The sequence below is a fragment of the Takifugu flavidus genome, chromosome 5 (assembly GCF_003711565.1).
Source record: "Takifugu flavidus isolate HTHZ2018 chromosome 5, ASM371156v2, whole genome shotgun sequence".
NCBI lineage: Eukaryota > Metazoa > Chordata > Actinopteri > Tetraodontiformes > Tetraodontidae > Takifugu > Takifugu flavidus.
Window position 1 is genome coordinate 15,897,844 of NC_079524.1, and position 141,423 is coordinate 16,039,266.

The following is a 141,423-nucleotide window of genomic DNA, read 5'->3' on the forward strand; positions in this document are numbered from 1 at the left end:
GAAACAAGCAAACATTAGAAAGCAGTTCCATTTGCTCCGTTTTGTCTATGGTAAACCCCCATGATTCTCCATTAATGAGCAATTAATCTAGTTAAATCTGAGTTGAATGACAGTATGTGTTTTGAAACCAGACTCTGTCGTTCAAACTGTCCTGCTGCTACGGTGACATCTGGTGGTTGCAACGAACTCCCTCTCCTGGGACAGACAGACAGCTCCTAGAGGGAGAGTCAGCTCTTTTAATATTTCATGAATGTTGATACTGAACAACATAAGTAGCAAAACTTGCATTGTTGTCTTTATACCATCTGCTGTAAGTTTTTACCATAATTAGTGTGCTAGACAGGCAGCATGAGCAATTTTTCCTGATTGAGTCGATCACAGGATTTGTGCTAATTATCTCCCCGTGTTTGACAGCATGAACTAGCAAACCTTGACATATTTTCTCACTGTAAATGTTTGCTGATCCTCCAGATCCGGTATCGTACTACAATCCTCTACACGTGGCAGTCTTGAGGAACAGGCCGACCATGGTGAGGCTGCTTGTGAGCCACGGAGCCGACATTGAGAAGAGGGACAGGGTGAGGGAGCGTCTGTCTTTAGTTTCCGTCCTCTCCTGGTATCTGTATCTGCTTAGGTGTAAATACTCTTTACTCGGCAGATTCATGAGAGCAGTCCTTTGGATCTGGCCAGTGAAGAGTCAGAACGACTCCCCTGCCTGCTCACTCTGCTGGATATGGGCGCCGATGTCAACGCAGGGGACAAACACAGTAAGTTAGCGGTGCTCTGATCGCTCTGAACTCCTTCTCGTTCATTTTGTCAACTTATTTTTGAAGGAAAAACACCACTGCTCCATGCCTTGGCCAGCAGCGACGGGCTCACTGTGCACAACACGGGGAACATCCAGCTGCTGCTGCAGAGAGGTACGGACTGAGAATACCCTACATCCAGATGTTCAGACACTAATATGGGGCTCAGCATCCCGATTTAAATGTCATATTGAAATGTTCTCGTTAATAAGTCAGCATGACCTTTTGCTAACAAGTTATAATGGAACCGTATCAACAAGATATTTTGTTGCACAGACTTCATTTAACAAAACATCAATATCAATTAATTTAACCAAAACCGAAATCAAACTACAAAGGAATGCTGCGTCCTCACTATATATTCACAGCTTCCTTTGAACAGCTGCAGCTGCAGTTAAGGACGAGTCGCTGTTCATCATTTTACAAACGCGTCTGAAGTGTTCCATTGATAAATGACTCTCTTGTGGGATTAGCACATTTTTAGAGGGAAGAGTATCTGCGCAGCAGCAGACGTTGGAGGCGACGAGTTCTTTCCTGGACACAAACTCAACTGGTTGAAAGGATTGTGGTTTTTCTGCTGCATGTTTGAGGCCGGCAGACATGATGGCCTGGCTCAGCCTCAGAGAGGCAGGTGCATCGAAATAGAGTCCAATATCTATGTCAGCGGTTGATTTAGTCCAATAACTCAATCCAGCGAGTGAAACTTGTATGTTACACAAACTTATTACTCACACCCTTGATTTATTTTGAGTGTTTTGATGATTGTGGCTCACAACGAATGAATGGCCAAAAATTAGTGTCAGAAAATGAGACCTTTATTGTACTGTACTTTAATTACAGTGATCATTTGGAAAGCCCTCTGGAGCAAAAGCCGACTATACAACAAAACAAGATCGCTTTGAGACGGCCTTATTTGCACAAACAGCAAATAAGTCGGTGGAGTTTATTCCACTGATTTATTTGCTGTTTGCGCAGTCTGATACATACTGGGGTCAAAATTCTAAGCTGACAAACCTGCTAGCTTAATTTGATAAGTCTAATAAAACTCCTTAGCAGTTACAAACCCAGGTGGTTTGGTTGATGTTCTCTTCACTTCCAGGCGCTGACATCAGTGCTGCCACCCAGGACGGTGAAACAGTCGAGTCCTTGCTGGTGTTCCTGATTAAGGAAGCTCTGGATGCCAATGAGGAGGATGCTGCTGAGATTGGAAAATTCTGCCTGAAAACGACACGGCTTCTGCTGGCACATGGTTTGGACCCCAGCTGCTGTCTGAATGAGGATGGAGAATCCTCACTGACACGGACCAGCCTGGAGCACTTTGACCTACTTTTCCCTCTGGCGGTTCTCCTAATTCAGAGCGGCAGCTCTTTGGTCTGCTCTCTTCACGGAGACTCCTGTTGGTTCGCTTACGGCCTGCTTTTCCAGCGGCTCCAAACAGCCCTGCAGCAGAGCTCCGATCAGAGTCATGCCTTAGAGCTGATTGAGCAAGCCGAGGCTCTGCTCAACTTAGCGAGAGTCGACCTCCCCGTGCTGCGCGCACCTTCCTGGCTGGAGATCCCTGAACAAAGCCACGACCCTCACCCATACTCACAGGCCCTGCTAGACCTGCGCGACCGCATTTTAGCTCGCGACTCCAACCCTCCCGCTCTGCGATGTCTTTGCCGGGCCTTCATACGGGGTCAGCTGCAGCCGTGGCCTCTCGAGGACAGAGTGAAAGCTTTGCCTTTACCAGATAGACTCAAAGAGTTTCTTCTTCCTGAGCTCACCTACACGCCAAAGCCCGGCTGGGACCGCTTCAAGCCCCAGCACAGCCACAGCTGAACCCATCAACAACTGGACTGAGGAATTCCCGAAAATCTGACAAATCTGAGGACTTTCTGAATCCTTTTGAATCGTGCTGTTGTGCCAAATTCACATATTTCATGTTTTGCTGTAGAAGAACTGATTTAATTCATGTTTCTTTCTTAGTTGTGGAGCTGTTTGTCTGGCTAAATGAATTCTGTAAATTCTTCTGACGAGCAACTTTTTAACTTTTTGATATTTTTTATTTTCATAACTGGAGGTGAAGCTGATTTTGTATAATGAATCTTTCAGTCAGAACAGGAGCAGGCTGCCTTTGAGGAGCCAACTGTGGCAACAAATAAGCTGCACCAAAGCAGAGTTTTGGTTGCCTGCCACTGATTGTTCAGCATTTATGTGGAAAAAGTATAAATTTCTCATGACTTCTATCATAAATTGGAAAAATAAAGTGCCATGCTGGTCAGGTTTTATTATTGTTCTTATTACAGAAAATAAATCTGCTCAAAATATGTGAATTACCTCAGTGTCATTCATTATGTTGGTTCTTTGACCACCATAATGCATTTTTTGTTATAATGGAAATGCGATATAGTACATCTTTTTCTTTATATAAATAGACAATAATCTTTGTCTTTCCCACATTCTTTCTTTTAACATGAAGAGGGGAAAAATTAGGTTTCTATTTTCTTATGGTTCTTCAAATTGACCAAAAAAAAATTTTTTTTCAAGGATGATGATCGACAGATTGGCAGCTAATAAGTAAATCGTTGTCATTTGCATATTCTTCCTATTGTGATTATTAACTGGTTGTTGACCACAGCATTTCCATCTATTAACTTGGTTCACATGAATAAGCCCTCTATATAATCAATCTGAAACTTCGTACTGTGATGTGACAGTACCAACAAGTGCACGCTGAAGGAAATATGACTCCCTGAAACTGCCGAGTTCAACATCAACTGGGCCAGTGAAGCTTCACCCCGGCTCCCAATATGCCAAATGCTGCAATGCGAGTCGAAGGACACCAGGTGGCAGTGTTGCTCCTGTCGAGAAGCAGCCCACATGTCAGGGTCAAAGATTTAGGGTTGTTGTTTTTTTTCTATATTTTTTTAGGGTTTTTTTCCCCGTCCAGGCTCCATCTATATGTTATTTTCTCAACATGACAACGGCGCGTCTGTGCGTTTGTGTTGAGGCTGCTTCTACTCACTTTAAATGAAACAAATGTGAGCAGTTTCATCGTTCGATGCGTGTTGGCTGCTGCACCTATGTGACCACGCAGCGGCAGCTCCTCTCAGAAGCTGACAACTAAACTCAATTATAGGGGAAATAACTGCAGCACCGCCAAAATAGCGCGCTTGCGTGTTTTGACATGGTTTCATTGAGCAGAGCTGCATGAGATGGAATGGTTCTACCAACCATTCCTGGATTCGTGTCTTTCCCTCCCTCTCACGCACACAAGCATTTCTTCCCTTCTCTCCCTCTTTCTTTCTTTTTTTTGTAAGAAGCCACAGAGAAATGTGCTGCGCGACGGGAACACCATAGGGTCCATATATGTTCGCGCCCATGTGTGCGTGCTTGTGTACCGAGCAAACTAAATAGGACATTGCGTTACACAACTAACCCCGTCATGACATTGCTGGAGCTGGAGTGGCTCCAAGGCTTCCGAGCGCTCCAGCTCCTCATGGTTATCTAGGTCAGAGCCTCTGAGGAGCCGAGCAGCAGCAGCAGCCGCAGCAGCAGCGGCTCTGCATGACACACGCTTCACTCTCCTGTCCGTCTCAATCTCATGACAAAACCTCAACGGTGCGCGCTCCTGGTCGAATCAGGGAGGAGAGAGAGAGGGGAGGGGGCCGCAGGAGGCAGGGAAATAAAGTTACATGGGCTGAGGGTGGGAGCACTCACAGAGGACACATGGAAATTACAAAAAAAAAGAATCCGCGACAACGTTGGATTACATCTGTACCTATAATACACAAGCATGGGAACATAATTCACCAACCAACAAACAGAAAAAACTGCAGAGCTGCTCCACAAAGAGAGGAGGCTCTGATAAAAGAGAGATAGTGGGGGAGGGCTCAGCCAGCTCTCCATCCAAGCTTTATTGGAAAACTGTGCAAGTGAAGCTCGGTACTGAAATTAGTTATTGATCTCTTCTCTCCCTGAAGCCCACGGCTCTTTCCCACCACACCTGCTCGCTCTCTCGCCGCCTTTTTTCTGTCGCCGTTCAACGCTGCATCTTCCAGCTCAGCCCCTGCATGTTTTTGCTTGTTGGGAGGCTTCTAATCTTATTTTTCCATCGTGCCAAAGAAGTTATGTGATGTGAAGTGTGATACAGTAAAGAGTGATGTTTGAGAAAACGTGGAGCAAAAACAGTGAGAGCACAACACCGTGGAACCGTTAAAAAAGCTAAATTAATTGTGTGCCCCCCCCAGACTGTTCATGCGTTTTCAGTGTTGCACTGATTGTTTTTCCATTCTTTCTTAGAGTCTGATTTCAGTGATGTGAATATATAACCGTGAACTTATTACCCCCTTCAAGGGAAATATTTCTTGATATCATCTTCAATAACTGCTTACATTTTTTTTATAGACCAGCAACTACAAGATAAAAAAAATAAAGCTCTCACAAAACAGGTTAAAACATGTAAAGCACACGTGTGCGCATACGTGGCCGTGCTTCTAATGTTTGGACCCATTTTTAGAGATGATTCATCAAGAACTAAAATAACCACAGTTCCTGGACTGGATCACTGTTACCAGTGATTGATGAAAACATTTCAAATAATGACTATTTTCTGAAAGATACCAATTGTTATATTGGGGCAGATATGGTAAATGGACTGGTTATAGTGGGACAAAGAGGGTAAATGGACTGGTTATAGTGGGACAGAGAGGGTAAATGGACTGGTTACAGTGGGACAAAGAGGGTAAATGGACTGGTTACAGTGGGACAGAGAGGGTAAATGGACTGGTTACAGTGGGGCAGATATGGTGAATGGACTGGTTATAGTGGGACAAAGAGGGCAAATGGACTGATTATAGTGGGGCAGATATGGTACATGGACTGGTTATAGTGGGGCAGAGCGGGCAAATGGACTGATTATAGTGGGGCAGACTGGGTAAATGGACTCGTTATAGTGGGACAGAGAGGGTGAATGGACTGGTTATAGTGGGATGGAGAGGGTAAATGGACTGGCTATAGTAGGACAGAGAGGATAAATGGACTCGTTATAGTGGGACAGAGAGGGTAAATGGACTGGTTATAGTGGGACAGAGAGGGTAAATGGACTGGTTATAGTGGGACAGAGAGGGTGAATGGACTGGTTATAGTGGGACAGAGGGTAAATGGACTGGTTACAGTGGGACAGAGAGGGTAAGTGGACTGGTTACAGTGGGACAAAGAGGGTAAATGGACTGGTTACAGTGGGACAAAGAGGGTAAATGGACTGGATATAGTGGGACGGAGAGGGTAAATGGACTGGCTATAGTAGGACAGAGAGGATAAATGGACTCGTTATAAGGGGACAGAGAGGGTAAATGGACTGGTTATAGTGGGACAGAGAGGGTAAATGAACTCGTTATTGTTGGACAGAGAGGGTAAATGGACTGGTTATAGTGGGGCAGAGAGGGCAGATAGATTGATTATAGTGAGGCAGAGTGGGTAAATGGACTCGTTATAGTGGGACAGAGAGGGTAAATGGACTGGTTATAGTTGACAAAGAGGGCAAATGGACTGGTTATAGTGGGGCAGAGAGGGCAAATGGACTGGTTATAGTGGGGCAGATATGGTACATGGACTGGTTATAGTGGGACAGAGAGGGCAAATGGACTGATTATAGTGGGGCAGAGAGGGTAAATGGTCTGGTTATAATGTGAAAGAGAATATGAATACACTGGCTATAGTGAGGTAGACAGAATAAATGAACAAGTTATAGTTGGGCATAGTCAATAAATGGATTGTTTATAGTGGGACATATATGGTAAATGGACTGTATAGACTGCGGCAGAGAGGATAAATGGACTGGTTTTGGTACAGGAAGGATGAATGAACTAACAATAGTGGAACATATATGGTAAATGAACAAGTTATAGAGGGACAGAGAGGACGAATGAACTAAATATAGTTGGACAGATATGGTAATGACCAATTATAGTGGGACAAAGAGAGTAAATGGTTATGGGACAGAGAAGATGAATGAACTACCAGTTGTGAGACAGATATGGTAACTGGACCAGTTATAGTCAGACAGCGAGGATAAATGGACTAGTTACAGTGGGACAAGCAAATGGACTGGTTACAGTGGGACAAAGAGGGTAAATGGACTGGTTACAGTGGAGCTAATATGGTAAATGGACTGGTTACAGTGGAGCTAATATGGTAAATGGACTGGTTACAGTGGGACAGAGAGTGTGAATGAACTGACAATAGTTGGACAGATATGGTAACGACCAGTTATAGTGGGACAAAGAGAGTAAATGGACTGGTTATGGGACAGAGAAGATGAATGAACTACCAGTTGTGAGACAGATATGGTAACTGGACCAGTTATAGTCAGACGGCGAGGATAAATGGACTGGTTACAGTGGGACAAAGATGGCAAATGGACTGGTTACAGTGGAACAGAGAGGATGAATGAATTACCAATTGTGGGACAGATATGAAATTGGACAAGTTACATTGGGAGAGTGAGGATAAGTGGTCCATTTATCATATCTGCCCCACTATAACCAGTCCATTTACCCTCTTTGTCCCACCGTAACTTGTCAATTTACCATATCTGTCCAACTATATTCAGTTAATTCATCCTCTCTTTCCCACTATAATCAGTCCATTTGCAGTAATTGGACTGGTCATTGTGTAAGAGAGGGTAAATGGACTGTTTATAATGGGACAAAGAGGGTAAATGGACTGGTTACAGTGGGACAGAGAGGCAATAGTGGGACAGAGAGGGTAAATGGACTGGTTATGGGACAGGGAAGATGAATGAACTACCAATTGTGAGACAGATATGGTAAATGGACAAGTTACATTGGGAGAGTGAGGATGAATTGTACACTTATCATATCTGCCCCACTATAACCAGTCCATTTACCCTCTTTGTCCCACCGTAACTTGTCAATTTACCATATCTGTCCGACAATATTCAATTCATTCCTCCTCTCTGTCCCACTATGATCAGTCCATTTGTGGTAAACGGGCTGCTTACAGTGGAAAATGGTAAATATGGTAAATGTACTGGTTATAGTGGGACAGATATGGTAATGACCAGTTATAGATTGAAAGAAGGTACACTGACTGGTTACAGTGGGACAAAGAGGTTAAATGAACTTGCTACAGTGGGACAAGAAGAGTAAATGTCCTGTTATAGTGGGTTAGTCAGGATAAATGGACTGGTTATAGTCAGACAAATAGGGTGAATGGACTGGTAATAGTGGGGAAGAAAGGTTGAATGGGCTGGTTGTACCAGGACAGAGAGGATGAATGAAATGACAAAAACACATATGGTAAAAGGACCAGTTATAACAGCACAGAGGGCAAATGGACTAGTTATCGTGGGACAGAGAAGATAAATGTTTATCATGGGACAAAGAGGGTAAAAGGAACAGTTACAGTGGGACATAAACTGCAAATGGCCCGGTTATCATGAGACAGAAAAGGTAAATGGACTGGTCATGGTGGGAGAGAGGACAAAAGAACTAATTTTAGTGGGACAGCAAGGTATATAGTGGGACGGAGAGGGTAAATGGCCTGGTTACAGTACAATAAGCAGGATAAATGGACTGGTTATACTGGGACAGAGGATAAAGGACTAGTTGTAGAGGGGCACAGAGGGTAAATGGACTGGTTAAAGTGGGAAAGAGATGATAAATGGGCCAGTTATTGTACAACAGAGAGGATAAATGGTCTTGTTAAAATGGGACAGAAATGATAAATGGACTGGTTATAGAAAGACAGAGAGGGTAAATGGACTCATTTAAATGGGATGGAGGGTATAAAAGGACTGGATATCATGGGACAGAGTGGCTCATCATCCTGGTTATAGTGGGACAGAGAGAATAAAATGTCTTGGTTGTTATGGAACAGAGAGGACAATTGGACTAGTTATAGCAGGCCAGAGAGGGTTAAAGGACTGGTGAAATGGGAACAGAGCAGATAAATGGACTGGTTATAATGGGACATAAATTGTAAATTGAGTTTTAATGGGACATAGAAGATAAATGGACTGGTTATAGTAGAGCAGATGTGGGAATGGGACTTGTCATAGGGGACAGAGAGGGTAAATGGACTTTAAGTGTGGGATAGAGGACTCATTAGCAAAGGATAAACGGGCGATAGAAGGGGTGGTCATAGTAGGACGGAAGATAAATTGACTACTTTCAGTGTGATACAGAGGAAAAATGCTTATACTTGGACAGAGGATAATTGAACTAGTTATAGTGTGATAGAGAGGGTAAATGGACTGGTTATACTGGGACAGAGATCATAACCAGACAAGTGACAGTGGGACAGAGACAATAAATGGACTAGTTATAGTGCGAGAGGCAGAGGGAAAATGAACCGCTTATACTGGGACAGACATCATAAACAGACAAACTATTGTGGGACAGAGAAAATAAATGGACTAGTTAAAGTGGTTATAATGGAGAGAGGATAAATGGAGTTGTGAAAGCAGGATTACAAGGGTAAATACTGTATATTGGTTATAGTGGGAGAAAGATGATAAAGGGACTGTTATAGTGCGACAGATGTGCACATTAGAAGATAGTAGTACAATAGATACGGTAAAAGGACTGGTTATCACACAAAAAGAAAGGATAAATTGGCTGGTAATAGTGGGTCAAATAGTGGAGATGGGCTGGTTACTGTGGGACAGATGATAAATCAACTAGTTATAATGGGACAGAGAAGGTAAATAGACTAGTTATAGTTGGATAGAGATGATAAATGGACTAGTCATTGTGCAACAGAGAGGGTAAATTGACTGGTTACACTGGGAAAGAGAGGGTAAATAGACTAGTTATAGTTGGATAGAGATGATAAAGGAACTGGTTATTGTGAGACAGATGATAAATGGAGTAGTTATAGTGGGACAGAGATGATAAGTGGACTAGTTATAATGGGACAGAGAGGATAAATAGACTAGTTATAATGGGATAGAGATGATAAATGGACTAGTCATTGTGCAACAGAGAGGATAAATTGACTGGTTATTGTGGGACAGATGATAAGTGGACTAGTTATCATGGGACAGAGAGGGTAAATAGACTCGTTATAGTTGGATAGAGATGATAAATGGACTGGTTATTGTGAGACAGATGATAAATGGAGTAGTCATAGTGGGAGATAGAGGCAAAATTAAGTAGTTATAATGGGACAAAGATGATAAATGGACTGATTATTGTGGGACAGATGATAAATTGACTGGTTACTGTGCAACAGAGAGAGTACCGTATTTTCACGACCATAAGACGCACTGTATTAAAAGGCGCAGTCTCAGTTATGGGTGCTATTTCTGTATTCGTGACGGGTGCGATTAGGACCCAAAAGCAGCACTCTGGAAAACTGGACCGTGGTAATGACCTTTATTAGCACACGGGCAAACAGGAACTCAGGCAGACGAGGAAGCACAGGAAACAGTCCGTTCTTCAGGCCCAGGTTCCACACAAAGTCTGTGGGTTTCAGGCTCGGGGATTGGGTCAAGCAGAGTCGGAGTGCGAAACCGAGGGGGAAGGACGTGAATCCTCGGAACCGTACAGTCCCGTTTACAGGGCAGGAGTGACAGAACGGGGCTTACAGGAGACGAGGCCGACGATGTAGCTGAACAGACTGGGGGTGAGCAGCAGCGAAGTCGGGGCCACGCGGAGAAGTCAGGACTAGGCGAGCGGGCAGGAACCAGAAACGCTGAGGCAGAAGTCGTGGTCAGGGGCAGAAAGCAGGTAGGTTTTCCAGGGAACAGGCGAGGCAGGCAGAACGAAGACAGGCAGGGTCGGTAACGCTGGAAAGTCTTGCATCGAAGCAGAAGAACAATCTGGCAAAGACTGAGAGTGCAGGGGAGGCTTATAAGCAGGGCTGATCGGGAATAAGCTGCAGCTGTGCTTGCAGGTGAGTGGAGCTGAGCTGATGGGGTGGGAGTGGCTGGCAGGTAGAGTGGAGCAGAGGCAGGGAGAGTGGAAAATTACTGGGGCAGGAGGGAACTGGGGAAATGGGGCTGTGACAGTATTTAAAACATACATAAGGCGCACCGTATTATTAGGCGCATGCTGAAACATACAGGAAGTAAAACAGTGAGTTTCGACACATTTATTGAACAAAATATTCATTCTTCCGCCACAAAACCATCAAAGTTTTCATCTTCTGTATCTGAATTAAACAGCTGCACTATTTCAATGTTCAACACCCCGAATTCCTCTTCTTAATCATCTGAATCGGACTCACCGACCGGTTCCGGTTAAGCGTTGATTTTGTGAAAGCTCTTCCAATACATGAAGACGGTATCAGAGCCCATGCGTCTACAATCCACCCACATATGGTGGCATAACCTGCCCGCTGCTGCCTCATAGTCTTTGTGAAGGAGTGTTCGCCTTCCGTCATCCAGCGCTCTGTCCGTTTCTGTGGCAGCAGAGAACCACGGTGAACGACGACTTCTCGTGCCCCGTTGTGCATAACGCCACCGTGCTGGTCCCTTTTTCTCCACTTTGTGAGTCAAAGGGATGTTAAAAGTAATAGGGATCTCATCCATGTTGGTGATGTGGCTGGGGGCGGTTGTCTTGTGGGGGCAGTAGGTGCGGAAGATGGCCACCCTCTCCTGGTTAGGGTTAGGGTTAGGGAAGATGGCCACCCTCTCCTGGTTAGGGTTAGGGAAGATGGCCGCCCTCTCTGGTTAGGGTTAGGGTTAGGGTTATGGAAGATGGCCGCCCTCTCCTGGTTAGGGTTAGGGAAGATGGCCACCCTCTCCTGGTAATCCGCGGGCAGCCGCTGCGCAACAGTTGTCCTCGCGCATATGGAGAGATGCCGCCTCCTCATAAAGCGAAAACACTAAGATTGCTCGATTGCCATTTTTAGCCGCATATTCGATCGCCTACAGTTTAAAGTAAGAGTCATTCATACGCGTCTCGCTTGACCGGCGCCATTTTAGGGGATCCTTATGCGTAGGTGTGCTGCTAATCGATTGGCAGAGCGTTTACCATAGTGCACCCAGGCGCACAGCAGATTTTGGGACTCAGTCCAAACACAAGGCGCTCCATATTATAAGGCGCATCGTCGATTTTTGAGAAAATCTCAGTGTTTTAGCTGTGCCTTATAGTCGTGAAAATACGGTAAATGGACTGGTTACACTGGGAAAGAGAGGGTAAATAGACTAGTTATAGTTGGATAGAGATGATAAATGCACTAGTCATTGTGCAACAAAAAGGGTAAATTGACTGGTTACAGTGGAACAGGGCAAATAAACAGACTAGTTAAAGTTGGATAGAGATGATAAATGGACTAGTCATTGTGCAAAAGAGAAGGAAAATGGACTGGTTACACTGGACAGAGACGATAAATGCACTGGTTATGCTAGGATAGAGGCTAACTGTTTTTGTCATGTGAATTACTGTGTTGCCATACTGTGCTGCACTTCATGGCATTTAGTATTACATTAGTAGTAGTAGCATCATAAGAAATAAACCATACACACCGATCAACACACACACACAAAGTTTTTTTTTTTTTATGCTTGTTGGCTGTGTTCCTAGTTTGGCCTCTACATTCAGCACCACATAACCAGCCCAGGGACACTGCTGGTCTATTCCAGGCCTATTCTTCTACAGAGAGCAGCTCATGCACATTTCCCTGTCGTTCACTAGACATTGTCTAGACACGGGATAATTGCAGGCATCACTGAACGCTCAGCTGCTGCCTCCAAGCCTCATGGGAGTTGATGTGGACGTTGGAGGGACCAGGTCCAGCAGTCAGTCAGTCCGTCAGTGAGGGGGTTACACTTCTTCAGACTGTGTCTTCTGTGTCCGCGTTACTGCATGTGTTTGGGGAGGGGGAAGAAAGTGAGTGTTCATAACCACAGATGGGGTGACTTCACCAGAGAAAAATGTAGCCTTTCCTACGAGTCTAGCTGAGTTTGATGGAGCGTTCAGATAGAAACATAAAACATTAGAAACTTGCTAAATATCAACATTTTATTCTTTCCTGGTTTGTACAGAGACCACTTGTGAAGACTTTTTGTTTTGCTTAGACTGTATTGTGTTTGTGGGTGATTGTGTGTGGGGGTGTGTGTGTTTGTGTTTGTTTGCGCATCTTTGTGAGTCTAGGCGCCTCTATGTGTGAATGTGTGTGTGCGCATGTGTGTGTGTGGGGGTGCATGTGTGCCTGAATTTGTGTGTTTGTGTGTGTGTGTGTGGGGGGGGGGGGGTTGATTGGTCTCTGAGAGATGGCCACAGGTCGCTGGGTTCACACAGAGTATGGGACTAATCTCGTTGGGGGTGGAATGGATGCTGGATGACTGAATCCTGTCGGGACAGGCCACCTTCTTGCTCCAGGTGTTGGTTCCTCGCACCTCTACTTTCTTCTCCAGTCAGTCAAATACTTTAGAAACAACAGAGGATGGATTCTAACAAACATCTCCTTGTGTTGTTTGCTTGTTTTGTTCAGTCTAGGTTTCACGACAAGAAGTAAATTCCCAACAACAGACTTAGCCCTAGCTGTTGGGAGGAATAATTTGAAAGTGTAGCTGCACATCAAAAAGTTACTCTGGGGCTCCTGTTTTAGAACACTCAGATCCACCACCCTCCACATTTCTACAACTGACGCCATTTCACAGAAATTCCAGACAACTGGCGCCTGAGCTCTGCCTCCAAGAAAGACATGATGAATAGGACACACCCTTGGTATGCTAGTGAATGGTGAAAATATATGGCACACTGTAGTGCTACAGCCTCAATTCATTCTAGCTTCTCTGGTCCCAGCTCTTCAGAGCTCTCTGCTTTTTCTTCCCTTCCTCGCACTTCATGCCGCTCGCTTATTTTCTTTTAAAAAAAGAAGCCTTGAATTTGAGTGAAATGCACTGAGGCACCAGTAAGGCGAGCTACAGCTCTTTCCAAGCGCTGGTTTCCCCTGATCCACCTCTTTGTTGTGGTCTATGCATGCCTGCTCCAGTCACGTGACTGTGTTTCCATAGCAACTCGGGTTTGAGTAATCATTTGCGTTACGACCTTTATTCCCTTGAGGAAAGGGGAGGGGGAGGTTAGGCTGAGCAGCCTGTCGAAAGAGGGAGCAAAAGGGAGGAGAAAAGACAGGCAGAAGGGGAGCGGCAGAGAAGCACAGGCAAGAAAAATAGGCAAAAACAACGGCTGTGCAGGGATAGGTTTTGCCTTGTTCTTGCCTTTTGTGTTTTATCTTTTACTCTCCGTGCCAGGCTCTATCAGTAGGAGAGAAGCTAAAAGACAAAAATCTTTTCACTGCAACACTTTTTTTGTGTTACTCAGTGACTAGAACAGAACAGTAAGTTTGGAAGGAGAGATGGCAGGTATGTTCTATTAGCATACGCACAGACACACACACACGCACAACGGTTTGTGCAGATTTGCTTCTTACATTGCCAGTCCTCATCTGCATCGATACCAGTGTAACCAGGACACCAAAAATGAGCTCATACCACATCACCATCTAACTTCAATAGCTCAAATGCCCATTGGTTAATGTGGCTAATGTCCATGCTCCCAATAGCTTTAACCAGACTTTACATTTTACTTTCTACACCCATGTCATCACAACAAAATGTCACAATGTCAAATGTCACAAGTGTGGCTGTGACTCTGATACATACGTATCAAACTACAGGGGGAAAATACAGTACAATAGGGATACACATAAAGCACCAGTATGATACTAATTCACCATTTTATTCATTATATGAGCTCATTTGCAAAGTAATGAAGTTATTCAGCGCTTCATTTTTTATAATGTATGCAAAAAATATTATTTTATTTCAATAAAACCACACCACAAACAGTTTGTAAGGCACAACATACAAGACTAAAATATGACTCGGACATTTGAAAACTTTTTGGGGCAGTGACAGTGAGGCGTGGCGCAACATGAAGGCTACTGCCTAGCAACAGACTGCTAATCACAAAACTGTCCAAAAGTGAATTTCTTTAAACTGGCAGTCAAAATGTTTCTGTAGACTTCAGGGTCCATTTTACTGCCGCCACCTTGTCTTCATCAGTGAACCTCCCAGTCGAAGCCCTGCACGCAAATGTTTGGGATCGTGAGCAGATCTTTCTCCAAACTTTGGCCTTTCCACTTTGGTAAAGGTTAAACTTTGCATCATCTGCCCATAAAACTTTGTAACTGGTTTGCATCTTCAGGTGTTGCTTCTAGATTCTTGATCATGAAGTCATTAGAGACCTTCAGAGGTTGTTTCTGAGATCACTTACTTTAGTTTTACAGCTCTCACAATGTTTTGCTGAGTTTCTACTGATGCTGTTGGCTCAACCCTACTCAACTCACTTCTGGGACCCGATACTGTTTTTGTGGAAGCATTTTCCCTGAACACTGCACAAAACTTTCATATGCACACACACTTTTATAACCTACCCGACACAAAGGGTTTCCATCGCCGTTGGCATGTGCACAACTCGGTGTTCATATCTGATAAAAAATATTTTGTTTGTTACTTAACTTAAAAGACAGAAATCACAAGATTTTTTAAAAAGTTGGAGTTGAGTTGGAGTTAGAGTTGGAGTCGAAATCCAGACACATTACAATGTGTCAAATCCAAACTGGAGAGAAACACAGACAAATTAATGTTTAATTACTCCATCAAATGTTACCTAAAACCTAAATTTATGTGTTTCACTGGAACGAAGCCACGACAAAATACAAGCAGAAGACGGCGTTAGCACTGATGGCTAATTAGCCTGCTCCTTACATACAGGAAACAACAATATTGCTTTGTAAATATACTTGTTTGAGCTCATTGTGGATGGAATAACGAGTTGCCTAGACTCCCGGGCCGAGACCAGGCAACTCTCCATCCTGTTGCCTGCTGTAAATAGCATCCATTTGATTAAAGAGCTCCTAGATTTTCCTTTTCTTTTTTTTTTTAAAGAAAAAATGTCCACTGCTTTCCTTGTATTCCACTTCATTCGTTGAGTGTTCAGTAATCATCTTTGCTGTTTTTTTTGCTTTTTTTCAATACTGCGTTTATGTCCACTGTTTCTTCTGAGAGCCCATTGGAAACTTCGATACCCTGTTGAGCCATTATATCACCTCCTGTGCAGCCTTCATTACTTCTTTTGTAAATTTAAGAAATACACAACGTCCCTGCTGTGGGATTTAAAAATGGAGGCTTGGAGTTTTCTGAAACCCGTCGCTCTCGTGACTCCCAGTGACATCAGTCCCTTGGTCAACCAGATCCTTGGAGTGTCTTTAATGTGTCTATGTCACCTTTTTGTATCTGAACGAAAGGGGCAGCTTTTTTTGGAACTCCGGAGGAGCAGGCACCAAAAAAAGAGACTAGATACCATGTAGTAGGTACTTTTTCTCAGTGGAAATATGTGATGTTTCTGTTGTCAGCTGCTGCTCTTCACCCTGGCGTGCCAGTCTCACTTCTTGGGCACCGGTGGTATCTTCCGTCTGTGCAACTTTCCAAATAGTTGCACTGACTATGGCCAATGTTTCCGCAATGACTTATTTTCCACCCGTAGACGTCGCGTTGATTTTTTAATGTTGGTTACGTCTCTAACTATAAATAGAGGCAAAACCCAAATCTCACGCTGAGCCATGACATAGACATGCAGCACAATTGGCGTTTGACAAATTCCAATTTATAAAAAGTGTAAACTGTTAACCATTGAAATTATTTAAAACACTTTGATCCACGTTTCAGAGGTCTGAGTTCCTCACAGGCATCAGGAGGAGGGTCAATCATGCGAGCCTTGTCCTGCTCAAGGGTTTTTCTTGTTCCTGCTTTGGAGGTTCTCCCTCACCCCTGTTGTTTGTGGGTTTTGCCTAGAAACTATCTGGACTGTAACAGACAGACTTTATAGCTTTGCAACATATTTTAGAACAAGTTGGCAACAACTTTGCTTTTTAAGTGTTAAAAATGTTCAGTCAGTGGTTTTTACTAAATTTCACTAAATTAATGGTATATCTGACATGTCAGATGTAATGACAAGAGGTGCAAAAAAAGACTGCATATATGTATATTTTTATGTATCTATATATTTGACAAAATAGTTCAATACTTTCCCTGCATTATTTTTCACCTGCTGCACTAGTTTGAAAAACTGTTTTGTCTGTCTTACAGGTCCCCATAAATTGCACACACAGACAAACACACGCACACACACAAACATGATTGTGCTTCTATCTTTATGAGTACTTTTATAGACATAACACATTTCCCCACCACTTATCCCAACCCTAACCTAACATAAAACGAATTCTAACCATAACTCACCAGTTCACCTGGCAGTGAAATGCAGGTTTTGGTAGTTGTCCTTATGGCGCATGTGGGAGCGCACACACGCACACACGCACACACACACACGCATTTTGCCAGGAATACTTGTCCCCATAGGTTTAGTATGTTTCCAGGTTGAGGTTCCCAGTTGTTACATCCACAGAGAAGCACAACTATTCTTGCATTGGGGTCCATTTATTGGGTATGATCAGACTATATCTATAAATCTGACTAAATGTCACAGTGTATTATACCAACTACTGGTCACAACAAGGTCGGTATTTTTACCAAATAGGAACCAAATGTAAATCCACAAACACAGAGGTTTTTGTTTGCATCCTTCCTTCAGCCATTGCATAGTATACTTTGTACAAACAAACACAGCCTTTAACTTTTCAAATTATTATCTAGAATTTTAGATGAGGTCTTTTACTGTTTTACTACCTGGAGGTGGCTGTTATATGCATCACTCCCTGTCAAGGTCCTCAGTAAATTACATTTTGCTGTATTAAAACTTGCCTTTGGTCCCCATAAGGACTACTATTCCCAACATGCAAATTTTTCTTACTGTGAATTTCCCTGGTAGTTGCCACAAAACATTAAAAGCGGCACACTTACACACACACACTCACACACACACCACCCCTTCATTTCTTCTCAGAGGAAAAGCAGCACACTGCCACATGTGCAAGTCTCAGCAGAAACAGATTCTGTATGTTCCTGTTTCTTGCTCTCCCAGCCACGTTGTCATGGTTACCGAGCTAGTCTGCTAAGGCGCACAGCCCCCCCCTCTCTCTCTTGCCATCATTGGGTGATTCAACCTATCAGTTGGATTGTGTCATCTCCTAGATGGAGTTTTCAGTTTTATTCCAATTGGATTCTAGTTTAAAGAAAATTGAGTAATTATGTGTTTGTGCATGTTTTTGTGTGTAGTAAAAGGTTGGTTTGATGGGTATCCTTTACCATCAATGAGGGGGCAACCAGCATGGGAGGGGGAGTTGGGGTGTGCAGATGATAGACACTATGGGGGGGATATGATGGAGGTGGTGCCGGCTGCTTCCAGGTGCCTGTGACTTGGACTGAATATGAATGAGGGGCCCTGGTTCTCCAGAGATGGAGGCTGGGGAGAGAGAAAGAGAGAGAAAAAAGCACGCTGCTAATACCAGAGACCAGTGGAGCCTGGCTGGTTGAGAGGCCCCCACAAGCTGCTGACAGGAGCTGGAGCTAGCCATCACGTTAATTAGCGTTTTTTACTCTTGCAGCAGCGAATGGGGGAGTGGGTTAGAGAGGGGATGTGGGGGTGGTATATGACTCATAGACACAGTATGGTTTATTCATGATGGAGGAAGGGTGTGTGTCTGCGAGTGCATGTGTGTGTGTGCGAGAGGAAAAAGGCATTTTATTTGCACACAGTTCTCTCTCTCTTTCCCTGTCTCGTTTGCTCGTTTTTCTCTCTCTCTCTCTGTGTTAGTAGATCAGTGATTGGCACCAAGCCAAGATATTATTAATTCTTGAACATAACACTCAACGTTCATTGTTGCTGTCACTGAATTCTTTTTGAATGTCTACAATGCACATCTGTGATGAATTTGGTTAATTTGAGAGTAGATTGAGATTTAGTGATTTCCTGATACACACACGTGAAAAGAAACTTTCTAAGACAGAGACAACAAGATCCAGGAGCCTGTTTTGGTGTTTGTTTTAATTTCTTTTCAGACATATTATTGATTAGAGGCTTTTCCGGGCCTGTCTGGGAAGCATCCGACTCATGAAACGGCTTAAAGGTGCCTTTCTCATCGGTGACCTGACCTTGTCTCCTCTGCTCCAGCCCCTGATGGTGATCCTTACCCCCTTGAGGTGACCACCGGATCAATAGGACCTGGGACAACCCATCCTGGTGGCTGCAAAGTACAGAACATTCCAGAAGAAGTATCTCCTCCCTTCTGCGGGCATGTTTTCACGCTAGAGCAGCGATGCAAATGCTTGAGACGTTGAGTGTGTGTGCATGTGCGTTTCTAAAGTCGTAAGAGGGAGTTACTTTACAGGTATGTTATTGTCTAATTGTCTGCTCTTATCATTAGTGACAACCATGACCTCTGGTATTGGCATATCTGCATTCTGCCTGCACTGCAGAGCCTCCACCACACTACTCGCAGCATTTTCTCTCCCATGAGTCGCAGGGCCCATGCCTCATAAATACAAACACAATCTCTCCTACACCTCCTGACTGCAGGACAGGACTCCGCACATATCTTGCCCGTGGAGCGCAGCCCATTTGCATACATATTAAAGTGACGCCTTAGAAAAAAGGAAGAGAGAGAAAGAGGGAGGGTGGAGAGGGAAAAGAACGGGGGGTGGGGGTGAGCGGGTATATGCAAACAAGGCTTTCATCTAATATGCAAGAACCGGCATTGCTCTGGCATAAATCTGCATCTGAGCTCAGGCAAAGGGAGCGGAGCTCATTTGACAGTAAATGGGTTAGGGATAGCTGTCAGAGGCACAGAGGAAGGCTGCGTTACCCCACAGAGAACTGTCGATTGATCGGGAGTGATCAGTTTGGCATGTCCCACATAGAATGATGCGGAGGGTCCAATTGTTCTGGGTTTACCAAGGAAACCTTATGGATGGCGTCAAGGAGAAATCATGAGAGAGGACATTAAGGAGAGCTGAAATGGGAAGTTTGAGACTTTCCTTTGGTTTAGAGGTCATGGCACGATATGCACGTTTTAAGCTTTAGAGGGTACCCAGACACGGTGGCAAAAATGTTGGCTGCCATCGCTGGAATAGACTCAGGGACAGCAATTCCACAAAGGCAGGAGAGATGTTTTGCCATTATTATGATTGAGAGCCATTGGAGGCTGTGATTTTCCTGCTACCTCTCCAAGAGTAAATCTGAGTGGGAACCTGCTGTCCCCGTTTTACAAGCGGGAGTCAGTATTCTCTGTCAAAGAATACGCCAAAGTCCCTGATTGGCCTGATTCTTTGTTCATTATGGAGCTGTCCCTGATTGAGGAGAGGTTTGACCAGATGCAAGGGCAGACTCATATGAAGGGAGAACAGATATATTAAGCCCACGTGAGTCCGATGATTAGAAATAGACTTCCTCCACTGTTGGGCGTTAAACCTCATTGTCATTGCGGGTATTTGAGCACGTATTCTGCACATTGTGGAAATGAACATTCAGTAGTTGCACTTCTACCTTGCAGAATGAAAAGATCTGGTTGGGGTGAATGTAACATCTGGATCTGTGGTGGCTTAAGTAAATGTATATCACATATATGATCAATAAAGAGTGGTTCTCATCAACAGTTCTAAAATGCTATTCATTCGTTATTTACAGTATGCCAATGTCCAAATATCACTTTGCTTATTGTTTACCTCCTACTGGGTCATTTTTGTTCAATTACAATAAAAACCATATTATTAACAGGAAAGACATCTTGCTAATTTCTAAATATGTTAATGAATAAATGTATTGCCCCAGACTAAACTTCCCAAAAGGTAAAGAAAAACAAATTAACTGCCTGAAATGACCAAGAAAAACCTTCTGGGAAAGTACAAAAGTGGGTATTTGTCTATTTTGGATGACTGTTCATAACTTGACATGTGTGTCATTAATGTATGCTTGTGCATCTTTTGCCTTCAATGCACAGCCATATGAGACATGTTATTAATGCAGGTACAATAACTGTCTAAGAATTCCTCACCCTTTCTCACAGAGGAGCGATTCATGACCGATCCAGGAGAAAATCAGCTTTAATTACTTTAACAGTTATCGATGATGCCACTATTTTAGACTGAACGTGTCATTTCACTTTATTTCCATTTGTTGTGATGCGTGAGCAGAAAAATGTGCACATGTAACGTACATTATTGAGGTTTGAAAAGATGTTCAGCCTTGAAACGTCGAAGAACTGACAAAGTTTGACGGTACAAGAATTATGTGGAAATGAATGAAAACATTGTGAGATCAATTATGCAGCATATGTGTGTCCACCTAGCAATGTATTAAGAGAAGAAATGTCACTTTTACCAACAATAACAACGCAGGTTAATCCTCACACGGACAACTAGTGTTATTTGTGCAGCAGGTATTATTATAATTATTATTTATTCGTATCATTTGTGGTGCTAAAGGGATGTTGAGGCTAACGTGGTGAAGTGTGGGTAAAGATGCGTGTGTATTTGCATAAGCTATTGCTGTTTGTACATTGGTGAAAATGAATCTATAGAGATACATTTCAGCTGCATATGTGGATGTATGTCCAAGCTGTTTAGAAATCTGGGTTGTGTTGAGCCTTACATTAAAATGACCTTTAAATGCACACCGACTGGGCTGTCTTTAAAATAAAAATCATTTTTAAAAATGTGGGCTGTTTTTAAGGGGCCCCACGTTCACGTCTTAATTTTGCTGTAGGTGTCTGACATAGTGGAGGCCGCTGGGTGTTCTGCTCATTTATTCAGTGGTGGTCTTTCCGTTTAAGATTTAGCATTTCAAAGGTTTTTTACGGTTGCTGGACTTTGATAAATTCGATTTTAACGTGAGATTTTATTGTGGTGCTACGAGATGATTTAATCTGACGGTATTCTGCTTTAAAAGTAAGATGTGGAAAAATGTTGCATTATACATTATACTGTAAATACATTCTTTATAGGAAGGTAAGTTATTTATGGGTAAGCTTCTGCAACACAGCCCATTTATTAAATACTGTTAGCCCATATAAAAAATATGGCCTAAAATCATCAACGGTGAAAAACATTAATATATGATCAATAACTTTGCCACTGTGAACACATTAAAGAATGCATAAATACGCTTTAAGCTAAGTTTAAGCCGCCACTGCTGGCGTTAAATGCAGTATCTTATATTATAATTCTATTATTCCATTACCTTTGCCGTGATTGCTTTATTCAAACAGTATCACTTCAGCATTAATGATGAATCCTTGACAGTGTGTGAAACTGCTGTGACACAATGAATATCGGGTTTTTGACAGTGAAGCATCAGAGGGTTGCACCTCAACACGGCAGTTTAACGGGATAAGCACCTCACACACACACACACATACACACATATTAGGAATGTTGCCCCACTTTGCTACACAATACATTTCTTCATATCTGCTGTTTTCTTCAGTTGGGATTTGATCCCAATAATGAATGCAAAAGCAACTACGGGGCAGTGAAATATTGGCAGTGTGCGTTGTCCACAACATTAAACTTTGAAAGGTTCCTTTGCACATAGAGGCAACCACAGAGTGTGTGATGGAAATAAAAATCCGAAGCAAAAAGTGCACTCATGAATCTTTAGTTACTTCCTTGTCTTTGCTAAATGGCCCGCCGCCACAACCTCTGGGTTTCCCCCGACTCCGGGAGCATTTCATGGTAGACACCCTTGAACTCTCCTTCCTGTTTTCCTGCCCGAGCATGTTGCGTTGAAGCACGCCATTGCCTGTCCAGGTGATCTGACGCACAGGAAATGGAAACTCTGAATGTGCGCGTGCATGCGTGTGAGAGAGGGTTGGAATGGAGGGGGGTGGGGGATTGGGGGTGGGGGTGGGGGGGTTGAAACAGGATATGTTGGGTATAAAACAAAGCACCGAAAAGTGTCACATGATCTGAAACACAGGGTTGATTTATTTGGCCTCAGAAAGAATCTGTTGCATGTGGTTTGGAGGAGAGAATGTTTTCCTTCTTTGCTCTCGATCTGGTCAGACACAACACATGGAAACATTTTCGGAGAGGCCACAGGTCTGTGGGGGGAAAAAAAAGCTCCAGACATTTTATTCCTTCTCCCTCTTTTCATAGCTTTTTCAGTTCTTTTCAAACTGATTGGATTTCACACATCTGTTCACCATATGTGGAAACATCCTAATGAATATTGGCGATTTGGTGAGGGGTTATGACGCGCAATTAGTAGATATGTGTTAATAGGTTGTTTTGGTGAGCACCGACTGTGCCAAAGGTGGGCTACCGTGAGCTTTACGTCCTCAATTTCAATATGTAATAAATACACTTCCACTTCCCATGACAGACTTGCAGGTCTGTTCTATTGTCTGCCATAAATATGCTGGAAGGGTTGGTTAAATATTGATAACACCAATTTTCTGCCACCCCACCAGACACCCACCCACCCTTTCTCCAGCACCGCCATACACACAAACATTCGCACATACATCACACACTCCCACCAAGCCCCTCCTCCTTTCTCTCCCTCTATCTCGCGGTTATTTCACCCTCTCAGTAACCTTGCTTATGCATATTGCATATGTAAATAAAGCAGCCCGCCTCTGAAGTAATTGTGGGCATCTTCCACCGTCTATCTCAGCGCTGTGTTTAAGAAGGATCTACACTGGAAAAGGCTGTAATGTCGTTGTTTAACTCTTGTTTGGACCAACACAGCAACTGTAAATGTACTGAAAAGACATTCTGTTACTGCATATATGTCCATCTCATCTTGTGGTTTTACAGTTAAGATGGATAGAAATTGTGCCCGGCGCCATACCGTCCTGTCCTACCCTGTCCACTCCTCTCCTACCAGCTCCCTCTATTGCTCTCTCCCTCTCTCTCTCTCCTATATATGTGTAGGGAACGAGAGAGGGACTCTATTGGGTAATTTCAAAACAAGGCAGAAATCACAATATAATGATAAATCATAATTACTACTACTGAGGCGTTGACTTGTACATGGGTAGGAGATGAAACACGCAGGTGTTGGGTTGAAATAAAGAAATAGAGCTTATATCTCAGTTTGAGCCTAATCACTGTTGCCAGTCAACTGAAACTGCTGATTTTATAAGTTAGAAGTTATATTCCAGAGCTACAGATGCGATTAACAGATAAGTATGAATGACTCTGCATTTGCAATGTCCCTCCCGTTAGCATTGTTGCTAGCATCCTCCATCTCTCCATACGCTGACAAGTGCAGTAAATATGGTTGTTAAAGGACATGGGCAACGTTCTAGTGAGAGAAATGCAAACATATTCATGACCCAGGTTTACATGCTTAAAAACCAGTGTTTCTTGTTCAGCCGTCATGCAGGTTTATTTTTAAAAAAAGATGGTCGGAGGTAAAGTTTAATTTCTAGATTCAGTTCTGCTTCTTTGGCCGTGGTGAGACTTATATATCGTACTGTCACTGGCAGTTTCATTACTGCAGCATCAAAATTTTCCAAATTTCTAAAATAACAGCCTCGCAGACCTTTGTGAGGCGGCGCAATCAGTATGTAGCTGAGTGGACAAGCCTTTGGAAAAATGCACTTTAATTAGTGGAACGCCCATAAGCTGAAAGCAGGTTGTTGTTGCTCGCTTGTTCAGCCTTTTTTCCCCTCTGCACAACTGACCAACAACACACAGGAGTGCACGTTGCTTTAGAATCGCCGATATTTTTAGTAGGTCAACAAGAGCATTTGTGTCCTGCTCTAGCAGCATCTTCAAACCAGTCACCAATCTGTTTTTTGGGGTTTGTTTGGGGGGGGGGGTTCTTGATTTATCCATGCAGCAACCAGGCCAACTATGCAATAATACATGATAAGACATGTCAGTGATTTCAAATGAAGCATTCTTCACTCTTATCCAACATGGACAACATTTTAAAAATCTAATGAGAATATTTGGTCAATTTGGATTTCCTGTACCGACACTGATGGGTTATTAATCCCTGACTGGTGTTTCCAATGTGCCATATTTCACAATCCAAAAAAGGGATTCAAACAACTGAATTGAAGATTCAATTTATTTATATTGTAGTTTAACGCATCTCTGAAATTACAAATATAAACCAGGCCAAGAAATTATTTTAGTTCTGCCAATGATTTTTTTTGTGAGATCTACTAAACAGCAACTGAAAAAAAACATCTTCTGTAGTTCATCCAAGAATTTTGTCCAGATAGATATTTCAATTTGGACAACTCAGGTGTACAACTCTTTACAACTCAGATTTGGTTCATCGGAATAAACAGTAAAAACAATGAAACTTTTAAAACGTGTCGGATTCAATGATTAATCCAGTTCTGTTTAGTACTCTTCCTCTATGGGGCGACTCGGAGGGCATCTGGAGGATGGAGGCTTCAGGTTTCTGCAACGTTTTTACCCTCAACATGAAATGCATTAGTAAACAATCAGGAAATCTCACATCACTGGCGTCTCTGCTGGTTAAATTCCAGAGCTGCACATATGTCAGGCTTTAATTTACCCCATTATCCGAGCGTGTTACCTATAACGGTGGCCGTCCTCCTAATTCACGTATTTGGCAGCAAATCAAAGTCCCATCCAGGTGTTCGGTGTGATGTCAGCCATCTGCGTGTGTGTACACAGATGTGGGGCACAGATGACAGATAATCTCTCTACGAAGCGCTTTCCTCCGCACATCTCCGTGTTGTGTCGACGTCTCTTTTATCACAGGCAGCCCCGACGACGTCCCTGCCAGCTTCGGAATGTAGAGTATTATTTACTGTATCTGTGGACAAGTTTAAAGCGTTTTGCTTAGTATACGGTAAATGTCAGGATTAAATTTGGGGTTTTGAAGAGCCAAGTGTTGACTGAGGGTCCAATAACGTCATTAAGGCAAGACCCTTAATGTTAAAATGAAGTGTAAATATAAAAAATGGATTCAAAGATAGAATGGGGGACAGACTTTTTAATGTCTTTATGTTGGAGAAAAGACTGGGATCTGCTTTACATGGTGCCGATTCACTGGACAAAGTGTGGTAAAATGTGGTAAAATAAAAAGGGGTCTTTCAGATGCCCTTCCAGTGAAAGAAAGTGAAAATACAAAATATATCACTTGAAAACTGCAGTGAATTTTCTGCATATAACTGACACAACGCCCTTAAGGGAACCTTTTCTGTGAACAACCCTGGCTAAAGTGCCTGACGAGGTGCCTGTATAAAATGCAAGCACCCTCAGGTAGTCTGTTCAGCAGAGAACATGCAGTATAGCACCCTCTGGGGTAGATGGGAAGGCTTCTTCATGGCTAACTAAGCTAACTAGTTGTGCTTTTCAGCATGTACAAACATGCTTTCAGTCCATCACCAAACTCTTTAAACTACATCTTTACTGGATCTCCCAGTTTGCTTAAAGTGGATGTATCAGTGTTGTGGACAGCATTCCTGAGCTGCTCCGGGAAGTTAATCCATCATTTCATCAGGAAAATCCATATAACACAGATGGTTCAGGTAGCTCTGGAATCAGAAAATATTTTCTCAAATAAGCACCATCCAGTTTTACCAAAATCAATGAATAAAATATAGTTTTTGTAGCTCTGCCCCACATAACCTGCAGCTGCACCAAGGTGTTAAACATGAAGCGAGCTCTGGCTCAGAGTGACAAGTATTTTTACATATATATTGTCTTTTATGCTGTGTGTACCGGGTGTCGAAATGCGGCATCCTAAAACTAAACTCTGTCTGATTGTCATTGGTGATGCTGCCTCCTTCAGTGACACCAACCTTCCCTACAAGCTGCAGGAGAGACACACAGGAAAGTACCCCAAAAAGTCTTCAGAACTTCGCAAATACAACCTCATTCTGAAAAGTAACAACATTAACAAGCATCAGAAGACTGAGCTCCTTCTTCATATCAACTGTCACGTTTCAGTTGATGTTCATTTTCTGTCATTTAAGATTTTTGGGGGGAACACAAAAGTGGGATTCACGAATATTTTCCGAAATATTTTTTAATAACTCCATTATTCTCTATTTAGACTCTGAAATCATCTCTTGGTGTATTCTTTTCCTATAACTCTATCCTTTCATATTGTATAGATTTCATTTCCTACTCATATAGAGAGATTATAGGACGTGTGCGTGCGTGATGAGTGCATTACAGCAGAGTCCAAATGCGACCCAAGACGCTGTTTGCGCGGACAGATGGACAAAAGCCTGTTCAGATACTGTCATAAAAGCAGGTTTCTGTCGTCCTGGACGCAGTAATAATTGCTGGTGTCGGTGGTTTCAGCCGTGAGCGGCTCCGGACACCGTTAGTGAAATGCAGCATGCTCGCTCCTACATGCATGCTGAATGAGGCTCCTGGTTAGATTTGCGTATAACAGAAGCACCGCCTCCCTCCCATTGGACAATGTGTACGTGAGGGCGTGGCAAGGAAAGATGAGAGTTGCAAATCCATGCCCTTACTGGGAAGACATGGAGCGCTATGGACAGAGTCTCCACGAACCGAGTGGTAATCTCAGCTAAAGAGAGAAATAGTTATTCCCTCCCAAATAACCGATTTTAAGAGATCGAGGAGAAAGACGGGGTGGTCCGGTTGAGGATGGAGTGTGCCTTTGACGCACAAAATCTGATTTCCATTTCTTTGAGGAAAATCCAGAGCTCCAGGACGCAGAGAGGAGGCATCAAGCTCCACAAGAACTTACTGGTAACGTACGTACTGAGAAACGCCAGGCAGTTTTACATGAGAAAAAACTTGCCCCAGACGCAGAGAACGCACCATTATGAGGATGTAGCCGTGGGCCGCGAAAGGCAAGAATACCTGGAGCTGAGCGGGAGCTTTGCGGAGTTGGCCGATGACTTCTACTGCAACTTTACGGGGGTAGAGTCGGACACTTGGCAGTGCGGTGCGCACCAGCCCATCGGCCAGCCTGCAGAGGTGGCGCACCAAGACGCATCTGCCTGCGCAATGGTTTCCTCAAGTGACTCTGATCTTATGGTTTCGGAAGCCTGTTGGAGTTGCGCGGACAAATCCTCGTGGGAGTTACCGGTTCTAAACGCACAAGCCAACCAAAAGACTGTTCTGGACTTGGACACACATGTGGTGACTACTGTCACCAATGGATACTTCAACCCAGACTGTTGCGCGCAGTCAAAACAGCCGCAGGGCGCGCAGTGCTACAGCAAAAAGCGAACGATGGACACAAGTTACCACATTGTTGATCCGGAGTTTTATTTGCCGGACTTTTGGCCGGTGCCGTGCAAAAGGATGAGAGCAGATGATGATTCCTCGGACTCGGAACAACTAGACAGCACAAACATTTCCAACCTGATCTCAGTGTTGGGCTCAGGTGGACTCTCCGAGTTTGTGAGTTGGCAGCATACGGACCTTGAACAAATATTGGGCGCCCAAACAATTTGTTTAAAACATACATTGTTGACGGGAGGCGGTTGGACCCGAGCAATTGAAGCATTTTAATTTGTATGATTGTTTTCCTTTGTATAGTTCTATTTTATTGCATTCAAAATAAACCATAACAAGACTGCAGTTGTCGTTCTCCTCTGTCATTGAAATCATATTCACGAATGACGTCGGCGCGGTGCACATATACAATCGGCTCGGAGCAGGTTTATGGCACAGATCTATTGCAAAAATGACTACAAGTATCTAAAAATGTTCAAATTGAGTTCTGCTATTCTGACTCTTTGGTTTGTTGGCGCAGCTCTTCTGGATAGACGTTGGAAGAGCGCCGCCAAGTGGCCAAGCGCGGCCAGTGCACGAGTGCGCCAAACGAATGGTTTGCTTCAATACATGTATACTAAAACTATATATCTATCCATATATACATAAAAAACAACTTAAATCATTTTGGAAAAACTGGTGTTTGGACTATAGATGACGCCAGCTTCTGTGACCAACTAGTGAGCTCATCACGGTGACCTTGTAACTAAGATGTTTTATTACATATTATCGAGTAATCATGTCTGTCTGTCTGTCTGTCTGTCTGCCTGCCTGTCTGCCTGCCTGTCTGTCTGTATGTATGCATGCATGCATTCATGTATGTATGCATGTATGTCTGTATGTCTGTCTGTCTGTCTGTCTGTATGTATGTATGTATGTATGTATGTATGTATGTATGTATGTATGTATGTATGTATGTATGTATGTATGTATGTATGTATGTATGTGTAGTCCTTTTGGCATGTCCCAAACTTCCCAGGTAAAATAAGGAGCCCGAGCCGGCGCTTGTCTTTCCCCGGTGGCTCCGATGGGGGCAGACAGCTGAAAATATACCCCGTGTCCGTCCTTGAGACATGCCAGCCCGAGGGTTGCGCTTCTATATTACCCGCGACAGTCAAACACTTTCACACAGTCGGACAAGATGCTAGCCGTTTTAGGAAGAGCCACGGTGAGTGTGTCATTTGTATGACTGTTGTTAGGAAGAGTGTAATTACCAAGCTAGTAAGGTGTTATAACAGTAGTCTCGCCGAAGGGGGTGGGGACGCAGGACGGGACAGCGGCAATGTCATAACATTAAGTTAATGACTAACTACTGTTTTTGCGGTACAGATTCTCAGATTTGCAGTAACGTCTTTTGCCTTAGCAAAATGTTGACTTAAGTCTGTCTCCGCTGCCATTTGATGCGACATTTTGTGTAACGTTAGCTACGCGTAGCTGATAGCATGACGTTAGCTTACTACGCATTCCAAAAAAACGAGACCTTGACAGAATAGTCGCCTATTAAAAATGAAAGTTTTTATTTGGGAAAGCCAAATTACTGTGGACCCTTTTCCCCCTTATTTTGATCCCCCCGTAGCATGTTTTGGCCACTGACAGAAGAGAGGTTTTATTTTGAAACCGGTGACCGGAAGTTATTGATTAAAAGACGCTGGATGACTTAACCAGCAACGGGTGAATTCTTTTCAGAATTAACGGGTTTAAACTTTGTACCTGGCTAAGCTCTTTTTAAAAAAAAAAAATACTTACTTCAGGGTGACATTATTCTGCTCTTGAATATGAATACGTCCAATTATTCCACAATGGGTCCATCAAATACTGTATTGTTTTGGTGTCAATCACACTTAATTGTAAAATATACGACTTTGTGAAGAAATGGAAACCTTTATGAGCATTCCACACATCTATTTTTTCAGGAACACAACAGCATTGGAAATAACTTTTAATAAACTTCTAAAGATGTATGAAGCACTTGTATTAAAAAGGTTGGGTTTTAGTGTCAAAGGGTTAAGTGGGCTGTCAAAAAATAGCTCCTTGCCTCAAATCTATAGGAATTTGTTTGTTGTGTGTTCATTGTTTGTGTACCAGCTTCGGACTGGTGCGGTGAAGCCCCGTCTACTGGTCAGACCCGTGACCCAGATCCCAGAGAGGTCCCTGGTGCATCAGGAGGGTTTGCCTAAACTGCCTGTGCCGCCCTTGAAGCAAACATGCGAGGGATACCTGGCTGCGCTGGAGCCCATTGTGAGCGCGGAGGAGCTGGATCACACCCGCAAACTGGTGGGCGAGTTTCTCAATGGAGGTGTTGGAGAAAGGCTGCAAAAAGGCCTGGAGCGGCGGGCACGCAAGACAGAAAACTGGGTAGATATCTGGGTGTATTTAGCTGCTTCTTTTGCGCTTCACCGAATGATGTATTTTCTAGGAACATGCTGAATCTTGCTGTGTCATGTAGCTATCAGAATGGTGGATGCAGTCAGCATATCTAGACTGCCGTATGCCTGTGGCAGTGTACACCAGCCCGGGGGTCGTCCTCCCTCGCATGCACTTCCAGGATCGACAAGGACAGATGAGGTAAGAAACCAGCGTCTGCTCTGTGAAACTAGCCGCAGTAGCAATGCTGGTTTATCTCTGAAGAACTCTGTAACTCTGGTAAAGGAAGCTGCTGCTTCTCCACCATTTCTAATGTCCTTTATTAAACCGTAACTATTGAGGGTTTTTAGAGTTGTGTTCAACATTAATGTATGCTGAGCTGAAGTGCAACACAAAAATCTTCACACTATGTGAAGCTGAGGTTTCTGGCTGACCTTTGCACAGGCTTCCAACTCATATAGGCTATTTAAAGGCAATTGGTCGTTCACAGCATTGCTCAGCCGTTTTTGACAACTGGGACCCAGGGCGTGTGCGCATGGGCACGAGGAACACCAGTCAGATCAGTACACGGGGCTCATTCTGATTAGATAGAGCTTTCATTTTCATAATTCAGCACTTGAACAACGTCGCAGTGGATCTGGAACGCTCATCTAAGTTGTCCATTCTGCCATCTGTGCAGGTTTGCTGCCAAACTGATTGCAGGAGTTTTGGATTTTAAAAAAAAGATTGACAGGTGAGTTTGACCAAACGATGCCAGAACCCTCAACACCGTCATGACGGGCTTCCTGAAAGTGCAGATGATGATATAAAGCGCTGTGTCACAGTGAGACCCTGCCTGTAGAGTACCTGAGTGGGAAACCCCTCTGTATGGACCAGTATTACCAGATCCTCTCCTCCTGTCGCATCCCTGGTCCAAAGAGAGACACAGTTGTAAACTATGCTATCGGGAAAATCTCTTCGACTCACATTACTGTGGTCCACAATTTCCAGGTACTCTACATTTCCTCTTCTTATATAAATTCAACTCTGGTTCTGTGGTCAAAGCAGCCTGGCGTCTCTTTGCAGTTCTTTGTCTTGGATGTGTACAACAGTGATGGCACCCCGCTGACAGTGGACCAGTTACACATGCAGCTGGAGAAGATCTGGAACTCCTCATTGCAGACTAACAAGGAGCCTATCGGCATTCTGACATCACAGCACCGCAACACCTGGGGAAAAGCCTACAACAACCTGATTAAAGGTGGGCGGAGCGCAGCTCAATCCACTGATTTTAGCGTAAAGAAGAATTTGTGAGACGTAAGAATAAATGAATAAATCTTTCTCAGATAAGACGAACAAGGAGTCGGTGCGCGCCATCCAGAAAAGCATCTTCACCGTTTGTCTGGATGCGCCGATGCCGCGCGTGTCTGATGAAAAGTATCAGAGCCGCGTGGCTGCGCAGATGCTACATGGAGGGGGAGCCCGCTGGAACAGCGGAAACCGCTGGTTCGACAAGACGCTACAGGTCAGTCTCGACCGGCGAGCCCATAATATTAAAGATCTGTGGAAAGTTCCCTCACCATTTCTGAAATCTGTGATCACTTTCACTGTGAACATGCAGGATATCATTTTAAAAATAGAATTTATTCAGGATTAGTCATTAAATCTGAACATGAAACTTGAAACTGATTTTTCTGCAATTTATTTTTCTTTTTTTATTCACATGTACAGGTGATCATTAAAAATGGGTTTGTCAGGATTTTATATCTAAGCAGAGGAGAAAAAAATGAAGGTAATGGACGAGGATTAGAGGAGGTTTTTCTTGTGGATATTCAAAATTATTTTATTTCCCTGGGGATGTTTAAATTTAACGTAAAATCGAAACCACTAATTCATTCATGTTTTCAGATAACCCCGTCAAACTAATCTCGTAGACCAGAAAATCCGTGTTACGTGAATGCTGCTGTTGAGGACGCTTCTCTCTTTTTTTACAAAATAAAATCAGAACTTCTGCTTTTTTTTGGCCGTCAAAACTGTTGTCGCTGTATTTGTAACTGTTCCCAGTTCATTGTTGGTGAAGATGGTACGTGTGGACTAGTCTATGAGCATGCACCCGCTGAAGGTCCACCCATAGTGTTTCTCATTGATTACGTAGTTAAATACATGTAAGTTTCTTTCCAGTTTTACATGAGAACCGTCAGATTTTTTTGCTCCATCTCTAACCGACTGGATGCGCCGCTCCTTGACAGGCAGAGAATCGAGATGGTTCGCTCTCCCATGGTCCCCTTGGCCATGCCTCAAAAGCTGCGCTTTAACATCACCCCAGAGGTGAAGCGAGATATCGAGAAAGCCAAGCAGAACATGAACATGTACGTATGTGCACGTGTGACTGTAGCCGCTCACGCGGCTCTGGTTGTTGTGGTTTAACTTTGTTTCTGTCTTTCATCAGAATGGTCCATGATTTAGATGTAAAGGTTCTTATGTTTTCTCACTTTGGGAAAAATGTCCCCAAAAAGCACCAGCTGAGTCCCGATGCTTTCGTGCAGATGGCGCTCCAGCTTGCCTACTATCGGTAAAACCTCCCCTCCACAGTCACTCTTTCACCATGTACCTCCAGTAGATCACTGCCCACGTCACAAATGCTCTCCATGACCCGCAGGATGTACGGTACCTGCTGCTCTACCTACGAGAGTGCCTCTTTACGGATGTTCAAGTACGGTCGAACAGACGTGATCCGTGTCACAACTGTGGACTCTTTAAATTTTGTCCAAGCAATGCAGGATCCAGCCAAACAGGTAGGGGGTGTAGATAAGTTCAACCTTCAATTGTTCCTTTACTGACTTGGAATTGTTCCAAACAGCCCTCAGAGAGGGTGCTGCTGCTCCAGAAGGCCACCCAGACTCATAAGAACAACACCTACAATGTGAGGCCTCTTAGATATTCACAATATTTCACTGCTTCCAGCCCTTCTGAGTTCATGTGTGACCTTCCTTTATCAGGCCATCCACGGGCAGGCCATTGACCGGCACCTCCTCGGGCTGAAGATGCTGAGTATCGAAGACCTGACGTCCATGCCTGAGATATTCATGGACACATCCTTTGCTGTAGCTCAGCACTACAATCTGTCCACCAGCCAGGCATGTTTACGTTGTGTTACACTGTCCACAGGTTAGGGTTGGGCTCAGGCTCCAGTACAGAGCTTTACTGGCCATTTGAAGACACCTGCAGGTAGAGCGATCGCTACTGAGACTTGCACCTGCAACCCTGCAACTGCAACTCTCGTTGCCCACTTAGGTTCCTCGTCCCACTCCAGCGACGGAACGTAATCAGACTCCGTCATAGGGAGACCTCACTCCAGCACTCCACACTTTCCACACTAAACTATCTTAAATATCGCCACTATATTTTAATTACAGTGGAATCACATCATTGTATTTTCCTTTAAAATGTGGGCGTGTCTAAATAGAGTAATTGTAAATGTGGTCTGTTGCCCTCCGTCAGGTCGGCTCGAAGACAGACTGCGTGATGTGCTTTGGTCCGATGGTGCCAGACGGTTACGGCGTGTGTTACAATCCCATGGAGGAGCACATCAACGTGGCCATCACGGCCTTCAACAGCTGTGAGGAGACCAACGCCGCTCGCTTCGCCCAGGCTGTAGAGGGCGCCCTGTTGGACATGAGAGCTCTCCTGGAAGATGCCGCAGCCACGGCCCAGCAGTGATCGTGCACACTAGCCAAGCCCGACGGCAGGAAGTGACCTAAGCTGTTTGCAGAGTGGATGGACGTGGAAGCGAGAGTGCTGGAGACGTGACAGAAGAGTCGGGGAATGAAAAACTGCCTTTGTGATGAGATCAATATTCTCAGAGGATTGTCTCTTTGAGTATATAGTGTTAAATATAAGATAAATGGAATAACTTGCAAATTGTAATTATATCAGGATTTTTTTGTTTGTTTGTTGATACTTTTCTAGGCATGGTCCTGATTATAATACTCTGCATCTTTACTTTTCAAACCTTTAAGTTGTTTCTTACTTGTTTCAATATTGACTTGGGACTAATAGATTAAAAAAAACTGTTTTAAATTAAGGAAAGTCAATTCAGCTCTTAAATGCCAAAGAGCTGCTGGACTTTAAAGATGCTGCTGATGGATTCCTGTTTGAATAGAACAATCGTGTTGACGCCCCAGGACAGACAAGATCAAAATGCACGGGTGAGTCAAAACATCTTCACTTTTCTAACCCTTACGATTTCTGCTTAGAGAGCAAACCTCCACTTACACATCAGAAAGTCGCACTGATTTTGAATACAGTTTGTAAATGACTGATGTTTAAATAAAGAAACGGGACCCTACTCAACCTGACAATGGAGATTCCTTTTAAAAGGAAACAGCCGCTGAGCGAGAAGCAACATGAATGTGGGATCGAGGTAAAGTAAAACTAATATATGATACGTGTACATGTGCTGAGAGCCTGAAAATCCTTTAGTGATTTAGTCCATTGGCTCCAGATGACAGGACACGTGTATAACAAATCTCTGTAATAGTTACATTCAACATGCTTTTGAAGCCTTGGTTCCCTGAAACCCCTCAAATTAAAGCTGAATGTCTAGACGTGATTTCTTTCATATACATCGAGAACAGAAGTGTCTGACACTCTTCTCTCTGCTGTGATTGTGAAACCACATTTATTTCAGACCAAAATAACACAAACGAGAACAAGAAATGGCAAACAAAGCACAAAGGATCATTGAAAAGCGGTTAAATATCAAACAGACAGGAAGGAATATTCTGCTCTGAAGCTTCCTTTGGATCGCAGGAAATCTCCATGAAATTCCACCTCAGCCATGTTTCCGGACGAGTGCCACAGGAACAGCTGGCGGCCTTTAAACACGGTGGTCTTTAAGGTGTCCATGTCCCTGATCTGGACAGAACACAAACATGGAACATGCGCAGTTATTTTGCAGAGTGTGCCGCAGTGCTTTACCATGAAAAGTGTGTGTTCACCATGATGTATGTAGACTGAGAGTTGGTGGCGTTGAGTCCGATGTGCAGCGCTTGGATTTGGATCTTCACCGAGGGGGGGCCATTGAGGAGGACCCTGCAGGTGTGGTTAGTGTGGGAAGTTGTTGGATTCTCAAAGATGCCACTCGGTGTAAACAGCTGAACGTCACAATCTGCCGAGTGAAGATAATTAACGATGAAACGGCGCGGCGATCGGAGGACGCACCCACGCTGTTTGCAAACGGGCTTTGATGCTGACCCTGATGATGGCTCCTCTTCGTGTTCTTCATGGAGTTGAAAGTCAAGACGACCCCATTCCCAGGGGTCAGCAGGCTTTGGCGAACCAGCAGGACGTTGGTTCGCGTGGTCAGCTCAGTTCCTGTCACCTGCTTGCACTTCCTCACAAACACCAGCCGGTCAAAAAACGCCACGTACTCTCCTGCAGAAACACAACAACAGCAAGGACGTCTTCCACGGAGAACGAGAACCTCGTTATCCTTCCGATTTAATCGCTTCTTTTCAAAATTACTTTGCAGTTTGCAGTTCAGGGTGCCAGATTCCACTTTGACGTAGATGACCTCATCCAGTGGCCGACCAATGGACACTGTGCAGCGTCCACTTACGTCCCTCAGGTCCACAGTGCCTGATGGCTGCAGGAGAAGCTGCCCACATGGATCTGGTGAGACACAACGCCATGAGAATAAACCTGAGGAGAACTGTGCGATTCCCAAATGCAGATTCTGGGCACTGACTCATCTTGGTGACGGGAATAGGGGTTGTGAGGTTCTGAAGGACGGTGCTGGCCTCTGTTGGACCTGGAGGAGCGGTGCGAGCCGTGGGCTGCAGCGGCGTGCCGGCGTGGGAAGGTCGCTCCTCGCTGCAGCTCCCCGTGCTGCAGCTCTGGATGGTGATGGGCTTGGGCATGTGCATGCACAGCATGGGGCTTAGAGGCTGCGGATGCGAGGGACCCATGCAAGACACGGCTCTGGACTGGATCCCGTATCCACAGGAGACTGAACACTGGAAAGGTTTTTTTTTTTCAAATCAATCAGAAATACAAGACATAAAGCAAGAAAATATCAATATTACAATTACTGCTTTAAACAAGGTTGGGGGGAAATAATATGTACCCACTCTCAATGGACATCACATTCAAATAAATTAACTTGGGTCTGTCCTGATAGACACGGAACCACGGTGCTTCCTGCTTGTATTGGGGAGCTGACTGTAGAATCCCGAGGTAGTCATTTAGATAGGACAGAAAAACCTGTAAATTCAGTTACTTTGAGTACTGTGAGTGGTACCTGGCTCCAAGGTTTCACCTCCCATCTGAAGGTGCAGACCTGCACCAGACAGGGAACGCTGGTGGCTGGTTTGACACCAGCGTGGCACTTTTCCTCCGCCACTGCGCTCTCTGTGCCGTTGATGAACCGGACACAAGACACGGCCCTCTGAGCGATGCCGAGATCACAGGACGCCGAGCAGGGCGACGTCCGCGACACTTTCCATCTGCCCAGTGACACCGGTTACTTCAGTTTGGAAATTCCACCAAATCTTAATACACAATATCTCGTACACGCTTTACGTGATATATTAGCAAAACAACCAGCTGCTCTCTGTGACTCAATCAAAAAAGTTCATAAAATATCAATATTTTTTAGGAAAACCCCTTTTTCCAGCCAATTCTTTAATTTTTTATCTGACTGTTGTTGCCAGTGTGCCCATTCCGCATGTTTCCAGGATGACTCAGGCCACTTCAGGCGTTTAATGTGTGTGTTTCACCTCGCTGGGCAGCTGTGGCCGTTGCACGAAACCACGGCCGTGGGTTTGACCGAGTGGCTGCAGTCTGAATCCTCCAGCACCTCCTCCTCCTCTCCTCCGGCCTCCCTTCCACAGTACAGGACTCTGTTGGCCAACCCGCCTCCACACGTTACGCTGCACGCTCCTTGCTTAAAGCGCCACCTAGTGGTGATAAAACGAAGCGTTCCAAACTTATTTTAACGTGCTCTGTATTGATTCCTCAGAGGAGCCTGTAAACAATAATAATAAGCAATAAATATATGTAAACTCATTATTATTGTCTTAAAATTAAGCAACGAATACACATTCTTGGATATACCCATTATTGAATATTAGACGACAAAAAGGAAAAGACAAACACATATATCCGGTCTCACGTAGGAGGACAGGGAGACGTGCTGCAGCTCTCAGACTGAGGAGGCGGTTTGGTGGAAGCGTCGCAGTACAAGTCTGCGACCCCGAGTCTGGTCTGGTGGTCCACACAGGAAAACCACAGCTTTAGGGTTCCTACACAGGCGGGAGGCTTAGAGGTTACTTTAATAACAAATCAGGTCTGGACTTTTAGATCTGTCCAACGAGTCCAACGAGATGGACAAATGTGGAAAAGCCACTCACCATTTCCACAGGTCTTGGAGCACTTGCTGATAATGGGGCTCCACACATACACAGGATCTTGTTTTGTGTCTGGCAGCGACTTCAACAGGACCTGGTCCTGCTTACAAAAGATTGTTGATCCGACTTGATATCATATTCAAACGTGATCTCAGTTGATTTGTGCTTTACCTGCCCCGTTGATTCCCATCCAATAGGACAGACATTGACCACACAGGGCACAGAATCGGCTGGTCTCTTCAGTCTCTGACAAAAGCGTTCGTCCACTTTGACATCCTGTCCGTTTTCTGGACGCACACAGGACACAACCTGCTTGGCTTCTCCTGGCCCGCAAACAGCAGAACATTCTCCTGGTTCTGAGACCTGCCACCTGTGAAGAGCGAAGGATCCGTTCACACGGGCAGCATGGCTGCAGTTTACTCTTCAGAGTCTGAGAATCGAAACACTTCTCCAGTTGAACTGATTATGATGATAAAAAATAAAGATTTGCATAGTTAGAATGTCACGTACCCATCAAACACACCTTGACCTTACCAGTTAGCACACTGTGGACAAGCTCAGGAACCCTCTAACTCTAACCCTCTAACTCTAAGCCTAACTCTCTAACCCTAACCCTCTAACCCTAACCCTCTAACACTAACCCTCTAACCCTAACCCTATAACACTAACCCTCAAACCCTAACCCTATAACACTAACCCTCTAACCCTAACTCTCTAACCCTAACCCTCAAACCCTAACCCTCTAACCCTAACCCTCTAAACCTAACCATCTAACCCCTAACCCTCTAACTCTAACCCTCTAACCCTAACCCTCTAACCCTAACCCTCTAACCCTAACCCTCTAACTCTAACCCTCTAACCCTAACTCTCTAACCCTAACCCTCTAACCCTAACTCTCTAACCCTAACCCTCTAACCCTAACCCTCTAACCCTAACCTTCTAACCCTAACCCTCTAACCCTAACCCTCTAACCCTAACCCTCTAACCCTAATCTTAACTCTGAGAGTGACTCACTAAAACATAAATAGACTGCGCTGCTACAGATTGTTGTATTTCTGGAGAATGGAATTATGAAGACTTAAATGCATTAAAAATAAATATTTTTTTTTACCGTTACCTCACATACCTGGCAGGGCAGTGTTGCAGGTTACATCTTTCAACAGACGTAGGAGCTTTATCTGCTGGACAGTCTGAATTTTGAACCTGTGTCACGGTGCCCCCGAGTACTTGAACGCATTTCAGGAGGCGTTTACGCTCTCCTCCACCACAGGAAGCACTGCAGGGTCCAAACGGGCCCATATCCCACCTGTAAGGCAACAAGACCTTCAAGCATTGGTGACTATACTTTGTGTGTGTGTGTGTGTGTGTGTGTGTGTGAGTGTGTGTGTGTGTGTGCGTGTGTGTGTGTGTGTGTGTGTGACGGAATGTGTTTAAACAGGGGGAAATAGTAGTGGACATAAAGAGAGCAACATAAGGCCTCCCAACAGAAGTAAGAGCTCACCTTGGGGGGCAGGGGGGCAGTTGACAGGGTGTCGGGGGTGTTGTGATTGAAGGAGGCGTTCCGCAGTTGTCTTCCTCCGTGTGTTTTTTGGTATTTTCATCGATGCAAACGTGAACATGTGTCTGCACTCCTGAAGAGGGCAGATGAAGGTAACTCAAGCTTTTTGTTCCCTCCGCATCATAAACTCTTAAATTACAAACGCCATAAAAGTGTCATAAAGATCTTAAAACAATGTTCACTTTGTAGTTTTGAGATGAGACCTTTTCACTTGTACTGAAGCGTGACTATTGGGTCGTGTTTTGATATTACTGGAGGATTGTTGGCACATTAACACACGGTGTTTCAGTGTTTAGCCCCTTTTGAATGCCACATCTCCACCTTCCATTCTCTCATCCCCCAGTTCCAGCACCTTACCAGACGTGCCCAGGGTGCTGCCTCCATAATTACACCCACCCAACACTTCCAACTGCAGAGACAGACCTTCTAGTACTTCACCACGCCCTCCTTGTCCCAACAGTTATGGGTGGAGTGCGATCATGTCCGCCTTGCTAGCTTGGCCACTGGAATCTCTTACTCCAGCCTCTGCTCTTGTCTCCTGGTCTATAAAGTAGGTCAGTGGGTGTGGTTCTCCACACAGGACCTCCCTCTCCAGGTGGAGGAAGAAGCTGTCCCCCAAGTCCATCAATGCCTCAACTATACAAAAGGTCATTAATGCCAAAGCTTTGAAGCTAAAGCTTTTGTGCTCCATCTGCAATTAACCCATGTTTCCTGTGTCCAAAGTGAAGTGGGTCCATGAGAGCTCCCCGTGGGACCAGCCCCTCTCCCTCAGGCAGAAGGGGGCCCTGCCAACACTATACGATGCCTGCTGTACTCTAGGTTACAACTCAGCTTGCCTTTGACCTCTTCTCCCGATTCTCTTCTGCCCGTGACTGCTGTCCCCGCTCCTGTCGTCAGGCCTCAAACAGAACAAGTCAGGGAACTCTAGCAAAGCTAGCGTCTTTCACTCCAGCCGACTTGCTGGCTTCACTCTGGTCCTCAGCCACCGACTGCCTGCTGCCAACTCACCTGCCATTAACCTTATTGAGTGGTCAATCAATAAGGGGCATTAAGTTAAAGTCTGTTGTGTTTTTGTGCTGCACTTGTGTGATATAACAACCCTTTACACTTCCTCTCAATTAGTGTTCACAGGATATTAACTAAGGAGGCTTCTCCTGCTTCCTGTATGCTACTATAGTAGAAGTTAAGCATTTATTTCTGAAGTAAAACCTGATTGTTATAACCTCTGTTCTTTGGTCATTTTACTACGTGTGTGTTTTACTCTACAGTATCTCTTTCAGTGTTTCCTGCAGGATTTGTATGTTGAGAGACAACATTTAATTTACAATTAAAAGTGACATGAATATGGCAGCAAATATTTGTACGAAGCCGTCACTGTCTGATAAGATTTCTGGTACACAGACCTGATCCACAAGACACGGAGCAGGGTGTTGTGACAAATGTCCATTTGCCTTTAAGTTTGGTGTTTGTCACATCTTTGGGAGGCCCAGGCACATAAAACTGAAAGCTAATGTTTGGATTCGTTTGCTCTCCATATTCCTTTCCATATTTACGATAGACCTAAGAGGGAAACAAGCCATGAAAACCAGCATTTCCAAGATTATTTTGCATTGAAAACATATTAAAAATGTAGATTTTAGAAAGAGAATGCACCAACCTCTACGTTTATCTCTTCCTGCAGTGGTCCAGGCAGCAGCAGCTCCTCCATTTCAGGCAGGAGATCAGGGGTCAGATACAGTCGGTACTCAAGGCGGTCCTCGTCCAGAACAGACGGGTAGGTCACATTCAAAGACATGGCCCCGCGTCCAGCCACAATGTACTGACTCCTCAATACCACAGCTGCAGTCACAGGGAGGAGTTTCAAGTTGTAACTTGAATTTGTGTTTTTTCACTTTATTAAATCGCCACTGTGAAAGCAACACTCACCCATGTGAGTGAAGAGGGGCGCCCTGTTGATGACGTGGACTTGTGTGGCGTTCACTGGCAGGGAGAGGAAGGTGGTGTACTCTGAAACACAAAGCACTCAGGTCTCATTGCACACAGAGTCAGCGTCATTCGCGTACGGCGGTAGGTAGTTATGGGATGGAAGAGAGAACGGATCACTGTGAGGCTGACCCATGGTCACCCCCTCCTCAGGTGATCCATCACCCTGGTCCCCAGGTGTGAGTCCACCCCCATAGCTCTTGTGTCTCACTAGGAGATGCTAGAAGGACTTAATTGGGACATCTAAGAACCTGGTCCTGACAGCACCAGCCTCCTGGTCCAGGTGGAGAGAGGAGGACGGCACCATGGACCCCCACCTTCTCCTGTGGTCTGAGTAGATGGTGCAAGGGATGCTCAGGAGCCTTCCTGGTGGGTGGGTGAGGTATGGGCTGAAGCAGGAGGTGCAGCTCATAGGGTTGGGGACGTGAGATGAGTAGCGAGATGAAGTTTTGTCATCAATTTTGCCTTGGTATTTCCTTTTCTGCTCTATTTACTGTCCCTTTATTTACTGGTTCATTTCCTAATGTTGTTACTCTGCATATTGAATTTGTAACACCCAAATTAATACATTTTAAATCCATTTGTCAATTAATCATACAAACAGAAATGTTTTATATTTAGTTCTAAAAGACCAAAACACTTGCACAAGGATTCAGTTTATTACCTTGACCAATAGATCAGAATGTGTAATGCAGGTTATTACAAGTGATCCATCTTTTTTGCGTTTAATTCATTAAGAACCACCAAACAAAAAGTTTCGGTACCTTTGGCTTGACCGGCGGTGTAAGATCCTGACCTCAAGCTGCAGGATGATGCGTTTCCCCCGCACACGCCACACACATCCTTCACTTTCCCAGAATGCAGTGTTCCATCACAGCCAAACAGCTGAGGAGGGATGAGCAGCACACATCACTGGGTGTGACATCGTATCTGTTACCTTCGTCTGACTCATCACTACCTGGCATGTGCCTCTCAAACAAGCCGCCGTGGAGCCAAACGGAGGTGAAGCGTCCGACTCGCAGCGAGTTCCGTCCAGGAACTGAGAACCACGTCTCACGAGGAAGTTCTCCCCATCTGACTGGCACATGTATTGGCACTGTTCCTCTCCTGGTGGTGGTAAAGGGAGAAGAGGATTTACGGAATAGGGCTTCGTCCTGCGTGTTTCTAAGACGTTCTCTCAGCCCACCTTGTGTAAATCCTACAGCAGGGATCCACGTGTAGAAGGAGGCGGCGTTTGGTAGCAGGTAGAGAGCCTGGGAGTCTGTTCTGGAACACTGTTCTGCTATGAAGTCCAGCTGAGTTCTGTTTTCACATCGCTGTACAGGAAATGCAAAATATTCTCATTTTCTGTTTTAAAGAGCAAGATGGATCTGAGTTAGCTGATCATTTCAATCTGCATCCCAGATAAAAGTGATCCCGTCTTTTCTGATTTGCACCAGGATGGTGACTGTGGAGCTGGTCAGTTGCTTTGGGAGATTCAGCCCCTGTTTAATCTGCATTACGGTTTGACTTGGATTATTTCCTGTTCTCCATCAGCAGCATGCTCTTTGTGGATGGCGTCATCCTATTGTCCTCGCTGAACAGCAACCTTCAGCTCACAGTGGTATTCAGTGGCTCTTGTGTGAAGTGGCTGGGATGATAAGCACCTCCATGGCTGCCCAGCACCATTGTTCTCAGCTAAAAGGATGGATTGTACCCTCAGGACAGGCAGACAAGGCAAGGGTTGTTATGTGTCTCCTTTATGTGTGAGTGAAAAGTGGAGTAGGAGATTGACAAGTGAATCAGGGAGGTGTCTACAGTAAATCAAACACAAGGTCTCTTGTGTAGCAGCTCGTGTTGCTTTGTTTGACGTATCGTCCAACCCTCACCTAAGGAGGCCGTTATGGCTCCTGACCACGACTGTTCAGGAGGAACAGAGGTACTGAACCAAATGATATGATTAAAATGCAACTGAGCAGCTGAAGATGAGCACCCTGGACATCACCCTGACGCGCCGCATCCCTCAGCTACCTTGGGACCTCCGGAGAAAGCTGGAAGGGGTCACACGAACAAATACAGCGAAGCAGATTTTATCATCAACCTGTTCCGATCAGTCAACACCGAGTTAAATTAACCCTAGATTTTAGATGTAAACAGGCCTATTATAATTGCTCATACAGTCAAAAGGGTGAGAGGCAGAGCGCTGTGGATGAAGCTAGCCGGTAGAGAGCATGCTAGCTCAACACAGAAAGGCCTGTCAGAGCACTAGTGCTAACCGCTATGTCACCTCCTAATTAAGGTTCTTCTGGGCTTAAATGACTTTGTTATTTCGAAATCAAGATGACAAAACGCAGAAGACATTTAAAAGTGAGGCACTGTTTGTACTGCGACAACAAAGGTAGCAACGCTGACCTACTCTCTGGACCTGGAGGCCACGGTAAACATCAGCAGTAAGAACCTACCTGCTGGTGACAAAGTTCAGCTTCAACATCTGCTCCCTCACAATCGCTCCCTCCAAAGGCAGGTCTGAAATATGGAAAAAGGGCACACGTACAATTTGATTTACTGTCCGGGATCTTCACCACTCACCTCGGATTGGTGCATTTACGCGTGCGATGAGAAATTCCTCCACCGCAAGTACGTGAACAAGGCGAGAACCCGGACCAGCTGGACCAGGCGCCGTGCACCACCACAGAGGAGCTCAGCTCCTCCGTAGACACGCAATGACCCTTCAAGCACCACTGGAAAAGAACGTTTCTCATCAAAATATGCCTGAAAACATATGACTGCAAACAGTTCAGGCATGATACCCGATGAGGTGCACATTCTGTCCCGTCCAGCAGTGGAACTAAGAGGCGTTTGCATGAGCTGTCATCCCCAGGGTTGACGTGACAAGACAGGGTGCGACAGGCTGGCTGGTGATTCAAAAGAAAAGGGAGCAGACTTGTAAATAATCCTTGAATTCCTCATTGGAATGTTGCCATTAGGGATGACTGACCAAGTCGCTGTTGGTGAAGGAACAGGCTCGTGCGGCGCTACCAAACGCTATACGACACTGGTCATCCACACCATAATACAGACCTGGTTTCCAGTCCTGAAGAGAGCCTTCCAGTACAGGAAGGTCTTTCACACATTCCCCGTTTCCGTCACTGCAAACGGTGCCAAACAGCTCATTTTAAAGTGTCTTTATAGGAAAATGGAAAACAATTTGAAGAAAAACAGCCTGTGCTGTGATGCTGCAGGAGGTTTGGACCCTAAAAGAGGCAAATGGCCACATTAACAACCTCATTTCACAAACTAAGGGCTTTACCTTGGTCCATTTGGTTTCCTTCATTCATTGATTTAAAGCAGAAGCGCCTTTTTTAACGGTGTCAGGCCTCCAGGATCAATGAGCACCTACCTGAAGAAGGCGAGCAGCTGCTGTCGGCTGCACGGGGACCAGGTCAGATCCACGCTGTTGTAGCCTCCATCAGAGGCCATGATGAAGCCGGATCGGCTGCAGGTGTTTCTCACTCCATCGTGGTTGATTCCAAAACTGGGCGAAAGGAGTTGGAACGAAAAATTAGCATCCGGTGGTGTCGGAACCCTGAGATTCACGACACAGTTCTGAAACGTCACAGAGCCGAAGGGTTCGAAGCGTTGTGAACGGGCAGCGCTGCTGCAGCCCTACCTGTGACCAATCTCGTGAGTGATGGTAATCCCCAGGTCAAAGCCCGTGTCCTCGGTGATCACGCAGCTCCACTCGCTACTGCAGGCCTCGCCCAGCCGTGCCACACCCCTGACCTGGTTATTCCCATCAGGCAACACCAGGTCATACCTGTGGGAACAAGGACTCCAAACACTTGGCTGAACATTTCCTGGGAGATTTCCCAGCCATGCACCACTGGTACTTATGAGGGATGGGCAGATATCACACCTTGTGATGTACAAGAGAAGATCAGCATGCAGGGGGTCTGAATCATTCGCGGGGTTTATCTTCCTGCCCCACTCACACACACTGGTGAGGGAAGACGTGATGTTGGTCGACAGCTGGATCTCCGGCTGAAGTTCCAAAAAGACTCTTTTACAACATTACCAGTGTCAGCAAGTATTCAAATGGCACGACTGGCAACCTTTCTCTCCCATCGGTTCATATGAAGACATACTTTCTCCTACCTCTGGCTCTGACAGGATGATCATGCGGACCAGGTGCACCCTCATGTTGCCGCCCAGGCTAATGTCTCTCAACAGCTCTGAGGCCTGTGTGCGAAATATCAGCACAAAGACTTGAATGGGAAGAAGATTAGGAGAATTTGTGATGAAAAAGAGGATTTGGAAAGAGCAGGAACCTGGTGATTTCAACACACTGTTTGGTATTGTTGATAGATTTACATTATTAATCACTGCTGAGGCTGTAAATCATTAGCGTCGCCCCCCCTCCATTTGTAACGGCAATCGAGAGGACATAACGTGACACGTGATTTAAGTGTGTAGTCGTCTTCATATTTACAATATTTAGGTTGGTGAGGATGTATCGTTCCGTGTCCTGCTTGTGGACCTGATGCACATCAGGTCCGACCACAACGAGAAGCTCCAGATGTGTAACATCAGGCATCAAAACCGACCGACGCGCGCGTCCTCTGCCTGAAAAGTGGAATAAATCCTATCAGAAGTTTTGTTTCATCGCTCCAAAAGTCAGAAAACGGATAACGATAGATGTGGATACTATTACCAGAGTCATCAGGGACAGAATCAAAAGAGGAAAAATGTTCTCTTTGCCTGAGATCGGAGAGCTTAATGGATACAAGCAAAAACTTTGGAATTAGATTTAGGAATTAAAAGTACATTTTTTTAAAAAAGACATGTTAAAGCAGCAGAATAGTTAATGCTGTCTGCGCGTCTCCAGGTTTTTCATGGGATGACAAACAGTTTAAAGTTTAACAGTTCAATGTACTTTACAGAAACATTATCACAGTCGCAGATCACAGGTTATCTCCTCACGGTTTTACCTCATCAGAAGGAGAACTCAGGAGAACAGCCAGGCCAGGCGGCAGCAAGAGAACACAGAGCTGAATCAGTAAAAACATGTCTTCCTCGCCTCACCATAGGAAGTGGGTCTGACCCCCTGTTCAGTGGGACAAACCAGCACTCCATGTGTTTGTGTACACAGTAGGGACAAAGTTAAAAAGGTGGTAGGACAACTCTCATTGGTTCATCGAAATTTCCTTCATCTATTTCATAATATTGTGTAAAATATACTTTAAAAAAAAAGGGCAGTATACTTTATTTATTAACAAACCAGCATGCACATTTAGACATTCATATTTATACTGAGGTCATTCTCATTTGTCAACGGTCCAGTGTGCTGTTGCCTGTTGTCGACACTAGGGGGCAGGCATGTTCCTCTGGATAAACCGGAAAGGCACTCGGTCGAGGATCAAAACACGCAGTTCTCCACTAAATAAAAAAGCCCTCATAAAACATGACGTAAAGTGATTATTTAGAAAAGGAAAAGATTGATAGTGGAAACAATAAAACAACATCAACCAGCACACTGACAGCATTTCCCCTCTGAGTCTCGGCCTAATTGTTTTTGCATGTGGTCTTCAAATTAATCAATTTTTGATTAAGTAAAATCCGTCACGTTGCTTTGTCTTCCTTGATATAAGTGCAACAGAACCAGATCTGCCTCTAACTACGAGGTCCATCAGTTATTTCATAGGAACCTTTTAGCTTGAAAAGCACTTTCTGGCCATGTTGTTGCCAATGACTGCAGATCTTGTTTGCTGTTTCCATTCTGCAGCTGTTAGCAGCATTCACCGGCTGCGTGATACTTCAATTTCTTTCATTTGTTTTCAAATCCACTCTCTTTGTGATTTAGAACTTGCCTTCTTCCATGAATGATGTCATTTGGATCCATCATCTGTTTATTAGCCTGTGAAGAAAAAAAAAACAAACTAGTCTGACCAGTTTCCCAGTAAGAGTTTTGCTGACAATTGTAACATTTCAGCCCCTTTTCATTTTAATGTTTGGTTAAAAAAAAATAAAAAAGTGAGAACTTGTGTTTTCAGTTTGGCCAAACTCTTAAAACCTAAAATAATGTCAGAAGGTTGGAATTACTGCAGCAACCAGAGGGCTGTGAAAACGCTTTAACCTTGGCTGCACCCACGGAAAAGCTGCTGTTGCATAAATCAAAGCTCCTCATTGGACAAGCGAGCAGCCAACCTGGACTACAGAAGCATGAAAGAAGAACCTGTTCCAGACGGTAGGTTGCATCTGCATTAAAGGGCACCATTAACATATGGCATCATTAGAAGATGTTTTAGGCCTCAGTGAAGAACTGCTGGATACTTCTGCCGATGACTTTATGGAACCACTGCAGCTCTAGCGTTAAGCCTGCATCCCCTGATTCAAAGGACATTTTATCAGAACAACCTGGAGTCATTCAGGAATGGTGCAATGCCTGTGAGATAAACAACCCCCAACCATGGACCATCCTTGGGCCAACTCAGTTATACAGAACTTAGAGGAGAGTCAAGATTTTTACTTGCCATTTATGCATAAAGACCTGTTTTGCAGGGCTCCCGTGAAGTCGGTTAGGGATAAAGCAATATATACACAGGTATAAATAAATTAAGGAGAGAATAATAAACAAATAAAATCAATAACAATGTGTCCGCTGTGTCTCTAGCAGAAGGCCAGGGTATGAGCGAGTCTGGGAGGTTCCTGTCTGCTCTATTCTGGCAGTGTTGCCTGGACGTCGAGTCCAAGGGTGAAAGTTTAGTCCCAGTGACCCAGGAGGCTCTGTAAGCCCTCTGCAGGCCTGGGTGAGAGGGCGACAGTTCAGTTCAGCGTTCCTGATATAGGACAGGCTCTGCTGGGCTTTGTCCCACTGTGGCAGAAGTGGAGAGAGTCCAGCTCTGATCGGATGCTACCTGTTCTGCTGCCACTCTGGCATGTGCAGAGTGTGGTGGAGAGCTATTGCCCCCACATCTTCCACTTTGGTTGGTGTGGCAGGCAAACTGGAGATGGGTGTGGTTGTTGTGTGGAAGAACCACTTTTTCCAGGCACCTCCTTGGTTACTGGCATGAGTGCCACTGGTGTGGATGTAAAAATATGGGGGACTACTGACTGGGAGAGGGACAGGTTATATCATTGGGGCTCACGGGGGAGATTTGAGGGGGTGTCTGTGTTCAGCTGTCTGGAAGGGTGCTTGTTATAGTTCTTCTATAGTCTGAGTGATCTTCCTGCCACATACACGCTGTGTTGGGATTCAGGAAGAAGCTTTCATGTTTTTGGGCTCAAGCGCTCTTGGCAGCTCTGATGGAACCGAGTCGGATTTTCAGGTGCTCAGACTGGGGCAAAACAAGTTCAGGAGGAAGGGAGTGCCTGGATTGGCCATGATCATGTTGTGAAGGCAACAAGTGTTATGGATGATCGTGAATAAACTAGAGATTTTCACCATTTTTATTAACATTGCATCCTAAAATGGATAAATTCAAACAGCAAAATGGATGTTGTCACCACAGAAGTGACCATTGTGAGTTAGAACTTTGTGTTTTATAGAGGGGCCTGACATGTTAAGCATGTCCTTCCTCTTCAGCCCTTCTTTCCCTCAGTTAACTAACAGCTGGGGAATCACAAGCATTAAACCTCAGTTTCCTGTTGGATCAATCTTCAAGAACAGAGTTTGTGCTCTTACTGGATGCTCATATTGTTCAGAGGGTGGCGCGGATTGTATATTTATGATTCTAAATTATAAATATCCAGCCATATGCGCCATTGGAGTGGGCACAACAGATGATGCCCTGGGAAAATATGGTTTAGCCGCAGTAAGCGAGGAAGGAGAACAATTTTTTTGACATGTGGAGAGCATTTTTGATTCCCCTTCTTCATAATTCTCAAGACAATCTTTAGATTTTTTTTTAATAAAAAAAAGAAAATACAGAACCTTTATTCTCGTCTTTAATGGCTGTCTTGGAGCTGCAGCTAAAAGAGTTCACTGTGCTTCACGGTTTTGCAGAAATTATTATTATTATTTTGCCACCAGCACATATAAATTCAACTGTTTGTTTAATAATGCTTTATTTAAAGCTGATTTCCAAGTCGCTTCCTCTCTGAGCCGGTTTTATCTTACGTCTGTGCTCAAGTCCAGCACATCTTTTACATCTGACCCTCTCAAGCTGCATTTTTCCTTCGGTATGTGACTATTTATATAGCTGCCAAGATGATGGATCGGATGTTGATTCAAAGTTACTCAAAAATATCCCCACCAAATGACCTCACAGCAGAAGGTTTTGCAAATGTAAGGCTGAATCCCGCAGTCATCGCAATAAGATTTGGCCTTTTTTTGGGAGCAGCTCTGTCTTCACAACGAAACACAATAAAAAATCCATCGGCTCCAGTTGGATCTGTTGTATTTTTTTCCACTGCTAATTAAGATAAATGCTGGGATGATGGTAACCTGTCACAACTGAAATGATGACTTTCCAATCTGCAATGCAATAATGAGGGAGCTGAACCTCAGCAGCACTGGAAAAACAAAATAAGCTGATACTTTCCAGGCTGTGGTTTTCTTCCAGTAGTCCCATAAGCTGTTTTGGCATATGTTAGCATAATATTGTGATGCAGAGACGCTGCAGAAGCTGTTAAGGCTGAGCATGTATTGATGAGGTTTTAATGACATAAGAACCTGCTGCACATTTTCCCCAACATAAAGAAAGCGCTCGACACTTAATGGGACCGTTTTCTGGGCAAGTGGGCTTCAGTTGCGGTGGAATTATAGCTTAACTAAAAAAAAACAACCCAGCACTCCTCAGCATAATTCATCTCATGTTGTCAGAATTTGGTGAATTAACTTACACACATGCTCGTACACCCACTTCAAGGACGTTTTTATTATAAAAGCAAGTTTTATGTTTGCAGTGGCCCTTTTTTCCTGAGCTCAGCCCTGTTCCTTCTATTCCTCAGAGACTGTAGCTGCAGTGAGAGACTGCAGGGAAGGCCACGGAATACTAAGAGCCAAGTCACACGGGTCCCTCCCATGAATGGGCAGAAAGCTGGGAGCCACAGGATGATAGTGGTTCTGATAACGATAATGGCCAAATGCACTAACTGAAGACCGGCTGTTCAGACAACAGTTCTAATGGTGTGTCTGTGAGTGGGTCTGCAGAGTCTGGTCTGGATGGGAAGAACACAGGACATCCATCTTTGGCTCCAAACGTGTGAGAATTATTTTTCCTGAAGCCCTTTTCCCCGAGCCCCTGTTGATTCCCTCAGCCTCGTCCCGGATAAATCAGGACACATTTTTATGTGGAGCAAACCCCATTTTCCTCCGGAATGTTCTCTTTAGGATTGTGATGATGTCATAAGGGTTATCTCCTCTTGGGCTTGAAGCTTCAACGCTGTAATAGAATGTTTTTGTACCACCAGCAGACCTTGAGGGTCCAGAGGATTTAATTTCCCCACCTTATGCTTGTATTTTGACTAATCCTGGTTGGACACAGATGGCACGGAAATCCAAAATTTACTGGTTATAGTGGGCCAGTGAGGTGAAAAGGACAGTTTTATTTAGAAAAATATAGTATTTAAGGACTGGCTCTAGCTGGAATGATGGTTAATAGACTATATGACAATTGTTATATGGCATATCCAAGTTAGGGGTTGCTTCATACGACGGGTTATTACACAGACCAGCAAAAAGACCACACCCTTCAATCACAACACGATAAAAAGTAGCCAATCGTCCCTGCGTGGTTCCCAAAGTCTCCCCCTGCCTTGACTTGTGTCCTCAGCCGAGCCAGACGCAACTAAACACGCGTAAAAAAAAGTGCGTTCGGGATGAAGTAGCCGTGCGTAGTGACTGAAACACGTGTCCGGTCCCGCAGAGCACACAAAGGGTCCGTGCGGAGCTCCGCGTCAGCGGCGCTGCGCACAGTCACAGCGGAGACGTCACAGCCCGACGGCGGCACCAGAGCGGCACAAGCTCGGTCAACTGAGCGGCAACGAGACGCTCCGGAGCTCGGCCGGAGGAGGACGGCGTCTCTCTGCTGCGGAGCTAACTGCACCCCCGCTTTGGCTTCCTGCGCCTCCACCGACACCACCCCCCTCCCGAAGTAACTTTACCAACGCTTTCGTCTATTTCGAGGTGGGTTTTGGGGGGTTTTATTGAGCAAACTACAGCGAGGGAGCAGCGAGGGCACCGAGCGCCACGGAAAGGCGGAATAGCAGGCTTCCATCCTGCTGCCATAACCCGGGTTGCTATGGTGCTGCGGGGAAACATCCCACCTGCTGCTGCCGTCAGCCACAAAAGAAACGCGCAGACAGCTAAAGAATTCTCTATTTTCTGCTAGTTCCTCTAGTCCTTACTCTACTAGTTAGTTTTTAAATTTAAACAGCGCCAATGACGCGGTGACGCGTTGCTCCTGCAGGATCGGCAGTGTCATTTCTTGTCATTTTAGATGGTTTTGTTTTGGTCAGTGCTCCTGACTGATCTGAGAGCAGTTCACCCTCAGCGAAAAGGCAAACTCTTGATTCTTGGATCTATTTATTTCCCCAGAAGGAAGCCAGGATGGTGTTCATCAGCCTCAGAAGAACATCTCACACTGCAGCCAAGGAGGACAGGTGTTTGCACTGAAGGTACTCCTTCCATACTTTTGCCATAATATTCCGGGGTTTATACAGTTGCTGTGGGCAACAGGCAGTGCATACCAGCACCAGGCTGTGATACAGGGAAATTCCATTATCCCTCATCTCCCGCCTGCTGTGACAGAGGAAGAAAGTACCAGGAAGGAGGGAAGAACATTGAGTCAGAACAAAGAAGAAAACTCCTCAAAATCCGCCCGTATCCACAAAGGTGGCTCACACGCTCCTTCTTAAAGCCCGGCGAGAGTTGTTTTCAACTGCCGGTCTAAAACTATTAAAAAACGATTTCTCTATTTGTATGTTTCAGAAATTGTCCCTGTTGAGAATCCACTCCATTAAAGTTTGCTAATGGGATGGAGAATTTTCCAAACAGCTTAAAATAATAGCTATTTTCCATTTCATAAACTGACTCGAGGGCTTGAGGGAAACCAATAAGCCATTGTGGCAGTAGTGATATTAATACAAGATGTGGTTATTATTAACAGTTTCAGAAGTAATAATATTCTGCCATGGTGGATTCTGAAGTTCTCTAAAAATATCTTTAAACCAAATGTTGAGTTCATACTAGATGTGATGGGGAGCTGATGAGCCAAAGAGTTATATTATTCAAGATAATATCCAATAGGTTTTCATTAAATGATATTTATTCCAGGAAATAATTGGCGAAGAACGCAGACGTCATCTTAGGGACCCGCAAATGACAATTGATTCATTTACAAAACAACTGTAGGATTCATTATTCACGTAAGCGGTCGTGAGTCGCCGCTTGCAGCCTTTTAATTTGGCAACTTCAGCGGCGCTCACGGGAGAGCTCACGTCTCCAGAAATGATAGCGCACCAGTACGGTCGTACGCTTACACACCTCCGTCTCTCAACTGTCAGCGCGGGGGACTCTTCTGTACGCTAACCTACTCAGATGGGTGGAGATAGTGTTAGGAGAGGAGGGGTGAAAGGAGCGAGAACAGAGCATGACTGTGAGAGCCGGCGTTCGGCTCAGCTACAGAGTGACTCTTGTATCCAAGGACCAAGGTGGCAACGTATCCAAATGGCACAGAATGCTGTGAAGAAATGGTTGGGTTGAAGAAGCACTCAGCAGCACTCATGTAGACTCAACAAGCTGCTGGCCTACTTTCCTGGGGTACTTTGGGCATTTCAGACTGATTACCCCCCTTAAAAACACAAATTAAAAGTACATTTTGGTTATTCTGATGGCATTCTTAGATGTAAACTGGTCCACGCTTCTCTGTGTTTTTAGCAGACTGGACACAAGGTAGTAACACGCGGCGTGTGCCAAAGTGGGGAGCTAAGGATCATGGGAAAATCAAACAGCAAGCTGAAACCAGAGGTGGTGGAGGAACTAACGAGGAAAACCTACTGTAAGTACCGTTGACTCAACACGCTTGGTCCTCAGCTGCAACTCACCTCCCTGTTTGATTGGAAATTAAATATGTATCTGCTGGATAGCAAATGTGACCCGTTGCCACCGTCAGTCAATGTCTTTAAAAGTCTTTTAACAGCTCTGGAGGAGGAGGAGGACACACATCTGTAGGCTGAGCAGCAGCACAGATAAAGGAAGCCAGCGAACGCACCGCCACACCTATCACAATCACACCATTCCCACCTAAAGTCAAAGGTGGCAGCCCTCCACAAGCTGGAATTATGCTGCCGCCGCTGCTGTTGTCGTGACGTTACGTGCTGACGGCACCATTTCCGAGCTGTTGGCAAGTGTCCCTGATCTTCCCAACAAAAATATTGCCATCGCTCCAGCAGTTTACTTAGCACAGCAAAGTCTGTTCTGCTACGCATGCGTAATCATTTATCTCTGGAGCTTTATTGTTATTATTTGAGCAGCGCCGTGTGCAGGTGTGGGTGGGAGTTGACATCTATTGGCTGCTTAATGACAGCGTTATTTGTGTGGTGTGTCTTTCCACGGAAGGCTGTTATGTGGCAGGAAATTGCTGCTGAGGAAGATTGGACTTCGTGCTGGGTGTCCTCGCTCTCTCTCTCTCTTACCCTTTTGCTTGTCTCTCTCGCTTTATCCCCTAATTGCCCTCTTTGAGAAGGGAATGGAATAGTATAATTAGGATCTTATCTGGTTAGCATCGCTGAGAGGGGCACCGAGCTTTGTCTCTCTGGTCATTCTCCTTTGTTGCTCTCTTTGAGACGTATCATTTCTGCTTTCCTTCATGTTTTTCCAGTTTCTCTCCTCGCTGCGGCGAACATCTTTGTCTGCCATTTTAGCCACTGCTTTTCCTTTTGCTTCCTGACAGATCTGGGACTTCTTTTGTATGTTGCCTTTTGTTCCATGTTTGGCACTTAAAATCAGCAACCACATCAGGCCACATTTAGGTTTGGCAGCTGCCGCAGCCTCGTTTTACGTTTTTTGCGTTGGCTTTTTCGTCTTGTACGTGAGTCAAAAACAAAACGCGATCCTGAATGACTGGAGTTTATTTTTAGGCCTGTTTTAACCATGTCCACCCTCAGAATTCTGCTCTCCCCGCCTGTTGACACAAACAAGAACAGATGATGATTTGCATGCATTGTAAAAACGTGAGGACAGAAATAGCTGGTAGACAAGCGCCACTGTTCTGTGGTGGTGATGTCATTTGGAGCCAGACCTTACAGTAGAGACGTGATAATCGGCTTCTGCAGCTTGAGTGTCAATCATCACGTCTCCCCCCTGTTTTCAGAGCACCAAAGGAGTGAAATCGCATATGATAAATGCTATTTATTCAGTTTCGTTCAACTTGGAAGGGTTTAGATGTCCATTTTGTTCTTTTATTGTGAGCAACTGTGAGCTTGATGATTTTGTAGAGATGTGGAGGTGCCACACAAGCCGCTCCTTCAAACACGACTCTGTCCCCATTTAAGTGTCGTGCCTTTTCATTTTCAGCGTCTTGAAACAGTTGTAGCCTTTTGCATGCTGGGATGGAAAGAGATCCCACCATAAAAAGGCTCCTCTGGCTTCCCATGTAAGAAGGATTAGCGGGATGAAAGTGATGCGCACATACATGCGTGGTGATTTTGTATGTTGTCAAAGCCATGAGGAGGTTTGCAGTGACAGTGAGTTCAAGCCGGATGTGTTCTCGTCCCCTGGGGGGGGGGGTGACTGGCTTTATTATGAAGCGGAAGCCGCGGCTGACCCCGTAGTTCCTACCTTCTTCAACTTTTGAGGCCATTTTAACGAGAGCTCCACTGGGCTCCTATTCATGAGATTGACCCTGACATTTATTGCTAAGTTAGTTTCCACATCCATGGGTTAATTCCAGTTAAAAGCTGAGCAGATCAAATAGAGGGGGGGGGGGGGGGGGGGGGTAAGAAAGGCAGGCCAAAGCTAACTGACTTGCTCTCTTATCAATAGACACTCTGTTTATTATTCTCTAGCGCTCCGCTGTCAGTGGGGATTATATTTACTGATCTCTGTAATAGCGACTGTCTCTTGCATTTAAATGTCAATGTAAACGTGTCACTTCAGACAGGCCTAGTGCCCCATTGTTTCTCTCATGGGTCTTAATAATATATGAAATAAAACATATGTTACTTACATGCATTATGAAAATCATACAATGCCCTAGAAACCATGAGAGCAGCTTGGATGAATCATTTCGTTGGCGTATTTTGCCAAAGCTAACAGAACATATATAGCTAGGCTATTAAGGATTAATCTTAAAGTAAATCATTACATGTTTAAGTTTGTCACCCAGCGTTACTGAGTGAGTTAGTTAGTTCACGTTTGTTTTGCTATTTTTGGCCTTTCACACCCCGTATTTTAATGGAGGTTTCCTTCGTGCAGCTCCGGCACCAGTACTCCTGCTTGGCAAAGGGCTAAATAAAGGTTGCAGATATGACAAGGCAGCCGGTTTATTTATAACTCGCAGCACCGATCCCAGATCTTAGTGTCACAATCCTTCCAGGTCAAACCGTCTAGACTTAAACATGTTCAGATTAGCTAACAAATTAAATGCCACGATGTCCAACTACACAGAACAGTTGAAGTACAAAAACTGGAGTAATGCTGTTAAACAAGCCGGTTGAAATGGATTCTGTCTCAAATGACTTTTCCACAGATGCGGCGATCCAATAAAGCAGAATAATTGTCAATAATAATTTGTAGCGCAGTGTAATCATCCCCAAACACACCCGGCACGACGCTTTTGCCATGTTTCAGTTCATCCTGCTGTAGACATCACTTCCACTCCCTCAAAGCTGTTCATTAGCAGAACGTAACTGTGCCAAATGGCACCGAGTTCTGCTGCTGCCATCAAACATTGAACATCTTTGCCTTCTACCAAGTGGCCGTATTCTTGTGTTTGATTTCATCTAATGATGTCCGTCATTAAATTTAATTTCTCACATACAAAAGCTGTTATGGAGCGCTGAGCTGAGAAGCGGAGGGTTCTCGGTTCGAGCCCCGGCACGGACGAAAACATGGAAGGTGTTTTGGTATTGGGGGGAGTTGTCAGAACACCTTCAGAGCACTGCCGAGGTACCCTTGAGCGAGGCACCGAACCCACCGACCTTGCCTTTGCCAATTTGTGCAGCCCCTGTGAAACACAACAGTGTAAGATCCTAGTTGAAAATAACAGAAGGAACGATTTCTGCCCCCTTTAATAGTCTCATGATGGTCTTAACAAAACATTGTGCTTTTACCAGGTGTTATTTTTCATTTCCACCACCATGTTGTGGGAAATCAACAGATCAGAGGGCCTCTCATACTGGTCAGACGGCCACACATTCCCAATAACCCCAGTAATAGTTAAGGTTAAAACCAGCTTTTTCTGTGGCCCCTCTATGGCTGGTGTTACTGTCCGCTCTGCATCCACTGGTACCTGTGAGCTCCAGCGGCACCACAGGGCCAACAGGAGTAATCTTCAGGATTACCACAGCTTTCATTCAAAGCCCTGTTCTCTTTCCCAATGGAAAATCCATTGGAAGCAATGCCATTGATTCCCAGGCGTTATTGTCATCAGATCCTCTGATCTGAGATAGAAGGGGGGGGGGATTGCGTTCCTTGAGAAACAGAATGGGACACATGGTGGTAACATTCACAAGAGTTGATTAACGAGACAGCAGCAGTGTTTTTGGGAACACAACCGCACATCCTGCTGGAAGCATTCTCATTGTCTGCAGCCTCTTTGTCATATTGTGACTCGCTCTCGTGCACGTCTTTTGATTGGTACGACACATAAAGGACCGACGCTTTTATTTCTACGACCTACTCGTGGCGAGATATCGGCTCTCCATATATAATAAAATGTATTTGAAAGGACGGTGCCAGAATTAAGTGTGTTTATATTGTGTGTGTTATATTTATTACTAATCCTGTCTTTTCCAGGTCTTTTCTGCTGAGCTAATTTTCCTTTGTGTTTCTCTCACAGTTACAGAGAAAGAGGTGCAGCAATGGTAAGTCTCTGCATTTATTTTTATTTTAAAACGGTGGCGTGAGAGTCACACAGGATGCAAAGGCTTTTTTTCCACAAGCACAGCAATCACAGGGTTGTAATTTTGGTCCACTTATAAATGTCGTCTTTTCGAGTCTGTGGATATTGTGCATGAGATTTGTTTGATCTTCAATATTTGAGGCCTAAAGATAGTCAAGTCCCGAAAATAGAAGGACCGAATCCCCAGGGAGGCGAAATGACTTTGAAGCCCGATAAGACCGATAAAACGCTTCCACAACGCTCGGCAACCAACAAAAAAAGGATGTCTGATAAAAAAAGAATGACAGGAGCACCGGCTAGTTTAAATATGGCTAATAAACAGATTATTATGTACAGATAAGGCGGTTCAGAAACAGGCAGTAACAGCAGGAACCCAAGCGAGACGGCGACCACGGCAACGCTTTCAACAGGAATAACTGACTTTGAGGCAAATCAGTGACTTAAATAGTAGAAATTGTTATCCAAAATAATTAATGAACAGTATTCGGTGATTAGGTGGCTGCCCGCTGGTGCCGGCTTCAAAAGAGAAGCCAAAAAAAATCTTTAAGCCAAGCGGCACATTCAAAGCAGCACAGTCTTTAAAAGAAATTATGCAAAGATGCATTCAATTCCGCCTGGGTTTTAATTACTGCGGGTTCCCGATAGCGTAAAAACAGGATGAACGATGATAACAGCCACTCCCATTTGTTGGAAACGCCATCAAGGCTTCACTAGCCAAGCATTACTGGCCAGGCTTTCCTCAAAAAATGAGAATATCACTTCAAGATAACAATATTCAGACCGTTTGTGTTCAGCGCTAATTAAAAATATGGAAATCCTCCATTGATCTACGTGTGTGTGTGTGTGTGTGCCAGCTGTTTGTCAGGTTGCAGACTGTCATTTTGATGCGCTTCACACATACAGCGTGACAGATGTTGGAAACTCCACAGGCTGTGGTGAGGGTGCAGATCGTACTTGCACTCTCTGAATGCTTTTCTGAAGGCGCGGTTTGACAGCCCACACATGCGAGATCCTGTTTACAGTCATATTTCAAGGACTAATGGAGTCATTGCTGCCTGCTGTTGGAGGCTGTTCTTTAGGAGGGGGAAAGAAGAAAAAGAAAACAAAGACTTGTGCAACGTTTTCCAGCGCTGTTGAGTTTTGTTCTTCCGTTCAACACTCACATTCTGCGCGCGTGGAAAGACGTGTCGCTCGCGAGCTTGTCGCTGTACACGCAGCTCTTTACTGAGAGGAAGGAGCCAGGCGCGTCCCGAGTTAGGCTGCATTAGCCATCACTGAGGTTGACAGGTCCAGAGCTTCTGAGCCGGCGCGTCTCCGAGGCTGCCCGAGCTCACTGGGGCAGAACATCCCTCAGCCCCTCAACCCTCCGCCCCCCCACCGCCCTCGGCTGTGCCATCACTCTCGCTGCCTTTCAGAGGAACGTTTGCGCGAGTCCTCACTCGAAGATCATCAGCAATCAACACGGCAAAGTGTGAAGGATGGGAGGGAATTTTACCAGGGGAAATGCCAGATGGCGTGTAATTAGAGCACAGGCACAGAAGAATCAGCAGGGTTAGATAAATGTCTGTATTGTGCATTAAATTTGCTCCTCTCTTTAATCCTCTGCTAAGGGTACATCATCGAGGCTCTTTTGAAATCGATACCAGATTGTCATAGCGCAGCTAGACGAGTCTCCTGTAGATCTCTTTAGCGAACCGCTGCTGTATGTGCCAAAAGGCTGAAGCCGGTGCCAGCTATAAATACTTCATCTTCATGATGGCGCACAGTGACACACTGCCAAGTCCAGTGTTACGTTATTGCGCTGCTTCAAGTCCAGCCCTTGAGCGAGCGTGTCTCTCAGCACCCGTGTCACCAAATCTTCTTCACAACGTGTTCTTGTGAAATGAAGGTGATTCTGATCGGACTCTGATGGATCACATCGGAGAAACTGCCACGCTGCTTTTGTCCTGCGGGTCTCATCTCCTTACATAAGCCTCGTTTCTGTCGTCTGCTAAAAGTGGTCAACTCAACGGTAACACCGTGGTTTGTAAATAACACGCTTAGAACACGTTAATCATCTTGCTTGGTTATAATTGGCACAATGAAATTTGTGTGGAATTGAACTTGATATATTAGATTTCCTTATTTTGTTATCTGGGAAAGTTATTTCCCACAGGTCTCAGATGAGGTTTGAATCTCTTTATGCAGCCTTTTTTTTTTTTTTTTTAAATAACTGTCTTTCCTCAATAATACATCCCAGGACTTCAGTTGTATGTTGTCAGGAAGCAAACAGATGGTAAAGTACATTCATATTTGATAAATAAATGTGACAACATTATTGTATTTGGTAATAAATGGTACACTTTTCAATGCCAGACATGTTGGTAAAAGATCATTACACAAGTATTTGTGCCATTTTAATACCTCAGTCAGAAATAAGTATGTTTGGCACAGTTTTATTTTGCTGCCTTGATCATCTGCTGTGGGTCTTACTGTAACCTGTGTGTGTGTGTGTGCGTGTGTGTGTCCATTTTGGTTGCATTGGATTCAGCCAATAATGCAGTTTGTCTTCCTCATTGTTGACAGAGGACAAAAAGACAAAGTGCTCCAGTGTAGCATTAACGGCAGCGGGACTATGCAGGCTTCTTTTTTGGATTTGTTCTTGCTGGCAAACATGCCTGGAGCCTGAATCTGTTGATGAGGTCTGCATGAATGCGAGCCGCGCCGCTCGCGCAGGCTGCTTCGGTCGTGTCATATGGGCACCGAGTGAAAAGAAGGAGGTTGCAACTGTGTTCCTACGCAGCCAAAGCTAAACATGGGAAAAGGGAAACGTGTACAAATATATATGCCCTTAGTCAGTAATCAGTAGTCACAAGTGAAATGGGTCAACGCTGGATTATGATATGCATTATGTGGGCTTTGAATATCAATTGGGTTTCTTTTTCCATGTTCTGGTGTAGTCGCCTACAAAGCTTTCATTTTCCAGCGTGTCTCCTGATGATTCAGACGTGAAAATTACATGCGTTTCCGCCGTTCTTGCCCCTCTCCTTGCTCATTCCCAGCTGCTCCTCAAAGGAAGTTTCCATCTTTTCATCCACACAGAGCTGCTCTCCTGATCTCCCAGGCAGATTAAAAGTAGAGTTTAAGAGCTGTGTGAGTGGAAATGTAATGTTCTCGCCTGCATTCTCCTGCTTGCTCACTCACGCTCTCTCTCTCTTTCCGGGGCTGTAATTACAGGCCATGTTTTTGCCTGAACTGAATTTCAGATGAACACTCAGGCCTCCCTTGTGAACTTGTTTCATTTTTGATGGAAAGGAAAAGCTTTTTGTAATCCTTTGTTGTTTTAGATTTATCTTTTCCTTCACATCCTGCTTTTCAAACGGCATTTATCCGTGCAGAGGCCGACACCTCCCTCCATGACCTATTATAAGGTGGTGCAGGCTTCCAGGCTGCTGTTCTTCTTTATGGAAAACAACCCAAGGAAACCCACCTACGTTTGAGTGACTGGGCTTGAAATTGCTTATGAGATGCTTCTATATTTAGGCTAATAGAGTTATTAAGTCACTCTCTGGGTATGTCATTTCCAGGAGAGTGAGGAAGCTCTCAGAGTTATCTCCCAGCCATGCATATTATCAATAGGAGACTAGAGAGTAATTTGATTAGAGTTAACCACTCTGGACTTGGATTGGATTAAGGAGATCTTCTTATCTGTAAATGATACAAATAGCTTAGCAGTCAACCTTTTTAATCCAGCCTTTAGAAGGACTCATGCCAGCGTCTTGGCGTTGGTCACGTTATTGGAACGCTGTTTAATCACCTGAATCTCTGCTTTGTTGCGATCAGGTACAAAGGCTTCATCAAAGATTGCCCGAGTGGGCAGTTGGATGCTGCAGGGTTTCAGAAGATTTACAAGCAGTTCTTTCCCTTTGGGGATCCCACCAAGTTCGCTTCCTTCGTCTTCAATGTATTTGATGAAAATAAGGTTTGTGATCCAACTTTTTTTCCACATTTTTAAGGGATTTAAAAGAACTGTGAAAATATATAGATAAATGCAAGAAAGAGTTTGACTTTTTTTGAAACTTTAACTTGCAACTGCAGCATGATCCAAATTCATTTTACAGCACTATCATCTGCAGTGGTTAGCAAGAGGGTTTGGGTTTGAATCCCCCCTGGGGTCATGGCTTTTCCAGTGTCCAGTGGCTTCCTACCACCGAAAAAATATACACTGGACAACTCCAAATCTTCAGCGCCATTTGTGTCTTATGACTTCTACTGTATCAAACTGCACGTTAACTTCCAATGCTAATTATAAATATATCAACAGTTTAACCTCGATTTATATTTTGTTCTTGTGCAGGTTGTGAAAGAGCGTAGCAACTTATCCGTTTTCCAGAGTAGATTTAACACGAGAGCTTGGCCATAATGAAGTATAAAGAAAGAGAGGTTTACGCATAAATAGGTCATTATCAGTGCTGCTGTGTATCTTTTGAGGACATCGCAACAACCCAAATTTTGTTATTACTTGCCTGAAGTGATCCATTGTAATTATACAAGATTATTTGGGGAGATATACTGCGGATGAACAGCTTTAGGGGTGCTGCTCAGCCCCTGGGGGGTTTAATGAGTCCACTTTAGAAGCTACATGTCAAAAAGCTCAGACAAACCTACTGGCTGATGCTTATCTGCTGCCTCCAAGTGGCACCCCATATTTGAAGAATGCATTGATCCTAATAGTCTTTATAACTTTTGGAAGCAGCAGGAGACGTCTGCTGGAGACAAAGACAGCTGAGCCTACAGACGCAACCACAAGACACCCATTAAACATGAAATTACCGCTTGCCCACAGACGAGTCTGCTCATTGGTTTGTTTTGGAAACCAGAGTTCGGAAAGGTCACAATTCGGATCACAATTGTGCACAAGTGTCCTTTCACATGCTGATCAATGCTGATGATAATTACAGTCACTCCGTCCATCACGCCCATGTGAGGAGGACTTCAGGATTTAGCCTGGTGCTTTCATTTAACATGGCGGAGGCACCAGAGACACATTTGCTGTGTAATTGATCCTGCACATTTGCCATTTTGTGTCCGATTAAAGAAATCCAGTGTGAGAACTGATTATTGCACAGCCTAATAGGGCAGGAGCCTCTGAAGGGAAATTAGCATATTAATAGATCCTAAAATACCGATAAAGCAAAGGTATAAAATGATGTCTAATCCCTTTTAAGACCCCTTTCAAAGCTTTTTTGATTGAGTTAAATATAGATTAAGGAAGATTATTTTAAAAAGAAGCTTTAGGTTTGGACTTATAGTTTATTCAAATGCTCTTTTGTGCCCGTTTCCCATTTCAATCTTTGTAAATACTTTAACTTTAATTGTGAGTTTTCCAGCATGAGACGTGTTCCTGAGCGTTAAGTGCATTTGGGGCAGTATAAAATCGATAACTATCCATAGGGGCAGGAATTTACCCCCACTGAGTCCATTGGAAGTCAATGGCTGAAAGGGAGTTGGGAATTTTCAGACATATTCCAGCAAGATTGAGCGCCTGAAAAGGTAAAAAAGCTCATAGCTCTGAAGTCAGAGTGGGAGATTTCCACCTATCCCCATTCATTAGGTGGGATAAAATAATAGTGGGAAATACATAGGGGAAATACTTTGGCCTCATAATAGTTTGGGGATGTTATTTGCTTGTACGATACAACCTCAGAGCATCCGTCTCACTAATGACCACAGGTGACATGTTTCTGCCTCAGGAGAGAAGCAGGTGCAGGGCAAAAATAGCCAGCAACTTGGAGCACGACGTCTGGCCCCATTTTCAACCGAATGCATCAAGGACGTCGTAACGGCGCAGAAGAGAACAGCGAGTATAAGAGGCTCACCACCCCTCCCTCTTTGTCTCTCTGCAGGATGGACGCATCGAGTTCTCCGAGTTCATCCAGGCCTTGTCTGTAACTTCTCGTGGGACTCTTGATGAGAAATTGAGATGTAAGAAGATGCAGCATTATTATTGTCGTTACTATGATTAAAAATGGCTGCAACAGCCGGGAGTTTCATCACCTTATCATGACTTTAGGCGATAAATTAAAATAAGAAAAATCTAGAATTACTGCGTATCAGATTAACTGTAATTGAGTGTTATCTTTAGTTATACGCTAGTATATCTGAAACATAACCTATTTAGTTTATTTCTATTTTTGCGTCAGTATTTAAACAGACCTTATGTTGCAACATTTAGGTTTTAGAAGAAACAAGCATGGACTTTAACATCTTTCTTTCTACAGGGGCTTTCAAATTATATGATCTTGATAACGATGGATATATAACCCGGGACGAGATGTTGAACATTGTAGATGCTATATATCAGATGGTGGTAAGTTTGACCCAACACAACCAGTTCTGCAAACCAGTGCCCGATGTTTTTGGTTGGTGTGACCCACATAGGGTTTGATATTTTAGGGAAACACAGTGGAGCTGCCGGAAGAGGAAAACACACCAGAGAAGAGAGTGGACCGCATTTTTGCCATGATGGATAAGGTTAGTCTTTCACTGGCCGTCTTTGTTACTTGTTGATTTTTAAATGTGATTTTAAATGCGCATTAATGCTGAGAACAAAGCAGTGGACACAGGGATATCTGCAGCCAAATCTACCTCTGCTCCCTCAGCCATCGGGGGTTTCAAACCCTCACGTGTCAGTAACAAGTTACTGTTATTAATTATCAAGTGTTCCTGTTGCAAATGGCTGTTGCATTTTTAAAAAAAAATTAAATTGCTAAATGCACATTTAATTATTGTGCATTGGTTTCAACATAAATGCGCTGACACAGCCTCCAGTCTATAACGTTTTTGTACAGTCTTATGGTTCTCTCCTTCATTTGAACCCTAATTTCCTGCGCTTGGCCTCAGTGAAAGCTGAGCCGCCAGCCACACCATGGGTGTGTGCACCAGGACGGCAGCAGCCTGCTGGACTGCAGAGCTTTGTGATTGTCCTGGGAGTGAATGGCTTCCACGCAAGTGCAGCGAACCTGTGGACAGTCCAGCAGCCTGGAACAAAAGCATTGAACTTCAAAGTTTATATCGCCCCCTGCTGGGACCTTTGCGCTACTGTGACTTCAGGTCTTTCTGTCTTCCCTCCCCCTCCAGAATGCTGATGGGAAGCTGACTCTGCAGGAGTTCCAGGAGGGCTCAAAGGCAGACCCCTCTATTGTTCAGGCGCTGTCACTTTATGATGGACTTGTGTAATAGTGGAAGGTAAGTAGGGTTCTAATGGACGTTCAATGCACTTTTTTCCACATTGACGATTTTCAATCTCATGTTATGCTCCAGCTCTAAGCGAATACCAGAGTTATTGTAATAAAAAGAGAGCGAGAGATTTGGACCGAAACCTAACAGCGAGCAGACTCTTTGTGCTCTCAGTTTGTACTCATGAATTATTCAGTACGCTCCACTTGTTTGCTGGCAATCAAGTAATGTTGCGGTGATGAGTGAAGAGCGCGGCTGCCCTGTCCTCTTCCTGCCTAATGTAATGTATTGGCTCCTGCCAATTGTTGCTGACGTCCTGTTCAGTGTTTTGTCAACTGAGAAATGAGCTTGTGCCGGGCAATCTTCGAGGCAGCAACTGTGTTTTCCTGGTTTTCTCAGAATTCCCTCAACATCCTCGGCCCTCCTGACGCCGTTTTGTTGCCGTCTGTTCACTGGTTCTCAGACGGATCCAGCTCTACATCTTTACCTAGCACCGTGTCACCTGTATTGGGAGTTTTGACTTGCTTATCCCGGGAGTGGACCGCAAATCCTTTCTGTTGCACGGGCATCTGTGTCGTGTAGCTGTTCGTCTGCATTTTCCAGTACGGATCGGGAACCAATATTCCCTCCGATGTGACAGAGGACTCAAAACACATCAGCAGGACTTTCATTCCGTTGTCTGTGCGTCTGCAGCCATGTGGCACCGCACGCACTCTTGAGCCCCGTGAACTGTGTGAGCATTTCCACGAGAGTGGCGCTGTCACCCCCTCCCCGCTGACATTCCAGAGGACCGAATTCTCTGAGCTGCTCTCTGTGTGGGAACAGTGACAGCAGGAATATTACTCGGAGCAACAGTTCCGCTGCATCATCCCCACCTGGAAAGACTTATGGAAAAGAGCGACGGCAACATGTACTTCAAAATAAAGAGCAGCGCACTGTATATTTAAAATATTAAAAAATAATAATTTATTTTCTGCTTTGCTGCATTCTGTGGGAATTTTACCCCTAAGTTTGGAAAAAAGTCTTATTTTTTATCAGAGGTGTTAAATGGTGTTGCACCGTGTTTATTCTAATCTTCTGGTGTTTGCCGGGCTAGCAGCATTCTCTCTCTGAGTGTTTGAACAAGCATTTTCTATTGATTGCTTTATTATGTTTGCAAGTTGTGCATCCTATTGTGTTTTTACTCCCCCCCCCACCCCCAAGTTAGCGCCAGTGTCAACATGGTCACATCCTGAATGACACTCATTTTGAGACGTGACAAACTCTCATGGCCTCCATTTGAATTATGACCCTCTCTCTCTCTCTCTTCTCTCTCTCTCTCTCACACACACACACACACACACATTTTCAGCCCATTAAGATGCGAAAACAAGTCATCCATTAGGGCTGTGAAGCCTCTGTGAGCTCCGTGTTTGCCTATTTTCTATGTGTTTCTGCGATAGTGGCGCATGAAACGATGCCTTTTTTATTCTTACAACATCACAATCAGATGTTGTTTTTAATTTAATTTGTGTTTTGAGATCTTATGCCTTACAGTATGCAAGTCATTATTCACTAAATGTCATTTACTTGTTTATCAGCAGTATATGAGCACAGAATAAAATGCATTTAAGTGGCTAAATTTTCTGGATTATTGTGTTAACTCCATAAATAAATAAATATAAATGTGTGTGGGATGTCTGTGTAGATTCTCATTCATCCAGGTCCGAGTTATCCAAAGTAAGATCTCTGCGTCAACCAGACTTGTTCGGGTTTTCTTGAAGACGTTTCGTCTTCTCCAGAAGGCTTCTTCAGTTCTTCAGAACAAGTCCAGTCGATGCAGAGATCTTACTTTGGATAAATGTGTGTAGTTTGAGGAGCTGCCTCTATTAAACAGTTGTAGGTTTTTAATAACTGCTCAATCCTGTTAAGTTAAAAAATACAATGTCTCTATCACTAAAACATTAGTGTTCAGAGTTTGAAAAGGATATCAAATGTGCTGGCCCACTAAAACCAGTCCATTTATCCTCTGTGTCCTAGTATAACCAGTCCATTTATCCTCTATATCCCAGTATAACCAGTCCATTTATCCTCTGTGTCCCACTAAAACCAGTCCATTTATCCTCTGTGTCCCAGTATAACCAGTCCATTTATCCTCTGTGTCCCACTAAAACCAGTCCATTTATCCTCTGTGTCCCAGTATAACCAGTCCATTTATCCTCTCTATCCCGGTAGAACAGTTCATTTATCCTCTGTGTCCCAGTATAACCAGTCCATTTATCCTCTCTGTCCCGGTAGAACAGTCCATGTATCCTCTGTGTCCCAGTATAACCAGTCCATTTGTCCTCTCTGTCCCGGTATAACCAGTCCATTCATCCTCTGTCCATTTATCCTCTGTGTCCCAGTATAACCAGTCCATTTATCCTCTGTGTCCTAGTATAACCAGTCCATTTGTCCCCTCCGTCCCAGTAAAACAGTCCATTTATCCTCTATGTCCCAGTATATCCAGTCCATTTATCCTCTGTGTCCTATATAACAGTCTATTTGTCCCCTCCGTCCCAGTAGAACAGTCTATTTATCCTGTCTGTCCCAGTACAACAGTCCATTTATCCTCTCTGTCCCAGTATAACCAGTCCATTCGTCCTCTGTCCCAGTATAACAGCTCTCTTTAGCACCCCTACATTCTTCATGTTTAAAGTTTTTACTGATTCTCATCAGTTATGAATAACACGCTGGTTTTGCACATTGTCACGATGTTATTGGAGCAGGTTGTGCCTTTAATCGTGAGACACATTAGCGATGAGCTAACTGTTAGCTAGCTGCTAACATAAGGCAGGTAAAACATCAGGTGGAGCCGCGCTCCCACGCGCAGCCATGTGGATGAACCAAAGGCGCATGGAGGCATCATGCCCTGGCTGCGGGGCCTGCTCAGACCTGCTCTCCTCTCATTTACCACACAGGAGCTGAAATCAGACGTGGGGAAGTGCGGATGTAGGTGCGGGAACATTTTGGATTCCCTTTGAACTCGTCCCAAATGTTGCGTTTAGAGACGACGAGCAGCAACAAAATGCAACAGAGTTGCTTCCGCTGGAGGAGGATTCCAAGAAGCGTACATCGGGAATTCAGTTTGACTTATCGGGAAATTCAGGGAGTTCAAATAGTATGAAGTCATCAATCACAAACCTGTGCTTCTCTCGTGACATTCCTGCGCAGCTTGTGGAACTTCCACCCATTCATAATCCTAAGAGATATTTCTCTTGTGTAAAATTAGACTGGTGTCAGTCGAATATAAACGAAGGCTATTTATAAAAAAATAAAAAAAGCAGACTGTTGCTGAGGCGATTTCCCAGCCGGAATGTTTGAGATAGAGAATCGGACACCGCTGGTAATGTGCGTAAAAGTGTTAAAAGTGCGTCGAGAATGGAGTTGGGGGAGTTGATTAAGGTAAACGACGCGCACGCACACACACGCGCGCGCACACACACAGGTTAGTTCTCGGGAACCTTTTAATACCCATCTCTCCGCCCCCGTTTGGAGCGTCAGAGCAAAACCTCTCCAGGGGCTCTCCAACACAGCCAGTCCACCCGCTCCTCCAAAACTTAACGCACGTCTGCGCTCCCGTGGAACTACTTCACTCTGGATTCCGTTTCAGCCTGTCGCATTGTTCCAAACATCTTTCCTACGTCTTGGAATTGCTCCCAGATTTGGAACCGGACTGAATTCGGAACTTTTTAAAAACTTTTTTTTGAAAAAATCTTTATTTCTAAATCTGATTCACGTCCTTCCAGCTGACTAATGCAAATGTGAAAGATGTCCCGCGTCTTATTAAAGTGCTTGGTGGTGGCGCTCTGTGTCAGTCAACATCGGCTTTTTGCCGTCGCCGGGCCTGATGTGGAGGATGGATCCGATGACAGCGCGTCAACCCTGGCCTTTGTCTTCGATGTTACCGGCTCCATGTACGACGATCTGAAACAGGTGATAGATGGCGCCTCCCGGATCCTGGAGAAGACTCTGAGCCGGAGGACCAGACCCATTAAAAACTTTCTGTTGGTTCCTTTCCATGACCCAGGTACTCAAGAAGGTTCACGTTGTCCCTATAAGAAAAAAAAATGGCACGTTGCTTGTTTATGTTTTGAATTCCTGTTGAATTTTCATCCATTTCAGCTCAATTGCCACACATGTGACCCAGATTAGGATGGGAGGGTGGTGCAACTCTAGAGCCTTCTGTTCACCCCAACCTCGGAGGTGTCCAGAAGGACTTAATGACTAAAGATTTCATTTTTAAAAAAAGAAAGAAGCAAATGTCTTCCAACCAGTGGCACATGGCCCTGTGCAAGGGCATGGATCACCACATTCAACTGTTACATACAGCAGGAATGTTGTCATTTTCACAGTGCCTGAAGGGGGTGGGGGCTCTGGGACAGGTAAGACTCTCTCTGACCCTTCCTCCTGCATCTGTCCTGTATGGGAAAGCTAGAAAATAAGAGTTCTCTAATGGGGGAGGGTGTGAGCACTGATGAGAAGCATATGCTGTCTGCTTGTGTGTAATTACCCCAATCACCCCCCACCATCACCAACACACCCCACCACAAATGCACACACCGTTATGTTACCCCTCCCTCTCCTACAGCCACCCAAACAAACCTCGGCAAAAAAGAAAACCCTGTAGCCCCCAGTTTAACCAGTCAGGAATTGGGTTGGGGGTGGTGGTGTGCTGCGCTAACTAACACCACACATTCTGTCTGTGTGTTTAATGTGACCTGCCCCTCGGGGGCCCTTGTAAACCTCCAGGACTGCAAAGAAGCCAGCTGACAAAGAGGCGTGACAGTGCTGTCCGTGTTTTACAGATGCTAACGGGGATGAGTTGAAAGGCCACGCTGTTGGGGGTGTTGGGGAAGGTGGGGGGAGGGGGGGGGGGTGACGTGATGACGCTTCAGGACTTCCGAAAGTTTGAATCACAAGACCTCCGTTATGATGATGAGCTTGTTTTTATTCTCTCTAGCCAACCTCTTTTATATCATTTAGTAGGATACCAGGCCCTGGCAGAGTCCTACCCATCATGCAATGCTAGACCTAATGTCAAAGACCCAAGGAAGGTCTTGTCATTTACAAGAAGGGGATCTAATGAATATTCATTCATTCATTTAAGTGGGAATTCTACATGTAACCTCCTTTGCACAGCACAGGGTGTCTTGTCACCTAAATGGATTTCCTCTGTGTGTTTGGAATATTTGATGGTTTGCATTTCTTCCCACACAGATATCGGCCCGGTGTCCATCACCACCGACCCCGAGAAGTTCCAGCAGGATCTGCAAGAGCTTTTTGTTCAGGTGGGAACCAGAATGCGGTCCTGGATGTGCAGCCATCTTGTTCTGAAGACGGTCTGCAGTGGTTCACACGCTGCCGGCAGTGCTTCTGTCCCCTTGTTGACATATTACATGAACCCAAATGATCTTTTTCCTTGTCTTCTCTCCTCAGTAAATTGATTAATAATGGATATTTAACTGTAATTTCCAATATTTTAATATCCAGGCTCCGGTAGATAGGCTTTAATGTGACATCCTAATGTCACATTTTCAGTGAGCACGGAGACGATGATGTGCAACAGCGTCCGACTGTGCACACAGTCAATTTTAAACATTCACAGAGACAAACGCAGTTTGAGCAGAGGGGACTCTTTTCCCTGCAGTATTTGCCATGACTCATGTTTCTGGCAGAACTGCACCATGACAGTTGTTTGTGACTTGAATCAAACACAATAAAGATATTTGGACTTCTGGGATTACGTGATTGCGTGTGATCCTGTCACTCAGGGTGGGGGAGACTGTCCCGAGATGAGCGTAGGAGCCATAAAGAAAGCCCTGGAAGTTTCCCTGCCGGGCTCTTTCATCTACGTCTTCACTGATGCCAGAGCCAAAGACTACCGCCTCAAACGTGATGTTCTACAGCTGGTGCAGCTTCGGCAGTCACAGGTACACACTGTGACACCTTGGGATTTTTTATGCTAACTTTAGATATTTACTAGATTTGTGTATTAAGTTATGATCAGTCCATTTAGTCTTCAATATAGTCCACTTACCCTCTGTGTCACGCAATAATCTGTCAGTTTATCCTCTCTGTGTCTTAAAATTCTAGAGATATGCGTCTTTTTGTACCTAACCTGACGTTTGAATAGCTTTGCACACACTCACAAAAGAAGCCGGTCATGCTGTGAAAAATCTCCATTCCAAAGGAGTTCCCCAACGCTCTACCGGGGCAAAAAAGTGTCTTCAAAGTTCCTCAGTCAGAGACTCCGCGTCAAAACTTGACAATACGCGTTAGCGTCACCTTACAGCCAACTGGAAATGAATGAGCAGAAAGCAAACACCGAGCAGGCAGTAATCTCCATAACTCTCATGCCCCCCCCACTCTTTCCTCCTAGGTGGTGTTTGTGTTGACCGGGGATTGTGGGGACCGCTCTCACCCCGGCTACAGGGTCTATGAGGAGATTGCTGCCACCTCCTCTGGACAGATTTTTCACCTCGACAAGCAGCAGGTCAATGAGGTGAGAACATGACAGCGCTGGTTTGCAGTGACCTCATCCAGTCTGCACATACACAACAAAGCATCACCTCCCACCTGCACATTACAGCTCCAAGATGTTCCAAACGCTTAAGAACAATAGCTATATTGGTTAATTTGATTAATTTTACTCTGCCAGTGGAGTATGCTACAGCAAGTACAATATGTCTGAGGCGGCGATGTCGCTATCATGTGAGCATTGTTTGGATTGTTGTGCATGTGTTATTCATGTTACCAGAAGACTACACTTTACTACATATGATGTGACACATCCCTGCCACCTTCATTTAAGCACACAAGGGAATCGGACCAGGGGAGCCTCCACACGTGGTCACACGTGGAGCAAACAGCAGGAGAGCAAACGTGCTGTTTTCCTGCACAAGCAGAAACTTTTCTGTCCCCTTGTTGGACTATTTCAGGCTGTTCTTACACTTTTCTGCTTTCAAACCAGTCATCCACACTTCCACCCGCTACTCACGTTGTGGTTGCGATATATTTACATGAACTCATGAGGAGTTGGCTGAGGAGAGCCGTGTGTTAACACATAAAGCCAAAGGGTTTTATGTCTGACATACCTTGTGATGAGGAGTCCGACTATATTTATGTGTAACTGTGTCCTCTGAGTTGTAAACACAGAGGTTCCTGGGGACAGTGGCATCCACAGCTGTCTTTGTAGGAGTGTATCAAGTGTTGAGAGAGTTTATTTAACTGCAATCTGGTGTTCTTATTGGGGTTTTTATTCTTCCCATAGGTTAATCTTATTTCATCAGATTTTGGAGATGATTTGAATCCAGGAATTTGTTTAGAATTAGAACACTGGAAGATGGAACTTTGTTGATAACTTTGTCTTATTAATTTATTTGGATGAATGAAAAATTCACGGCATACTTAAAGCGCATTAGAACACTGAAAAAGGTTTATTGATAACTGAAGAACCACTTCCATATATCCTCCCAGAGCCATACATATGACCTGTGGCTTTGAATATTGTGGTAACTTTTGGCTGGAATCATATTTCTGCAGGATGGGTAATATTAGAGGGGATGGTTAAAGCTTGGAATCAGATTGTTTTATCCATCTATCTAGAAAAAGAAGAGAGACAGAGAGAAGTCGCCAGACAGTCAGAACCCTTGTGTGACCTGCTGATGCAATAATGAGCCCACTTAGAGTAATCGAATGATTGTGTAGCTGATATTGAACCTCCTAGTCATGTGATATGGGCTTAGAAGCAGCATGTAACAGAAGCATTGTTTCAGAAGCCAAAGACAGCAAAGCTCACTTCCCAGCAGATGCATAAAAGAAACCAGAGGTTCCTCTGGAAGAGACACAGTTGAACTGCATGTCAGTACAGGAGATGGCCAGGAAGGGCCGAGTCAGGGCCTGTGCACCGGCGGCCTACTGAACCGCTGAACTCTGATGTGTTTGAGTGGCTCTGTTTCCTGTCAAGTCATGCTTGAATGTAGCAAAACATATAGTGCCTGTCTGAGGTGGTTCGGTTCATTATCACTCTATAATGCTGCCAGCTGTTCCCGTATGAAGGGAATAGGAGACCTAATTCATTCTAGTCCTCACACCTCAATTCCACATGGCTTTGTGCAAAAGTAGCTAGAAGTATTTTCACATGTTCTTAGTCTGCTGTTGAATGTAAACATCTGAATAGTTCTGAACACATTTTCATCCACATGAGACTCAGACCTGTGTGATTATAGCTCACGGGTGTCATTCTTCAACCAAATTAATGCAAATCCCTTAAGCCCAAAAACCCTAGGAATTGTATGTTCTAACCAAAATATTTAAACGTAATAGCAAAAGTATATGTTTATATCCCATGCTATGTCCTTAGATGGCTTCTCTCTGCCTGCTGGGGTTGGTCCCAGTCCTCACACAACAGACATTAGTCAGTTGTGTTTGAACGTGACTGCTGATGACTGACAAGAAGATACAATGGGTGTAAAAGGTCTACACACCCTGGAAAATGACCAGGTTGTGTCAGAAGATTTAAGTCAAATAATGCAGTTGCATATTTCTGCAAAACATCTTGTAGCCAGTCTTGGATGATTTATCCATCTTCCATCTTGTCACCCACCAAACCATAACAAAAGGGGAGATTAATGTCATATGTGGGAGACAGCCCCCCCCCCCCCCCCCCCCCAACCCCATATGAGCCATATCTTCTCCCTTTGATGACGATTGTCTTCACTGAGGTCTTGGAAATTCTTTTCTCTTCTTCTGACTGATACCATTCGGGAAATTCCTCTGATAGCTTTGGGATTAATCAGAGTCCCTGATGGCAACTGATGACTATTAACATGGGTCTGAAGGTGAATTATGAACACAGCCACACCCCCATTTATCAGAGGGGGGGCATACTCATGCAACCTGGGTTTTTATTAGTGTATTTTGAACCCTAACAAATTATAGTTTGTTTTTTGACATTATTTCTCTTTATCTAATTTTTTTACGTCACAAAAGAATTGGCATTCAAATTTTTACGTGCACTGCAAGCTATTAGTAACACATCGTGGTAACCATGCCAACCTGACCCACCACTAGCCTCAAGGGTTAATCAAGAATCAGGACCACGGTGATTCTGTTGCTCACAGAATATATGATGTGATGTCTGTTTTCAGATGTAAATGGGTTTTGAAGGGAAATAAAGTAGGGATTAGCATTGTGGGACCTGTTTAGTGTTTATGCCTATCAAGCTGCAAATAACACTCAGCTCAAGTGTCTCCAAGAGCTAGCTGTAACATGGCCCCTTTTCTCATGATGCGAATTGTGCTACAAATACAACTTGCAATTTCAATAATACATGGATTTATTTGTTTTTGACTGTCAAAGCCATCACCAAGAAGGATTTAAATTGAGATGGAAGAGGGTGGAGGCTAATAAATATTCAACAGTGAAAATGTAGGGAAGATTTCACTGCAGTTGCTATCTCCACCTGTCTCATGCTGTAGCAACCCCTTTTATGCTACAGCTGCCTCTCATGCTGTAGTTGCCTGTTTCATGCTGTAGCTGCCCCTTTTATGCTACAGCTGCCACTCATGCTGTAGTTGCCTGTTTCATGCTGTAGCTGCCCCTTTTATGCTACAGCTGCCTCTCATGCTGTAGTTGCCTGTTTCATGCTGTAGCTGCCCCTTTTATGCTGTAGCTCCCTATCTCATGTTGTGGCTTCCTCTCTCTCATGCTGTAATTGCCTGTGTCATGCTGTAGCTGCCCCTTTAATGGTGTATCTGCCTCTCTTGTGCTGTAATTGCCTCTCTCTTGCTGTAGCTGTCTATAACCTGCCCACCATGGACAAAGCAGGTGTGTTACAACCCAACAGAGAGGAACTAGGTTTACATCTGGGATCTATCCACGTTCATAAATTCAATTTGCAGTCCAACATCATCCTGCAAATATCAGATGTTATAGTGGTTAAACCTGAGCTGAGCCCCCATTGGGAGGTCCAGTGTCAAGCTGTTCTGCTGAGCCACAACATAAACTTGAAATTTTCTCGTACGATATCAAATCCATGTGACTGAGGACAAAATATGCCACTGTGGCTCATCTGGCATTCTATCAAATCTAGCAGCGGGGGGGAAGGGGGGGGGGGGGGGGGGGGGGGGGGGGGGGTCCTAGCTGCAACTGATAACGGATATCTGCAACAGCACTTGGAAACACCAGTTGTTTGGACTCCGGAATACATTCGTGGCCATTCAACTTAATTTATGTGTATTCATATATTGTTACAAGGCATTCGGAGACTGACCACAATCAAGCAACAATGGCAAAAAACCCCACCAGTAAACAGTATAAAACCTTGAGCAGGACCCTTATTATATAGGTAGACCATCTTTCTTAGGGTTGGCTGGGAAACATACATTGTACATGTAAATGGTTTCCTAAAGACATACGACTAAAATTTAATGGATCAATGAGTCGGTGATGCATGTAGAAAGACAAACAGAGAGAGAGAGGGAAGATAGACTGTAGCTATGCAATCACAAACTATATGTTTTCTCAGAGAGGAAGGGTCTCAGGTCAATCTCAATAGTAGAGAGGAAGTAAAGAGGGAGTCAGCTTCCCAACACCTGGACAGGGAGCTGGTTCCACAGCAGGGGTGCTGAAAGCTAAAAGCTTCTTTTAAAGATTCTGGAAATCTAAAAAAAACAGCACTCTGAGAGTGGTGCCGTCTATTCTAATGGTGCAATCAGCTTCTACAGAGACAGTCTGATAAAACCTGGCTAACTCTAATGAAACCAACATCCAGCAGGAGAAGCGTGGTCACTAACATCCCACTGAAATTTAACTGCAGCATTTGGGACAATTTAACAATAGTCAATCTGTCTAGAAGTAACAAACGCATGGATTAGCTTTTCCACATTATTTTCAGTTAGTAAGATCTTACCAAAGATCTTCAAATGAAAAAAAGAGCCTTTTTGTGTGCAAGTGAAAGGACAGATACTAATCAAAGATTACTCCAAGATTCCTCACAGAATAACTAGAGGCTAAAAAGAGGCTAAAGGAATACAGAGTGATGATGTGATGAGCTCATCAATTCCTGAGCAGCTTAGGACCAAACACAATGACCTCAGTCTTGTCCGAATTAAGAAGAAGGAAATTTGAGGTCATCCAAGACTTGACATCTTCAAGACCAGCCTGAGTGCTCTGTTTCCTCTGATTTCATAGATAAATACAGCTGAGTATCATCAGCATGGCAAAGGGAATTTATTTGATGCTGCCAAATAACAGTTCCCAAGGGAAACATGAACAAGGTGAAAAGGATTGGTCCAAATACAGACCCTTGTGGAACTCCATGACTAATCCTAGTATATGAGGAACACATATCAGGAACACGAACAAACTTGAATGCCGCTAGTAAATATGATCTGAACCACCTTGATGCTGTCCCTCTAATCCCAGTGACATGTTCCAGTAACAGCATGCTGATCAGCTCTATCAAAGGCAGCACTGAAGTCCACCAGGACCAGTACAGAAAACAGTCCACTCTCTGAAGCTCAGAGAAGATCATTAAAAACTTTAACAAATGCTGTTTCTGCGCAGCGATGACCTCGAAAAAACCTGACGAAAACACAGGAAACAGAATCTACAATTTCAAAGGAATTTGAGGTCTCATTGGAGCTCTTTTAGAGCCAATATGTCTAACAGCTTTTGGGAGGGCCTGACTAACTATTTTCCCTCTAATAGTTAGAATTGTATTAGGGTAGAGGATATGAATACGCGGCTCCACACCACTATGACATTTTGTCAGTTCAATCAGACACCTTTTTTTGCCCCCAAAACTGGGCTAATTGTCAACAAAAGTAATCACCATCAGGACCAAAAGCAACAGAGATGATATGAGGCTCTACATATCACCGTTGACCAGATTAGGGGAGGGGCCAAAGCATGCCCTTTTCTTTGTCAAGTTACAGACCAACTCCATAATCTTGGTGAAGCCATTAGCGCCGACGTCAATTCTAACTTCATATTTGCCCACAGTCGCCCACTCCGGTTGTGGAACGTGCCTAGCTATGGGTGCTGGTGTCGGTTTCGTGCGGCACATGAGTTGCTGATGACGTGCCTCGCTTTTCACCAGGTGGGCCACTTAGTGGGGAAAACAACAGGAAGTTGGATGGCCATGAACCATCATCCAGCCATCGCTACTGGTGCATCTAGCTATGCCTAAGCCGGGCCAGTCTCCACCATCTGCCTAGTCCTGGCTAACTGGCGCTGCTCCAGACAACTCTGTGGTGCAGAAACATGTCTCAAGGTCATAGAGCCACCCCTCTAAAGCCATACGCAAACTACACTCCCCACACCTTTTGCTTTCAGTGAATGAAGATGAGGAAGACCTAAACATTTCACACAACACTGGTTGCTACTCAGCATGATGCTCTGCACCTTTTGGGCTTTTATGTGAGGTTTCAAGGGAAAGGAAATGCCCACTTCTCTGTGCACTCTTGCATAAGACATGAAGTGTGCCTAGGGGCAGATGTAGGTCACTTCTGAACACTTTCCTGTTCTACTGGTGATGGCTGCACATGTGGCAGACATTACAGCTGTTTCCAGTTGTAAAACCGTGAGAGGAACCAGCTGCTGTCAGCACCTAGTGGACCCAATAAAAAGCCTGATAACTAAATCACTAAAAAGTTTTGTTTTTGCCTGTTTTTGTAGAATTGTGCCCACTGGCTCAGTCTCTCATAACCAACAGAAGAAATGTTGCAGTTTGTTTCATTACCGTTACAACGATGTCTCAGTGGATAAGATAAAGACTAATGCTGGACGACAGCAGTCTCTGGAAGACACTTCTATCACAGAAGCCTGTGTTTTTCTATTCCTGTTGTTGTTTCATAGAAAACCAAGATGAAATCCGTGCTGTATTTCTAAAGTCCCAGACAGATATTATCTCCAGATATGATGTTTTTGCCGTTAAATACAATCCGAGTGCCATTGATTTTGTCCGACTGTGGGTAATCTTGGGTCTGAATAATGGAATGACTCATTTAAGAAGTCAGCCTAATGCTTTGCAGTCTGACCTCATCTGGCTTCTTCAAGCTTAACCAACCCCAGAAAAGAATGAGAAACCAGCTGTTTCTGTCCATAAATGATCCATCCTATTAATCAGGTTCATATTGTGGTATGTCTCTATTTCTAAAACAAAAGATCCCCCCCCCAACACACACACGCACACGCACACCCACCACCATCACCTCTGCCACATCAGCTTTCTATTCTGAGGAACAAACCATATGATTCATGTGAGCTGTGCCGCAGGAGCAAGACTGTTGCCTGACAGACTTCCACTGTGAGAGAGACTCTCTTCTGGGAATAAACGCTCAAGAGTGCAGAAAACTGTATGTTATCATTTTGACAGTTGAGCTAGTTCACTTTTCCTTTGTTTAGGCAAAATCCCTCTGCGGAATACTTTTGCGATGAAAGAGTAGTCCGGAGACAAAGAGCAGCCTGCTACTCATGCGAGGAAATGGTCGGAGGGGGTGATGAGAGACGGGCTAAATCATGTCCCTTCCTGTGCTCATCCCATCGTTGCAGCTTTATTTAATGGAATGCATCTTGGATGCTATGTTTCACCCTCCAGGTTTTAAAATGGGTGGAAGAGACAGTTCAGGCGATGAAGGTCCACCTGTTGTCCTCAAACCACGACGGTGCCCAGGAGAACAAGTGGGATCTGCCCTTGGACCCCAGCCTTCGAGAGGTCACCATATCTCTCAGTGGACCAACACCGCAGATCGAGCTCAGCGATCCCTTGGGTAGACGGATTGTTAATACATTTTAGATGACATTTCTGCACCAATAAGTAGCAGATCTAAATGGTCTTGTCCTATTTTTTTAAGGTCGTATCGTCGGTGAAGCGCAAGGCCTCACAGAGTTGTTGAACATTCCCAATTCTGCTCGAGTTGTCAACCTGAAATTTCCCAGACCGGGGACTTGGAAGCTGAAGGTACCACTGTAGTGTACATGGTTCTCTTGTTATTTTATGACACCGTAGTTACGAAATAGTTCCGCGTCCTTTTCAAAGGTGAGCTGCAGTGGACGCCATACTCTTAGAGTAACTGGAGTCAGCAATCTGGATTTCCGGGCCGGCTTCTCCAGTGTACCTGTTTCGGAGTTTAATCATACCAGAGAGAGGCCTATAAAAGGTAGCTGGCATGTATAGAGTCTTGCTTTGTGCTTGACTAAGAACATGTGTGGATGACCTGTTGGTGTTCTCGCTCTCATTGTCTTCCAGGACTTCCTGCCCATGTCATGTTGAAATGTACAGGCCTGAAGCCCCCGGGGCAACTAAACCTGCTGGAGCTCATGTCCAGTTCTGGTCGGTCCTTACGCACCATGCCCATACAGCCGTCCTCTGGTCTCCAGCAGCATGGATTGTGGAGACTGCCAGAGTTCCGCACCCCCTCTCAGAGCTTCTTCATCAGGGTGACGGGTAAAGATGATGAGGGCTACCGTTTCCAGAGACTGTCCAGTGTCTCCTACACTAATGTCATTCCAGGCAAGACAACATTTTTCCAGCAGACACATCATCAGATCCGGAACACACTCTTCTTCATACCTCATCAGTCTGTCGAGTGAACTTTAACCTTTGCTTCTTCCCTCGTGTAGATCCACCACTTGTGAGCATGCCTGATGTGGTGAATGGCTTCTATATGCAGCCGGTTATGATTCGCTGTTCGATAGAGAGTCCCATTCCTTACAGGCTTAGGTTCACCAGGGATGGGGTCGCAGTGGGAGAAGAAAAGCTCTACCAGTGAGTTTTTCCAGTTTTTGTTGAGCAGCGCGTAACATTTGGTTGTGTTCTTTAGATGTTGCGCCCATTAACGGCTGTATAAAAAGGATGGGGGGGGGGGGGGGGGGGGGGCGCTGAGGTCATTCGCTACATTTAACAGTGTGCACTTCTGTTAAGCATTAGGGATGCTTGAACTTTACTAGTTCATCTGTCAGGATGCTAGTAAACACGGACGTTACACGTTTGATTATGTCATCTTAAAAAAAATTGCATCCATCCATTGCATCCATTTTTCCTGTTTTTGATGCTTTGCTTCAAATCACATCCTTGAAATGATGAGTGAACTGTGCTGAAAACTATTTCCAGCCTTTGTGCCAGAGTTTGCGATTGAAAGTGATGTAAATTAGTTGTGCTGTTTGTGTTAAACTTCATCAACTCAACCGAGGGTATCTGTATCAGGAATTCTGCCCTAGCCTCATGGGAGATCGACCATGCTTCTGCTGAGGATGAAGGCCTGTATGAGTGCGTAGCGCAGAGCAAGGCAGGCCAAGGACGTGCTTTAACCCAGCTGACTATTAGAGGTATCTCTCCCACAATTGTCCAGCTCAAACTGCTCATGTATCTGCAATTACAGCGTGGCTTTGATTTAAGTTCCAGCCTGCTAAACCTCAGACGCATGTTTAAAACATCAAAATTATATAAGACGCCCACGCAAACATTTATTTTCGCTAAACATTTTCTGCTCAGTTTCTTAATGTTGTGATTAAACAGAGCCACCTCCGGTCCTGAAGCCAGCAGTCAATGTGACTTCCTCTGTGGGGGCCGTGGCGGTGTTGTCCTGCAAAGTGGAAGGCTCCGTGCGCCACAACCTGACATGGTACAGAGCGGGTCGTGCCATTGGGGCCCACACAGGAAGGTCTAAAGTGCTGCCTGACTCATCGCTGCAGATCAGCGGGGTGCAGATTCAGGATGCTGGAGAATACCACTGCGTGGCCACAAATGCCCACGGAGACAGCAGAATCATCGTGTGGCTTCATGTTCCAGGTACAGTAGCCCGCTGCACTACAGGTCATCTGTTTAAATACTTAACTCACTGGGGCCTCATAGCTCTCTCAGACCCCTCTCATCTGTTTTCCATTATTGATTCTTCCTCGCAGTCAGGTTGAGCAACTTCCTCATCAGAAACTGTTTGTAATCACCCAGAATTTATGCCTATGGAAAAGCTGGTTGTCTATTGAAAGCAGATGTTTGCAACGTAACTTTTTTTCGCCATCAGTCAGAATGACACTGACTGCTGGTAGTGGCATCTTGACCCGCGTCGTCAAACATTTGCTGAGTCATCGTCAGCATTCTGCCTCTGTTTGACTACAATTGCAGAGGCCCCATCTGTGGTAATTCACCCCCAGAGCCGGGTTTTCTCCCGCGGGGAAGAGATCCGCTTCGTCTGTTCAGCGTCCGGCTCTCCCCCTCCGCAGCTTTTCTGGAGCCACGGAAACATGTTGCTCACTAATCGGCAGAGGTAAAGCAACGCTCGGCCCTCTCAACACCTCCGGCACAGAGCTCTCCGATAATCATTATATTCCACTTTACAACATATGCTTTTGCCCCATCTTGTTCCCATCACCGTGTAGATTTGAATCTCCTGATTGAAGTACCTCACTAACTATGGATAAGAACTTTAAATGCCTGTGCAAAAGACTCGGATTATTCAGAGAAAAGGATGCATTGTATTTTTTTACAATTTGTAATTAGGTGATTTTTTTCAGGTTGAATATAAACCATTATGGCGTTCTGACCATAAAAGGGGCCCTGCCAGAAGATGCTGGGAACTACACATGCCTGGCAACTAATGAGGCCGGGGTGGCCTCGCAGTCTGTCTCACTCACATTTTCAGGTGAATGAAGGTCAACGATCGTGATGTTGCCTCATCTCACCCAAAACTCTTCATAATTTGTGAGGAGCGAATGTGTCAGTTGGCATTTAAACGCACAAGATTAATTTATGATAGTTCTGTCAGGACCGCTGTGTAACTCCAGGTGGTTTAAAACACGTCATCAGATCATTCAACTTTCAGACAATTAAACAGCACATGTGGTTATACATAAAGTAAGATGCCTATTTTTCCTCCAGAGGCTCCTCGAATAAGGGTGACCCAGCAGGCTATCCATGTTTCTGTTGGTGCTGATGCTGTGCTGGAGTGCCAGGCTACAGGTGCCCCTCCCCCTCTCGTGCGCTGGTTCAAAGGTAGGTCAGGGTCAACACAATACATTTCATACACAAAACTGAGAGAAGGAACACACATCAGGACCTTCTATTTGTGTTTCCAGGTGAGTTTGAGGTGGGTTCCACACCATTTGCTGGACAGGAAGTTCACCACGGGGACCTTCACATTCGAGGGGTGCAAGAGGTCGATGCCGGCCGGTACACTTGCGTGGCCAGCAGCCCTGCTGGCACTGCTACTGGTACAGTCATTCTGAAGGTTGGAGGTGAGTTCAGAGTGCCCACACGAAGCTGACGCTACTTTCTGAATGTATACAGAGGAAGATTTTCTCGTCCTTTCACAGTGGGCCCATTGTTCTCTGAGGCGCCAGTCGACTTGATGGCTAACATAGGGGAGAATGTCACCCTCCCCTGCGCTGCCAGAGGTTCCCCTCAGCCAACAGTCACCTGGCACCGACAGGATGGCGGGCGGGTTCTCACAGGCGGCCACAGCAGAACGGTGCAGCTGGAGAATGGACATCTTCTAATCCAGGGTGAGTTTTTCATGAAACACTATCACAGCAGAGCTTTGGCGTCCACCGCTGTTTGTTACGGCTCTATTTTGCCTCGGACTCGCTGGTATGACTGAGATTTTACCGCGTGACAGACTCCACGTTCTTTTCATTTGGGCATCAATATGCTGAAGTCTGCAGATGCTTTGAAGCTGCTCCTGTTTAACTGACTGGCCGTGGTCCGTTTTTGTCACGCAGACACTTTTTTTTCACTATTTTTTTTTAAGTCCCGTCATAACCGTTGCCAACCTGCCTAAGATAAAGAAAAAAAAAAGAATCATGTACAACAAACACACTCCAGGGTCTTTGCAGAGACATGCGTTAGCTGGCTGACAGCTGAGCCAAACATTAATCCTGTTATTTTCTATTTTTACCTTCTAATTACTGTAGCTAAACCAATAATAACATTTGTTATTGAGCAGAGGACTTAACTGCTGTTAGCATTGGATTTATCTCCTAGATATATATTTTTGGTAGTTAGTGAGGAGGTGCTGCTTATCTCTGACACCCAGACTCTGACACGTTCATTCTTGTTTGTCCTTTCTCTTTGATAATAGGTGTCTGGCTCAACGATGAAGGATTGTACATCTGTGAGGCAAAAAACCCCTTTGGAACCATTAAAACTGGGGCCAGAGTTAGTGTCACCGGACTGGGTACGTTTCTCTCAACATCTTTCATCAGAAACCTTTGCGAGGCCGCAGCTACGACTTCATTTGGTATTTATGGCCTCTCGCTTACACTCGTCTGCAGCTTAACTTCAAAGTGTTCATTGGATATTCCTCAAACATGAAAGTCGGCTTTCTTTTAATCTTACTTTTGAGTTTTTGCCAGTGCCCAGAAGCTACCCAACAGTCATACAATCAGATTCAGACTGTCAGAAAAATTAATATGACTCTTTGAGCTCATGTTGTGTCAGTCTCATCATATGAGGCTTTGTTTTTTTTGTGGATTAAGCCCTCATTTTGCAAGATTTTCACATCACAACACAGGATTCAGGAGAATTGGGCTGCAGGATAAGAACCTGTAAGCCTTATTTTGATCATCTTAAGTCCTGGATTCAAAATGAATGCGCGCACATGGAGTATCCAAACCAGTCTTATTGTTTGACAGTCCAAAGAATCGGCCATCCAAATGCTATTTTCCATTGTATTTTGCAGCAATACAGTGGAATTTGGCCTTTTGTAATCAGTTCTGCATTGTTTTACTGCAAATTTGATCCATTGATTGATCCAACAATTCAGAACAGCTTTTTTTGATTCTTCGTGTAACTTCTTATTGAAATTTTAAGATACGAAGCGCACCATAACAGACCTTCCGTGAACACGCTCTTGTTTCCAATTACACTCTCAGATGGATAAAAGTGTGGGTCATCACCTCTGTTACTGAGGTTACATACTGACATAAGCTGGAACAGATGATGGGGCTTCACGTTCTGACTCTGAATTTTCTTGCAGAGCCCCCTCTCTTGGCTCAGGGGCCAGCAACCATCGGCACTGGCATTGGTCAGTCTCTCACTATCCCCTGCATGCTTTTGGATGGAATACCTCTCCCAGAAAGATACTGGTCTCATAATGGAAAACCTGTAATGTGATCTTTATCTCATTTTATTACACAGATTATTGTCATCAGTGTTCATGCGTGACAGTGATTCTTCCCCGTAGGTCCATCTGAATGGACGGATTTTCCTGAGGAGTGACGGCAGCCTGTCTATTGAAAGAGCTGTAGCGGAAGATGCTGGAACATATGTTTGCACCGCAGTAAATATTGCGGGCTCCAGAAACATCACGGCCAGCGTGGAGATTCACGGTAAGACCCCTGGTTACATGGAAAGTATTACTTTAGGAATCCTCCACTTTAGACATCAGTCTAAGCTTTTCATACATGAGAATTTCAAATCCTAATACAAGTAGATTATTTTACATAGAGAATTCTAAGTTGTGTAAATGCAGTCTCAGACTACTTCCTGCAGATATTCTGTTTCATTGTTCCTGCTGTAGCAGTTTTATTGCTAAACCTGCAATACGAGTCTCTGAATCGAGCTGTTTTGCTTTCTATACGACTGTGTAAAATATGATTACATTTCTGTCAGGCTGAAGTGTGCTCTGTGCTGTTTTGTACTGTCGTAACACACTAAAATGATGCTCTATGCACAATCCTGCAAAATGAGTCACTAAACACAAGTGCAAACTAAACAAAAGTCAATCCCAACAGCAACAATTTGCTGAAAAAACAACCCAAAACATGTATGTCAACACATAAGTATTATCTAAATGAATATTAAATACCTACTTTTAGCTGAGGGTTTTGCCTTCATCGTAAAAGGTTAACATGATAATTGTGTGGCTGCTTTTAATAAATTACAATGTAGTTATGTGCATTATCTGCAGGAACTGCAGCGAATATTGTCAAACACTAGCAATAACACACCTTGCGTGCAGTTTCTGAATGCTGAAATCTGGCCGTTCTTTAGAGTCGGGTCAATAATGTGCTGACTCAGCATGGAATATGCTGGTGACTTGACCCTCCTGGAGTAATTGCAGTGAGGGGGTTCATTTGCTGCATGCCCTGATGAAAAGGCCACTCTGTTGAGAGGTGTGTAATGACAGGCCAGATTAGGCTTCATCATCGGTTTGTAATGAAGAAATGCCTCCAGCGCTGATAACGCTGCCTGACTGAAGCCAGTGATCATGCTGCGGGCCAGCCCGACAGCTGCATTTCATGACCTACTTCTTCAACAGTGCCCCCTGAGATCCAGGCTGGTCCGTACCACTACATCGCCAATGAAGGTGTATCTATCACGCTTTCCTGCAAATCCAGCGGCGTTCCCAGGCCAGATGTTGTCTGGTCCAAGGTAGGACGTCACACTCATCCAAATCCTCTTTCCTTGATGATTCCTTTGGCCGAATCCCACAAACTCCTCGTATAACCAATTGATGATTGACTGGCTTGTTTTTTCCCACACTATGCCGTAAGAATCATACTTGGCATCCAGTCGTCTTCAAATCAATCACCGTAAGGAATGTCAGGAGAACCACATTCAAGCAGGATGCAGTAAATAAAAGCTAAATAAGCCTGTCCTGCAGTTGTTTTGATATCCATTTTTGAGTCTGCATAATAACATTCTCTTATTCTCCAACAATAATTATTCAAACTCATTTCAAGGCCCCTTGGCTTTACATGTCTTTACATACACCCTTGGCTTTACCTGAGGATTGGCCGAGAAGCAGAGGGTTCTGGGTTCAATCCCCAGTGCAGGTAAAACATGGAAGGTGTTCTGTTAGTAGGGGACAGTGCCAGAACACTTTCAGAGGGCGGCCCAGGTACCAAACCCAAAAATGGATGAAGTGGGGACTCATCTAGGGGTGCACCCTGACTTTGCTCTCTCTGTGATCCCAAAAGGGCTCACGCAGTTTGGGATATGAGATGAAGGGTCTGTGTGTGTATTCATTCATTACACAAATTCTCCAAACACCACCAGCCTCTTGCATTGCAATCAAAATTTGATTAGCCTGGCTCGACGGGATATAACCATGGCAACCATTACACATGTTGCATGTCAGTGACATTTCACAGCTTTCATCCTAATAGCTTAGGAAGCTATTAAAGACTTTGCAGCACCTTTCTGTGAAACACTGATGAAAAGAAGAGAGCCGTACTGTGAAAACAAATTATTATATGCAATCAGGAGTGCAAAGCTGCCACATTAACACCATCAACCAGCACAAATCATCACACTTTACATCTGATGTAAAGCCCAACATGACAACCACGGGTATAAAGAACCATTTTCAATAAAGCACACTTTCTATAGATAGATTATTAGTCTGTTGTTGGTGGCTGAAATGAGGTCTTAGGTTTATTTTCTCTTTGATAGAAAAAACACTTTAGAGACAGAATGATTCATAATCAACATTTTTGTAGATAATCTTTAGGTAAATTTATGTAATGAAAATAAGGAACTTGAGAGAGTGATTTGCAGAACCTAGACAAAAACATCATTTCATGCTTGGGGGAACATCCCTTATTCTTGACAAAGGAAAACATGTTCTTGTTTCCTATATACAGTTGACATAAGCCAGATTTTTCTTTCTTGCAAATTGCCCCAGAGACAAGTAAATTCCTTGCCCTGTCAGAAAAAATGACTCTGTTTTAGCAATTGCACAGTACGTCAAAGGCAGCTCCATTTCCCGCAGCCTACACCTCTCGCTTGCACATATTTGGGAGGAGCTCTGTAGTTACATTTGGGATCAAAGGTTGGCCTGAATAAAGCTGACACTGAGCTTAGGGTCGCTGCGCTGTTTATGGACAGCTTTTATCTTCAGTACATTAAGTCTGATCTTATGCCTTTGGCTTCTCCAGGGAAGGCAGCCTCTCCCTAGGAACCACTCGTCTCTACAGTCTGCCTCAGATGGACACCTCCACATCCCCTACCCCACCACGGATGATGCAGGCATCTACGTTTGCACCTCCACTAATCCCGTGGGTTATGCTAGCCGAGAGATCCAGCTGAGTGTCAACAGTAAGCAAATGGCTGTCTCAACTCATGATGTTTGATTCAACAAATGTACCATCTGTACCCTTTCTAATATTTTTCAAAGAAGCAGATAATGTTCACCTATAGCCTCTATAAAGATTGATCACATGCACTGTATGTACATGTCTATGAAATCTGGCTCTTACATTACTGACTTAACAAGTATTATTTTGGCCAATTTGCATTCCTGCAGAGGTTTAAGCTCCATATTTTTATTTTGTGTGGCATTAACTGGGCTTCCTCGACTTCACTTGGACAGTGAGAGTGGACAGTTGTCATTTTAATGTATACCAGAAAGTCAAACTTCAATATTACACTCTTCTCTCAATGTGTCCACAGCCATGCCAAAGATAATTGGTGTTACTAGTAATGACAAGACAGTCAAGATGGCTGCGGAGGTGGGCACCGAGGTTGTTCTGCCATGTGAGGCTCAGGGGAATCCCTCACCGCTGGTCACATGGAGTAGAAATGGACATCCCATCCCCCCTGTCACAGCTGGGTAAGAGGAACATCTATTACCCGTTTTTAAGCTGGGACTCATTTTAGTACCAGGATGTTTAAGCTTCTATACGAGATAAATTAAAACTAAAGTTGAGGTGACATATTTTCCAAAAAGATCCTCACAGCAGTCAGTGCTTTTGTGGTCCATGCGTATTTTTGTGGAGTTAATGAAGCGGAACACAGTTGCTACTTACTTGAACTCATCATGCGGTGTTTTACAGAAGGTCAGGAGGTCATGCCGTGTCTGTCAAACAGCAGCTAGGCTGAAGCAGACTGTCACTAAGTGCTTTTCTTTGACGCGGCAAACTTGAGGTGGAACATCTGGTCCCACATGGTTCGCCAGTTCTCAGCTTTCATTGTGCGGTCAGTCCAAGTGCAGAAGGGCTGGCTGGCGTGGGAGATGACAGACAGGCTCGCTGTCCAGACACCAGATCGAATGTTATTGGTTAGATAGAAGAATGACAGAATGGGCTCAAAGCTGCGTTGTCTCGGAGACAGTCCGACTTCTGAGGGGGCGAGGACAAAGGAAGCGGAGAGAGAGGAGCAAGGGTCGCCAGGAAGACAGGGGGAAAATGAACTGACAGAGGAAGAGATATAAGTCCTGTCTGAGCCGATGTTTGGATTCCTCAGAGTGTTGCAGCAGTAAAACAACACTCGCTCTTTACTATTCCGGCCTGATGAGAATAACACAGCCCTGCGAACAACCCCCATGTCTCTCACTGTTTTGCATATGCTAGACCTGCAGAAATGAGCACGCTGGCGGTCTATTCACTGTGGCTACGAGAGGAAATGACCGGGAAGTGGGGAATGTTGAAACAACTGAAACCCGTGGGCCGTAAGAAGACTGATAGAAGAGGACTGAAGGGCTACTAAACCTTAAATCTGTTGTTTCATGCTCGAGCTGATCCAGATGAGTTCCATCTTTGTGCACACAGACGACGGGTGATTCCTGTTGTGTCAGACCTGAAGACAGACCGACCACTTCATCCTCTGTCATTTCGTTCCAACGTTACATGTTGCTCCCTCTCCTGAGGCAGTTTGAGGAGGAGCGACATTACAGCATATGCGCAGCTGATATAGAGAGCTCTTTGTGCCTCCACTTATGAAGATGTTATTGTTAGAATTTAGTTGCTTAGCTGCGCTCTTGTCTGAGATAAATCACAGGGTGTGTTTACGCTTCTGCACGTTATGCATTTATACAGCTGGATAGCTTCTTGCGGGACAGGTTACCAGCACACACCCCACCCCCCAAAAGTTGCTGACCTTTTTTTTTTTTGAATATTCAGTTGACATATTTGTAGTTGGAATAAAATGGGATTGTCTTTGTGGTCTACCTGTCTGGTCAGTTTGTGCTCAATCAGTTAAATCCCTATTTATTCCCTATTACCTTTATGTGACTGTGGTGGCTGCTGCAACAAGGTTGACAGTTTCTTAGAATTTTTGGCTTCAAGCGAAGAGATTTTGTGCCAACTATTTGGCAAATGATCTCCAATTTCAAATAAAGTATCTTTTTTTTTAACCAAATACTTTAGGGTAATGTAAAGCACTGTATGTGTTTAAAAATCATTTAAACAACTCAACATTCTGCACATTTATGGTCACCTTAAAGGTCAAAACTGTAATTTTCACAACTGTTATTGTGGTTTGATCATTATGAGGGCCTCATTTTTAGGTGTTGAGGTCACCCACAAATTGTCAGGAAAAGCTGCAGAGTTGGCTGACATGATGTGAGGGACAAAGGTGGAGGATACATTTGTTTGGGGTGTTCTGGAGGTGATGGGGTGCGAGTTACAAGAGAAGAAGCAACTCCCCAAAAGAGAGCGAAGGGTTATCGGTATACTTTAATGTTGGTGAGGCAGTCAAAGGTGATGAGGAAGTGATGGAGAAGTTTGATATCCAGCAAAGGAATTATGAATTATGGGGCAAACTTTACAAAAAAAGGAAATGGCTGTGCTCCAGGAGAAGCAGGAGCACAGGCTGACTTACTAGAGCAGAGGCAGGTGTACACAGGTGGACCACATCATGTGTAGATGATGTAATCAGATCAGTGATGGCAAACCAGCGCTAGGTGAGAGGACATAGAATGGTGGTTCTGGATGTGAAGCAGGTTAGGGGGATGATGGACAGAGATGCACATGTAGTGACAGATGGGAGGATTTTGAGGAAGTTGTGGCATCTTCAGAGGAATAAAGGTGATTAGCCAACAGTGAAGTTGTGGGAGCGTAGCAGAAGCTAAACTAATGGCAGCAGTGAAGATTAGTGAACAGCAGCATGGTTTCATGCCGAGGAAGAGTGCTACAGATGCGATATGTGCTTTGGGGTTGCTGTGTAGATAGAGAAGGTGAGAGGGAGCTGCATTGGGCCTTTGTAGATCCAGAAAAAGCCTAAAAGCCATGCTCTGTGGCACAGAGAAGACAGGAGGCAGAGTTGGAAGTGACAGAGATGAAGATGTGGAGGGTCTCTTTGGGGATAAGGATGATGGATAGAGTCAGGAATGGTACATGTTAGATATCTTGAGGATAAAGTCAAAGAAGAGATGGTTTGGACATGAATTGAGCAGCAAAAGGGACTATATTCATAGATGGAGGCTGAGGATGAAGATGCCAGTCAGGAGACCTAAAAGAACACCAAAGATTTACGGATGTTTTGACGTCAGTCGGTGTGAGAGGAGAGGACGCAGAAGACAAGGTTAGATGAAGAGAGTGGAGACACTGCGGGGAACCCGGACAGAAACAGCTGAAAGTAGAAGAATTCCCAGCAGTGCAAACACTGGCGATGTCTTAGACCATTTAAAGGTTTTTGTTGTTCACATTTTGTTATTTTCATCTACTTTCATGTATTTGTATTTATGTATTCATTCATTTATTTATTTTTATATAAAAATGTTCCCTCAATGAGCCTCTGGCAGTGGCTGTCGTGGGAGTTTTCTCTCAACCCGTTTACATGAATAGTTTTCCTCAACTTGTTTTCGACTCGAAAAAGCACCAGAAGCAAAATAGCAGCTTGAAATTTGTCCCTCAGATACATCCGGTCGTCATTGCTCAGTACAGTAAAAGGAAATCTAAATGCACAGTGAAGCACATTAAATTATAATTTTGCTTCAAAGCAAGGCGAGCTGCTCTCCAGAATCACAACGTCTGTCTTTAGTGACTCATCACGTATTTTCTTATGTTTGTTTCTTTACCCTTGATCCCCGTCAACCCCCCCAGGTTCACTGTTTTACCTTCAGGCTCACTGAGGATCACCGATGTACGTCTGATTGATAGCAAACTTTACACCTGCACTGCAGAAAACCCAGCCGGCAACGTGTCACTAAGCTACAATTTACACATTCAAGGTAATTCTGGGAATTTTCCAGAAAGCTGAAGGAAGAAAATACTTCCTGTTGCCTGACTGAACATTAGAGGTCTGACAAGAGTCAATACAGACGCTAAGAACGAGGAATGTGGTCCTCTCTTCTCAGCAAAGCCGAGGATCCAGCCAGCCGCCACCCTCCTGAAAGCTCGGATTGGTCAAACGGTGACCCTGCCGTGTGTGGTCCAGGGAGAGCCAAGCCCTGAGGTCACATGGTTTCACAATGGACTTCCTGTTGGGATCAAGAACGCAACACCCCTCAGGATCCATCAGGCCAAGCTCGGCGATCAGGGCACTTACAGATGTGTGGCCACAAACAGCGCTGGACAGGAGACCTCAGAGATAAAGTTGGACATTCTTGGTAAGTCCTTCTTTTAACCTCGACCTCAAAAGGCTCCGATGAACTGTGCCGATGTGGTTTGAAAGCAGAGTAAAAGAAGCCGTCTTTGTCAGGCTAGAACAACCATCCGTGGAACAAACTCCCCAAAGACAGACCCTCAGCCCTGGGATCATGTCGGAGAACAAATCCCCTTATCTCCCACTAAACTTGTCAGAATTGAAGAACCCTTTCAGAAGCTCTTCCAGTTCCTTTTCACGCTCTCTCCATTCGACCTTGAGGAATTACTTCGAGTTGGGCGAATGGGAAATAAAATACACATTTAGTGACGATCTGATTCTATCTTTATCCTATTTACGTGTCTAGGCTGAGATTTTCATCCACTGTAATTACACATTTTAGGATTGAATTTGTTTTTTGCCCTGTATTCACAGATGCCCCCTCCTTCGCAGAACCTGGAGATGCCCTCTTAGATAAAGTAGCCAACAACAAGGTCACCATACCTTGTCCTGCTGAAGGTATGACACGAGTCAGCCATGACTCAGCTTTAAACAGACGGAACAGAGCGGCGTGATAAGTAGACTGTTGTTTAGAGGAGACAATTTACAGGGTATTACTCCGGTTTTAAAGCATAAAATGATGCTTTTTAGTGTCCTCTCATGAGACAATAATCAGACTCGTATAAACATGCACTTCAAAGGAATACTTTACTGTGGTCCCTTAACATTTGACTATCATAATTTCAACAGTTGATCGCAGCACCCAGAGATAAGATACAGCATTTTAAAACCCCTCCATAAAAATCTCCCCATTTTTCCAAAACACACTTAGCGCGTGCATGTCCCGCAGATATTTGAAGTTTAGATGCATGTAGCTTCCTCTGACAGGCAGCACAAACATGTCCTGTTTGTGTGGACCTGTGTCATGGCAACCACCTCTGGGGGGACGGTGAGGACCATGTCTAATTTGGAGCAACAGCTGGAACGTCTGCTTCCTGCTGCCTCACTGAGTCACATCTGCTTTCCTGAACGGGAGAGCCTGCTGGTAGAGGAATCCTAATTAGAGGCTGCTGCTAGCAGATGACGGAAAGAGATGGTTTAACATAGGAAGAGGGCGATGAAGCCATTCTTCACCCTCTTTCCATTCAACTAATACTACAGGCATGTTGCATCAGGCTCTTGAGCACTCCCACTGCTGTCCCAAGCCAAGAAGCAAGCTGGATCAGACAAGGATTTGTATATTGGCGATCTGAAGATCAAGCCTAGTCCTTTAAAGACGCTTATTAATAATTCTCCAATGAGCACATAGCATGTTATAGAGGTAATTATTGGGTAATACACGGAAGAGATAATCTTTTTCAGCCCAAGCAAATAAATTCAAAGTCTCTTAATTAGATCTGTTACGCATCTAAAAGAGAACATCTGTATGCATTTCCCCCTCGCAATGAGGCAATGAATTTGTCTCAGAGGTCCATAACTGTTCACATATGTACAAAAGGGAGCTGTACTGTGGTTAGTATTGTGTCCTTAGGAAGGATGCTGTCTCATCTGCAGGGCTCCTACACTGAATGTAATACGTTTGAAGACAGATGAGGTCATCTAGACTGCTGAACTCCACTGACATGTTCGTCTGTTCTCCCTCTGTTGGGTACAATATAGGCCTCCACGGTCCCTCGCTTTCTCCTCTCACTCATTTGCAGCCCTTCTGCACCCAGTAATCAACACACCACACCTGTTCTAGCCCAGCCTGACTTTGAAGTGTGTGTTGAAACACTCGTGTTGGTCAAACATGTGACTCTCGCCTCAGTGCTTGGTAGTAAATCTCGATGTGTTTTTAAATTGTCCTCCGTGTGTCTCCTCTTGTCGTAGATGAGGCTGACGCCCCAAAGCAGTGAGACGAAATTCGGCTTTTGCTCACTCGTTTGTCCTTGTGAACTCAGGTTCGCCTCGTCCGAAGATCCGCTGGTTCAGGAATGGCCTGGAAATTCGTCCTGAGCAGTCCGACTTTTCTGTCGGCGAGGATGGCGCCCTCGTCATTCGCGCCGCGTCTGCCAGCCATAGCGGGGATTTCACGTGTGTGGCGACCAATGAAGCCGGCTCCGTGGAAAGAAAGACCAGACTGAAAGTAAACGGTGAGAAAGCTCTTGGTCCCATCCAAAACAAGTACACAAATCTACATTTATTGACACTTGTGTTTTTTTTCTTTACACCTCTAGTTCCACCAGAGATTCAGGATGATACTCAGCCTCTGAACCTCACTGTCACCTTGAAGCAGCCCCTAACGCTGGGGTGTGATGCCTTTGGGATCCCCTCCCCCACAATCACCTGGTCAAAAGACGGACATCCCGTGTGTATTTTGTAGCCCCCTTAGCAATGCTAATAAATGTAGTACTTGTAGATGATATGTTCTATAGCTACTTACAGTGAGGGATAAACATTACAGATGTACTAAAATGATTTTTGTGTATGCAGGTGGACACACCTGGGGTATATCTGCAGAATGGCAATAGGATGCTGCGGATTTACAGGGTTCAGCCAGAACACGCAGGAAGATTTTCCTGCACTGCTCAGAACTCTGCCGGGGAGGCGCGGAGAGAATATAGCATTGTGGTGCAAGGCAAGCACATTAAGCAACCACCACTCACGACACGCACCTTAACAATGTTCAACTCGCGGCCAAATATCCCTCCATTTACAACAAATGTCCGCTTTTTCATCAAATTCCAAGCTAACCTAGGCAGGATGCTAGAGAGATAGCTAAATAACTAAGCACAGAGAGGTCTTTAACTAGGTTTACTGTAGCTTTCTGAGTTTTGATAATGGAGGTACTGAACTGTCAGCTTAAAAATAGTGTTTAAAAATAGACCATTATGGCATTAGAAAGTTTACATCAAATGATGAATTGCACACACTTAAGTATATTTAAAACAAACTGTATATATATATGTGTGTGTGTGTGTGTGTGTGTGTGTGTGTACCACTGAAACAGCTCCACCAGTGATCTCAGGAGCGTCTCAAATGCAGGAGTTGACCGTGGCACTGGGTCAGGAGGTAGAGTTCCAGTGCCAGGTTCGTGGGAAACCACCACCTAGAGTGGAATGGAGCCGCGATGGAGAGTAAGCACCACTTTTGGCGTGACATTCGGTGCGGGTCACGGTTCCGATTCCAGTTTCTGGTTTTTGCTCTAGGGTTCTGTCGCGTGACGGCGATCCCCATGTGGAGTTTCACGAAGATGGACAGGTGTTGAAGGTGAAGGCAGTCAGACTGAGGGATCAGGGGATCTATCAGTGTCTGGCGAGCAACAACGCAGGAACACAAATGCGGCAGTTCAGACTCACAGTGCAAGGTCTTGATTTTTAGTCTTTTCCCTAAAACACTATTTACATTCAGCTTTGATGTTCTACGAGGCAGTGAGAACCATTGTGGTTGTCTGTCTCAGCCCCCCCTACCATCAAAGGCCCCAGTGAGACTTCAGAGGTGTCGGTGGTGCTTGGATTCTCCACACTGCTCTCCTGTGATGTGGAGGGATCTCCCACTCCCAGCATCACCTGGTTGAAGGACAATCAGCCGATTGTCTCCAGCCCGCAGTTGACATACACCCGTGGTGGACAGGCGCTGCGTTTGGGCTCCGTGCAGGGCGACAGCACCGGCCTCTACACCTGCAGGGCCACCAACCCAGCCGGAACGGCCATCAAACATTATTCTCTCATTGTTTTGGGTAAGAATCCTCCAGATCACGGTCACTCCTGAAAACGTTTAATGAATCGCCTTTTTTCTGCTGTCTCAAGTTCCTCCACAAATAGAAGGAGACTCCCCAGTGTTTGGCACACAGGAAGAGAAAGTACGGATGAACGGGAGCTTAACTCTTTCCTGCATGACTAAAGGATTCCCAGAGCCTAAAATCCAGTGGTTCAAAGATGGGCAGGTTGGTGCAATGCAAGCGTGTCATTTTAAGGTGATCTAAATAGAACAATTTCAGCCTCTACTGGTGGCCAATTTGAACTGCAACAAGCTCAGAACAGCAACACGGGTGGCATCTTTTTGCTAAACCAGAGGGTAAGCCGGGTGAATCGCAGCATATTTGGTGAATTCAGCAGTGCCAATACCATAACGCACAAAAACTGCTTATCCTGTGGGCAGTTGTTGTTCTTTGGCAACCTGGTGTGTTTCAATTCAGGGCTCTCCTCCACTCATTCACTGTTTAGTATGCATTTTTCTGCATGTTGCATATTCGGCCGTAGAAGCTGCATTCCTTCTTCCAAATGGAGCTGGAAGAAAAGTTTTATTTTTCTGTCTTTTTATATAAAACACAACACATTTAAGTACCTGCCAAATGTTTTAGTTGACTCAGTCAAGTATGTCCAGATGCAGCAAAAGACATCACAGACAGATGTGTAAGATGTTTTAAGAACTTCCAAATAGGTTAGTAGTCTGTTCTTCTGTAGTGGAAGAGATTCTGAGTGCTCAGATGCATAACGTCTCACTAATACATTTATGATATATTAAAGAATCTGAAGCCAGACATCAAACTTTCATCCACTGCACATTTAGCTCCATACTTATACCATAGCTGCTTCAGTGGAACTGACATTCATGTATGTTTCAGTACAACTGCTTTAATTTATATAGAAGGCTAGTGTTCAGAAATAGATTTTACCTTTGTTCTATGAAAACCCTGCACATAAAACCAGATCTAGAACCAGACAGTAACTTAGGCTTTCTGTGCTGTTAGAGGCTTATATTTGGAGTGCAGTTTAGCCCTGTGCAAAACAGATTTCACTCACTGGAGATAAAAACTGGGGAAGGGAAAATGCCACGAGAACACGCAGGAACTGAAGACAGCTGCTGTAGAGGCCTGGCGGGACATCAGAACTCAGCGTCTGGAGATTTCTGTGGGCTCCAGACTTCAGGCTGTCATCGACTGCAAAGGATTTACAACCAAATATTAAAAGTGACAATTAGACTTATGATCATATTGGCCCGTCCAATTATCGTTGCTGGGGTAAAATAACAGAGGGCAGACATAGAGGGTGTCAGAATTTCTACATTTGGATAGCAATACACTCAAAATGAAGTTGAAAGTGTAAAGTTAGTCATGCGCTGATCGTCTGTTGCGGCGGGGTGCAGAACCAAAGTGATGAAACTCACGCATTTGATAAGTTATTGATAGGTTTCCTCGTGTCTGGCATATTTTCTGACTATAGTTGCTGACGGGGAGCGTCCATACTGGCATTCAGGAGCTTGGCCACAGCCTCCTCATAGAAAACACCATGCTGGTCCATGAAGGACAGTACACTTGTGTGGTCACCAACTCCGCCGGAGAGGACAAGAGAGATTTCCACGTCACAATTCAGGGTACGTTTGCTGAAATCGACACCTTAATTCCTCAGAAATTTGAATATTGGATTCAGTTGCTGATATACGAGCAATTCTGCGATGAAGACGGCGTCACCAGTCTGATGCGCACATGGTCTTTTCTTTCCAGTTCCCCCGGTCTTTCACAGGGTGACAAACAGAGAAGCGGCGTGGGGTCTTGGACACGAGGGCGACGATAAAGACGACACGGTGGAAAAGCTGGACGTGGTCTTAGGCCACCCGGTCAGTCTGTCCTGTGAGAGTAATGCCATCCCCCCGCCCAAGCTCAGCTGGCACAAAGACGGGCAGAAACTCCTATCTGGCGACGGAGTGGTCCTTCTCCCGGGTAGGATGACACTTTCCTGTTCACGGCGCCGGTCGTGTGCTACGTCTTAAAGGTGGGTTAACTTTTTCAGGAGGACAGGTGCTGCAAATTGCTCGAGTGCGGAAAGACGACGCTGGAAGGTACACATGTCAGGCTGTTAACGAAGCAGGAGAGGACCACATGCACTTTGAGCTGCACATCTTAGGTATGCACGTGCTTTATAGACGACATGATAGAAAATTGCTCAACATGAAATAGGCATTGCAATTAGCATGCTAATAAAGATACCGAGTCTTCACGGACTCCAGGATGTCGGCTTTAACACGGCGGCATGAGTGTTTGTGTGGGTTTACCCTCCTCAGTCCCTCCGGTGATATTGGGAGCAACAGAGCAGTTTATGGAGGAGATAGCAGCGGTGGTCAACAGCACTGTGGTTCTGCACTGTGACGTGACAGGACAACCCACTCCGGCTGTGTCCTGGCTGAGAGACGGGCAGCCAGTGCAGCTCGACCCGCAGCACCAGATCAGCAAAGACGGCACTCAGCTCCAAGTCAGTCCAATTTGACCACTGGAAAGAAACCGTGTCATGAATATTTTTTTTTGGAATAACACTCGAATCCCATATTTCAGCTACTCAGTGTCCAGGTTTCAGATATGGCTGGTTATTTATGCGTCGCTGAGAACAAAGTGGGCACGGTTGAGAAGCTCTTCAGTCTGACCATTCAAGGTAAGTAATGTCCACTCGAGAGCTCCACACTCTCTGTTGTTATCACATGTCATAACTCCCTGCGTCATCTGACGGCTCGACACGTGTCGGTCAAGTGTTTGATGCGAACGATCTCTTTTAGTGCCTCCGAGAATATCCGGCCACATGGAAGAGGAGACAAGCGTGATTGAGGGCCACACGGCTTCACTGCTCTGTGATGTCCAAGCATATCCTCCTCCGGAGATTACCTGGACCAGAGACGGACAGATCCTCGCCTTCGGCACCGGGGTTCACATTCTGCCAGGTCGGACCTCCGCCACCTGCTAAAATAATCTCATCTGGCGGCGTTGGTTTTATGTGAAGTTACTAACGCAGATATTACGTTTTATGTTTTTTCATATATATTGAAGGTGGCCAGATGCTGCAGTTGCCTCGGGCAAGGCTGGAAGATGCCGGGCAATATGTTTGCACGGCTACCAACTCGGCAGGCCAAGACCAAAAGAGTATTCTGCTCAGTGTTTATGGTGAGCAGACGCACGGTGTCCCGTCTGCACAATTCAACTATGTACAAGGATGATTAAATCATCAGACATTGTAGGCGAAAACGTGGAAAATAATTTGCTAAAAGCCAGCTGTGGCCGTACAGTAAATCTTATCAATTGTGAATCGAGCTAAGATCATGCCCTCTCTGCATGTGCAACCCATCAGTCCGTCCCACCATGAAGCCCCGTCTAGACGCTGCATCAGACTTGGTCACGCCACAAGTTGGCTCTTCTGTCACCCTGTCATGCGAAGCTCATGGTGTTCCAGAGCCAGAGGTCACATGGTACAAGAATGGGCTGCAGCTGGCTCCGAGGAATGGTTTTGAGATGGATCGCTACCAGCTGGAGATCGTCGGAGTTCAGGTCAGAAAGACCTTTGACGTCACACACTTGAGGTTCCAAACAAAGCGCGAGTATTTAGAGGGCCTTTGGAAAGCTTCCAGTCTTTTAAAACTAACAGACCAAATATCTAAATAAACACATATTTCACTTTCACACATTCATTCTAAGAGTTACAGGTTGAAATTAATGGCGTTAGCCTCTTTCTGACAGGATCTAAGAAAAAAGACGAAGCGCAGCTTGAAATTTGAATATTTTGGGGATTTTCTCCTGCTTGAAAGTCCTTGCAACCGCCATAGAGTAAAACATGTGTAACATATGTAATGTAGCAGTGCTGCGCTCGTCACAATCACCTTATTGAGTCGATTCCAGCTTACATCACAACCAAACGAATCTAATTTGGGCCTTTCCATGTGGAGTTTCCATGCTCTCCTCAGGTATCTTTCCCTCCCAAAGTGCAAAAACATGCACATTTGGTAGTTCTGAAGCTTCAAATGACCCCTGGATGTAAACGTATGACTGGCGCCTTTGATGTTATTCCCATGAAAACAGAACCATTTATACCACTTTGATCCACTATTAGCGGAGCAAAAGAACCCACTCTTTGCTTTATCTGTAAATATGTTTAAATAGTCCAGTTAATGGAACAGTTGAACTATGGATGCTGCCTTTGCATGACCACAGGACATTTTCTTTCCTATCCCAAAGTCTGGAAATCCGTGACTATCCTGTACAGAGTGGGACATCTGGTCACCCTACAAACCTCCAGCTATAACTGGGGGATAATTCTGATCCCTTGGCTTAAAGACAAAGACATTCACAAAGACAGACCTCTTAAAGATCTCCAGCATACACACACACACACACACACACACACATGCACACACAAATAGCGCAGTATATTAATAAAAAATTGTGTCCTTGAATGTGCTGCCTGGAAGGCCTTGAAGGGTAACTGAATTGGATTAAATTTGATGGTTCACTGTTGGAATGCTGTCAAATTTCTGACTCTAGATTAAATTGTCAATGCGGTGAGTTTATTTTTGGCTCTCAGGTGGCGGATGGTGGAACCTACACTTGTAAAGTCTCCAATGTCGCTGGACAGGTAGACAGGACATTCAGACTGACGGTTCATGGTACGAAAGCAGCCCTGTTGTCATTTCTCTTCAGAATGTATTCTTGTTCAATGACATGCTCAGCATTTCACACCCTGATATCTACACATATCTACAGTTCCACCAGTCCTGGAAGGGTCACTCTGGGAGTCCTTAAACTACACCCTTGGTTCACACGTGTCCCTGCCATGCCAGGCCTCAGGGTTCCCTGTGCCGAGTATCACCTGGCTGAAAGACGGAACTCCTATTGGTCAGTTTTGACAGCATTTATTTGATTTACTGATTTATTTTGATTGCGAGTTCTTCACTGCATTTTGGAGGGCGAGTCAAATTGAAGGTTTCCCCCCCAGAGAGCAGCCTGCAGTGGCAGTGGTCCATCCGCGGGAGCAGGCTGGAGCTGGGGCCCCTCGCTCTGGCTCATGGTGGGCTTTACACCTGTGTGGCCAAGAACAGTGAGGGACAAGCCCAGAAAGACTACGCACTCACAGTACAAGGTAATTCGATGTTTAAACTAAGCTTATGCCTGGTTTAAACATGATTTAAAGCACTAAAAAGAGGGATATTTAGAGGTATGTTTTGTCTTCCAAAGTGTCACCTACAATCCTGGACTCTGAACACCCCTCTGAGGTGAGTGCACCCATGGGAGAGGACATGACCCTCGAATGCCGAGCAGCTGGAAACCCCACACCGCACCTGAGCTGGCTAAAGGATGGTGTGACGGTAGAAGGATCAGACAGTCGTCATATCGGGTAAATATTCCATACCTGACTCCTACTAAGTGTTTACACATCTATGTCTGGCGTCGAGCCATTTACTGGAGATGCTTTTGTCTGATCTCATCATGTGCAGTGTGACCCCTGAAGGCAGCACCCTGACACTGCTGAGGCTCAGCCCTGATGATTCCGGGACGTACACGTGTTTAGCTGTGAGCCCGGCTGGCCGGCAGACCAAAATCTACACCCTGTTTGTTTTAGGTAGGGAGGAATGTTTTGCTAAGTATCCTTTGTGAATCTTGTTTATTGCTCATTTACTTCTGATTGGTTTTGTCCCAGTTCCTCCATCCATCTCTGGTGAGACCACAGTGCCCAGAGAGGTCCAGGTGACCCAGGACGGTGCTGTGACGCTGGAGTGTCAGGCGGTGGGAAGCCCTCCTCCTCAGATCAGTTGGCTGAAGAACGGACACCCTCTGCTCCTCTCTTCTCGTACACGTCTTCTCTCTGCTGACTCCGTGCTGAGGTCAGTTCTGACAGGAAACGAGTACAGCGGCTAAATATAATTTCCTGAATTACTATATTTTGCAAGATTGATGTATTTGCATTTTACAATTATTTTTTTCCCCTTTTATTTTAATATTTGACAACAGTTCTTTTGGTTTAACAACAGTATTTACTTTAAGAATTGAAACATTGTTGTGCAAGTATGCGCTCTGGTTAGCTAATGCTAATTATTCCTCCTCCTTTTGAAAAAGGATTTCTCCTGTGCAGCTGTCAGACTCTGGAGTTTACACATGCATGGCGCGCAGTCAAGCTGGTCTGGCTGAGCTCAGCTACGATGTTCAGGTCCAAGGTACCAGCATGACAGTGCACCATTTTCTGCTCTTCTCTAAAACCATATGCAGAAGTTTGGCTTCACATTGTGTTGGTGTGATCCTCAGTGCCTCCAGGTGTGGATCACATTGAACCAGTGGAGCCTGTCACAATAGTCCAGGGCTCCTTGGTGACACTATCCTGTGAAGCCCGGGGTGTTCCTCCTCCCACCCTCACTTGGCTAAAGGATAGCCAGCCACTGTCTCTGCACCGTAACCTGCTGTTAGATGGACAGGAGACAAGGCTCCAGCTGCCAGATGTTGCGCCCTCAGATGCTGGCCTGTACAGCTGTGTGGCCAGTAATCAGGCTGGAAGCAGCACAAAAACCTTTAATCTCACCGTGCTTGGTAATTACACAGCAATCTGTATTTACAAGGCAATTTTTCAAGTAAATGAACAGTAGGGCCAAAATGTTCTGGTGATCTCTTCTCCAGAGCCTCCAAAGATGACCGGCTCCAGCTCTCCAGAGGAGCTTTTCATCGCTGTGAACAGTCCGCTGGAGCTGGAATGCTCGGCAACCGGGGTCCCACCTCCCACCCTCACCTGGCTCAAAGACGGCCACCCATTGGAACGAAGAGACATTGTTCAGGAGGATGGACACTTTGTCAGGATCAGCAAAGTTCAGGTAAGAAGTGTAATAAAAATGCCACAGTCTTAATGATACGCTTAAACGCTTTTGGCAAAGTTAAATAGTGTAAATACCAGTTCATCTTTTTAATAGGAAAAAAACACTTATGGAGAATGCAGGTGTTTTTAAAAGCTATTTTATCTCCTAATATATGATTTTGGACTGCTGAAACACTGATATTAATTGAAACAATCCTAATAAGGCGAGCCACTCAGTTTGATTAAAAAGGTGTTTTGAAGGTGGAGGATGCCGGTCTGTACACTTGCTTGGCCAGCAGCCTCGCCGGAGAAGATGGAAAAAACCATTGGATCAGAGTCCAAGGTGAGTTCCTTTTCAACTGTGACGAAACATTTCATCCCTCCTGAAACCTCCTCTGGTTCCCTTGGAACCGGCTCAATGAGGCTCTGAGTCCTCGCAAGGTTTAAGACCAGCGCTTGAAAGCAGAAACAGAAATTCACTTCTCATTAGTTCTTTTTAGAGCATCCTTAGGGTACTGTCAGTATGTGCGCTTTCAAAGCAAAATGAGTCTGTAAATACATTATATTACCAGTACTATTTTTTTTCGTTGCTTTAGAGACCTTTTATGTCTTCAGAAACAAAGTTTCAAGTAAAGTTCCTTTACCCTCCCTCACATTATTAACACATACGCAACACAGCTGTATTATAAAGCTCAGAAATATGTGTTATGTGTTAAATATGTGGTTTTTACATGCGGTCTTGATTTATTCCCATTACCGCTGCCCTTTGAACACGCAGTATTTATGTTATGTTGCTTAATCTCTGTTTCCTATCTATGATCTGTTAGATCCACGTCTTTCGCGTGTGTTTCAGTTCCACCGACGCTCCTCGGCTCTGATGAGGTGAGGACAGTCACGGTTCCCGTTAATGGACATCTAACTTTGGAGTGTCTGGCCGACAGTGACCCGGCTCCAGACATAGAGTGGTATAAGGATGAGGTCAAAGTGCAGGTACAGAGAATCAGGAAGTACAGAAAACACAGGCTGGACAGAAAAACCCATCCCTTCTTGCTGACGCTGTCTTTTCTCATGCTTCTTAAGCTGGGTGGCCGAGTCCAGCAGCTGGCCGGGGGTCAGTATCTGGAGATACAAGAGGTCAAACCCGAGGACAGCGGCCTCTACAGCTGCGTTGTTACCAACATGGCTGGTAGCAGCAGTCTGTTTTTCACCGTGGAAATTCTCTGTTAGTAACTACTGCTTGTCTATATGTTCCATGTTATAAAGGAAATGACGAGGACAGCAAAGCTTCCTGTGGTCTTTAATCACCGAAGGCATCTATGAGCTTAGCTTTTTAACTACTTCTAAATTCAGATTAGACACTGAGAAAAGAGTTAATTGGTCCTTTCCATCCCAGGAAAGCAGAGATGATTCTGATCGATCGTCGTAAAATGACAATGAAAGGCATTAACCATGACCACATTTGTGGCCCCGTTTCTGCAGTGCCGCCTATAATAAGGGAGAGCAGCTCTGAAGTGACCACACACATTGGCCAGGATGCACTTTTACCGTGTGAAGTCGAGGAAGAATCTCATGCTACAGTTACATGGAGAAAAGATGGATTCCCCATAACTCAAGATAACAGGTAAGATCACCCCCCCCCCACACACACACACACACACACACACAGACACATCGCGACTCTCCCTTTATTCACCCGTTCATTGTTTTCACCTCAGGTACACTCTGTTGTCAGAGGGGTCCCTGCGTATCCATGGTGTTCAGCTCAGTGATGCTGGGCGCTACTACTGTACCGTCTCGAACCAGGCTGGATCGGACCACCGGGGAGTGGAGCTGCGGGTGTTTGGTGATTACCACAAATGTTCCTCAGCTCAGGCAGCTGAACTGTAGTTCCCACTGTAGAGATCTGGACCAAACCATTCTGACTTGTGTTAAGGGGACAATGTAGGCAGGTTTAGGCAAGACAAGAACTACTGTCCGCCTAGTGGTCAATTTGGGTAACTGTACATTTTAAGGAAATAGAAGCCAAAAAAGTGTGATTTTATTTTTTATCATTTTTTAACGCCTGGATGTGTTTGGGGTCCTATCAGTGGGTCCTTCCATCAGTCCGGGACCGTTCAATGTGACAGTAACCTCAGGGATCAGAGCCGTGCTGAGCTGTGAGACTACCGGCATACCCTCACCCAAAGTATCCTGGAAGAGGAATGGAACGCCACTCGATGTCAGCCAACTGTCTGGAGCATTTCGGTACTGACGAAACTTTCAATATAACAGTATTGTAACTACAAACACACTCATACATGAAATAGGCCAACTGGACTTCCCTCTGCTTGACCTATTTTCTGATCTGGATGACTGAGAGCATGCACCGACACACAAACATACCGTTGAAGTCATATAGCTCTTACCGCACTTACTGTACATTGGAAAAAAGTGAACATGATCAATGATGTGTGTGTAGAAATTAACAACAGCTTTGGTCCAACACTTCATCAGCACTGGGTATGTATAAAAAATAAATAAAAGCTGATCTAAAAGTGCTAATCCATGCAGATTACTGTCCTCTGGGTCGCTGGTTCTTCTGTCCCCGAGCAATGAGGATGAAGGTTACTTTGAATGCACCGCTGTCAATGAGGCGGGGGAGGAGCGCAGGGTGATCGAAGTCATCTTACAAGGTGGGTTTAAAGTTCTGCGCCACCAACAGGCAGCGGAGTCTCGTTTCAGATGGGCAAAGTGATGTTTGCGTCTTTATGTTTTGTTCAGTCCCGCCATCCATTGAAGATGACGTCACAGCAGTAACGGCGGTAAAACTGGCTCCCGCGGTGTTGCCTTGTCACGTGCATGGACGTCCACAACCCACGGTGTTCTGGACCAAGGGTGGAGCCAAACTTAGCTCCAGAGGTGGCACTTATCGTGTCCTCCCCACTGGTGGGTTCGGTGCAATAAGCAAGAGAAATAACATAAATAGCTATATATCAGACACAGGGCCAGTAGGACTGGACCAGTCCCAGTTAAGATATAAAACAGATAATTGGCTACCAGAATGATTGAACATCCAGTGATGGATTTTTGGAGACTGCAGTTAAACTCTGAGCTAATAATGTAACAGGAGACTCTCAATTTGGGCTACAGTCAGGTTCTATTTTGATTTCAATTCCCCTTTTTTTAACGTAGGACTGTTGGAGATAACGTCCGTTCTGCCCAGCCATGCGGGAAGGTACACGTGCTCGGCCCGGAACTCAGCTGGAGTGGCTCACAAGCATGTCTCTCTCTCTGTGCAAGGTACTACGTCTCAAGAAACGCGGTCCAAAAGATGGCGTACAACACGTAGCCACATAACACTTTATTTTCTTATCTCCAGAATCTCCAGAAATCAGGCCGATGGCGGAGGAAGTACAAGTGGTGTTGCATCATGGGACGGTTCTCCCATGTGAGGCTCAAGGCTTCCCCAGGCCATCCATCAGCTGGCAAAGAGAGGGCGTTCCCATAGCAACCGGTAATGACACTTTGATCCTTATTGGTGACGTTCACATTAGGACAGAAGATGTCTGCTCTGTTAAATTTACCCAGCAACAGTTTCATCCTCCTCCTCCTCCTCCTCCTCCTCCTTCTCTTCATCATCATCATCATCATCAGCATCATCATCCTCATCATCATCATCATCCCAGTTGCTCAGACAGTTCATTGTAACTCTGAATGTCCGGCTGGTGTTATGTGATTTGATTCAGGTCACAGACTGTCCCTGCTATCAAACGGAGCTCTGAAGTTTTCCCGCGTTACGCTGGGTGATGCCGGAACGTACCAGTGCCTGGCCAAGAATGAAGCTGGAGCTGCTGTGGGCCAGACCAAACTGGTGCTTCACGGTAATGTGACCCTCCGGTCTTACAGGAAACGGTGCTCGCTTTGAAAGTGTCTCACAGTTTTATATATATATAGACAGAAATACAGATACGATACAGCTCCTGCATGTCTGTGTTCTCTTCTATGTTGCTTTTGGATGTAGAGCCCTCTGTACAGTGTCTAATAAAGTCAAACTTTTCATCTATTGAGCTGAGTTTTTATCTTTTTCCCCTTTGTTTTCCATGTCAGTTCCCCCTGTGCTGAGCGTCCCCCGTATAGAGTACACCTCGGTGCTTGGACAACCCGCCAGCCTGGAGTGTGTGGCTGATGGGCAGCCGCAGCCAGACGTCGCTTGGCTTAAAGAGAGGAGGCCTGTGGTTGAAGGTGCTCATATTCGGATTTTTGCCAACGGAACCTTGGCGATCACGTCCACCCAGAGGAGTGATGCGGGCTTGTACACGTGTGCTGCCAAAAACCTTGCTGGCAGAGCCAGCCATGACATGCGGCTGGTGATTCAGGGTGAGCTACAATGAGAGGCCTTAAAAGCAGACTTTTGTTGTATTAAATCCCAATTTTAAATGAAATTTCTGGTTTCTTTCAGTCCCGCCCCTGATTTCTCCAGCGCAGACAGAGCTGTCCGTCATTCAGGGCTTTCAGGCTCTGCTGTCCTGCGCTGCTCAGGGCTCACCAGACCCCAAAATATCATGGGAGAAGAACGGATCCCCAGTGCCCAACATTCCAGGCAAATACACGGTCCTGCGATCAGGAGAGCTGATCATCGAGAGGGCTGAGGTCTGTCTGCTCATTCTCGCCGCTCCTCTGCTCTGAGGCACACCAGAATCCTTTGAATCAGTTCTGGTTTCTTCACCCAGCCCGCAGATGCTGGACTCTTTACCTGCGTGGCGACCAATGCTGCAGGATCTGCCAGACAAGACAGACGCCTGTCCATCAACATGAGGCCCGCCTTTAAAGAGCTGCCAGGAGATGTGACCTTGAACAAAGGTCAGAGTCTGGCTTTATCCTGCCACGCTCAGGGAACGCCGTCACCTGTCATTTCCTGGACCGTCAACAACAGTCCTCGCCAAGGTGCTCAGCCAGATGTTCTTCTGTGGTATCATACAGTCAATCTCGGTGTTGTAACATCTCGCTGGTTCCAGGTGCCGCTGTAGATGAGGCTGGCAGGAGCTCACTGATCATTGAAAACGTGACGACGAGCGACGCCGGTACGTACGTGTGTGTCGCCGAGAACAGAGTGGGTTCCGTCCGGACACTGTCCTTCGTCCGTGTCAGAGGTAACCGTGACAACCGGGCTTGTTCAGGGGCGTTTCTCCAGGTGTCGCGATCATATAAATGAGGGTTGTCTTCGCAGAGCCGCCGGTGTTGAAGGGCGACGCTCACATGTCTCAGACTGTCATCCAAGGCAGCTCCACCATACTGGACTGTCCCATCCACGGAGACCCCAGCCCAGTCCTACAGTGGCTCCGGGATGGAAACGCCCTGCTGCGCTCTCATCGCATACAAGCTCTTCTGAACGGTTCTTTGGTCATTTACAGCGTCAATGTAAATACACGTTCTAAAAAACTTTGATTGTCATTATGTTGGGGTATTTCTGGATATTGTATATAGATCATTGTTAATATTGGTGTTATTGACCCATTCCGAGGAATGTCCTTGAGAACAACCATGTTGTGCTTTATTCCCTCCTGGCTTTATTAGTTTAAATTAGATTAACAGGTAACAGCCAGGCGTCCCCGTAAAGGCCCTCGTCTGATTCACTGTGAACCTTTGAAGCCACTACTTTCTTGCTTAAACGTGTGTTTTGAAACTCCACTGATCAGCTCTCGGCTTCTTCTGCAGCGCCCCCAGCTGGCAAAATACTGTAAAACTGTCCTGCAGCGTCTCCCCTAAATCAGATTCAAGCCAGTCAGAAAGGCTAACAGGATTAGCAAACGAGGAGCATCGTGAACGGTGTTAGATGTTCCCAGAGTCTGGCCTTTTTTCTCCAGCCGTTAACCTTGTTAGGCCTCTAACTGCTGCTGTAATAGCACAGCCTGCAGTTAAAACTTTCTCCCAGACGGATGACCGTCCATACCCCACAGCGCTTTAATGCCAGATTTTCCTTTCTGGATCAATATTATATATTATATTATTGTCCCGACTGTCTGGTGGAAAAGACTTAATTTTTAATAATTTGTAAGTTTTACTTTAAGGTCTATGAGGTCTGGGGTGCGGGGCGGTTTTGTCCTGAAGCTCTTTTGCCTGTTAGAATGAAGCCGTTGCTCAAAGTGCCAGTTCAAATGGACATTTTCTGGAAATGTTGGATTTCCAGGCTGCAGATGAAGGAGAGTACCAGTGTTTGGCTGAGAATGAGGCTGGAACAGCAGAGAGGACCATCGCTCTCAAAGTTCAGAGTATGGAACATGAGAAACTATCACACACTTAAAAAAATGTCTTTATTGAATTATACACAGACCCCCCAGGAAGGGGTTATTGTGCTTTGCTCCACTATCCACTAAAACTGTTGCTGTCTTCGCCAGTCAACGGAGGCTACTCTAACTGGGAGGAATGGGGTCCGTGTAGTAGCACCTGTGGACAAGGCTTCCAGGAAAGAATCAGAGTGTGCGACAACCCAAAACCAGCCAACGGCGGCCGATCCTGCAACGGCCCCAGTATCGACTCGAGGAAATGTCACGTTGGACTCTGTCCAGGTAAAACACAACAGTGGTTGTCTGCCTGCCTGCCTGTCTGCATTACATGTTGATCTATTTTGTGTTTTCTTGTTTTAGGTTAAGTTTGTTTTAATTCCTTTAATTCCCTTGCTTCGTCATGATTAATACAGACTGAATGTTATCATTTAGAAACATGTCCAAAAACAAAAGATATCAATTCAGCTCTCTCTTGCAAGAGGAGAGAGCCATCTTGAGTTAAGTGTGAGAAGTTTTACCATATAAGTTAATCACTCAATTGGTCAATCAAGCAACCAAGCTAACAATCCCTCAGAACAGTCAGCTGATTCCACCAATATTTGTATGCATGTGTATAAATTGATGTAATGATTTATATATTTTTGTCTCCGACAGGAGAGACTCCACGTAAAACCAGAGGCAGCCTGATCGGGATGGTGAATGAGAGGGAGTTTGGCATTTCTTCACTTGAGGCTAACATCACAGACGGCGAGGAGGAGGGGAGCAACACGCTGCAGGCTCGCCTGGACAACATCCCGCCGAGTGTTGGTGAGTGAGGCTTCACCACATCCCCCAGGTCCACCTATTCTAGCTGCACAGCGTAGACTAGACGTCTGCACAGGAAACCCCTCCCTAATTCCTGTGCTTGTTCGGGCACAGGTTTTCTCTTCACTCGTTACACAGGAACAGCTTAGAAGAAGCTTCAGAATGATCAGAAGCAGGTTACCTCACTAACCTGGTGATAGACGTGACCTCAGTTGTCACGGAGCTCTGACTGTTTTATTTCAGCAACAGCAGAGCTCATTTCTTTGGCATGTGGTCTCATAACTCATAACTGTTCTGTGGTTCTGAAAGAGATCAACGTACCTGGTTCTGTTTCCTTGTAGGCCCCCTGATGAGGGTGCTGGTGTCTGTTTTTGCTCCCATCTACTGGACCACTGTGCTGCAGAGGGGAGCAGCCAAAAATGGTTATTCCTTCACTCACGGCCACTTCAGACAGGAATCCCAGCTGGAGTTTGACACAGGTGAGAGTGGATGCAGACGCACTGTTGAACAAATAAGTCGTTATACTTCCTTCGGAGTACAGTATGTTGATTTGGTGCACATGCAACAACAAGTGCATAGTTTTAAGAATAAACTAATTAGTCTTAACTATGTCTTCATATTCAGAACTGTGAATCTTCTTCTATCAACACTGTACATTACAAGACATTTGGATTTGTCATTGATATTCAAAGACACTAAACAAAGTCAGCGCCTCCCTTTGTAAACGGGCTGTAGTTCATAGTTGAGTCGACAGGGGGCGCCATTCGCCCACACAGACTCTTCCAGCGTTCTCTCGATTCTCATCTCTCGTTTCCACAACAGGAGAGATCCTCCGCGTGACCCACGTTGCTCGAGGTCTGGATTCTGAGGGAGTTTTGCTCCTCGACATCGTTATTAACGGATTCGTGCCTCCTTCGCTATCATCATCTCACGTCAGCCTCCAGGTGCGTTCACTCCCATCACTCCACACCCATCTCTGATATAAACAGATCTCCCTTATTTTAGAAAAACCCAAAGAACCTCTGACTAGATTTATGTGTTGCCTTGCAGGGGTTCAATGAGTCGTACTTGCAGACGGGACAAGGACAGTTGTACTCGTGGTCGTCTCAGACCCACCAGAGAGGGGGGACCCCCATGGTGCTGCGCTGCAATCACACCATTATTTATGAGGGCCAAGAGGAGCGCCAAGGCCCTCTGCTGCAGCTGCTTCAACTATCTGAGCTAAACAGTGTCTACAACATGTTTACTCTCTCCTTGGAGTTTCACATCACTGCCAGCCTCCACACACCAGGTAGGAAACCGCACATACAGACACACAGAAAGTGTGTGACATTAAAAACTCAGAGCATTAAACTGAACCCGCGTGTTTGCAGACGATTATGAAGAGTCGTGCCCGAAAGGTTTCACTCTGGACCAAACCTACTGCGCTGGTATGCTGCTTTCCTTCTTGTTTTAATAATCCCGTGTACTTTTGAATCCTCATCGGCGCACCAGCTTCGTTATGATGATTCACTTTGTCCTGAATTAGATGAAGATGAGTGTGCCCTTCAGTCTCCCTGCTCTCATTCCTGCAACAACATCATGGGAGGCTTCTCCTGCTCCTGTCCCTCTGGCTTCACCATCTCCACGGAGAGCACCACGTGCCAAGGTCAGACAGGAACACGGCTGCTGCAAGGTCGTGCTCACAGACCACGCGCGCAGTAAAAACTCTGATTGTTTTTCTGATTCTCGCTACGTCGTGTAGATACCGACGAGTGCTTGCTGGGCCTGCACATGTGCCACTACAACCAGCAGTGTGTCAACACAGCGGGGGCATATCGCTGCCAGGCTAAATGTGGAGCAGGATTTAAGCCCAGCGCCACAGGGAGCGGCTGCGAAGGCAAGTTACCATGGATACAATAGAATTCATCAGTTTGAGAAACAATTCTAGGGTTAAACTGATCCACGTGTCAGCGTTCATCTACGCTGTTGCTATTACACCACGGGGAGGTGTTTTAATGTAAATCTTTTTTGTCAGGCTGCGTTTTTGCACCTGTTGTTTATGCGACACGGTTATTTAAACACGTGTATTATTGTAGTGTTAATGCCTTTCCTAATTCAGTCCCCAGCTGAGGGGCAAAGGGAAGATTTATTTACCTACAGGGCTGAAGTCAGACCCTTACACCCCTTATATCAACAATGGGGTGAGGAAACAATCCAGACATGCTCTTCTCTTGACCAGTCATGCTCTTAAACTAATTATCAAGCATAATGGGGCATATAATAAAGGCTCTGGGCCTATCACACCGCCACTCCTGCGCCACTCGCTCACGGTTCGCTCAGCGGCTAATTCTGGATTTGTAACTGTGCAACAGTCAGCCGGGCACCTGTGGCTGTTCGCTTGACGCCTGTGTCATTTTCCAGATGTGGACGAATGCCTGGAGTCTGCTATCTCTCCGTGTCACCATCAGTGTCTCAACAGCCTGGGCTCATTCCGCTGCATCTGTCACCCTGGATACCAGCTGTCAGGACACCGCTGCATCGGTCAGTCAGTCGGAGCTCAAACAGTGAGTCGGCATTATTCCCAACCTGTAACCCGATGTGTCCTGCACTTTCTAGACATTAATGAGTGCATGAGAAACGTGTGCCCGGCGAACAAGGAGTGTCGTAACACGGACGGAGGATACCAGTGTTTCGACAGCTGCCCTGCTGGCATGACCAAAGCAGAGAATGGCGCCTGTGTGGGTGAGTGCTTCCAATATGCTAGCTATCCAGCTTTTAATGAATGACTTTATCCAAAAAAAGGCCACTTATATACTTACTGAAGTACTTAAGCTGTGCTACTGTATTAAAGTGAAATAAAATCCTCAGTGATGAACGATCTCAAAATCATTTTACTGGGGCGCTCCGCTGGTTTGCTGCCCGAACTGTTGCCTGATTAATAGACTTGGATTCCATGTTTGTCAGATATTGATGAGTGCCACGACGGAAGTCACATGTGCCGCTACACTCAGATCTGTCAGAACACAGTCGGCGGCTACGGCTGCGTTTGTCCCAGAGGTTACAGATCGCAGGGAATCGGCTTCCCCTGTCTGGGTACGGCACCGTATCGCTCCGTCATTCTATGAGTATTGATGAATAAATGCACAAACATTCATAAACCAGACTTAGCCACGACTAGAAACTCATGTCCTCCATCTTTGAATGGTCATCATGTGACGATATGTGGTTCTGTCTCGCAGACATTGATGAATGTCAGCAGACCCCAAACCCCTGCGCCCACCAGTGCCGTAACGTCCCCGGCAGCTTCAGGTGCCTGTGTCCTCCTGGGACGGTGCTGCTCGGAGACGGACGCTCCTGTGCGGGCCTGGAGCGAGGACAGACCTTCAGCAATGGCACCAGAGTCAGGGCGCGGCTCCGCCCTCAGCTGGTGTCCTCTCTGGGAAGACCGATCCTGTCCCGCTCTCAGGGAGCATCTCGCATCACCAGACAGAGCTGCCCGATAGGCTACACCAGCAGAGACGGCGCATGTGTCGGTAGGGTTGCACGCCATGTCGGACACTTCCTCTTGTTTGCTAATGACAATAAAAAAAAGCACAGCTCCGCGCTTGACGTTGTTCTCCGTGCAGACGTAGACGAGTGTCAGCTCAGGAGGCCCTGCCAGCACGAGTGCCGGAACACAGTGGGCAGCTTCCACTGTCTGTGTCCCCCTGGTTACCAGCTCTTATCAAACGGCAAAAACTGCAAAGGTGCGGCATTGGTTAGAGATTACCTTCCCAACCAGTCGTAACATTGTACACGTGACCACCTGTTTCTCTGCTCCTCGCAGACATCGATGAATGCGTCCAGCAGGGCGTCCAATGTGGACACAATCAGATGTGCTTTAACACCAGAGGCGGATACCAGTGCATGGATACACCCTGTCCTGCTTCATACCAGCGGGGAGGAAGTCCAGGGTAGGTATTCAGCGAATTAATAGCAGGTTATGTAAATGAACCAAAAAATGGATGAGTAAAGTTATATTAATTATCTCTTTTAACTTTTGATCTTCTATAATATCACATTCAACAAAATATCAACTAAGTGGATCACACAAAAGTGCAACACAATCCTTTCAGTTGATTATTATCAGAGCTGATAAATCAGATAGATTAAGCTATAAATTGTCAAAAAGAAGTAAAGCAGCCAAGCAGATGTTCTTTTTTTTTCTCCACGATCTTCAGTCAGAGTGGAAGGAAAAAAAACAAGATGATATTTAAGCCGAGAGTTTGAAAATGGAAAATTTGTGTTTCCAGATTTGAAATCTCAGCATTTTGCTCCCTAACGTGTGAACTGTCTCATTACAAGGACGTGTTACCGCGCCTGCTACCGGGACTGTCCCGCTGGGGGCTCCCCTCTGCTCCTGCAGTATAAGCTGCTCACCCTCCCCTCCGGCATTCCGGCCCATCACAACGTGGTTCGACTGTCGGCGTTCTCCGAGTCGGGCGTTCTGCAGGAGCGGACGTCTTTCACCATACTTGAGCAGGAATCCGAGTCGGGCATGCTGGGCCGGGTGTTTGGCATCAGAGACGAGGCGGGCAGGGGGATCATCCTCACCCTGCAGGCTCTGGACAGACCGGGCCTGGTGCGCCTCAAGGTGCAGGCCACCACCCTCTCACAGCAGGGCCGCATTACATACCAGAGCATCTTTATCATCTATATCTCCATCTCAGCGTACCCTTACTGAGCCGCTGCTCTGCTTTAACGCTGACTGTGGATTTCCCAGGTAAGACTGGGTCTCAGACACACTCCAGAAGGTGCACATGGTCAGGAGGTGGATTTCCTGAAGACGGGAAACCCCAGCTGTGTCAAAAATCACCCAGAAACGAATGTCCTGCAAGTGAAAAGTGACAGTTCTGCGAGACTGAGACCTCTGATTGGACACTGAGCCACAGGTCACCCTTAGATTTACATTTGAAAACCAGGAACACGTAACAAAGCACTGGTGCCATTTAGTGTCTTTCTGAACTGCCCCTGAAGATTTGATGTTTTTTTATTCTTTATGTTAGTTTTAAAGGTTATTCTCAGTAAATAATTTAATAAAGGAAGACTTCAGCCAACAACGGAAAGCCAGTGTCAGCCCGCCTACTCAGTTTCAGGGAGCGGCGTTGTAACCACCACCGCCATTAAGTCATGCGATATACGGGCACCTGCCCTCTCTGCTTCGTGTCTTGCATTGGAGAGGGATTTAAAAGAAGCGCTGGGATTCTTCTGGGATTTATGAGAATGCTGCCAAACACTTCAGCTGGAAGCAGCCTGAAATGTGGACGTTTCCTATGGAGCCCAAACATTGGACGCGTCCTCCGTTCTTTCGGCGCTTCAGCCATGTGGACACGGCAGCCTGGGTCACACTAATGCGTCTGGACTCCCGCCCGTGCTGCAGCTCTTCTCCAGATGTTTTCTGATGGATGGCTGAGCGAGGTGAACTGGCTGACTGTGCCTGGAGCGTGAGTGGCTCCTCTTATGCCTCCTGTTGCTGCTGCGTCCTGAAAACCAGCGAAACCAGCGCATCCACGGTGCTATTTTATTTAGAATCCCACTTCAGCAAGTGTCTCCATTACTAAATTACAACTCCAAACAGTCTTTTAATTTACAGGTTGTTATCTGACAGCAGAAAGAGCCCCCTCCACACACACACACACACAAGCACACACACATGTCGTCAGTTTACACAAATATTTACCTGTTGCTGTGAATGAGTTTGAGTTATTTGTTGAAATAAAAATGTCTGTTATTTCCATCATCTCAGTCAATGTTTATGTCATGCTAACAGACTCCACTTTGTCACCGACACAAGATTTATGACCAATTTGGCGAACTTTGCAGCAGAAACAGCACAGAAGCGCCAGTTCAGGTGCTCTCTCTGTGACCTGTCCCTTAACGGAAATATGGATCATCCTCAATGTTTTATTTTCTTTACCTTGCTCATCCAGTGTTTCAGTCCAAGAGGATTACAGGGCAGATGGGGTTTACGGAACCTTTGAATCTTTGCTGTAAACATTCTTCAATTAATTATTCCTCCAAATAAATATTGGATGTATCGCTCATGTCACACCACGCCAGCAGTCCTAAGCAGGCACAGTTTCCAGAGAGATTAATCTAAATCACTTAAAATAAACTCCCCGGACGTGTTTAGTTCAACTCTGATGATGGATGATGATTTTGATTGGCTGAAACAGTTTCTGTTAAATTCTGGTCAGAATGACTCAGAGGTTCAAGTAACAATGACCCTGTGCTTAACTGAGCACTAACATGTTATTATGTAATGAAAATGTTATTACAGCCCATCGAGAGCGGCTGAAGGTTCCGTGGAAGAGATTGCTCGTGGACGGTGCAGCCATGTTGCTCCTGACTGCTGGTGCGTGCGTTCCGGGTCATATGGGATGTTCCATTTAGGTTTGTTTGAATGCAGGAGTGAGTGTTTGTTCTGCTGACTCAGCGGCAGAAAAGGTCAAGAACAGCACGGTTTAGTCTGCCGTCCCCTCCGGTTGTTTGGATATCTGCTGTTCCTGCGATGGGACTTTAACTTGTCCTCACTGTCAACAGCTACACACGCACACGCACACGTGCACGTGCGCATTATGTAATGAGTTTGCTCTCAAGAGTCATCGAACCTGCTTTTGATTTACTTTAAAATGAAAACATTTCCTAATCCCAAAAAATAAATATTTCTAGTGCAGACTGGCACCATCATCAAAATCAAAGGATTTCGTAACCGTCCTACTGCCTTAAGTCCGGAGATATGGTCTTTATTTTTCTAGAACCAAACGGAAAGAAGTGTTTTGCAGCTCATCCTGTCAGTTGCTCTTTCTCAATAAATGACTCAACTCTATTTTCTTTCTCTTTTCTGATTATGAATTGGGTTATATAATGTTTACAACAATCCCTTTAATAAAAGGAAGCTGTGTTAAACAGCCAGACAGTCCTTCCTTAGAGTTTCTAGAGCTTCACAACTTCTGAGATGCTTTATCCTTGTCTATAAATCAAGATATTAATGAATGAATGGGGTCAGGGTCAGGATGTGAAGAGGGTCTCAGTGGTCCACCTCTAATGAGCTCAGCTCACCTGCCTCTGGTAGCTGTCGCTGGCCCGCTTCACCCATCACGGTCCTTCTCTGGATGATGCTCCAGCCGAACATTCTTGAGAAAAGAAACAGAACAGAGAGGCTAGCGTAGCGACAGTGAATCGGATGATCTCAAATACTCAAGTAACATTTGCATTATATTATTATCAGGTTTAGGTATTGCAGGGTTAGCATTGACTCGCCTTCTATTAATACTATTTATAAATGATACTCCGCCAGGGCTGCCCTTTGTCACCGATTCTGTTCATAATTTTTATGGACAGAATTTCTAGGTGCAGTCATGGTGTTGAGGGGATCCGGTTTGGTGACCTCAGGATCGGGTCTCTGCTCTTTGCAGATGGTGTGGTCCTGTTGGCGTCATCGGCCCGTGACCTCCAACTATCACTGGATCGGTTCGCCGCCGCGTGTGAAGCAGCTGGGATGAAAATCAGCACCTCCAAATCCAAGGCCATGGTTCTCAACCGGAAAAAGGTGGAGTGCCTTCTCCGGGTCAAGGAGGAGATCCTGCCCCAAGTGGAGGAGTTCAAGTACCTCGGGGTCTTGTTCACGAGTGAGGGAAGAATGGAGCAGGAGATCGACAAGTGGATTGGTGAGGCATCCGCAGTAATGCGGACTCTGCACCGGTCCGTTGTGGTGAAGAGAAAGCTGAGCCAAAAGGCGAAGCTCTCGATTTACCGGTCGATCTTCGTTCCTCCCCTCACCTATGGTCATGAGCTTTGGGTAATGACCGAAAGAACAAGATCACGGGTACAAGCGGCTGAAATGAGCTTCCTCCGTAGGGTGGCTGGGCTCTCCCTTAGAGATAGGGTGAGAAGCTCTGCCATCCGGGAGGAGCTCGGAGTAGAGTCGCTGCTCCTCCGCGTTGAGAGGAGCCAGATGAGATGGCTTGGGCATCTAGTTAGGATGCCCCCTGGACGCCTCCCTGGTGAGGTGTTCAGGGCATGTCCCTCCGGTAGGAGACCCCCGGAAGACCCAGGACACGTTGGAGAGACTATGTCTCTCGACTGGCCTGGGAACGCCTAGGGATCCCTCCGGATGAGCTGGAAGAAGTAGCTGGGGAGAGGGAAGTCTGGGCTTCTCTCCTTAGGCTGCTGCCCCCGCGACCCGACCCCGGATAAGCGGTAGAGAATGGATGGATGGATGGAATACTCTGAATTCTAAAGCCGATGTTTATTTCTTATTTCAGTTGGTGGCAGCATGGAGCAACTCTGGTTTCACTGTCCAAAAATGTGCCGTTTGACTCTAAACGGCGTGTGTGTGTGCTCTAATGGATGGATTTTCTGTTCTGTTCCACAGAGGAGAGCATTTTCCTTCATTTAATCATTCAAGAATCAATTACTGAGATGATGCTTTGTAAAAAAGGGGACAAATGTGAGGGACATTCAAACGACATCACGAGGGGAGAGATGGCAGCAGCCGAATCCAGGAGATCAGGCTTCCTTCTTAAGATGGTGGTGACTCCATCCTTATTTACAGTATGGTTTAAAGCTGTTTACAGCTGGAAATATAGAGCAAATACCATTTCCCCTAAATATGCACGGTACGTGCTGTGTATAAGCACACGTGGAATGTGTGAGATAATCATCATTCATCATTCCTAAATCCTACTTACTGTACATGAATTCTGCTGCTGAAAGGGGTTTTTAATGTGCCCTGAAGTGCTACTGAACACAACATCCAACAGAGCAATGCTGGAAACCAGTTTCATGACAGGATGTTTTTTTTTTTTCTTTTTAACCATTTAGCTCCGAGCTAATAATAAAAGCAGCTACTAATGCTGCCCATCAGGAAACTCTTTAAACACATTTATAAACTCTTACCTGATTAAAAGTCCAGGAAGGAGGAAACTAAATCACTGATGTGAAAAACAACTCAGAAAACCTCAATTAACACTGGATTTAATATGTATATATAAAGTGGTTGGTTGAGCTAATCAGTGAGGTTATATTCCCGTGAGAAACCTCAATTCAAGTGGTTTTCCTGCTTCCAAAAGGTTCTTTTTAAAGTTTGCTATTTTCCTAATAAAGCACACTGACCGTCTGTGAAGACGAGCCGCACAAACGACTTTTTAAGAGGATGCCAAACCAGAAATGAGCAAATTCGCAGCGTCAGACTTTCATAATTCTGTCTGTGAGTGTGGGGAGACTGAGTAATACTGTGATGTGGTCGGTGAGACCAACACTAAAAGTGATGTGGAAAACCAGATGTCACTCTGGAATGAGCAAATTTAATATTAATTTGTGAGGTTTGCTACACCGAGTGTGCGGAAACTCTTCTTCTTTGCAGCAGATAAGGCTCGTTCCGCTCTGTGCACACGGTGTTACATAATTTCCACAATGCAGCTGTAATGGAAATTACTGGATGCTGCAGGGACAGCGCATCACGATGTGGACAATTCTAACCGCAGAGGAATGTATTTGTGCACTTTGTCAACACTTGATTTGAGCACGGGGACACATTTTTGGTGGGTCATAATCCCAAGAATCATGCCAGTCAGCAGCTATTATGCACAATATTACGCTGTGTCCCGTCGAGGCGTTGCGCAAGAGAAGGATGCAGGGGCAATATTTACCTGGTTGCCATAGCAACGTTCCAGTATACAGTAAAAACTGAAAGTGGGTCGATGTAGAAAGAAGAGAGTGGCACAAAGCAGTGTTAATGAGGGAGAACGTTGGTTGGGAGGAGTCTTTGTCTCTGAGAGAAAGATACGATCACGCTATGTTTACGGTAGTAAACCGTAATTCCTCCGAGCGTCGTCGTCCTCAACTGATGCCAAACCATTTTGATCTCTGACGCCCCTCTGACACCCGTTGATGCATATTACACACACGCCAAAGATCAAATGGGAAGGCCTTGGTCGCCAACTAGTGGTCGGGGAGTGGGCTACATTCAGTTGGGCCCAGACGCTTCAAATGTTCACCCGTGCTTTTAAAAGAACAATGTTTTTATCCAGTTTAAAACTAGATAAATAACCCCCCTATAACCTAATACACATACCTGCCACTGGACTATCAGTTACATCTATATTTCATAGGTTGTTTATGCAATAATTAAATGACCAGTGTCTAATTTATTTTGCATCTTATTGAAGGCAAAATCAAAATGACTTTTTTTTACCTTCATAATTGAAAATAAATTCGAGCAGCAAGGGGTTAGTGAATTATTCTATTCTATTCTAATTCTATGCATTATTAAGTCATCTTTGTGAGTGACATCCTAATGCCTTGGGAGAGAATTTCCCATGTTTTCTGATATGTCATTCTATACTTTGTGTATGTGTGCGTGTGTGTGTGTGGAGATGTTGTTTAACAGCAGAAGTGCATCATCGTTGTTTGAAGCCGATATTGGCGTAGCCGTGCATGAGATCATGGGGATAATGAATAAAGTGAAACACAGACCTTAGGGCCAGTATTTCTCTCAGCGGGCTGGTGAAAAAAAGCAAAAAGAAAGCAAGCGCACAGTGTTGTGGGCTCCTCGACATCACTCCATTTCCTGCAGACAGAAGGGAACCGTCAGCCAAAAACATCAGTCGTTTGGACCGATGTTTATCTCTTTAAAAGCCTCAAACGTCTGTCTGCAGGCTCTGCAGCAGGGACTGTTGGTGAGTGTCCTGCCAGGCCCTCACAAAGTGGGCTTTTCCCCGTGCCGGGTACAGGAAGAGCGGAAGGCAAGCCGTCCTGGCTGAAAGGGTCATGTGTTCTAAACATGTTGGCCCGGACGGGGCTGCTGTGTGAGTGCAGGCGTCTGTTTGACGTTTAATGCGCGGCAGATGCTGACTTCATCACCCACGAGGCACACCGCAGTAGTTCCATCCATCCCACCTCTCATTTCATAAGCCAAGGGCGACTTCCTACCAACACCCTCCTGGACTACAGATGGCAGGAAAAAGCGACGTGTATGATATTTTGCGTGAAGGAACGGAAGATTTTAAAAGAGCCCCAGCGCTAGACAAAATAAAGTGAGTGTTAAATTTCCCGAAGAGCCTCAACGCTACTGTTTTGGGTTTGCTGCTTGGGTTATATAATCTTTCCTCTCATTCCAGTCATTATGGAGTGACAGAGGCCAGAGTTTTCTTGTTCCTTACACTCGCTCGTGCATTTTCCTCTCTGAAAAATGACTTTCCAGACTCCAGTCAATAATGACTGTTATATAAGAGGTTTCAGGGTCCAGTCAAGGGTTGAGGTACAGTCATTACTGCAGCCTGACCAGCTGGAGGTTAGCTCAGGACAAAGAGCCGACCATTTGGGATGAATGATTCACGAGCAAATAAATAGAAATCACAAAAAACGCTACACGTGTAGACATAAATGTAACAAACCAAAATGGAGGGGGAAGGGGGGGGGGGTGGCACAAACCAACAGGTTCAAATGTTCAGCAGTAAAGGTTGCACCACTGTGGAAAGAATGTTGAGTAGTTACCTAATATCAGTTTGGACCTCGACACCCCAAACGCACATACACAACCACACACACCCTTGTCATTCTATCATTGTCAGGACTTTCCTATACATAATGCGTTCCCCAGCCCCATACCTTAACCATCACGTCTAACCCCAACCCCTAAGTAAACCCAGTGCTAAACTCAACCTTAAGACCATGTTTTGAGCCTTAAACAGGCTTTAAAGTTGTGAGGATCAGCCAAAATGTCCTCACTTTGCTAGCAGAATGCAGCTTTTACTACTCAATATAGAGAAACATATATATGAAAAGATCAACTGCTCCTGCAGACATCGACTGTTTAATGAGGATCATTTAAAATAATGACAAATATTCTTGTTCAGGAAAAGTTTTTCACTTCGGAAAAAGACTCATTTACCTCATTATTCCCGGTCAGAGCCTGTCGTTACAGCCTGAACAGCAGCTCTTCTCATGTCCAGCACCATGATTAACATTCGACAGAGGAAACGTGTTTGTTGTGCCCTTAGGATAGTTTGTGTCTGCCCCATTAATGAGGCTCCCAAAGCCTCCATTTTCTCGCAGCCCAGTTGTTCAGTAATCCCTCTACTGAGATTTACTGCCCACCTCGGACAGGTAATTGTCAATGCTGCGCCGGTGATTACTTGCAAATGCAACACACGCTGTGTAACTGGAAGTGCTTTCTCACGCCAAAGCTACGACACCTCAGGCTATCTACAAAAATACCAGCGCGTCAAAGACCACAGGCTGCCAGGCTACGCTGGAAACTGCTGCCTCTATACAGTAGGCTTTGTTTTTTAAATAGTAGTTTGTCCTTGAACAGTCCAATTTGTCCGTACGAGCCTCCATCAACACCAAGAACTCTTCTCTTGAGTAGCTTGTGTGTCTGAATGGAGGAGTTGTGGTACTGGGATCTAATCAACACCTTACCCAGTGATTCCTTCCTGAACTTCTGCATTTGCTGTCCAGGCATGAGGTTGTTTACTGATGACGAGCATGTTTCAGCACTCGACATTGCTAAAACCCATCTGAAAGTTGCCATTTGAGGTAGAAAAACAGCCACATGCCAGAAGTGAATCAATCCGAGGGAGGAGTTGGTGCCAAGCTGTGGGAAAAGGCCATAACAAGGAGCTGAAAAGTTTGATTTTCACACCCAGCAAAGGGCTGGAGCAGCCATTTGGCGTGTCACAGAAATGAAATCTGCTTGATGAAGCTGCATGTTGGGGCAGGTGCGACGTTCCGCTGCGGTCATAATTATTGAATTATGAAATTCCCAGCAATGAGTCTGTGTACAGAAGTGTTTTTAGTGTTTATCGTTATTTAATGACATGTCAAAGTAATAATGCAATTTTAAATCAACCACAATGTGGAAATAGAACATTTAAATAAGCAAGTTTTTTTTTTTTAATAAAAGGAACCTCCAGTTCAGAGGAGCCGTGTTTGTCCTCCCTGTTTTCAACCAGATGCTGCCACCAGCCCACGTCTGTAATCACGCAGTTGTAAAATGACTTTTTAAAGTTCAAGTTGTTTAACTTGCCTGCTTTTCACAGCTGCTGTCCAGCGTGCAGACGGTTGCGAGCCAAGTGTTTCTCAACACGATAAGCTTTGATACACAGCTACCCCGATACCATCAATACCAGCAAGTTGCAGCTGGCAGGCTGCAGCGCTGTTGATACCAAATCCACAGGCCGGGAATGGGATGGGATGGAAATATCATCGTCATAAATAGCTTTTCAGTGCCAAGTTCAAAGGAAAGCCAAAAACAGCGCTGCATCTGTCTTTATCCTCCCACACGGCAGCTCCACTCTGCACCATTGACCTGTTGTGTAATTATTGGAGGGGAAAAGACTTAACTAACATCAGGGAGAAAATACATTTTATTTTTCTTAGAGTTCTCTCAGAAGCTTTTCACAGAAGATGTTTCCTTCTCCAAGAGCAACAACTGCAAACTGAAACCCAATTAATGCAACCCTTGTTGAGACGCGATCTGTATCTGAAATAACTGGAAAGAATGACGGGGCCTCGTGACTCCAGCAGGAGCACCAGGGCTGCATCATGCTGGAGATTCCTGCAGAAGGTCTTGGTTCTGAACCCATTACAAGTGTTGTTTGTCTTGGAGGAAAGCAAAGTTATCTCCAGTAAATAATTGCTCTTTCTGGAACAGAAAAATCCTGGTGACTCAACTTCCACAGAGGCCTGACCTTTGACCCCAAGACCCAGGGCAGGCACTGGACAGCCATCGCTCTTCGAGCAGAAACATGTTCTCTGGATTTTCTCTCAGCGCCGCCCAATTTATGCTCCTTGAAACTCAATACACACTTATATTTAGCTCGTCCTTCCAACATTTTACAGCGCCGCCAACCGCTGCCACTGCCCGTGAGACATAACCCGCCGCCACCGCCGCCGCCGCCGCCGCTGCAGAAAAGACTCCAGCTGTAACAGTTGTTGATGAACATAACATGGAGAGGCTCAGCGAGGTGCAGAGCAGCTTCACAATGCTGGAAAAGTGACCGAAGCAGCTAATAAATCAACTCCCAGATGGTCCCGTAACTATAGGCTGCGTTTCTAACGTCAGGTGTGGAGGCTGAATGGAAGCAGCATGACATCATCTCAGCGCAACACGGTATCCAATAGTTCTGTGTGTGATTATTCACTTCAGCAATAAAAAGAGACACCAGGAAGGTTTCGCATGGAAAATGGAGTCATCACATCTGAGCGATGGGTCTCTCTCGCTCATAATCCACCCACCTCTGCCCCATTTTGGTTCTCCAACACTATGGAGTCTATCCTGGACTTCAGCCTCAGCCGGTCCTCACCCTCTCAACTCCTCCAGCTCCCACTGCTCCTGTCTGCTGATGTTTTCTCAGGCTTCTTTAAGACTCACTGGGAACAACCTCAACATTTCCACTCTGCAACATTTCTTCTGTAAATGTTCTTTCACCATTCAATCTGCTTCCGATTATTCCCAACAACCTGACTGGCTGCTCTATCACACTCCCCACGGTTCAAGTGGACCATGGATGATTTGGCAGAAAGACGGTTGAACAAATGATAAAATACTATAAAGAACGTGGCCCAGTCAAGGTTTCTCCTCTTACATACATGAGCAGTGCCGACACTTGCAAAGCTGGGTGTCAAGTGCTTGAGTGATTGATACTCTAGCTTGGACAACACATGATCCAGCAGGCTATTCAAGTCTGCCTTTGATATTTTACGCTTCAATATGCTTGCATCATCCACACAGTCAAAAAGGGGTTCCTCCAAATGAACTAGCACAGTTCAGAAAGGGAATAAAACAATCCTTCACACCATCCTCAACAAGTTCATGGTCAGGTCTGCAATCCTGTGCTGGTTCCTTTGAAAAGCAGATACCTCCCAGTCAATATGACTCCTCACCTCTGAATGTAACGTTAGCGGCAATAGGAGTTTATTCAGAAGAAGGGTATGGATGAGAATAGACAGGAAACATGTATTCTGTGAGCAAACCAAAGCAAAGATGCAGCCAAAAAACGGAATAATCGAATTAGCCGTATTCAAGCTTATCACTGACCATCACAGCATGCAGTAATCATACGTGGAGGAAGAGGACATGAACTATCAGGTTGGTAATCCTTGAGGAAACTCAAACACGAGCAGCAAAGAGGCCTCTGGAAGGAACACAGATGAGGTAGTTCAGCAATAACAGATATCAACATAAATAAAAGTGAAGCCATTTGGATTGGGCCTGACACGCTTTGCTGGAGTCACGTTTACAGCTTGATGAAATCTGGATGTTTTCGGGCTCAAAAAAAGCGTTACGTATGAAATGTGACAGCGGTCGTGGTGTGAATGATGAAAACACGCTGTTTCCATCCAAGGATTTCCATCCTAAACTCTGAAACAGCTCAGCTGATGATAACGAGCGGTAAATCTGAACCTTGCTGAGTAAAAAAAGACAAAATGTAAAGTTTAATAGTCATCATAGCGTATAAAGTTGTGGTATATTCTGCTCATTTTTGCGCCTCTTTTACTCCCCCTTAAAACCTCACTAGTGAAAATCATCGGTCCAATCTCTCCTTATTTTTAAGACCCCAGAGAAAAACCACACAACCGTAAAAAGAATTTCATTTTCTTGTAGCCAAACCAAAACCAAAGAGGGCAAGAACCTGGTTAAAGTGTGTAAAATCTGATATTGGACGTGTTAGCGAAGGTTAGCCCTATACAATTATCCACAAGCTCCATTTTACATCCCCCCGTTTTTCTTTTGGATTCTCGCTGTGTTGGCATTTTCCAATGGCGCTGTTCTTTAACAAGCTCCTGTGCGATTTAGCGTGAAGAAATTCAAGCTGCTTTTCTGTATGTTTGAAGAAACGGAAAAGTTTACAGTGACTTAAACAAGAAGGTGAAGTACTTTGACCCATTTCTACTTTACTCTCATTCTTCCAAAATGACATCATACAGGACAGCAGGCCAGGAAAGCAATAAACTCTGCCTCATTGGAGATGTCTTTTCCATCCGTTCACCAGCCTCATTGTTCAGCCTGCAGCTCAATCCCACAGGGAGTCTTCGGAGGGAGAATATTGTAGAAAAGTTACACAAGTGTACCGGACACGCGTGCATCTGTGTGGCCTCACACTCGCTCTATTGGTAGCTAACGTGTGAGTAAACGTTACTGCGTAACACAAATTGAGGTCTTTTTGTTTACGCTTCAGAAAGCTCTTTAACCAAATCCCTTAACCCGTCATTCCGGCAGCTGACGGCAGTAACAGGCCCTGCGGTGACCAATCCCAAAGGTGTGGAAGTCTGCCTGTTTGTTCTACTTTTGAACGTACTGGAACGACTTTGCTGCACAGGGGTGGGGATGGTTTAACTGCATGAAAAACCAGTGACGTGTCGCTGTTCTTGATCTGTTATAAATCACAGTAAAGCCTAAATGAAAAAATTAAATTCCGCCGTTGGAATTTTCCACATATCCAAAGCAGACATGGATCATCCAGTTGTCCTGCTTCCTCGGGGGGTTAGCATGAGGTTTTGGTAGATCTGGTAGATCACAGGACCAAAGCAAAGCTGCCTTCAGCCAGTATGTGTGTCATTTTACACTGAAACATGCAAATAGGGAGAATAAAGTCTGCTTTTCGTCACTCTGCAACGAGCCCTCGTCAAAACGCCTGGAACAAAAAGGTGGAAAATTCCAAAATGAAAATAAGGTGAGCAGGCAATGAACCGCAGCCGTGTAGAGGCGAAAGCAACCACGATCCAGAAAGTGCTGTTCCATCCCTCCAGAGTGTGTGTGTGTGTGTGTGGGGGGGGGGGGGGGGGGGGGGGATATCCTTTTGTTACTGATTAGAGGATCCACGCTAGATGCTTGGAGTCACATGACCTAACAAATACTATGAAAACAGGAAGTGACGTTAGATAATACAATGGGACGAATGAGACACGGAGATGGAAGCAAGCTTTGCTCAGGTACCTGCGAAGGGTTTCCTAGCTCATCCCAGGGTTACCAGGTGTCCAGAAGAGACTCCAGACTCCATCGGAACACGAACATCGAACGTACAGTCAACTCAAGGGGAATGATGCAAAGAGTGCAATGCGTCATGCTGGAATTACAAGCACACAGATGCTCAAGAGCAATGTTGCCTGTCTGGGACATTTTAATGGAACTGAATATTCTGGCCAGTGGAAATAAAATGAGTATTGGCAAAAACTGTCAAAACAAAATATTGGCCCCAATCAAATGGAAGCTCTGAAGGACGATGTTTATTACGTAACTCTCGTTCAGTCATCTGCTGGTTTGTGCTTGCACGCTTATTTTTTTTAACATTGTTGTAAACGTACGTATTTATATACGTGCTATAGATTGCATGTGTAATACACATTGTTTTCTGCAGCCTCGGAGAAGTCAGTACGGTAAGTGCTGCATCAACAGTGAACAATAAAGCTTTTCTTGACAAACGTGACCTTCAGATTGTGGAAGGCAGCTCCCGATCAGGGTCTCTGGAAAAGACATTTGCCACATTTCTCCAGAGGCGAAGCTAACGTTATGAGACAGTTCAATCGACAGACACCTTGTTGTTCCAGAGACGCTGGCTGCCAGTTTTGGCGAAGGGAAAACTAATAAAATTGTTCATTTGATTGCTGTTGTTGGATGAATGTAACTTTTGACTAATTTCACCGGGCGTTTTACATCCCCGCGTTAAGCCCGAGGCAGTGACTTCACGTTTAAAATGATCTGCCAAATGTGCAATTATCGTGATTACTGGAGGAAATTAAACGCTTGATTGTCTAAAAGCGGCCTCGCACGCATTCATCGGTAGGTAGGGAGACGCACGAGCCACGAGGCGGCCTTTCAAACCTTGCCTGGTCACCAATAACCTTCATATCTGCTCAGAATATTACTAAAACAACAAGCTGAAGTAATATTCTTCATAACTCTTAATGATAACATGGAAGAAGCTTAAAAAAGTAGGCTGAAAGGGTCAGAAATGTTTCCAAGGTGAGGTTCCAAAATAAACAGCTTACTGGTGTCCAGGGTAGGAGCGTTGATCTGACCGAACAAGCCTGCAACCACTCAGGCCAAGTTATGAGCTCAGCTCTGTCCGCTGAGGGTATCCTTCGCTGAGAGGATGCTAAGTGTGCGCATGTGTTTGTTCAGGACCGCGGGGTTGTTAAACCTGTCTCGTTTGGTGATGTGGTCCAGGAAATTCCTCACCGCTCCACATAAGCTGTGTTTAGGTTATGGCTGTAAACACTTTGTAGCCAGATTTCTGGGTTAACGCTCCTGCACTCACTCACTGGAAGCTAAAAACCGGTGAGCTCGGTGAGGACGGGGAGGACTTATTGGAAATTACGAAACAGGGATTCCTGTAAAAAATTATTGGAGAAAGGAAATCGTGTTTGAGCTGGTTAGCTGACCCCTAGCATCACATTTGAGATGGTACCTGATACCCAAAACATTGGACCTTCAGGGTTGTGCTTTTTCCTGGTGAAATGATGGTTCATCTTTGGAGCCTTTCTGGAAAATATTTCACGGAGGTGGGCGAACATGGTGCAACAACGCTGTTAAAAGCGTTACCGTCCAGAGGACCTAAGCGTAGTCCTCTTCTATCCTCTTCCATCACGTTTCGCTCACCACAACTACCGCTTGGCCTTTATCCTATGCTGCTCTTTTTCCACTTCCCTCTGTGGGGGTAAGCGTAGCGGAGCAAGAGCAGAAGTCCCCCAGGTTGCTGTTTACATAGACGCGCGCTTCCTTTTGGATCATTAAAAAGAATCTGATTTTTTATTTAACTTTTCTAACTCCATCATCCTCCTCCTGCTGGTAAAATGCTAACAGATGACAGCAGCATTTCACAAGGTCCCGCTACGCTGTGTGGTATATTTCCTGTGTTCATTGAAGATCTTCCTCTTCACACATGGGGAAGTAATCAAAGCGCGCACTCAAACGGTTCAAGTCGTCCTTCCTTTAAAGTAGATTGATTCCCGCCTGTTTTGGACATTAAGATAGTAAAAACCTTCCGGCAATTGATTGACTACTGTTTTGACAGAGGACAGCCTAAGATGTTATTTAAAAGCTGCTGTCCTTCCAAACGGGGGGGGGGGGGGGGGGGGGGAAGAAAAACCAAAGTCTGTAGGGACAGTGAAAGGAAAATCTTACCTGTGCGCTGGAATAAGATACAAAAGCCGTAACACAGCTCAAACTATAGTTCCCTTTACTATTCTAAAACCTGGCGGATGTATTCCTGATCCATGAAAATTGTCCCCCTGGTTTACAGGGGGAACTTCCTGAGTCATCCTTAACCCTTGTGATTAGTTATACCGGAATGTTAAGGTGGCCTTTGCACTGTCGTTGCCCTCAGCAGAGACTCAGGGGGGGTGGGGGGGTTGTGATGCAGCCATTAGTCACCACAAGGACACAACCTTGTCATGAGGAAAGGCTGAAGGCAGCAGCCGCTTGTCCTGGGAAAGCATCCTGATCAGACAAGATGAGAAGGCCATGTGTCCCGACCGCAAACCCCGAACGCAGTGTCTGGTGTCGACCCCCACCCCCTCCCGCAAGCACCAGAGCGGAGTGCTGAGTGTTTGGAGGAGGCTGGTGGTTTTGGAAACTGACTTTACATGAAAGCTTTAGTTACATCTGTGGGTTACCCTGGGCGGAAGTGGCGTGTTGGAGCGCCTCAACGTGCGCGTCAGTTATTCGCTCTCTGACATGAGATGTTTACAGCGATGATTCGGACTAATGTACCGAGAAGAAAAGGGTAGAAAAGCCAAATGTGAGTGTCAAACCAACTTAAAGTACCCTCTATTTTCCAGGAAGTGACATCCTCAATGCATTAATATGCAGCGTGACATTAATCTTGGACTGTATGAAGATAAGTGAGGGGGTGGCGGTCCTGTGCACCAGTCGCACCATTAACCCCCCCCATTTGGAGTCAGGATCTGATCTGTCAATCAAAAACAGAAGACGCATGAAGAAACATCTCATCCAGTCCAAAACAAATCTCATCACGTTAATGTTTCCATGGCCTGATCCTGCAGGAATAAGACAAGATGCTGTTTTTCTTTCATTCCATCATAAACTAAACACACTTATTTAAGGCTTCTTCCTCACAGCGCCACATCCAAAGTTGGAGAAACTCATGCACAATCAGCTACTTGGTTGTTATGGTGCGTTAATGTGACTCCCATCAAGTACTAAAATGTGGATTTATCTCAGGGCCACGTCGTATTAGCCACATGTTTTTATCGTAGTGGCCATAAATCGTCACTTCAAACAAAATAAAAAGGTGCAATAAAAAAGGGAGACAGTGTTAACAATAAAAGCCAGGCCCAAATTCCACAATTATGAGAAGCATCGACTTGTTTTTATTGAGGGAAAAATCATTGTTACATGATTTCAACACAACATTTCAGTTTGATCGTGTTGGACAGCGAACCAGAACATCACAAGCAGGAGTTGGAAAATGTCTTTTTTTTTTCTTTTAAGACCGTATTTGCCTCAAGTATTGCTGGAAAATGCTTGGCAAATGTAGTCTATAATATAAATAAATGGGGAAAAAATAAGCAATCCTCAATTGCTACAAATATACCGTCAGCTAGCATTGCAAAAATAATAGGACCGGCACCAGCTTCTCCCAGAAACATGGCCGCACACACAATCTTCTCTTCTTTCTGCTGCCTCAGCTCTCATTGTTTCACTGTAATATCAGCAACTTTGCCCATATTTACCACTGTTGCTCAGCTGTTCACCCTTTGATTGGTCCCTAACAGCTTCTGATTGCACGATTTAATAGGATCTCTTCTGTTTCTCATACCACTGTGTGGTGTGAAATCTGGGGAAAAGTGGGTGAGAAACGGTTTCAAGGTTTTAAAGTTGATTCCTTTGACTCCACAAATGTTTCGTAATGAACCTCAGGCCAGTGAGGCCCAGCAGCGCACAACTCAGCGCACATATGCGTCTGTAATAAAACCCTGCGCTCCTCAAATCGACATGGTATCAATTAAAACCGCTGCAGAGGATCTTTCTTGACCATTTCTTGTTTCCATATTTTTAGTTACTGCTGACCTTGCTGTTTTTTATAAGGTACCGGAAACATCTGTTTTATCTTTCATTTCATTTACAACAAATTGCAGACGGCTTATTCAGCTTCTTCCACAAATAGATAAAAAGATAAGGCCTTTTAAAGATCAGTCTGTACAGTAAGTGTAATCAGAAAAGAGACAGAGATGTTCCAGATGTGTCTGTGTCTGAGTTGTAAAGACATGAAACAGTTACATTCAGGAAACATTACGCAAACTATTACTGCTAGTAGCATCGTACCATTGTGTGTTCTACACATGGCGTTACCTTTGGAGTAACTCAAAAGAACAAACTCTAACTAAGAAATGCAGCAGATTATCAATATTATTAGCTAGTAATTGCATCTCATGTTTATCATCTCGCAGAAGTTTCGCTGTGTTATTTTCTTTTTACAAATCCACAAATGAGATGACAGCTACAGTAACTGTTAGCATTTTGCTAAGCGTATGCAGCATTTATGGGACTGGAGCTCGCACCTAAAAGTGGACACACCTCAAAAGAGCTATTCTAAGTGAATTTCAAGGGACTAAAGCCACGCGAGGATTGTGGTTTCAAGCACCATTTGATTTTTATGCTTTTATCCCAGAGTGTAAGAGTGAGTAGCTAAATCTGTCATCTGTTCAGGATGGTAGTAGTAGCTAATGGCATAAAATATAATATCCAATTAGTTATTGTGGGATTGCTCCTTGAAGATTTGAATAGTTTTGGTGAGTGTGGCCTGTGATGGATGGTGTACTGGTAACCAGACTGGAAACCAGATAGCTAATAAGCAGATTGTTGGACTGATTTGAATCTACTATGTGTAAACGTAGCCTGTTATTGTTATATTTGGGTTCAGAGGCGGTCCTGGTGGCCTCATTCTGGAAGAATTAAACTTATTAATGATGTAGGCTGAGCCTGTGCGCCTTTCTAATGCTTCCCCTGGCAGTTCTTTCCCCTTGATATACTGTATGTCATTGAAGGCAGCAGACCTGAACCAAAACACACAGAAACGTTGTTCTCCACAGCCGAGCAGCCGAGCCCAGAACCATGAACGTGAACATGAGTTTATGTTAGACGGACATAAGTGTGGCCTATTTAACATTCAATAGAAACGGATCTCTTCCACGATCTAATTGGCTCATAAGCACATTAACTTTAATGAACTTGAACATGAACTTGTGTGTATAAGCCACAGCTGGCCTTTGCCTGTTCACACAGCCGCCCATGAGCCGAAGGGATATTTGGAATTAAACCTAATTAAGCCTAATTAAACCTTTAACTTCAGCCACACACGCTTTCATTTGCGTGCACAAGCCTGCCTAACTACAAACCAGAGGTTTGGCTGCCGGCTGACAGTACAAACACATCAGACTGAATGTGTAATATCTCTTTTGTTGGGAATTCTTTGGAAATGTGCACGGCAAAAGTAGGTCAAATATGCTGTTGACATAATCCACAGAACCATCAGAGAGAGCAGAGATGTCTGAAAGCTGGACGCCACTACTGCCAGGTTCCTCTGTGTTTACCAGAAGAACTCTCACAGTTCTCTTCTCATGAGTGTACAGCAGACAATTAGATTACCACACACACACACACACACACACGCACACCACACACACACACACACACACACACACACACACACACACACACACAACCGTAGCCTTTCACCAGCACATTAGATCACACATCATTATATTCCCAGGTTGTTCTAACATGGTGGAGGCTTTTATTTGTTGTTCTCTCCATGGAGCCCGAATCTCAGCACCTGCTAAGAGGCCTTTACCGACCGAGTGTGTTCCTTTTGGATTCTTTCCTAATGATGTAAAGATGGTTGTCTTGTAAAACATGTCTGGAAAACATACGGCGAAGCGTCACTGTTCATGACAAAGAGGTGCTGCAGCCCTGATCTGACCTTAAAGTGTGATATCAGGCCGTACGTGTGTGTACGATACTCGGCTGCTTTGTCGTTAGGTGCTCATGAAGACGCCTGCGGCTAAATGAAAGCGGCGAGGCTCGTTACAAACGTGGCCTGATGTTCCTCTGCAGCGCCGTCATTATTAGCAATGACTGTCAAGTCTCAAGGAAACCCTAGTTTTTTTGGCGAGCTCACACGTTTCATATTTTGTGGTCTTAATGGTTTTTCTGCAACGTTTGGGGTGGGTGGGTTTGACAAAACCCCGAGCCAGACCCATTCTTTCCATTCAGATCATAAAACTCAGAATTTCCTTCCCAACACAAGTCCTTCTGGGACTACTTAGCATGCCCAAGGAGTTCTGCTCAACAGTGGGGAGAGATTATTAAAAAACACATCTTTCCACACTAATTCACAGGGGAAATGTATATGTGTGTGTGTGTTTGCAGGTCACAGGTAGTCCAGACCAAACTGTACATTTGGAGGTTAAAGTAGTGACTCTTAATTGACCATGGGTGTAAACGAGTGTATGGCTGTCTGGCTCTATATGTTAGCCCCGCGTCGCTAACAGGCGGTAGTTCGGTCTGTTTTCTGGTTCAAGCATTGGATACAGATCAAAACCTGGATTAGAAACTAGAAGCAGAAGAGTTGCTGGCACATTTTGAGGCCGAAGGCAGCTGGGATGGACCCCAGCGCCTTGCTGTGACCCCGTTAATGGATAAACCCATAGAGAATGGACGGATCCCAACTAAAGCGGACATGTCGAAGGAAAGTCTCAAGAACTATCATGACACTGCAATATATAGCATTTTAAAATTGACTTCACAGCTGCTTTCCCCCTGTCCATCATAGACACACAACCAGCAGCAAAAAGGATCGCCGGGGACGACCGGGTCGACACGGGTCACCCCGAACCATCCATCACTGCTGGCAGACAGAGAGACATTCTGCCCTTGTACAGAGCCACGCTGAAACAAAGGTCACTGTCGTGACCTCACTTGGTAGGACTCCCACAGCCCCCCCAAAAAACGCATGAGACTTAGATTTAACATTGAATATGATTTGACACCGATGATTCAGAGAAATGTGACCTGGTTAAAGACTTAAATGTTTAGTCCCTGTCAGACAAGACTGTGGGAAATGCTTATTTTCAGGCTTTATTGGAGTTTTGTTGGTTATTTATTCAACTTTATGGGTTATTTTCTCTTTGAAATGATTTCACTTAGGGGTATTTCCTTTGAAGAACCTGTGTAAAACACACACACACACACACACACACACACACACACACACACCACACACACACACACACACACACACACACACACACACACACATTTAAACCGAGAGCTTTTAGTGACTTTGATGAGATACCGTAATTCTAACTTAATTCCTTAAGTTTCTTTGATTTGTACTCTACCCTGTCATTGAGTTTCACTTCTGAGAGGAGGGGGTGTTTCTCCTTCAGCGACCCAGACCTAATTACACTTTGCTCATTAACTTTTATTTTGGTCTGCGGGTTTGCTTAATTTAAACGATAAATAGGACTGGTAATTTCATTAGTAATTGAGCCTTCGGAGACCTTTTGAAGACATATGGTGTATAAAAAGATTGTGTGTCGCTCAGTGACTGACAGTCAGGTGTCCTCTACCGTCAACGTGGTGTCACGGTTCAGGAGCTGGAGCCCAACACTGACGGAGGTTCTGAGCTTCTGTCGGCTTGCCTGGAAGACACCGAGTCTGAAGTCATGGTTTCCATTCCAGCTCCGAGGGAGGTCTCTTGGTTTCATGACATCAGCTCATGGAAAAAAGCCTGTTCTCCATTCATCCTTCGAAAAGCTTCTTCCTTCCAAATCTCTTGTTCTCTACCCTGTAGTCATCTTTCCTCAACCACAGGACGGCCACAGTCCGCCGTGGTCGTCCTGGTGGTAAAGTGGTCATTCTGATGATAGAAAGATTGGATTTTACGCCTCTGCTCCAAGTGTCAGAGGTCGTTTAGTACTTTTGTTCCCACAAATCATATTTTAAACTTATACCAACTGGCTGAAAATGTTCTCCACTGCTCTCATATTTTTGTTTAACAGGTTAGAAATTCCAATCTCTCATCCTGCTGAACCCAGGGAAGCCCAGAACTGGGTCCGTCAAACATTTCTGATGCGAAAGCGCTTTCCGTGGCTTTTTCCATACGGTGCTAGCGACTTTAAAATGTGTAGATATTTGGCCCTGGGAAGGCCATTTTCCTCTCTCCTCTTTTACGATCTGTCATTCATTTGCCTTCTGAGGATTAGAAATGGAAAAGAGGCTTAATCGCTGCATCAACTGTGTGGTTTTGGATGAGATGGAGTGAGTCATTTAAAACACCCCGCGTTTGAAGAAGCGACTAAGCTTCCCGGGCTGCTGAGTAGCGGCGGCGAACGTCAGCGAGTGGCACATGTGGTTTAACAGATGAGAGGCGCAAACAACCGAAGGCAGCAGCTTAGTTGGCTCCGAGACATGAAAGCTCCTTTGATCGTCGCGTCTTCAGTAAGACCCACCTTCAGGTTCTCGGCAGAAAGACGTGGCAGCACTTGTGAGTTGGCTTAATTTATGGTCTTTCCACCTTTTGCGAGTCCAGCATTTTTTGCCTGGAAGAGCCAGTTGCACATTCTTGGGAGAAGAATGCCTTTAAGAAAGCGTGGACCTGCCTTTGAAGCGTTTACCACGTAGACGTTGGACCGCGGTGGTCACATACAGTCGATCTTCTGTGGGACTTTTCTACCAAATGTGACTTAAAGAATGTTGCACCAACAAATATCAGATGCAGCCTGTTGCAAATAGCTTTCCCTGACTTATTACATCTGTTAAATCACGCAGGGGACCAATTCCCCGAGGCTACTGAAGGGCTGAGTAATGATGAAGAGATTCCTCCATAAACCAAAAACACATGAACTTTCTATTGTGCGCTTGGACTTGAGAGAAGAGCCCAAGCAGATCTGGTCAGTAAGGTAATGAAATAGCAAATGGAAATTTTAACCACTGATGGACATTTCTGACAGTTTACAGTACATGAATAGCTCATACGGGGGCTCTTAAGTGACTAACTGGACCGGACCTGTCTCCTTTACAACATGTCCTGCACTATTAGAGTGCAGTGTGTTATTGGATTTTAACACCTAAATCAAAGAGAGACACTGTCATTCATTATTTTCCTTCCATACCATTCATTGACATTTAAAATGCTTCCATCTGTAACAACAGTCTCCTTCTACCCTGCAGGAGAGTATCACACATCCTCTCCTCTGTAAAACACTCTTAACAACGAGACGTTTTATTAAACACAACGCTGCAATAAAAGACTCACGTTAATGCCTGCCAAATCCTGTCCTTGAAAAAAAAGACTATAATAAACTGCCACTTGGTAAGCTCACTACTGTGAACAGCAGCGCTGATGTATAGTTTACATATGGTGATGGCTATAAACCATGAATAAAATGATGGTCATATCTGCCTCTGATGGAGGTAAAATGATATGTTGTGTTAAATATAGAGCATTTTTCCATTCATTCCATTACTTTGTCTCTATTGTTTGTTGTAAGGGTACATTGTTTTATTTTATTAAAGGTTTTTAGGGAACAATCTATTATCTTTTACCTATCAACTGTAGTTTAAATCCAGTTTCAAGGAACTCTGGTGTGTTCTGGCCAACATGGACATGGACGAGTTTTGTGCTTGGTGAGTTTTTTGTTCACTTTCTACCGTATCTCAAAACTAAGCCCCCCTTCCCCCATGTCATGATGCGATCAGAGATAACCCGGGTTCTAAGGGACCCAACAGCTGATGGAAGTTTGTATCTGACCAACGGAGACGGAGCTGAACTTCTGCTCTCTCGGTGTCTCGGCTTTTTTCTTTTCTTCATATGAGTTGTGCTTCTCAAAAAGGCGTCCAGGGCAGCCAACTGTCAACTGTTCTCATATGTGTGTGTGTGTGTGTGTGTGTGTGTGTGTGTTGTGTGTGTGTGTGTGTGAGAGAGAGAGAGAGAAGAGAGAGAGAGAGAGGAGAGAGAGAGAGAGAGAGAGGGAGTGCATTTGCCAAATGAGACAGCTCATGAGGAGCAGGCTAGCCCTCAACTTGCGGTTTTGTTTTGGGAAATGTTTTGATAAAGATTATTTGTCCCAGAAGGTGTTTTTGTCTTATCTCTTTGGAAAAGCCCCTCAATCGCACAGCTCATACCCAAACAGTTACCAGTAAGTTTCATAGAATAAATTCATATTTCATAAGATTTATAGATCCTGGATCCTCACGTTAACAAAGGATATTATGTTTAACACAGTAATGATTAATGCAGCATCTGTATGATTAGAAGAAAAGAGCAAATGTGAAAAGATTTCATCACATCATGTTATAATCAGACACAAAGCAGCGTATTTTGCACAAATAAACTTAATTAACAACCATTTAACAACTGTGTTAATCAGCGGGCGTTTAAATATACACTCCCAGGATTGGAAACATGTGTTGGGTTCAGTAACTGAGGTCTAATTAACCTCTTACCTTTTTAACCATCATCATCATCAAGGCCTAACAGATGAAGAGGATGACGTCACTGACTCGAGGTGTGCTTGGACTTCCTTCCCCTCTTGTTTTTCTGCAGCTTTCTGACAGAAGGCGTGTGGGTGTAAATACTGTCCTGAGCACATCTGGAAGAATCGCAGTGTTGACACCACATGTTTAGAATGCTGGTATGTCCTCAGCGTTCTGCTTGATAACGTGGTTGGGATTCACTTTAAAATGCACCCTGTTGCACACAAACGCGTAAACACGCACAGGCAAACACGGAGCGCGTCTGGTGGAAAACAGCAGATCCGGATCGGGATGAAAAAGGGTCCAAACGACCCCTGGGTCAATCCAAAGCTACACGGCAAATATCATCCATCTCCTCAAACCTTAGAACCATGTTTATGAAAAAATCTAACTGCGTTAAAGAGCCGTGGAGAAAAGAATAAACAAACGATTTATTAATATAAAAGGACAGTCGTAACTGGCTTTAACAAGCTCGGTGCAATACCCCCATTTACATTTTTGTGCTTTCAGAGGAAACTCAATGACACAAGTGTTGGCAAAAACATGTTGGTAATTGAAAACAGAAACAACACAAAGAAAACAGTCAGCCGCCGAGGCAACCGTATTTGAAACCAACTGTTTGCTTTAAACTTTAAATATTGTGGACACTGATCAACAGCACGTGCATGCGCCGCGGTGTGACAGGCCGACGCGTCTCCTATCCTCTGTCTTTATTAGCGCTTCCGTCTTCACAACGAGCCCTGGTTCAAGGGCAGGAGAGCAGATCAGCTTGTTTTTGACACACTGGGCCATAAAGTGGGGTCAAACACCTGGACCTGCTTCCTATCAGCTGCCCCCTTGTTATCTCTCCTTGGACAAGTGTTCATTCACGCCCCATTAGGATCTGGTCAGTGTATGACCTGTGCTGTCCACCACCACACAAGCCAGAAATAGTGGCAAATCTGTAGCCAGGGGGCAGGAGGTTGGAAATTTGAGTAGGGTGTGTGTGTGTGTGTGTGTGTATGTGTGTGTTGTGCGTGCTTACGGATTGCCTTTGTGTCATGCGGAGGAGGGGTGGAGAAAGAAGGCTGCTGCTGCTTTAAACAAGTAATGCGTTCATTTTTAAAAGCAGAGGGGGAGAGGCTCCGTTTGTCTGCCGTCTGAAACACTGCGAGAGGAGTTTTCATCATTGAAGAGTGCGACAGGGAGGGAGAGGGAGGTGCGGCTGAGAAAGACGGCCTCTCAGAGCTGTGAGGCAGAAGTGATGGATTCAGCCCAGAGAACAGTGACAGTCTTCTCCTAACGGGCCACAGGCAGCACACAACCCGGCACGCTGCTCTCACCTTCATCAGAAAACCAGCCCCCATCGTCCGGCTGCTTCTTAAAAGTTCATCAAGGGGATTTTTGAAGACGTCTGCTCAACTTTTGCTGCACAGATTCTGGAAAGTTAACCTCCTGCAGGGCTAAAGATGATCTTCTGATAATAATAGGCTCAAAGACAGCAGTATTTCTGAGTTGGAATGGACTGAGGTGACTGAGTGACTGGATAGGTCAGAGAGCAAGAGCCTTCAGACTTGGAATGACTTTCTACCAGAAGAAACTGGAGTCTGCTCTGCCAGGGCAACGCGATTGAAGGGACATCATCAATACTACAACCGTCTCGTAAGCACATTTTAACCTTTATGTTTATCTCTCTATTCATTCATTCCTTTCTTTAGCTGCGAGGCCACAGCCCTGTAAATGTTTTCTCTTGTTCTGTAAGAGTTTTATGCTCAGGCACACTGAATCTGTTTTGCAATGAATAGCCGGAGAGTTAAAGGAGCTGAAACAGGTAGTTGAGAGCCAGGGGATGCTGGAGAGCTGCAGACGTGCTTCCTGCTCAGAGGCAGGCTTTTAAGGTGCTTGAACATGTCCGTGTTGAAGGAGGTTTGAAGTAAATAATGAACAACATCAGAGAAACTCCTTTTCTCATCTTTGACTACTACTATTGACGGCTTAAGAATGTCACATGCTGTAACTTCAGGATGTTCCTCAGCATGGAGAAGACAGGGAAGTGGATAGGCTCAGTCCCTCTTTGTTGCTGTTGCCAGGGCCAATGTTTAGATAAGGTGGCTTTGAGGCATCATGCTGGGACTTATTGAAACGATTCCCAGGACCCCCTGCCTCCCCCTCTAACTGAGTTCCCAAGCAAGGTACGGAAGGACTCACCAGGGCCACGTGAGGCCTAATGAGAACTTCCTTACCACGAAACAAATGCTATCCTATAGCATTCAAACTCAGCAGTACCTTGAGGTTAATGGTGTCCCACTGTCAGGTTGCACGCTTACAAGGATTACATGCTTGAGAGAAGAATGAGGTCACCCACAAGGCAGGGTAATAGTGCAGATTACTGTGAACAAACTGAAATTGTCTCTGATCTAACGCATATCTGTTGTCATGCAGGAGACTGCCAACATTTAAAGGAAACTATTTTCTTTGGACAAATTAGAAGCTGTGCAGTCATGTTGCGAGCTGCTGTTGTGGATAATGACGATGATGTGATTGCCAGGAACTCCAACAAAGTCCGTTGGAATGAATTAGGTCAGCACAAGGAGTAGGTCTATTAAAAGGTTCCACGGGGATAAAGGGAGTAGTGGTCCTGCGTCTAGAGGGTCTGACTCCGTCTGCCACCGCCGTCTGCTCTCCATGACTGTATGGCGGCTTGCTCTAATGAGGTGACGAAGAATGTGAAGAATGCCCTGCCCATGCTTAAATGAGAGGTGCTGGGGTGAAGAGACATGAGTCTGAGCTGGGCTGCCCACCTTCTAATTAATATGTGCTGAGCATGACCAAAAGGAGTGCTGGGCAAAGACACACTGACCTAGCCTCTGCACCCCCAATCACACTTGATTTAACACTGAGTAAAATCCAGGAAAATCCTGGAGGTGGAGTCAATAAACACCGACTTACCACCTGAGCAAAGTAAAACCAAAACACTTTGGTGTCGAGCCGAAGAAATCAGAATTGCATTTTAACGCATAACGTTGCATAACGTGCGCAAATTGCGATTCCCCGAATCCTGAGAATGAATGGATGAATGTGTGGTGGCAGGTAATCATCGCTGTGATTTGACAGTCAATGGCAACTTGTTAACGCGAAATTATGTTAGGACAATAATGAGCTGAGGGGGCTGTTAATGCAACGACAAAGGAGGAGGAGTAGACGGCTTTCTGTTGTTCCCTCTGGCAGATGGTGGATGGGTTAATAACAGGCTGTCTCCGTCAGCGCTGATGAGACTCTCTCCGGTCCCTGGGAGACAGGCTGAGCCGCAACAGCATTGCAATTGAATATGCATTGAACAGAGGCTCGCCAACGTGCACACAAGCACACGTTTCATTGCAATCTGCAAAAATCCTGTCTGCTTTGAAGAGTTGTGAAGCCTAAAGCAGCAGATTTTGGGCTAAGGATGGAAGGGGGGGCACCACAGGAGCCACTGACCAAGCTCAGTCATCAGCATATTACAAGGCAGCCACTCTGGTCTTCTTCGTTAGCTTAGAAACAGCTTACGTGGAGGCTATTATTGGTGATTGTAAAAGTTACATAACTGCTAGTCTGCAAATAAAACTCCTTTTTTTCAGTGAAAAGGAGTGTTTACAAATTCTATTCAAGACAGATAAAGCCAGAAAGTTAAAATGTGCTAAGGGTCATGTTCTTGGAAAGAACTGCACTTTTCCTCTCCGTGTCTCCAATCTAATGTGCTGGCTGTGTGCCCAGATAACCAGACAGAAACATTTCGGATCTCTTTATGCTGACTTTTTGCAGGAGAGGATTTTCCTGAGATACACTAAGGTATGGAAAACTAGTGGAAAAGACAGTCCTGAATGGGGCTGGCTGTCAATACTTCTCCAAAAGGCATTTTGATTGGACAGGGCCCCTGTGGCTCTGGGGAGGTGCCACACAGGACCCCTCAGTAAACCAATATCCACCAGCTTTTAATTAAGATGTACCCCATGAGCTTAAGGCGTGGTATCTTAGAGCAACACTGCACTCATAATGACAGTGATAAAGAATCACTTTTATTAACTCTTCACCATTAGCTGTTGTTCATGACTTCAGTTTATCATCTCTTTTCTAAGAGAACTGATGAAACCTCTGGATAGAAGGTGAAATGTGTTCAGAAAAGAAGAAAAACATTCCAGCTGACACAAAAAAACTATCTTGGATAACTATGACCTGGATGATCGAGAATCTACACAGATATTTTCTAAGAGACATTACAAGGTCCATCAGTCTTTATTTTTAAGTTGTGGGGCCAGATTAACAGGTCCAGAGAGACACTATGTCATAGGCATTGTAGTGATTAATTATTTTAAATGAATTGACTGACAAAAAGGCAAAAAAATTAACAACAACAAAAAAAAAAAGCCAGGAAAAAACACCTCAAATTTGAATGTGGGCCCAGTGACTAGCCATCCACTAATCCATCTGTCACTGAAACTCCCTCTTTTGGAAAGGACAATGATTGGGTTGATTCCACGCAATAATATTTGTTCTAACAGCATCATCTGGTAATATATCAAATTTTCCATGAGTGAATATGTCCAGACCTGCAGTTGGGAGCAGATTTTTGTGTGTCAAGGACAAGCAGTGGCAAGTGCCCAAACAAACCCTGAGCCAGCACAGCAAACTAAGTTAAATACGCTTCACTACCACCGACGGAACTGACTGCAGTGATCAACACATCATTAAACAAAAGAAATATTTTCTTTTGGGGGCGATTAGCAGCTCTCAAAGGCTCCAGGCCTGATGTAGATGATGATTTTCACCTCAAGCATGAGGAAATAGATCAGCATCATTAGTGACACCGGTAGCAACCATGAGCCTGTTGGTTTATATATTATAAATGAATGCTCCGTGATGCCAAGTCAAAACAGTCTCTGGGTCACCCAGTGGGACAAGTGGGGTCCTTTAGTGCAGGTCATGTTTGGTGCCCCTATTTTTGTAAACTGCAATAACCTCAAACCCTCTCAGGCTGTATATACAGGATTTCTAAGCTTATTGCTTCTGACCGGTAATGAAGGATTGGACCAAGGTACCCCGATGGGCGACCTTTCTTCTGGTCTGCATTAGCGTAGCTGTGAAGGGCTCTATTGATGCCTAGTCACAATAAGCACACGGCCCAATCCCAGCGGCATTCAGATTTAATTGAAAAAGACAGATCTGGACTGATACAGGCATGTTCGTACTGTTAACTGCAATCATGTCACGGTCATGACGAGGTTTTTAAACACAATACAAACGTATTCTCTATTTTCTTCTCTATCCTCAGGTTTTGGTGTGTTGGACAAAAGTCATGGAGCTTGATACAATGGTCCTGCTGGGGTTCATTCTTGTTTATGGACTGGTCTGTGGTGTCCAACAGACTGAGGGGAGCATTTCAGAAAACAGGCACAGCAGAGATAGATCCCAAGACTTTGAAAGCAGTGAGGAT

The 141,423-nt window shown here is 45.0% G+C and overlaps 7 protein-coding genes and 1 long non-coding RNA gene across 15 annotated transcripts in view; 7 read left to right on the forward strand and 1 right to left on the reverse strand.

Moving 5' to 3' along the window:
* Window positions 1–3,074, forward strand: part of asb6 (ankyrin repeat and SOCS box containing 6) — a 4,537-nt gene extending 1,463 nt beyond the window's left edge. Inside the window, exons 4-7 of the mRNA XM_057033695.1 lie at window positions 472–578; window positions 659–767; window positions 834–920; window positions 1,906–3,074. Coding sequence (XP_056889675.1) covers window positions 472–578; window positions 659–767; window positions 834–920; window positions 1,906–2,627 — 1,025 coding nt within the window. The 3' untranslated portion in view covers window positions 2,628–3,074. The remainder of the gene's footprint in view (window positions 1–471; window positions 579–658; window positions 768–833; window positions 921–1,905) is intronic.
* A 10,806-nt stretch (window positions 3,075–13,880) lies between these two features.
* Window positions 13,881–21,437, forward strand: LOC130526368 (uncharacterized). The gene is made up of 2 exons (XR_008950715.1): window positions 13,881–14,127; window positions 18,899–21,437. It is a non-coding gene; the product is annotated as an uncharacterized LOC130526368 (long non-coding RNA).
* A 5,736-nt stretch (window positions 21,438–27,173) lies between these two features.
* LOC130525868 (immediate early response gene 5-like protein) lies at window positions 27,174–28,284 on the forward strand. Its single transcript, XM_057033095.1, has one exon. The coding sequence runs from the start codon at window positions 27,340–27,342 to the stop codon at window positions 28,213–28,215; it is 876 nt and encodes a 291-aa protein (XP_056889075.1). The 5' UTR covers window positions 27,174–27,339; the 3' UTR covers window positions 28,216–28,284.
* A 539-nt stretch (window positions 28,285–28,823) lies between these two features.
* LOC130525866 (carnitine O-acetyltransferase-like) lies at window positions 28,824–34,669 on the forward strand. 3 transcript variants are annotated; one of them, XM_057033092.1, is made up of 14 exons: window positions 28,829–29,146; window positions 30,064–30,333; window positions 30,425–30,543; window positions 31,022–31,075; window positions 31,167–31,332; window positions 31,408–31,582; window positions 31,668–31,846; window positions 32,386–32,486; window positions 32,571–32,690; window positions 32,771–32,893; window positions 32,981–33,116; window positions 33,182–33,244; window positions 33,321–33,458; window positions 33,823–34,669. In XM_057033092.1, the coding sequence occupies exons 1-14, from the start codon at window positions 29,120–29,122 to the stop codon at window positions 34,039–34,041; spliced, it is 1,890 nt and encodes a 629-aa protein (XP_056889072.1). In that variant the 5' UTR covers window positions 28,829–29,119; the 3' UTR covers window positions 34,042–34,669. The 3 variants fall into 3 exon arrangements, with proteins under 3 accessions (XP_056889073.1, XP_056889074.1, XP_056889072.1); XM_057033093.1 differs by lacking the exon at window positions 32,771–32,893 and having other exon boundaries at window positions 28,824–29,146; window positions 32,939–33,116; XM_057033094.1 differs by lacking the exon at window positions 32,771–32,893 and having other exon boundaries at window positions 28,824–29,146; window positions 32,942–33,116.
* A 304-nt stretch (window positions 34,670–34,973) lies between these two features.
* On the reverse strand, window positions 34,974–46,389 carry adamts13 (ADAM metallopeptidase with thrombospondin type 1 motif, 13). The gene is made up of 29 exons (XM_057033091.1): window positions 46,239–46,389; window positions 45,962–46,022; window positions 45,740–45,873; window positions 45,406–45,489; window positions 45,167–45,291; window positions 44,921–45,067; window positions 44,651–44,785; window positions 44,249–44,399; window positions 44,061–44,165; window positions 43,840–43,991; window positions 43,713–43,776; window positions 42,458–42,587; window positions 42,230–42,378; window positions 42,036–42,156; window positions 41,215–41,295; window positions 40,946–41,127; window positions 40,692–40,848; window positions 39,232–39,361; window positions 38,857–39,036; window positions 37,902–38,100; window positions 37,734–37,830; window positions 37,496–37,625; window positions 37,101–37,280; window positions 36,623–36,827; window positions 36,071–36,338; window positions 35,848–35,994; window positions 35,578–35,757; window positions 35,322–35,491; window positions 34,974–35,238 (listed from the first exon to the last, which is right to left on the reverse strand). Exons 1-29 carry the CDS (start codon window positions 46,314–46,316, stop codon window positions 35,083–35,085), a joined length of 4,098 nt encoding a protein of 1,365 aa, XP_056889071.1. The 5' UTR covers window positions 46,317–46,389; the 3' UTR covers window positions 34,974–35,082.
* Window positions 46,390–50,993: 4,604 nt separating this feature from the next.
* Window positions 50,994–66,208, forward strand: LOC130525822 (neuronal calcium sensor 1). Of its 6 annotated transcripts, none has more exons than XM_057033026.1 (10): window positions 50,994–51,376; window positions 51,788–51,867; window positions 53,132–53,249; window positions 57,252–57,276; window positions 61,137–61,275; window positions 63,200–63,278; window positions 63,575–63,663; window positions 63,750–63,827; window positions 64,434–64,541; window positions 64,932–66,208. In XM_057033026.1, exons 3-9 carry the CDS (start codon window positions 53,186–53,188, stop codon window positions 64,530–64,532), a joined length of 573 nt encoding a protein of 190 aa, XP_056889006.1. In that variant the 5' UTR covers window positions 50,994–51,376; window positions 51,788–51,867; window positions 53,132–53,185; the 3' UTR covers window positions 64,533–64,541; window positions 64,932–66,208. The 6 variants fall into 6 exon arrangements, with proteins under 6 accessions (XP_056889006.1, XP_056889009.1, XP_056889005.1 ...); XM_057033029.1 differs by having other exon boundaries at window positions 50,994–51,344; XM_057033025.1 differs by having other exon boundaries at window positions 50,995–51,376; window positions 53,129–53,249.
* A 1,845-nt stretch (window positions 66,209–68,053) lies between these two features.
* hmcn2 (hemicentin 2) lies at window positions 68,054–115,292 on the forward strand. The gene is made up of 81 exons (XM_057033031.1): window positions 68,054–68,580; window positions 69,771–69,841; window positions 70,325–70,483; window positions 70,933–71,055; window positions 78,157–78,328; window positions 78,413–78,519; window positions 78,598–78,718; window positions 78,808–79,071; window positions 79,182–79,326; window positions 79,765–79,886; window positions 80,077–80,349; window positions 80,683–80,824; window positions 81,072–81,199; window positions 81,436–81,549; window positions 81,633–81,791; window positions 81,870–82,058; window positions 82,634–82,729; window positions 83,531–83,658; window positions 83,738–83,882; window positions 84,815–84,927; window positions 86,436–86,595; window positions 86,950–87,109; window positions 90,321–90,448; window positions 90,575–90,826; window positions 91,237–91,320; window positions 92,742–92,933; window positions 93,018–93,148; window positions 93,274–93,418; window positions 93,791–93,917; window positions 93,990–94,147; window positions 94,241–94,519; window positions 94,590–94,726; window positions 96,006–96,156; window positions 96,287–96,502; window positions 96,573–96,686; window positions 96,844–97,031; window positions 97,112–97,208; window positions 97,330–97,491; window positions 97,598–97,711; window positions 97,896–98,092; window positions 99,123–99,204; window positions 99,302–99,433; window positions 99,534–99,677; window positions 99,773–99,932; window positions 100,033–100,157; window positions 100,236–100,419; window positions 100,652–100,749; window positions 100,838–101,116; window positions 101,204–101,394; window positions 101,637–101,718; window positions 102,229–102,365; window positions 102,456–102,597; window positions 102,855–102,996; window positions 103,091–103,218; window positions 103,463–103,619; window positions 103,926–104,047; window positions 104,136–104,300; window positions 104,547–104,654; window positions 104,734–104,868; window positions 105,101–105,235; window positions 105,462–105,731; window positions 105,814–106,004; window positions 106,085–106,298; window positions 106,370–106,504; window positions 106,582–106,772; window positions 107,542–107,623; window positions 107,750–107,920; window positions 108,293–108,445; window positions 108,784–108,921; window positions 109,265–109,386; window positions 109,493–109,733; window positions 109,816–109,872; window positions 109,971–110,090; window positions 110,187–110,321; window positions 110,846–110,965; window positions 111,041–111,166; window positions 111,389–111,517; window positions 111,664–111,957; window positions 112,051–112,170; window positions 112,251–112,377; window positions 112,769–115,292. Exons 1-81 carry the CDS (start codon window positions 68,322–68,324, stop codon window positions 113,145–113,147), a joined length of 12,585 nt encoding a protein of 4,194 aa, XP_056889011.1. The 5' UTR covers window positions 68,054–68,321; the 3' UTR covers window positions 113,148–115,292.
* A 21,785-nt stretch (window positions 115,293–137,077) lies between these two features.
* Window positions 137,078–141,423, forward strand: part of angptl2b (angiopoietin-like 2b) — a 9,348-nt gene continuing 5,002 nt past the window's right edge. The window contains exons 1-2 of the mRNA XM_057033634.1: window positions 137,078–137,615; window positions 141,262–141,423. The exon at window positions 141,262–141,423 is cut by the window's right edge and continues 739 nt beyond it. Coding sequence (XP_056889614.1) covers window positions 141,286–141,423 — 138 coding nt within the window. The 5' untranslated portion in view covers window positions 137,078–137,615; window positions 141,262–141,285. The remainder of the gene's footprint in view (window positions 137,616–141,261) is intronic.

What these genes read in the sequence shown, in the direction of transcription:
- LOC130525868 (XM_057033095.1), top strand. Translation starts at nt 27,340, where the DNA reads ATGGAGTGTGCCTTTGACGCACAAAATCTGATTTCCATTTCTTTGAGG.
- LOC130525866 (XM_057033092.1), top strand. Translation starts at nt 29,120, where the DNA reads ATGCTAGCCGTTTTAGGAAGAGCCACG. An exon ending in GGTTCGACAAGACGCTACAG is followed by an intron (nt 31,847 to 32,385) that starts GTCAGTCTCGAC and finishes AACTGTTCCCAG; the next exon opens with TTCATTGTTGGTGAAGATGG. An exon ending in GCCAAGCAGAACATGAACAT is followed by an intron (nt 32,691 to 32,770) that starts GTACGTATGTGC and finishes GTCTTTCATCAG; the next exon opens with AATGGTCCATGATTTAGATG.
- adamts13 (XM_057033091.1), bottom strand. Translation starts at nt 46,316, where the DNA reads ATGTTTTTACTGATTCAGCTCTGTGTTCTCTTGCTGCCGCCTGGCCTG. An exon ending in CACCGCCGGTCAAGCCAAAG is followed by an intron (nt 41,296 to 42,035) that starts GTACCGAAACTT and finishes TTTGTGTTTCAG; the next exon opens with AGTACACCACCTTCCTCTCC. An exon ending in TATTCCCGTCACCAAGATGA is followed by an intron (nt 35,995 to 36,070) that starts GTCAGTGCCCAG and finishes GTGTCTCACCAG; the next exon opens with ATCCATGTGGGCAGCTTCTC.
- LOC130525822 (XM_057033026.1), top strand. Translation starts at nt 53,186, where the DNA reads ATGGGAAAATCAAACAGCAAGCTGAAACCAGAGGTGGTGGAGGAACTA. An exon ending in ATGTATTTGATGAAAATAAG is followed by an intron (nt 61,276 to 63,199) that starts GTTTGTGATCCA and finishes GTCTCTCTGCAG; the next exon opens with GATGGACGCATCGAGTTCTC. An exon ending in TTTTTGCCATGATGGATAAG is followed by an intron (nt 63,828 to 64,433) that starts GTTAGTCTTTCA and finishes CTCCCCCTCCAG; the next exon opens with AATGCTGATGGGAAGCTGAC.
- hmcn2 (XM_057033031.1), top strand. Translation starts at nt 68,322, where the DNA reads ATGTCCCGCGTCTTATTAAAGTGCTTGGTGGTGGCGCTCTGTGTCAGT. An exon ending in CTTTGAGCTGCACATCTTAG is followed by an intron (nt 96,687 to 96,843) that starts GTATGCACGTGC and finishes TACCCTCCTCAG; the next exon opens with TCCCTCCGGTGATATTGGGA. An exon ending in TGGAGATCGTCGGAGTTCAG is followed by an intron (nt 98,093 to 99,122) that starts GTCAGAAAGACC and finishes TTTGGCTCTCAG; the next exon opens with GTGGCGGATGGTGGAACCTA.